At 45.1% G+C, this 142,844-nt stretch overlaps 3 protein-coding genes across 5 annotated transcripts; 2 read left to right on the top strand and 1 right to left on the bottom strand.

Moving 5' to 3' along the window:
* Positions 1-17,457: 17,457 nt before the first annotated feature.
* PPP2CA (protein phosphatase 2 catalytic subunit alpha) lies at positions 17,458-44,328 on the top strand. Its single transcript, XM_066343557.1, has 7 exons — positions 17,458-17,950; positions 36,469-36,678; positions 40,032-40,205; positions 40,739-40,828; positions 41,676-41,837; positions 43,001-43,119; positions 43,585-44,328. Exons 1-7 carry the CDS (start codon positions 17,849-17,851, stop codon positions 43,655-43,657), a joined length of 930 nt encoding a protein of 309 aa, XP_066199654.1. The 5' UTR covers positions 17,458-17,848; the 3' UTR covers positions 43,658-44,328.
* A 22,052-nt stretch (positions 44,329-66,380) lies between these two features.
* Positions 66,381-86,422, top strand: SKP1 (S-phase kinase associated protein 1). The gene is made up of 6 exons (XM_066343558.1): positions 66,381-66,538; positions 69,438-69,534; positions 77,814-77,887; positions 82,299-82,442; positions 84,743-84,883; positions 85,554-86,422. The coding sequence occupies exons 2-6, from the start codon at positions 69,438-69,440 to the stop codon at positions 85,587-85,589; spliced, it is 492 nt and encodes a 163-aa protein (XP_066199655.1). The 5' UTR covers positions 66,381-66,538; the 3' UTR covers positions 85,590-86,422.
* Positions 86,423-93,945: 7,523 nt separating this feature from the next.
* Positions 93,946-128,946, bottom strand: TCF7 (transcription factor 7). 3 transcript variants are annotated; one of them, XM_066343555.1, is made up of 11 exons: positions 128,497-128,946; positions 128,249-128,315; positions 127,609-127,733; positions 104,507-104,618; positions 103,671-103,758; positions 102,170-102,262; positions 100,586-100,705; positions 99,939-100,101; positions 99,721-99,828; positions 98,936-98,984; positions 93,946-96,374 (listed from the first exon to the last, which is right to left on the bottom strand). In XM_066343555.1, exons 1-11 carry the CDS (start codon positions 128,746-128,748, stop codon positions 96,352-96,354), a joined length of 1,200 nt encoding a protein of 399 aa, XP_066199652.1. In that variant the 5' UTR covers positions 128,749-128,946; the 3' UTR covers positions 93,946-96,351. The 3 variants fall into 3 exon arrangements, with proteins under 3 accessions (XP_066199652.1, XP_066199651.1, XP_066199653.1); XM_066343554.1 differs by having other exon boundaries at positions 93,946-96,351; XM_066343556.1 differs by lacking the exon at positions 102,170-102,262 and having other exon boundaries at positions 93,946-96,351.
* Positions 128,947-142,844: the final 13,898 nt, after the last annotated feature.

Here is a 142,844-nt window from a genome sequence, read left to right as displayed (position 1 = left end):
CAAGGTATGCTGTTGGTGACATACTACATGAGGAAAGTCTTGCTGTTTTGCCTATGAAAGAGACAACAAGAGGGGAGGATTTATTCAAGTCTTTCACTGAGTTCGCTAAAGAAGAAAATCTACTGACGGATAAACTTATTTCGGTGTGTACTGATGGTGCTCTGTGCATGGTGGGGAAAATGGAGGATTTGTAGTGCTTCTTCACGAACATGAAAAGAGACCCATCCTAAGTTTTCACTGCATCCTACATCAGGAGACGCTTTGTGCTCAGATGTGTGGCAAGCAGCTTGGTGAGGTGATGTTGCTGGTCATTCGGCTGGTCAACTTTATTGTTGCCCAAGCTTTAAATGATCACCAGTTTAAAACACTGCTGGATGAAGTTGGGAATAATTATCCTGGTCTGCTTCTGCACAGCAATGTGCGTTGGTTGTCAAGAGGAAAGGTGCTCAGACATTTTGTGGCTTGTCTGAGTGAAATCTGGACTTTTCTTGAAATGAAAAACATTGAGCATCCTGAGTTAGCTAACACTGAGTGGCTCCTGAAGTTCTACTATCTCATGGACATGACTAAACCTCTGAACCAGCTCAATGTGAAAATGCAAGGTGTTGGAAATACAGTCTTATCCAACTTCAACAAGCAGTGGTGGCATTTGAAGACAAGCTGAAACTCTTCATCATGGACATTGAAACAGGTCGTTTACTACACTTTGAAAAACTGGGAGAGTTTAAAGATGCATGCACAGCAAGTGACCCTGCTCAACATCTTGATCTCCAGCAGCTAGCGAGCTTCACATTTAATCTCCTGCAGTCATTCAAAGCATGCTTTGGAGAATTTCATGAGCGCACTCGACTTTTTAAGTTCATCACCCATCTACACGAGTGTGCACTGGACAGCGCTGACCTGAGTTACATCCCCGGTGTCTCCATCAGAGATTTTGTGCTACAAGCTGCTGACCTGAAGGCCTCAGACATGTGGGTGAATAAATTCAAGTCACTGAATGAAGATTTGGAAAGACTTGCATTACAGCAAGCAGAGTTGGTGAGCAAATACAAGTGGGGAGAAATGAAAAAACTTCAACCCGCTGACCAGCTGATTGTCAAAACTTGGAACGCGCTTCCCGTCACATACCACACACTGCAGCGTGTGAGTATTGCTGTACTGACAATGTTGGCTTTACGTATGCATGTGAGCAGTCTTTTCACATCTAAAGAACATTAAGACCAACCTACGATCATGTTTAACAGATGGAAGTCTCAACGCCTGCATGAAGCTTAACCTCACCACGTATCAACCAGACTACAACGCCATCAGCAAAACCATGAAGTTGCATTAATGGTAAGAAGTACTTTATTCATCATTGGTTAGCAACAGCATAACAATGTTATTAAAAAGAATTCAGAGACTTATTGTACTTTAAAAGTGTTGGTCTTATATAAAATGCACACATTTACTTGTATTTAGTGTTAAACATATTGTATGGCTCTCAGGGAATTACATTTTAAAATATGTGGCGTTCATGGCTCTCTCAGCCAAAAAGGTTCCCAACCCCTGGGTTAGAGCATCGTCTGAAGCACAGAGGTTGAGGGTTCAATCCCCGCTTAGGGCATATACAGGAACAGCTCAATGTTCCCGTCTCTCTCTCTCTATCTCCACTCCTCTCTTGCTAAAATCAATTTTTTTAAAAAGTATTTGTATCTGAAAATATCTGTGACTTGCTTTAAATTGGCTTTAAAGTAGAGATGAGAGAGAGGTGTGGGACAGATGAAACAAGATTAGTGTATATTGGTAATTGCTGAAGCCAGGTGATGGGTAAATGGAGGTTTATTATATTATCTTTACTTTTTGTGCATATTTGAAACTTCCTGTAAGAACAAGTTTGACAAAAGAGTAGGGAGACTTTCTTGTCCTCTGTCCCAGACTGCTGGGCTGTGGTTGTGTGTTAACAGGTGTCAATGGTTTAAATAGATTGCTCCTCTTATAAACATGACCTCTATGTATGCATGGAACCTTCTTGAGACACAGGACCATAGTTCAACGTGGAAATTTCAGGCAGAGAAACAGAGGAGCAGGCATATTCTTAGGCAAGTGTTTTAGGTACTCTTTAAATCAGTATAATTTTTGGTGGCTATGATTCCCCTTGAGGACAGAATTCTCTTCCCTAACAATCCCTAGTCCAGTACTAGGTACACAGGGAGGCATCTATAAATTCCCAGAGGATTGATTTGAATATAGAAACTTGATTGTTCAGAATTAATCCATCAGCTTACTCTCAAGGCTAGATAGTGTTCAATTTTGAACCTTTTATCTCTCAAAAAATATGTTTATCTCTCAAGAGAAATATGTTTATCTCTCAAGAGAAAAATAGGCAAATAGGCTGCATGAGGCTATGCAGATGACATATTTTGAAAGGTCGTTCAATTTGATGCAGATTCTCTCCCTTGAAGAAAAACTATTAACTCATGCTGCAGCCTGCTGCTCTCTGCTTGGTTTTGGCTACGTTAGTAAGCCCAAAGTAGAAAGTTCTTCTACTGCAGAGCAGGGAAAGAGGTTTAAATTTATTTATTCAAATAACAAAGGGCAGCATTATACTGGCTTTTGTTGGGTGGGGGGTGGAAGAGAGATAATGCCTGCTTCGTCAAGGAGTGATCTGACACTGGCAGGGCTGGGACCAGGAGACAAACTTCCACTGTGGTGAGCTGGGCTTGTTTCCCATCCTGGCCCCCTCACTCCCTCCTTCCAACTGTGTCACCTCTTTTAGGACATGGGAAAGCAACTAAGCCACTGGGGTAATGTCACTGAAGTTATCAGACTGGGAACAATTCTCTGAGCCCAAGCCCTCTTCTCTTAGCTTTTAGAGGAATCAGTACCTTGCCACAAAGTTAAACAGCAGCGAGACATCATATTTTCCTATCAAATGGTCAAATATTTTCAATGATCCCTAGGGTCAGAAAGGGCTTGGGGAAATTGCCATTCTCAGACTCTGCAGAAGGAAGGTAGACTGATCCAACCATCAGTAGAGCACTGACAGCATGACTCCATGGTGTACCACAGGACGTGGGGCCAGAAGAGCTCACTTGCGCTGGTGGGGGTATAAACTGATTTTCTAGACAAACTCTTGTACAACAGGGGCATTTATAGTAACATTCAGAGTAGCATGTGAACAAGAGCTGAATCCTGGAGACTGTACACTTGTCTACAGTGAAATGCAAAGATATGGATGAATTTTAACAAGTAATATTAAGTGGAAAAAAGTTTTGAAGTTTTATATATAGCATGATATTCTTATAAAGCTAAGAACAATTTTTAAAATTACTCTTTAGGAATATATTGAAATATAAAAAAGAAAGTTTTTAGCAATAGGTAATTTTAAAGGCTCTTAGCATAAGTAACTTCATTTAACTTCTTTTATTTTAAACTCTAAATAACCTCAGAACTTACTTAGGTTTAAAACTCCCTACTCCTGGCCTTGCCAAATTGCAAAGGTGTCAGGGGTAGGTCATAATTCCTAGAATGTTTAGGAATGTTTTTGTTAGGTATGTGAAACACTTATCACTACTGTGTTACCATCTTCAAGAGCTTATAGTCTTAGTGTGTAGAAATATTTTTTCTTTTTAATGGATTGTTGGGCAGATAAAATATATTATGCTCACTTTGTTAAAGATGGCGCTGCCCACGTGGAAGCCTGTCGCTCAGGTGATGGTATTGGTTGCCCTTCTTGCTTGGGATGGGTGTGATTATATTAATGTGTGTTAGGGGCGGGCTGTGGGCAGGCAGGATCCTTATAGCCTGGGGCTTGCTTTTGGGACTAAGCCTTTCTCACCTTTTTGATGTGGGGTGGTGCATTCTCATGAGGAATCCCATTATGCCTCAGGTAAGTGACTTTGTATCAGAGACTTCCTTGTTTGTATATTGAATTAAAGGTTTTGGTTTCTACACTATAAAGTGGGGCAGACCAGGAGCTTAGAGGAGAGGGCAGAGAGGAGAGCACAGAGAGGCCATGTGGAGGAGGCTAGGAGAGCAGCCAAGATGGCAGAATGCTAAAGGAGAAGCCAGTTTGTGCAAAGTTTGTACAGAGAGAAGGAGATGAGGAACAGAGGTGAATAAGGCTAGTAAGCTAGAAACCTTTGATTCTAGGAAACTCGGATAAGTCAGTAGCTTTGTGAGCACTGAATGAGTGGGTTTTACTTGCCTGCCGGGTGCAAGCTAGGATTAAAGGTAATGGCCCACCAGTTCTTGACTCTGTTGTTTCATTACCAACTGTCCCAATCTAATACAAACCTGCATGGGCCAGGCTGCTGTGGTAGTAGCCATGGCTACTGACTTTACATGGATCCTATAGATAAATGTTGTAACAAGACAGTAAAATTTAATGAGCTTGTTAGTGAAATTAATGAATATGATTTAGTGCTTTTGTACCATGCCTTGCTGAGCTACCCCCCCTCCTTCCTACCACAACCAGTGTGTGATTTTTGTCTTTAAGAACTGGCTCCGGCCTGACCAGGCGGTGGCGCAATGAATAGAGCGTTGGTCTGAGATGCGGAGGACCCAGGTTCGAGACCCTGAGGTCGCCAGTTTGAGTGCGGGCTCATCTGGTTTGAGCAAAAGCTCACCAGCTTGGACCCAAGGTCGCTGGCTTGAGCAAGGGGTCACTCGGTCTGCTGAAGGCCCACGGTCAATGCACATATGAGAAAGTAATTAATGAACAACTAAGGTGTCGCAATGAAAAACTGATGATTGATGCTTCCCATCTCTCTCCGTTCCTGTCTGTCTGTCCCTATTTGACTCTCTCTCTGTCTCTGTAAAAAAAAACAAAAAACGAACTGGCTCCAAACTGTGTTCAGAGCCTCATTGATTTGGATGACTTAGGTTTTCATGCAGTCGTCAGCTTTAAGTAAATATTCCTCAATTTGGCTACTTAATTGTGTGGTAAGACGTCTGTTCCTTGCTGTTCCGATACAACAATATAAGATAGAGTAAGAACTTATAAAAAGAAAAGCAGCCGAGTAGGCGGTGACACTGTGGATAGAGTATCAAACTGGAATGCAGAGGGCCCAGGTTTGAAACTTCAAGGTCATTGGCTTGTGCGCAGGTTCATCCTGCTTGAATGTGGGCTCACCAGCTTGAGCATGGGATCACTGGTTTGAGTGTGGGAACACAAACATGACCCCATAGTTGCTGCCTTGAGCCCAAAGTTTGCTGGCTTGAAGCCCCAAGGTTGCTGGCTTGAACCCAATGTTGCTGGCTTGAGCAAGGGGCCACTGGCTCAGCTAGAGCCCCCCAGTCAAGGCACATGTGACAAAGCAAGCAATGAACAACTAAGGTGCCACAATGAAGAATTGATACTTCTCATCTCTCTCCCTTCCTGTCTGTCTGTCTGTCTGTCTCTCTCTCTCTCTCTCTCTGTCACACAAAAAAGAAAAGAAAAAAAAAAAAAAGCAAGGACATGAAGATACAATTCAGGGTGGTTTCCCTGGTTGGGGAGTATGTGGAGATGGGATGGAAGGCCTTATGGTTAAATACTGCTTATTGTGAGGTGAGCCTTTTGTTTTGGGTTATAGATTTACAGGTACTGATTATATGATTAAAATTAATGAATTACCACCTAAATTAATAAAATCAGGCCAGCAAGTACCAATTATGAGAGTATGTCATGAACCAAGGATTATGGATAATCCCATTCTGTGTATTCAACATTAACAAACAAACAAAACACGGGTCTACAGCCTTGGCCCTGTTTCGTTTCTAAGCATTTGTCTGAAGGACTAAACATATGCACATAAAAATTTATGAAAAAGGACATTTATCATAGTATTTATAAATATAAAAATAGGGAACAATCTAAGTACCAAGCTAAGGTATTAATTACATAAATTGGGTTACAGGCAGTTTTTTCTTTTTTCTTTTTTTTTAATTGATTGATTTTATTTTATTTATTCATTTTTAGAGAGGAGAGACAGAGAGGGAGAGAGAGAGAAGGGGGGAGGAGCTGGAAGCATCAACTCCCATATGTGCCTTGACCAGGCCAAGCCCAGGGTTTCGAACCGGGCGACCTCAGCATTTCCAGGTCGACGCTTTATCCACTGTGCCACCACAGGTCAGGCCTTTTTTTTATCTTTAGAGAGAGAGGAGAGAGACAGAGACAGAGAGAGAAATATCAACTCATTATTCCATTCATTCATGCCATCATTGGTTGAGTCTTCTTGTTTGTTTTTTAGTGAAAGAGAGAGACAGACAGGAATGGAGAGAGATAAGAAGCATGAACTCTTTGTTGTGGCACTTTAGTTGTTCACTGATTGGTTTCTCATATGTGCCTTGACAGGGGGGGGGGGGCTCTAGCCGAGCCATTGACCTTGGGCTCAAGCCAGTGACCATGGGGTCATGTCTATAATCCCACACTCAAGCCAGTGACCCTGTGCTCAAGTTGGTGAGCCCGCAATCAAGCCGGAGACCTCAGCATTTGGAACCTGGGACCTCAGCGTCCCAGGCCAACATGCTATCCACTGTGCCACTGCCTGGTCAAGCTTTACTTTTTTATTTTATTTTATTTTTAAATTTATTGATTTTAGCAAGAGAGGAAAGAAGAGAGAGGGAGACAGGAGCATAGATCTGTTCCTGTGTGTACCCTGACTAGGGATCGAATTGACAACCTCTGTGTTTTAGATGATGCTCCAGCCAACTGAGCTACCCGGCCAGGGCCTAGGTATTCTTTTAAAAATACTATTTTCGCCCTGGCCGGTTGGCTCAGCGGTAGAGCGTTGGCCTAGCGTGCGGAGGACCCGGGTTCGATTCCCGGCCAGGGCACACAGGAGAAGCGCCCATTTGCTTCTCCACCCCTCCACCGCGCTTTCCTCTCTGTCTCTCTCTTCCCCTCCCGCAGCCAGAGCTCCATTGGAACAAAGATGGCCCGGGCGCTGGGGATGGCTCTGTGGCCTCTGCCTCAGGCGCTAGAGTGGCTCTGGTCGCAACATAGCGACGCTCAGGATGGGCAAAGCATCGCCCCCTGGTGGGCAGAGCGTCGCCCCATGGTGGGCGTGCCGGGTGGATCCCGGCCGGGCGCATGCGAGAGTCTGTCTGACTGTCTCTCCCCGTTTCTAGCTTCAGAAAAATGAAAAAAAAAAACAAAAAAAAACTATTTTCTGGCCTGACCTGTGGTGGTGCAGTGGATAAAGAGTCAACCTGGACCTGACCAGGCGGTGGCGCAGTGGATAGAGCATTGAACTGGGATGCGGAGGACCCAGGTTTGAGACCCCGAGGTCGCCAGCTTGAGCGTGGGCTCATCTGGTTTGAGCAAAAGCTCACCAGCTTGGACCTAAGGTCATTGGCTCGAGCAAGGGGTCACTCAGTCTTCTGAAGGCCCATGGTCAAGGCACATATGAGAAAGCAATCAATGAACAACTAAGGTGTCACAACGAAAAACTGATGATTGATGCTTCTCATCTCTCTCTGTTCCTGTCTGCCTGTCCCTATCTATCCCTCTCTCTGACTCTGTCTCTGTTAAAAAAAAATAAATAAATAAAAAAAGAGTCAACCTGGAATGCTGAGTTTGAGTTTGCCCGGTCAAGGCACATATGGGAGTTGATGCTTCCTGCTCCTCCTCCTTCTCTCTTTCTCTTTCTCCTCTCTCTAAAATGAATAAATTAAAAAATATAAAACTACTATTTCCTAAGAGTATTTAAGTATATGGTAAAATACTTATGATATATCAGTTGAATAAAACAGGTTACAAAACAAGCCCTGGCCAGATAGTTCTGGTTGGAGCATCTTCTGGAGCATGAAGGTTGCTGGTTCAATCCCCAGTCAGAGCACATACAGGAGCAGCTCCATGTTCCTATCTCTCTCCCTCCCTGCATCTCTCTCTCTCAAGATGATAATAATAATAATAATAATAATAATAATAATAATAATAAAATAATAAAACAGGTTGCAAAACATATACATAATATATATAATAGTTTTTTTGTGGTAAAGACAGAGAGAGTCAGAGAAAGGGACAGATAGGGACAGACAGACAGGAAGGGAGAGAGATGAGAAACATTAATTCTTTGTTGCAGTTCCTTAGTTGTTCATTGATTGCTTTCTCATATGTGCCTTGACCAGGGGGCTACAGCAGACTGAGTGACACTTTGCTCGAGCCAGTGACCTAGGGCTCAAGCTGGTGAACCTTGCTCAAACCAGATGAGCCTGCACTCAAGCTGGTGACCTTGGGGTCTCAAACCTGGGTCCTCCACATCCCAGTCCGATGCTCTATCCATTGTGCTACTGCCTGGTCAGGCAATATATAATAAATAATAGTTTTTAATTCCCATAAGTATATGTATAAGCTGAGAAGATTATACATGAGAATGATTATAGCACTCATCCCTGGATGTTATGTTTGTTTCTTTCTTAAACTTGTCAGTAGTTCACCAATTTTCTACGGTGATCATTAATTCTTTTACAATCAGAAATAATTTTATTATGAAAATGATGTTATTAACAATAGCTAATGTAGATGTAGTACTTGTTATGTGCTAAGAGATTTACATGAGTTTATTTAAAGCTTAGACTAGCCCTGTGTGGATGGTACTATTATAATTCCCATCACAGCAGTCATAAGAAGTGGTGCCTTGAATCAGGCTTCTGTGGGACTCTTCAAAGGGAGGGCATGAGAGTAGGGTTTTAGTTTACCTTATGCAGTGATGACTTCACCAAGGAGATGATCTCCCTAGAATAGCACTGGGGACTGATAGCCTGATGTGGAACCTGCAGTCCACAGAGAAAAAGACCCCCAATAAGTATTTGAAGCAGAGCCCACATAAGGCAGCCAACTATTTAACATGTGGAGGGAAGACATGGGGGAGACACAGTGAGCCCCTCAGAATTTCTGGGGAGCCTTTGTGAGAGAGGAGATCCCGAAGACTGGAGAATTGACTGGAGAGCAGAGATGTCTTACTCATGGCTCTGGCCAGCTCTGACTCCCACAATCACTGTAGCATTGGTGTGGGGAGAAGGAAGATGCTCCAGGGTGCATCTAGGGATGGGAGAGAGCCAGGAACTTAGCTGCAGTCTCTTCTCATCACTCATGCTTTAAATATAAGCTCTGATGTGATCAAGGCACCAGAGATAAAATGCCTTTCTCAAGCTAAGCAGGCAGGATCTGGTATCCAAATTGGACAAGACAGTGGAAAATAGACTCAGGGGGAAAAATCCCTTGGCTTCAACACCAACACACGGGAGTTGAAGAATTTGACACCTTTAACATCATAGAATAAACAAACGTGGGCATGGTTTCCTTTGCTTTCTTCAAAACCACCTAGAATAGATATGATTTAAGAGGGAATGATTTTAACATCTCTTCTCAGCTGAAGAATTCTGGATTATGTTTCAAGATACAGCTCAAGCATCAGCTTCCCAAGCTGCCCCAAGCTGCAAGGCCATTCCGCTTCTCTACCTGTTTAATAAATGATTTGTTTATCTGTTGGATTGTCTGTCTTCCCTTACTGGGGCATAAGCTCAGTGGACTGTGTTTTATGCACCTTCAGATTTTTCCTGCTTTCCCTGCACTTCTTCCCATCACTTCTCCCCCAAATGCATCCCTCTGTGTGCCATGTGGTAAGTGCTAGGTAAATGTGGCTGTTGGAATAGAAAGTTATAAAGAAGACTATACTTTCAGGGATCATTTCTATAGTTTGAAAGCTATAAAGATTTGGGTGGGGTCTTATAGAATTCCCAGGGGTGGAAATTCAACCCCCTTTTGCATCTCTGATGCCAGAGAGAATCTGATTAAATCTAAGAGCTTTTTCCCAGAAAAAAATAATCCCAATTTTATAGCAGTAAATACATGCACACAGACCCCAACACAAAAATGAGTGTATGTAAAACTAGGAAAATCTGAATAACATAGGAGGATTGTCATATAAATATTCTAGTTGTAATACTGTGCTACAGGATTGCAAGATGTTACCATTGGGAAACTAGCACCTCTGAATTATTTCTTACATTGCATGTTAATCTAAAATTATTGCAATAAGTGACCAGGCAGTGGTGTAGTGGATAGAGAGTCAGCTGGGATGCTAAGGACCCAGGTTTGAAACCCAAGATCACTGGCTTTAGCACGGGCTCATCTGACTTGAGCACAGGATCATAGACATGACCCCGTGGTTGCTGGCTAGAGCCCAAAGGTTGCTGGCTTGAAGCCCAAGGTCGCTGTATTGAGTCTAAGGTTGCTTGCTTGAGCAAGGGGTCACTTGCTCTGCTGGAGCCCCCCAGTCAGGGGGCTCCATATGAAAAAGCAGTCAATGAACAACTAAGATGCTGCAATGAAGAATTGAGGCTTCTCATCTCTCTCCCTTCCAGTCTGCCTGTCCCTCCCTCTCTCTCTCTTTCTTGATAAATAAATAAATAAATAAATAAAATTATTGCAATAGAAATATCAATAAAAAATAAAATTCCTATACATTATCCTTTGGGAGTTGATGAATCTCCCTGAATCCACCTATGAATCTTAATTTAAGAACTCACCAATATAGTTGGATGAAGAAACTGATGAAAAAGGATGTGCCCAAGGTCATATAGATTGTTGGTGACAAAAGTTGGGATGAGCCCAATTTTCTTTTCCTTTCAGTACAACTGGTTCTTGGGATGGAGAAAGTACTGTCCACATTGTGGTGCTTACTTGACCTAAAAGCAAGAAAAACCAATCCAGGTAACTTATGTTCTCTGATATGGGAAGGGAGCAGGGCAATTTGTTTTCAGAATAGTTTGATCTTGGCCCTGATTGGGTAGTTCAACTACTTTGAGCACCTCATATGCCAAGGTTGCAGATTTGATCCCCAATCAGGGCACATACAAGACTCAACCAATGAATATATAAATAAGTGGAACAACATATCAATGTTTCTCTTTCCTCCCCCTTTTCGTCTCTCTCTAAAATCAATAAACAACAAAAATAATTTTTTAAAGACTATTTGGGCCCTGGCCAGTGGCTCAGTGGATAGAGGGTCGGCCTGGCATATGGACGTCCCAGGTTCAATTCCCAGTCAGGGCACACAGGAGAGGTGCTTCTCTCCCCTTTCTCTCCTGCTTCTCTCCCTCTTACCCTTCTGAAGCTGGTAGCTCGACTGGTTTGAGCATCAGCCCAGGTGTTGAGGATAGCTCTGCTAGAGTGCATTATCCTCAGGTGCTAAAAATAACTCAGTACTCAAACATCGGCCCAAGATGGGGTTGCCAGTTGGATCCCGGTCCAGGTACATGTGGGAGTCTGCCTCACTATCTCCCCTCCTCTCACCTAAAAAAAAAAAAGGAATATTTGGTCTTTGTTTCTTCTCATTGCTTCCTAAACTGCCTCTGTTCAACCTGTAGTTTGAAAAGGACTCATTTCAAAAGGAGGTGGCTTGGGAAGGTGTAGCCCAGGGACCAGCAACCTTTTCTTATTCTGATGCCAAAAGAAGAGTGAAACTGTGCCTATGACTTGTCCCAGTTGACTGGTCAAATGGAGAAGTAGGAGAAAAAGAGGGCACATCAGGAGAGCAGAAGGGCATGGTACAAGTAGAAGACCATGGAAGAAGCTATGGGATAAATATAATTAGGGAGCAGGATTGATGGGGTGGGCTGGACCACAGGCCACTCACTAAGCTGCAAACCTTAGGGATCCTGGTTATTGCTCTATCCTTGGACATTGCTAGGCATTGAAAGTATCAACTGAAACAATAGCTAGGATCTTCTTTTCATGAAAATCACTTCTGAGCTGATGTTAAATGCTGTCAGTAGTTAAAAGTTTGGTCGCTGAAGCCAGATTATCTAAGTTTGAACCCCAGAAACTCTATTTACCAGTTATTTAACCTTGTACAAGTTACTTAATCCCTTTATGTCTCAGTGTCATCATCTGTAAAACGAGAATAATAGTGCCTGCCCCATAAATTGTGAGGAATAAATGATATATGTAAAGCACTTAGAAAAGTACTTAATAAATGCTGGCCTTATAATTGTAACTACCTGACCAAGGCTCATTTCTTCTTGCTTGTTGACGGAGACAACTGATTAGCATCCTTCTTCTAAGAACCAATTATCAACCTGTAGACACTAAATTACCCATCAGCTATCTCTTCTCTGTTCCTTCTTTTGTTTGTGGACCCAAATCCCTTATCATCCACCACGTTCAGAATTTAAGGATGAACATAGAAGTACCTGGTAATTGAGGAAGCCTCCCTGCTAGTGCTCCCTCTAAGAGCTTAAGGAGCAAACACTCCTGTAAGGGGAGTTTGTTTCTTTCCACCAGACAGGAGAGCAGTATGTTCCTATCTTTCAATCTTTGCAAATAAATTTCAAAGCACTGCTCAGATGCCTCTATGCTTGCAAATTAACCTGCTTCAGGAGGATCAGTGGATAGCAATATGTTTTCAGGACAGATTAATCAAATAACTAAAAAGAAAATAAAAAAGCCATCCCACTCACCAGAAGCAACTGATGTTAATATCTCAGTATATCTGTCTAAAGTCTTCTACATACATGCATTTATAATACATATTTAATAAAATTAGGGTTATAGTAGATGATGTTTTATAAAGTACTTTTTCACTTAATAATATATTGTGAATAATTTCAATAAATATACTCCTATAATAAGATTTTTAATAGCTGCAAAGTTGGTGATTGTATTCTTAAGGTTTACGCAGTCTTCTGGAGTCATGAACTTTGCCTTTCATTCCAGAGACTTTTTTTTTTCTGTAGCAGAGGAAAATATTTCCTCTGTAACTGAGAAGGGTATCTAGATGTCAGGGACATTACCAGGGGACATGCCATTTCTCTTTTTTTAATTTTTCTTTAGCCAACCTGTAGTAGATGAGGGAAAGGGCCATATTATATCTATGGCAAAGTTCCTGTTCACAAAATTTTGGCCACATTTATAAAATTCTAATTCCAGATGAAGGGGCAATAAAGTTTATTTTCCTGAAAACCACAGAGAAGAGGAACAAGAATAGATACCAATGAGTTGCAAGCATCATTACATATCCTGAGTTCAGAAATCTTTTGGTTGTTGGGCAGTTCTAGTTGGCCAGATTATGGCAGGTTTCTCAGAGGCAGAGCCACCAAGATGTTGACCACTCAGGTCTTTTTTTTTTTCTTTTTTAAGTGTGAGGAGGGGAGACAGAGACAGATTCCGGCATGCACCCTGACCGGGATCTACCCAGCTAGCCCTCTACTGGGCACAATGTTCTGGGGCCTTTGCTCGGGTACTAGAGAGAGAAAGAGAGACAGAGAGACAGAGAGAGAGAGAGAGAGAGCAGTAGGAGGGGGAGGGGTGGAGAAGCAGATGGTTGCTTCTCCCGTGTGCCCTGACCAGGAATCAAATCCGGGACTTCCACATATTGGGCAGATGCTCTACCACTGAGCAAACTGGCCAGGGCCCTGCTCAGTCTTTATTTTGGGGTTTCTGGGGCATAGACGGCCTTGGTGCAAAGAATATGTTATCAGATATGGCACCCTTTTCAGATAAAGATTCTGAGCCAACAGGAGCATAAAATTGACCAGCTGTATTACTTCTTGGATTTATTTGTAAGGAACTTTCTCTCTACACAACAAACCTTCTGAATGTTCACTTGATAGCAAGGGAAGAATGGCATTCTTTTTGTTCCATTTCTGCATCTCTTTGCTTGAATTTCCTCCCTCATGGCAGACATTGAGGGATTCCAACTGGCATTAAAGGATATTAAGATTCAGAGACGACGTAGAGATAATATGTAACACTTACTGGACATTTATTATATAATGTTTGGTGTTTTACATTTATAATTCCATTTAATTTTTGGAAGAACCCTGTTATTTGGCTATTACAATGATCCCAACTTTATAGGAGAGAAAACTGAGACTCAGAAATGTTAGGTAACTTGCCAAACTTCACATGCCTAGCCAGTTACAGAACCAAAAAATTCAAACCAATTTTATCTGCTTCCAGAGCAACTGCTTATCTACACAGCTCCCCTTTCTGTCTCAGTAAATTTAGAAGTCAGGGAACTGGGAGGAACGACAACAAAATAAACTTAACATAAGGCCAAGAGAATGGCTGACAAAATACATCTCATTCCTTCTCCATGTTTAATCTCAATTTTATACCTTGGCTAAGAATGCCTTTTACAAAGCTATTTGCTTAAGGTTATTTTCCTCCAACCCCACCCTCATCATCAGATGATTTCTATTTATAGCTATGTTTAAACATCATAGGCACACTCAAACATGCTATATACTGAATTTTTCATTTGAGCAAAAATTATTTCTCAAAGCATATTTGCTTTATTCACTCTGTTTTTTGCTAAGGAATTAAAAAACTTTTTTTGTGAGGGGGTTTGCTTCTAACTTTTTGTTCCAAGTGTTCCTCAGCTTAAGAATTGAAAAGGTCAGCCTGATCGGTGGTGGCATAGCAGATAGAGTATCTACCTGGGATGCTAAGGTCTCAGGTTTGAAACCCCAAGGTTACCAGCTTGAGCCCAGGGTCACTGACTTGAGTGTGGGATTATCCACAGGATCCCATGGTCAATGGCTTAAGCCCAAAACTCACTGGCTTGAAGCCTAAGGTCGCTGGCTTGAGCCCAAGGTCATTAGCTTGACTGCAGCACTGTGATCAAGGGACTTATGAGAAGCAATCAATGAGCAATTTAAGTGCTGCAACTACGATTGATGATGCTTTTCAGATTTCTCCCTTTCTGTCTCTTTCTCAAAAAAAAAATGAAAGAAAGAAAAAAGAATTGAGAAGATCAGGCCAATTATTCAAGACCAAATCTCACGGAGTTTTTTATTTGTTTGTTTTTGTTTTAAAGAGGAGGAGAGATAGTAAGACAGACTGCTGCATTCACCTGGACCAGGATTCACCGGCAACCTAGTCTGGGGCCAATGCTCAAATTAACCAAGCTATTTTTAGCATCTGAGACTGATGCACTCAGACCAATGGAGCTATCCTCAGCACTCCTGCTGATGCTCAAACCAATCAGGCCAGTGGCTGTGGAAGGGGAAGAGGGAGAGAAGCAGATGGTCACTTCTTGTGTGCTCTGACTGGGAATTTAACCTGGGACATCCATACACTGGGCTGACACTCTGTCCGCTGAACCAACCAGCCAGGGCCACGAGTTTTTTTAAAACTGATTTTAGAGAAGGGGGAGAGAGAGACATCAATTTGTTGTTTCACTTATTTATGTATTCATTGGTTGATTCTTATATGTGCCCTGACCAGGGATGGAACCTGCAACCTTGGTATATCCAGATGACGCCCTAATCAATTGAGCTACCCAGCCAGGCCCCAATCATGCTTAATTTTAAGATCTTTGGCTATTCAAGTTCTACAAAGTAAGAAAACATTCTAGATTTCTTTTAAAGACATTCTGATTTAATTCTATATTGTTTATAATCATGTGTGCTTTACTTTACTGCTTGAATGCTAATAAGAGCTTCCTAGAATTCATTGCTTTAAGAAGTTAAGTCATGGCATCTAATTATTTGGCAGGATGTTTTAAGTATATATAATTATATCTTCCCTCCATTTTGTGGTGGTAGTGAACCAAGTAATCTGCATCAGGAGAAAATAAATAATACCTACATTAATTGCTAGCTAGCAACAAGGAGCTCACAGCACCAGTGAGAAACCCACTCATTTTAATCTCAGCACATAGAGAGTGCTCAATAGTTTTTAATCTACCAAACTAACAGCACCCCTACTTTTATAGATATTAACTCAGGCAAAGGGAAATTATGCTGATCCTGTTCCTTATCTCAGTCCTTGAATTTGGGAATATGAAGTTTTAAATTCTGATCACTACCTTTGGCAAATCCTTTCTTTTCTGAGTGCCTGTCTACTTCTTGCCCTGTTAGATAGTTACAATACAACCTGAAAAATAAGACATAGTCCTGGCCGGATAGCTCAGTTGAGTGGAGTGTGGAAGCGCATAGGTTGCTGATTGGATCCCAGGCCAGGGCACATACAGGAACAGCTTGATGTTCCTGTCTCTCTGTCTCTCTATCCCTGCCTCTCTCAACAAAAGAAAAAGGAAAACAAAGCACACCGGACATGTCTTTTTAATTGTGGGCACCAAGTGATTATTTTTTCCCTCATTCATTCTAGTGGTCTTAACTCTTACTCTTCTATTATTTGGGGATGCTAACTGCAAAACATGGTCAAACTTTGGGCTAACAAAACTTTTCCCCAGATTAGTTAATTATGTATAAGCCTTTGGGGGAGTAGATCTAAGATACTTTGGTCTGGGCACACTACTAGAAGGGAAAGCACAATTGCAACTTCCAGCTGGGTAAGGCCAAGCCAGTCAGCCTGGCCAAGCAGGTTGGCTAGGCTGAAAGAGAATTTTTAGTCCCCCATTAGCTCATCTGGGCCTCCGGGGCCTTCTTCAGTTTGTTGACGGGGCTCAGAGTTGCAGTGAGCGCTCCCCTCTGGGGGTAGGGAGTAGAAGACAGGTTCAGCTCTTGTGCTTTAAAGTTAAATGTCCTTTGGAAAGCTTCTCTCAGGTCCTGTGGACATCATAACCTGTCTTCTACTTACCTATCCCCAGACCATTTTAAGAGTACTGTTGGAAGAATACAGGCTCCACCAGGACAAAGTATCTTGTCTATTTGGATGACCCCTGTCTCTCCCAGGCATGGGATCCCGCATATGGTTGGAGCCAAATATTTCTGTGAATGCAGGGACAGTGGAATGTGAAAACATATCACAAACCCCGAAGAGATTAATAGCTAGACAGAGGTCTGATACTACGTAAGCTTTCTTTAAGCGCGGATTTTAACTGTTTCTACCACCACCTGGTCAGGGCGAGGGCATTCATTTCCTTCCGCCCTTCCCTCAAGAAAGTAGCCAAATGCAGGCAGGGTTGGGTGGGTGGGAAATGTCTCTCACTCCCTGGAGGAACTGGAGTCAGAGGAAGGCGCACACAAGCGAGGCGGCGAAGTGTGAGGAAGAGAGGTGAGGCGGAGGCCTAAAGAAAAGTCCAAGCCTCGGCCCAACCGTCGCGCCCGACGGGACACCTAGGCCCGGAGACAGGTGTGTTCCTGGGGAGTTAGATGCACTACGTGGCACTCCTCCGGCAGGTACACCTTCCTCCGCCCGCGAGTGGCCTAATTACAAAGTGCTAACCAGAGGTGATAGTGGCCTCTAACCAGGCTACCATTCTCGCCCGCTCTTGCCCACAAAGATGCGGGAATTCCAAGCAATTCCAGCGCTGTCGCACCATAAAGGAGCGGTGGGTCTTCATTCCCGTTTCCGACCGGGCTGCAGTCGCCGGGTGAAGGGCCGAGGTGTAGCCCCTTTGAGAAAATGTCTCGGGCAGCTAGGAGGCCCGGCCCGCAGGGACTGCGCCTGCGCTAGGTCCGCGCCGGCTCCGCGTAGGACGTAGGGCTAACTCCTACAGCGAGCGCCGTGCTTTCTGGCACTCGGCCCGCCCTTCCCCTGGACCCTACTCTTCTGGAGGACCACGCCCTAAAACTGAAGGTGCCAGTTACCAGCCGGCTCTGTTGCGCCTGCGTCTTGGCCCCTGATTTTTCGCCCCCTCTCGGGTCTGGCTGCTGACCAGGGTTGGCTCTACAGTTGCGCAGCTCGTTCCGCGGCCCTCCTACCCCTCCGCACCCCGCTGCCTCCTGCCGCCGGGCGTGACGTCACCACGCCGGTGGCCGCCATTACAGAGAGCCGAGCTCCCGGGCTATAGCGAGCGAGGACGGTAGCGGCCGGTGGCCGAGCACGGCGAAGAGGGCAGGCGGCCAGTGCTAGCGCCGAGCAACCTCCAGTAACCACACAAGTACCCCGGAAACCGGCGGCGGCGTGTGCGTGTGGCCCGTGTGCGGGCGGCGGCGCGGGAACAGCGCGGAGCGGTGTAGCATCATGGACGAGAAGGTGTTCACCAAGGAGCTGGACCAGTGGATCGAGCAGCTGAATGAGTGCAAGCAGCTCTCGGAGCCCCAGGTCAAGAGCCTCTGCGAGAAGGTGAGCTACACCGGCTCGGGATCCGCGGTGATCTGAGCCCTCCGAGAAGGAGGCGACCCTGGGGAGGGTGCAACATGGCGGAGGCCGCCGGCCCAGGCTCCCCGAGCCTCCTTCACCGGTGTCCGGCGCGGTGAGACCCGGCGATGATTCCCGGGCGCCCCGGCGCCCCTTGTCTCTCGCGCAGAGATTGGCTGTCGCTGCCACTGCCTCCTAAAATGGCGCCGTTCACCCAGCTCCGAGGCTTCGGAGCCTCCGGGCCTTGCTGTCGGGCGGGGTGCTGTGGGACCGGAGACCCTGGGTTGGGGACGGATTTGAGATCCAGGTAAGAGGACTCGGGTTCTGTGGCCTGGGATGGAGCCTGGGGACTCTATGTGACGTGGGTAAAGAGGCTTTTTGCTTGGCCTCAGGACTAATTCTCAGCTCCAAACCTGTCCAGAGGATACTCCGAAAGGCAAGCTTGTATATGCCAGATCCCAGGACCTATCTGAAGCTTTAGTACAGTATCATCTTGGGTAGTTTGTGCTAAACTCACCAAGCAGTGTTTTCCACAGACTTTTTAAAGGAGTGTTTTTAAAGGTTTAAAATCTCTAACCTAATTTTCTACGAAGGTCATGGCGATAGTTGTAGGGAGGAACAGAATTTATTTTTCGTAGTTTGAAGAAATGGAGAATTTGGTGAGTCACTATATAAGGAGTTTTGGGATTGAAATCAAGTGTCATTGGAATCTATGATTTATACGCTGACTCAAATTGGGTAGTGTAAAAGGAACCCTTTTCTCAGCCTACTGTATTTGGCATTTTGCCATTTACTTAATGAGCAACAAACTGGAAGAGCAGCAAATTCTGTATCCTGAATCTTTGTTGGAAAAGTTACTTGTTTGTATTTTTGTGGCTTTAAGTAGTAGTATGTATTAATAGTAATAGCTGTAGATCAGGGGTCCCCAAACTTTTTACACAGGGGGCCAGTTCACTGTCCCTCAGACCCTTGAGGGCCAGACTATAAAAAAAAACTGAACAAATCCCTATGCACACTGCACATATCTTATTTTAAAGTAAAAAAAACAAACAAACAAAATGGGAACAAATACAATATTTAAAATAAATAACAAATAAATTTAAATCAACAAACTGACCAGTATTTCAATGGGAAATATGGGCCTGCTTTTGGCTAATGAGATGGTCAATGTGCTCCTCTCACTGACCACCAATGAAAGAGATGCCCCTTCCTGAAGTGCGGCGGGGGCTGGATAAATGGCCTCAGGGGGCCACAGTTTGGATACCCCTGCTGTAGATTGAGCCTTTTCTGTAAGACATTGTGCTTAGTGTTTATATCACAGGCTGAAGATAGAATCTTGTAGTTTAGTAAGTCCATTCTAATTTCCCTTTTCAAAATTAACCTTGCAGCGTTTTATTTTAATACAGAATTGTGGAATATCATGTACGCATTTTGTATTAGTGCTGGTTTGTTGGTGGTTTGATTTGAAAATCAAATGAATGATTTTGGTGTATATGCCCCTAAAATAGGCTTTTAAATAAACTATGCTGTAAATAATTGCAGTTTAAGTGAGTCAAATTCAGATTTATTTATTGCAAGGCTGAACAAAACTCTCCTAGTTGATGAGGTGACACATCATCTATTGGAGCTACATCTTGATGATAGCTTCTTGACCCTTAATTTTCTAGTATCAGATGAGGGTGGTATTTGTTTTAAAGGTTTAAAAATAGGCTTTTAAAAATTATTTAATGTGTATTAACAGGTTTTAATTTTTAGGTACCATAAGTGATGATTTTTAGAATTCGGTAGTTTACATAAAGACTTTTGAGTTAGCATTTAGGTAGATAAGTAGTCATTTGTGTAGAAGATATTGGAAAAGAGGTAATGATATAATTGGAAGATCAGGGGACTTTGAATTACATCTGGACATTAGTGAATAATTGTGACTGACCTTGGGGCAACCACTTCACTTGGTCCATTTTCTTGCTTATAAATTAGTTAAAACAGATGTTGCAGCCCTGGCCTGATAGTCAGGTGGTTAGAGCACCATCCTTACATGCCAAGGTTGCTAGTACCATCCCTGATCAAAACACATACAAGAATCAACCTATGAATGCATAACTAAGTGGAACAATAAATCTGTGCTTCTCTCCCCCCCTCTTCCTCTCTTTTTCTCCTTCTCCCTTCCTCCTCTCAAATCAGTTAAAAAAAAAAAAAAGGTAAAACTAATGATATTCAAGATCGCTTACTCTTATGAGAGGAATGAAAAGCAGTGCAGAATGATCATGTTTATTCTCAAGGAGCTTGAACCTAGTTAGAAACCAGTAGTAAATAGAACATGGACATAGAGGGAGACCTATAGAAGAAATATTTGATGCTATTGTGGAGTGGCTGAAGCTTGGTGCATTCTAGTAAATGGTCATGGTTTTCACATCTTTGTAAAACTAAGGTGTAGTAGGATTAATCAGTTTATGCTTAGATCTCCACTGCTCTCCCAACATATCCAGATTTTTGTTCTTAGAGCCAAAGAGATGAAATAATATTTGGTATTAAGTTTCCAAGAAATGTATCTTTTTGGGGGGTATCATCACAAGCCTTTACACTGTTTTTAGCTTGTATTCAAATTTTGGTATTACATTAACCTTCCAAAGTAAGTTGATTTGAAGGGGCTTTTTAGGTATGTGGGATGAGTTTGGATACATGACTTGGAATAATCTTTTGTACAAGTCTTTCTAGTACAGGGGACCCCAAACTATGGCCCGCAGGCCGCATGTGGCCCCCCGCTGCACTTCCGGAAGGGGCACCACTTTCATTGGTGGTCAGTGAGAGGAGCATAGTTCCCATTGAAATACTGGTCAGTTTGTTGATTTAAATTTACTTCTTCTTTATTTTAAATATTGTATTTGTTCCGTTTTGTTTTTTTTACTTTAAAATAAGATATGTGCAGTGTGCATAGGGATTTGTTCATAGGTTTTTTTATAGTCCGGCCCTCCAACTGTCTGAGGGACAGTGAACTGGCCCCCTGTGTAAAAAGTTTGGGGGCCCCTGTTCTAGTAAAACAAGAGCTCTCTTTTCACTATTAATATTTGTATGGCCCATAACACATCTGGGGAAAGCTATGCATTTTGAAAATCTTGAGGGTAAATATTTATTAGTACAATAGTTTTTGTTGTTGGAAATAGCTCTTTGGTAGTAGTTGATAATTTCTCTGATTATGAAAAGGAGTGATAATTTTAAAACCTTTTATATATGTGTACAGTACCTGAAAATGTCTGATATGATTGAAATATTTAAATAGTAAAAGTTACCATAAGAGATTATTACAACTTAAAAATGCAGAAGTCATTACTATGGTATCCCATCAACAAGGAACAATGGGTAGGTGTTCAAATGCAGAGAATCCAAGTGTGTATTTTTTTTAACTTTTAAAATTTTTATTTATTTATTTATTTTACGGAGACAGAGAGAGGGATAGATAGGGACAGACAGACAGGAACAGAGAGAGATGAGAAGCATCAAACATCAGTTTTTCATTGCGACACCTTAGTTATTCATTGATTGCTTTCTCATATGTGCCTTGACCGTTGGCCTCCAGCAGAACAAGTAACCCCTGGCTCAAGCCAGGTTGGTGAGCTTTTGCTCAAACCAGGTGAGCCCGTGCTCAAACTGGCAACCTTGGGGTCTCGAACCTGAGTCTTTCCGCATCCCAATCCAACGCTCTATCCACTGCGCCACTGCCTGGTCATGTGTCCAAGTGTGTATTTATTTTTATTGATTTTGGAGAGGAAGGAAAGGAGGGAGGGAGAGAGAGAAACATTGATTTGTTGTTTCACTTATTTATGCATTCATTGGTTGATTCTTGTATGTGTCCTGACTGGGGATCAAATATACAACCTTCATGTATTGGGAGGATGCTCTAACTCAGTGTTTTTCAACTTCAGATGTGCGGACCAATACCAGTCTGCCAGAAATTTCCTGTGAGTCTGCAAAAGAGTTAACCACTCTAATGTTGTGTGAAGATTATCAAGTCTATAATCATTGAGTCTATAATCTTCACACAACATCAGGGTGGTTAACTCTTACTAGTACTGGCACGAAATTTCTGGCGGACCAGTGATTGAAAAACACTGCTGTGCCTGACCAGGCAGTGGCACAGTGGATAGAGCCTCGGACTGGGATGTGGAGGACCCAGGTTCGAGACCCCAAGGTTGCCAGCTTGAGCAAGAGGTCACTCGGTCTGCTGTAGCCCCCAGGTCAAGGCACATATGAGAAATCAATCAATGAACAACTAAGGAACCGCTACAAAGAATTGATGCTTCTCATCTCTCTCCCTTCCTGTCTGTCTGTCCCTATCTGTCCCTCTCTCTGACTCTCCCTGTCTCTGCCACAAAAAAACAACAAAAAACAAAAAAACTGCTGTAACCAACTGAACTAACCGTCCAGAGCCAAGTGTTTAATTTGTACAGGGTGAACGTGGTTTTTATATTAATAGTCAAGCTCCTCCCCCCAATATATGATTAAGATTTATATCAAAGCCAAGGTTGTATGTGTGCACTATGCCTTGTCATTTGGGAGATCATAGTTTATTGATTGTTTAAAAGTTTGTAGTGAGTGAATGCAGTTTTTTCTCAGGCACAGTTCTATAGTCAGTAACATTACCGTATCTGTATAACTGGACTGGTATGTTTCTATCTACAGATCAGAGGAAAATATTAGTGCCAACTTGCTTTCTCATTAACGACAGCAAAACAGTCTTTTATTATATGACTTCACTGGGGGTTTAATTTAGGTTTGGTTTTTGGCTTTGTGCTTTCAGTTCTTACCAAACTTGTGGAGAATGTTGTTTGATAGCCAGATTTTTTTTTTCAAAGCAGTTCTTTAGCTGGGTGTGCTATTTTCCATTGCTGTACAAGCACTATAAATAAAATGCAGCCATTAAAACTTCCCTTAGTCCTAACATTTCTTATGTGAACATGAATTAAGAAAACCCCTTCTAATCAGATGAGCTGCAAAATATTTGACCAAGGATAAATTTCTTTATGAAGTGGGTAATTTGTTTTTGCTAGCCTGCATATGTGTTTGATTTAAAACATTGTTTGGTTCATTTACATAAAAGTAAGTTGAATATTGAGAACAAATTGTTGACAGGGAAACATGATACAGAACATTATGTTCATACTTCACATGCACAGTTCTCTTACGTTTATGACACAGTTATTGTCCTCCATTATAAATAGAAACCAGAGGCTCAGAAAGGTAAAGTTATTGATTGCAGGGCTAAATTGAGATTGCCTAGACTTACGGATTTTAAGACCAATATTCTAGCCTTGCTTCACAGCCTCTGTTTTTTGTTTCTTAGGTAGTGTTAATAATGAAAGATGCAGGTGAGTTGGGGCCAAACTGAATTGTAGAGTAACAGCTCTGTAAAATAAAGAATTCGTTGTACTTTGATGCTTGAAGGCTCCCTATTTCTGTCATATACTGTTGTTTCACTCTGCTCTGGAGGAGTAAACAGTAATTGTTCTTCAGTTTTGGATGTGGCTAACTGCATTTGCCCCTCAAATAAGATTAGTGAGGTGAAAACTTCAGTTTATTTTTTATGTATTATCAGCATAATTTGTGATCCATAGACTAAGCTCTAAAATATTCTAATAAAGCTTAACGTATAGTTATATTGTTTATTACAACTTGTAAAATGCCTTTTCTTTTTGTCCTAATAGCTTCCACAGTCAAAGCTGTTTGTGCCTGTGTGTTTCTTGATCTCCCAGGCATAATGCAGTAGTACAGTCGGTTTTGAGTTGACTTCATAAGGAAACACTGAAAAGGGGAACAGTCCTACTATTCATATACACAGATCCACCAACTCTCCCTTTGTTTTTTCAGAGTCAAGAGTTCTCTGTCTGCAAATACTGGCAGGGGGCTAAGGTGAAACTCATGCTGCAGAAAGAGTGGTGAGCACTGCAGGAGTATATGGGGTAACATTTTTATCACCAGTCTGGTGTCCCTTTTTATGACAGCAAATATTTCCCTATCTCATTGTAATTTGTGTGGAGTATTTGTTTAGTTTAGAGGAGATAAGGTAGGAAACCCAGTAGACATTGGGTTTGGGTTGAAATAATGGTGGGCACGGGTCTTTTTGAGGATGCTGAGGAAAAGTTTTGTGTGGCACTTCCCTCACCCTCTTTTTCCCTTTCTACTTTGATTTGGTTCTCTTATCTCCAGGTTTTTTCTTTATTCATTTTTCATTACCATCCTTATCTGAAAAAAACCCTCAATCTGTACTTTCTTATGCAGGTGAGATCTGAATTGGAGTAGAATTAGGAAGGGGAAAGATTTTTCTTTTATTGTTGTTTTAAACAGGTTTTTTGTTTGTGTGTGAGAGAGAGAGAAGCATAATCTTGTTATTCCACTTGTGCATTGATTGCTTTTGGTCCGTGCCTTGACAGGGAATCAGACTGGTGACCTCAGGTTTTGAACCGGCAACCTTGGCATTCCAGGTGGATGCTCTATCCAGTGCACCACTACCAGTCTAGCTAAATAGCTTTTCTCTCAGCTTCTGGAGCAGCAGAAGTAGGGAGAGGCAGGAATAGAGAATTCTGGCTTGATAGTAATTGGTTAGTATCTGAAAGAACTACAAAGTAACAATCTGGGGTTAACAGCTTTATTTCTTCTCAATACAGAGTTGCTATTGCCTTGTTATATATTGGTATTGTGGTTTGGAATGGATGAACAAGGCCTAATGGAGAAGTGTGTGTGTCTAATGTACAGGACCAGCTGGCCAGTTACTATGGTACTCCATATCTCCACCTCGGCCTTAGTCATTTGGTTACTACTACAGATCTGAATTTTTACACTTCTATTGGGGGGGTGGTGCTGAAAGAAGGTTGAGAACCTTTGTTTTAGAGTGCTCCTGGGAAACTGTTTACCTAGCTAGAGTCATATACAGAGTGTAGTTGATGAAAGTTATGAAGTATCATTGATGCTATTAACTATGTGACACTTCATTTGTTTATGGAATTAATTCAACCAAAAATTTTAAGCCCCCATTAAATGTATTACTAGTGTTTAGTATTTAGCTTTGTTTAAATAGCATTATCATAGAGATTTGTTAGTTTATTTTTGTTCTTAATAGCAGGATTTCATATTAGTCAGGAGGTTGAATTTGTAAACTCGAAATAGGAAAGGTTTTAGAACATTTGTGCTAGTTGTGATCGAGGGAGTTTTATCTCTGTGCCACCCACCATTTGTAAACTAGCAGCAGTGCCCACCATCTATTTTGTTTGTGTGGCTCTGGCTTTTAATAAAAAGGCTTAAGAAGTGATTTAGGGTGGAGTAGAATTTTAGTGTTGGAAGGAACCTTAAAGGCCTTCTAGGCCAAGTCATGTTTTACAGATGAGGGAGGAAACAGTCCCAGAGTGGTTGAATCTAGTTCTTGATAAATTGCTGTGAGAATTTTTAAGCAACTATGCATGTAGCAGCATTTCTCAATTTAGTAGATGAACATTTTCCCCTCTGCAGAATGATTGGGAATGTTTAATTCATGCACATGTGTAGATTGGTTGGTAAAGATAGAGGCAGTTTTGTTGCACATGAGACATGGCTTTAAAGAAAACGATCATTCATTTTGGTGAGAGGTGAAGATGATTATTTGAGGCATAATTATAAAGATTTTAATCAAAGAAGACCAAATTGTCTCATAACATAATAGAGGCATCTGTTTAGTATATTTAATGAAGGATGGGTAGTGTAAGAAAGGTTTGATAATTGAAGATAATTAACTCAAATTAATTTACTTCCAGAGCTAATAATGTGACCTACTTTTTATGTATCACACCAAAATTAAGAATCTAGCCATATATATTAATTAATCATAAACCATAAAACTTTGCAGTTATGAAAATCAAAAGAAAACTACTTTTATTTTTCTAAAAGCAAAGTGAAATTCTCTTATGATATTGAAAAAATGTGTTCTTGCTTACAAATTTATTTTGCTTTAAATTAAAAACTAAAAATTTTTAAATGTCTTCATTTCTTTTTAAACTGGAAAGTAATTCAAAAGTTGCAATTTTTCAGCTTCTCATGTCTTTATGGCTATATTAGTGAAGATGTACTCAATTGTGATTAGAGTATGAACTGTTAATTTGAACTAGAGTTCCAATGAATATTAGAATTAATAATCAGATTTTTAATAGAAAAATAATATCAAGATATTATCCAACTCTGGCTACTCAAAGAATAAGTGTGGACAGTTTGTATAAAAGGAGAAATAGCTAGTAGTAAATACACATGAAATAAAAAGTTTGAGCTCTGAACAGTGCCAGTTAAATCAGGAGATAACATTTGCTATCTGAAATAGCTGAGACTGGGTGTAGTCTTCCATTTATTGTTGCATAACAAATTGGGCATAATCTAGCATGGATGTGCACTCTTGCATGCAAACCATTTTAATACAATTAATATCTTTTAAATAAAGGAAGAAAAGGTTTGTGCATATAGATATAACTTTTCCAGTTAACATCTGTAAGCATAAACAATAATGATCTCAGTTTATAAATTTATCAAGGCCAGAGCAATTGACCAATGTCTCTTTATTGTTAGCTTTACTGGCAGATGGATTAGTGTCCTTTTGTTTCTCTTCTCTCGTTCTCCTTGTCCAGAGACATTTTGATGAAGTCTAGCACAGATTTAAAACCACAGGTATACCATTTATGTGAGACACACTGATTGTCTCTTAAACTACATTTTAAATGCTTGTTGCATTTAAACAACATGAAATGTGAGCGAGCTGAGACACTGTCCATTTTCTAAGGTTCAACCAAGGACTGGCTAAACCATTGGAACACCTCTGCTAATAAAGGCTGTCCTTTTCTTCTTTCCCTTACAATTTAGTCTTTTCTTAATTTTTGGTGTGTTTGGTTGCATGTGGCTAGAACGCTTTGATCACTTTGCAAATGAGGAAAACCAATCATCTAAAACTATGACAGGATCTTCAGTGGGTTGGTTTGTCTGTTTCAGGTTGCTAGTTGGTGGGCCCTTCTCAGGGCCTTCATTTTACCTTCTGTGCCTCCCAGAACATTGATCAGAAAATGACTCTGAGTATCATCCCATCTCTTTCTCTTTCTCTCTCTCTCTCTCTTTAAGAAGCAGGGAGGCAGAGTGACAGACTCCCGCATGTGCCCTGACTGGGATCCATCTGGCAAGCCCACTAATGGGAGATCCTCTGCCCATATGAGGCCATTGCTCAGCAACTGAGCTGTTTTAGTGCCTGAGGGGAGGCCATGGAGCCATCTTCAGTGCCTGGAGTCAACTTGCTGGAACCCTTTGAGCTATAGCTTCAGGAGGGAGAGAGAGAAAGAAAGGGGAGGGGTAGAGAACCAAATGGTTGCTTCTACTGTGTGCCCTGACTGGGATCTGAACCCGTGTCATCCATATGCCAGGCCTGGGCTGATGCTCTACCACAGAGCCAACTGGCCAGGGCCCATCTCGTCTCTTTATTTATTTATTTATTTTTTTAATTTTTTACAGAGACAGAGAGTGAGTCAGAGAGAGGGACAAACAGGAACGGAGAGAGATGAGAAGCATCAATCATTAGTTTTTCATTGCACGTTGCAACTCCTTAGTTGTTCATTGATTGCTTTCTCATATGTGCCCTGACCATGGGCCTTCAGTAGACCGAGCAACCCCTTGTTGGAGCCAGCGACCTTGGGCTCAAGCTGGTGGGCTTTTGCTCAAACCAGATGAGCCCACGCTCAAGCTGGCGACCTCAGGGTCTCGAACCTGGGTCCTCTGCATCCCAGTCCGACGCTCTGTCCACTGCGCCACCACTTGGTCAGACCCATCTCATCTCTTTTAACCAGTACCTGGCGAAAACTGGAATGTCCAGCACAGTATATTTAAAAGTCATCCACAAAAAAGAGATTCTACAGGTCTTCACAAAACTTGGAATTTCCAGAGATGTTTGATCTTTATAATCCAAGCATTCAGCATTGAAGTTGAGCTTCCAGGAGACAGTTTGGTCTTTATAACCCAAGCAATTGGTGGTTGAATTAAAACCAGTGGGGAGATGGAAGCTTCACTCCAGATAAACATAGAAGCAGTGCTGCTGGAAATGGCTGGGACTGAATTGCCAGGGGTAACTGAATTGGCCACTTGCTTTATTCTATGAACTCTTCCCGAGTAGATGGTTTTTTTTGGTAGGTCTTACTTTGTTTTAACCCAGGGGTCAGGAATCTTTCTGGCTGAGAGAGCCATGAACCCCACATATTTTAAAATGTAATTCCGTGAAAGCCACACAACAACCTATGCACGTTATGCATTATCCAATAAAAACTTGGTGGTGTCCTGGAGGACAGCTGTGATTGGCTCCAGCCACCGCAACCATGAACATGAGCAGTAGTAAATGAATGGATTGTAATACATGAGAATGTTTTTATTTTAACGTTATTTTTTTTTTTTATTAAAGATATGTCTGTGAGCCAGATGCAGCCATCAAAACAGCCACATCTGGCTCGCGAGCCGTAGGTTCCTGACCCCTGTTTTAACCTATAGTCTGTTGTTTCTATGACTTGTTGGTAGCACTTAGCTCTTTGATTCTTAAACTGTACCAAGGGGTGCAGCAAGTCCATGCCAGAAGTGGTCAGACTCAGCCCATTGACTATATAAGGTGATTAATTAAGGTTAAGACATCATGCTAAGGTTGTTCCGAGGCTCAAAGTCAGTCCAAATGGGGATAGCAGTGGGTAGGATCTAGCCAGAAGGTCTTCCCCCAGAGTGGACAGATCCAGGGGCCTCGGTGGGTGGATGGAAGCAAAGTATATAAACATGTCCTGGTTTACTCCTTCAGAGGCAGCAACCCCTTTTCCATGGTCCACCACTAACAAAGCATAATCCAGTTGTATAGTACATATGAAACGAAAAACTGGTCATACTATTTCACTCTGTAATTCCACATTTGAAAATTTTCTGACAGGAAATAATTCAAATAATAGTATGTACATAGATTTGTTCTGGAGGATATTATACCGAAGATTTAAAATATCATTATATTGCTGTGGAAAGTGGGCTAGTAAATATGAGACCTTAGGACACAAAACGAGACATTGACCAATTGCAGACATGAGAGCTATGTGTAGGCAGAACTGAAAGAAATGAAAATAGTTTTGTTGGTGTGGTAGAATTAAGACAACCATATTCTTAAAGTTTCACCACTGAAATAAACAATCTCTTTTAACATTGTAAATTTTTTTGGTCTTTTTTTTTTTAATTTTAATTTTTTTATTTTTTACAGAAACAGAGAGTGAGTCAGAGAGAGGGATAGACAGGGACAGACAGACAGGAACGGAGAGATGAGAAGCATCAATCATTAATTTTTCATTGCGCATTGCAACACCTTAGTTGTTCATTGATTGCTTTCTCATATGTGCCTTGACCGTGGGGCTACAGCAGACTGAGTAACCCCTTGCTGGAGCCAACGGCCTTGGGCTCAAGCTGGTGGAATTTTGCTCAAACCAGATGAGCTCGCGCTCAAGCTGGCAACCTCGGGGGTCTCGAACCTGGGTCCTCTACATCCCAGTCCGACACTCTATCCACTGCGCCACCACCCGGTCAGGCCTTTTTGGTCTTTTTATACAAAGAATTTTTCCATAGTTATAATCATACCGTATTTTTAAATGTTTGATTTAGTAAAACAGCATAAATGTGTTACGTCTTTTCCTATGATAACAGATTAAATAGAAATGATACTGCTATTGTGTATCCTTAAGGAAATTAATATCTAATCGGTTGGTGAATCTGTTGGTTCATTTTTATTTCTTTTTTTACTTGAAAAAAATTGCCTTGGATGATCTGTAAGGTCTAATTAAAGTCTGCTTTGTTTGTAATTTCATGTTATGATGGTTGGAGTGACCTATATCTGAGAATGTCGAACAAATTTATATAGGTCATTCGCCTTATACCTGCTTGTTTTATAGTAGATTGAAAAAGTTGTATGTTTTCTGAATCTGAACTCAGAATGCTGAGAGAGGATGTTGATAATAAATTAATATCCCTAAAGATTGCTTTTTATTAAATGACTCTTTAAATTGGATTTTAGAATGGTATATATAAAATTTTAATGTCACATGGTTGCCTGTGATAAGCTCTTATTAATTAATGAAATAGCCTATTCACATTTTAACCATGTTCTAGGAAGTTTCATTTTAAATCTTTTTTTCCTTGAATGCATTCACTTCAGTCTTTACCATTTGTCTGCATTTCAAGAAGGTTCCAATAAATAGAAATCAATATAGTGCTAATTACACAACTTTTAAAAAACTTAATCTCTGTTTTTTTCAAATGTTAATTGAGGCATTTGAAGGTCTGGAAAAATGTTTTAGGGGAAGCAGAAACAAGTTTGTGGGGCCTGACCAGGCAGTGGCGCAGTGTTTAGAGTGTCACCCTGGGACGCAGAGCACCCAGGTTCAAAACCCTGAGGTCACCCGCTTGAGTGTGGGATCATACACCTGACCCAGTGGTCTCTGGCTTGAGCCCAAGGTTGCTGGCTTGAGCCAAGGGGTCACTCAGTCTGCTGTAACCCCCCCCCCCCATCAAGGCACATATGAGAAAGCAATCAATGAACAACTAAGGAGCCGCAATGAAGAATTGATGCTTCTCATCTCCCTTCCTGTCTGTCCTTTCTGTCTCTCGCAACAAAACAAAACAAACCCAAGTTTGTGGGTATGTATGTTTTGCTTTTGTTTCTGTGCATAATTCAGGTTACATGAGACTTTATAGTAGTCAGAATATTAGAGTGAAAAGGTAGTTCCTAAAATTTTTTAAAATCTCTAATCTTAATTGTTACTTTGAAAGTCTGGTTCTACCATTTACTCTGAGTATTAAACTAGAGAGTTGAAGTTGTATAGCTGCCTTTGAAACAGATGGTGGATGAAGGAAGGCCTGAAGGCTCAATCTTAAGATAACTCATTAGAGATCCCATTAGGTGACCCCGTTGCAGGTTTCCATTAAGGTGCTTCTGGGACTTAGAAGGTAGGACAGCTTCTCTCACACCTCTCTTTTTCTATGATTAGTTTCCCTGTTTGTAAAATAATCTTTAATAAGGCCATCTACAGCCTTTGATATTCTGGTGTTCTGTGATAATGTATTTTGGGTGTATTTTGGTATAGTGATCATCAGAGCTGGTAAGTTGAGACCCCCCAAAAAAGTATCAGTATATATTTAAGGCTGGTTCTTTGGCCTGACTAGGTGATGGTGCAGTGAATAGAGCAGGGGTCGGGAACCTATGGCTTGTGGCTCTTTTGATGTCTGCATCTGGCTCGTAGACAAATTTTTAATAAAAAAAAATAATGTTAAAAATATAAAACATTCTCATGTATTACAATCCATTCATTTCCTACCGCTCATGTTAATGGTTGCAGGTGGCTGGAGCCAATCACAGCTGTCCTCTGGGACAACAAATTTTTATTGGATAATGCATAACATACGCAGGTCGTTGTATGGCTGTCACGAAATTACATTTTAAAATATGTGGCATTCATGGCTCTCTCAGCCAAAAAGTTTCCCAACCCCTGGAATAGAGCATCAGCCTGGGACACTGAAGACCCAGGTTAGAAACCCCAAAGTCTCTGGCTGGAGCCCAAAGGTTGTTGGCTTGAGCAAGGGATCACTGGCTCAGCAGGAACCCCCAGGGTCAGGGCACATATAAGAAAGCAATCAGTGAACAACTAAAGTGACACAACTATGAGTTGATGCTTTTCATTTCTCTCCATTCCTGTCTGTCTGTCCCTGTGTGTCCCTCTCTCTGTCTCTCTCGCTTAAAAAAAAAAAGACTTTTTTGTAAGCATGGATTTTTCTTGTTAAAATACACTTTCTTGCATCTGATACATACTGTTATTTTCTCCAGTATTTAATTAAAATTGTTCTGGTTTGAAATTTGGTAGCAAGAGAAGAAAGCTTTGACTTTCTCAGTTTTAGAAGTTAAGATGTTCACTTTATAGATACAGTATCCTTTCCCTTTCCCCTTTGGAGGACAATTTGGTAGTGTCAACATAAGAAAGTTTAAACTACTAGATATACTAATAAGTTCACTTTATAGTATCTTCTTTCAGGAAATGTGCCTGCATATGTGTACAAGGGAGCAAATAGTAGGATATACGTTGCAGCAGCAACCACCCTTCCCTGAAGGTATTATCACTCCTCAGGGAATACTCTACACCTACTATGATAAAGTGACCAATTGTCATCCTACATGTCCTCCTTTTTGATACTGGAAGACCAATCTGTAAATGTCCGTATTTGATTGATGCAGAGTCGATCCATTGAGTGTGATGTGACGTATTTGTATCTAAATGAGTACTTTTTTCTCACAATTACTATTAGATATTAATAGGCATGTAAGCATAATTACAATATAAAATATATAAATGTTTTTATGATGGATTTATATTATAGTGTATTGTTGCAATCAATAAAATGTTTCTTTTATTTATGATATTGTTTTCTTCAATTTATTTTTGTCCTCCTTTTCATTGTAAAAAAGTTGGTCACCTTAACTATGAGAAATTAACCAGGTCTATATATGCATTTTGAGCAGACTGCTGAACATACTACTTCTAGTTTAAATATATACAGTTATGTTTCTTTAGACATATAATATGTATTAAAATGTATAAACATAAACAAGGCTTTTGGGGGTTTTTTTGTGACAGAGAGAGTAAGAGAGAGGGACAGACAGGAAGGGAGAGAGATGAGAAACATCAATTCTTCATTGCGGTTCCTTAGTTGTCCATTGATTGATTTCTCTTATGTGCTACAGCAGACGGAGTAACTCCTTGTTTGAGCCAGCAACCTTGGGCTCAAGCTGGTGAGCCTTGCTCAAACCCGATGAACCCGTGCTCGAGCTGGCTACCTCGGGGTCTCAAACCCGGTTCCTCCGCGTCCTAGTCCGATGCTCTATCCACTGCGCCACTGCCTGGTCAGGCTATAAACAAGGTTTTGAAAGGATATACATCAGAATGCTATTGGTGGTTACTTTGCCTAAGGCTGGGAGTTGAATTGCTGAAAGTGATCAATAACCTTTTGCAAATTTCTTTGAAGTAGGACCTATTATTTCATTCATAGCTATGTTCATTAGTACATATGTAGTAGGTGCTGAAAACACTAGACATGGGATTAATGCCAGAGTTAGTAATAGAATATGCCAAGTGACCTTCCACTTTTTAGTAATAATAAATCGGGGAAGGTTGGAATTACACTAGAGATATGGATTATTTATATTTCTTAAAAAATATCTATTTTTGAGACACTGGGTATTTTTTTCTACATTTAAAAATGTTAGCCTGACTTAGGTGGTGGTGCAATGGATAGAGCGTTAGACTGGAATGCAGAGGACCCATGTTTGAAACCCTGGAGTCACTGGCTTAAGCAGGGAGTCACTCATTCTGCTGTAGCCCCCTAGTCAAGGCACATATGAGAAAGCAATCAATGAACAACTAAGGTGCTGCAACAAAGAATCAATGCTTCTCATATCTCTCTCTTCCTGTCTGCCCCTATCTGTCCGTCTGTCTGACTCGCTCTCTGTCAAAAAAAAAAAAAGTTAAATCAAATTAAGAATTAATTTTGTATGTCACTGGTTAGTGGATGTACTGAAATAGGCTCCCCAGAGTGTTTGACAGCTTGAAAATAATGATTTTTACACTTGGCTGCATTTGAGAGCACCAGTATGGGGTGGGGAGGGGAGAATTTTAAATTTTATTTATTTATTTTAGGAAAGGAGCGAGACAGATATCAGTAGTTAGTTGTCCTGCTTATTTATGCATTCATTGGTTGATTGTCATATGTACCCTGACTGGGGATGGAATCCGCAACCCTGGTGTATTGGGATGACACTCGAACTGACTGTGCTACCTTGCCAGGGCCTTAAAACAATTATCAATGCTTGGGTTCTACCTCCAGACATTCTTACTTAATTGGGGAAAGAGAAGCCTGGGCTTCTTGACCTATATGTTTGTTTATTTACTTACTTACATTAAAAAGAGTAAGTGATTTTTAATGTGCTAAGGTTGGTTACCAGCCTTAAAACCAGTCCTTGTCATACTTGTTTGTCACTCAAAATATGAAGAGCAAACACTCATTAGCAACAAGTCTCTGGTCATTTCACCACCTGTGTTGCAGTGCTTTTCCTTTCCCTGACCCAGCTTCCCACTGTACATCTGGAACACTATTCCATAGTGCTGGTCACATGTAGAAGGGGGGGCTACTCAAGAAATGTTGATTGAATAAATGAAGTGTCACCATTAACTCATTCTCAGAACAAATTTCTTTTGCCTTAACTGAAATCTGGTGCTCTCTGAGGAAGTCATGCACCTTTTCTGATAGCCCTCCCTGATGGGTGGATTCTGTCTTTCTCTACTCAAGGATAAAATTCCCTGTGTTGTTCAGGCTTCTGTCCTCTCCCTAGATAGCTGGGCATCTTTCCTTACTGCTGTTATTTCTTTATTCTCCAAAGAATTTGGTACCAATTTCCAGGACTGTACTTGTGCTGATGTGCTGGGAGATAACCATGGCTTTCCCTGAAGATGACCTTGATTTAAGCTCTTGATTCACTTAAATATATATGAAGTGCCTTCTACAGCTCAGATATTGTTCTAGCAAGGTGCTGTGCATGCAGTCGTAAATGAATCTGGTGAACATTTTTTAAAATTGTCGCTTTGATTGTTACATAGAACATAGATTAGAGGCAGGAAAATGAAACAGGGAGATAAGTGTGGAGGCCAGCACAGTAATCCAGGTGAGATGATGGTGGCTTGGACCAGGTAGTAGGAAAAAAAAGGTAGAAGCAGATGGATTTGTTTGGGAAAGAGACTGGATAAGACTTGTCCATGGAGTGGTCCCTGGATACTAGTGACCTTTAAGCTCTACTCCATCTCAGATGTCCACATTTATAGCCTTACCTCCGAAATATGATACTAAATTCACTTACCATGTTTTCTGTTGGTGCATCTTTGTTCTAATACCACTTTAATTAGATTTATTCTTCGATCTCTATCCATGCTTCATTCCCCCCTACATTTCCTACTTGGGGTGATCAATTGTAATGGTTTGCGTGCAGCTGAGACATTTCCTGGGATGTGGGACTTTCAGTGTTAAAACCAGGGCAGTTGTTACCATGGCCCCACCCCAGTAGACCCTCCCCTTTACTCTTGTATGTTATGCTTCAGCCATGTTAATGTTTCCCTCTTAACTCCTAAAATATTCTACATAGGATTGCATCTGCCTGTGTTAGACCTCTCATTTCCTACTTTCATCCACTTTCTGTAATTTACACATTCTTTGGACCTCAGGCAGTTTTCCTAGCTGTCTCAGGGCATGTGATCCTGGAACACTGCTGCTTACTCTAGCATGTCTTAGCACTTGGCCGTTTCTTTTGTAATGATTGCTTTTATTTTATGTCTCGCCAGCTCTACTGTGTTTTGGGGGGCTGTCTGGTTTGTTGTGATACCTTATTTAAAGTGGCCACCACCAGTTACTCTTTCTTTCATGGCATTTAATACAGTCTGTACTCTTACTTAATAACTTGTTAGTGGGCCCTACCGCATCATGGGAATGACTAATCTTGTTGACCGTACCTGCAGTGGCTAGCACTGGGCCTGGTTATAGTGTCACTCAGATAATTCAGCAACTAAATGACCATCTCTTTACAGTTTCTGGCATTTAGTAAATGATCAATAAGTGTGTGTTGAATGATTATGAAATGGTACTGAGAGATACATTACCCTTAAAACTAATGTTTGAATTTGTGATTATATGAAGGAATGCATATGCTGTCAAACAGTTTTCTAAAAGCAGTATAAAACCTGGTATATTGAATAGCCACAATTGTAAAACAAGAAGCTTATATTTTGGTATAAAGTATAAAAAATACATGAATGTACATATAAAATTTTAATGTCTTTCAACAACTAAAATCAGGCAGAACTAAGAATCCTCTCGTCCTAGCCTGGAATCCTGGAGTGCCAGCATTTTGGTTAGACTCCAACAGTAAGGAACTAGGAATTTGAATGGCTTGCTCCATTTTCAGTAGCCTTATAAAGCTGCTAATAATATAAATATATTCTCTTTAGAGAATATATTTACTTAGATGGCAACTAATAGGCCTAAAAACTCTGATGCTAATGATAAGAATATATTTTGTTGAATTTATTGGGGTCATACTGGCTAACAAAATTATACTGTACTGGTTTGAGGTGCATAGTTCTATAGCACAAGTCAGGTCTCCATCCCCACTTATCACCGTTCCCCCCCTCCCCCCGCTATGCATCTTGGTACACTTTTTTCTAGGAACCAGGGAAGAGATAACCAATGGAATAGTCTTGCCCTCTTACTTTAACAGGATCATAAGTGCCTGCAATTTCATCTTATTTTGAACTTGCCCCTTAAGCTATATATTAAGGGTAAATAAACATATCTATGTTAATGTTGTTTAATGTCAAATATATTGGTTTTGTTTTGTTTTGTTTTTTCATCTGTAGGCTAAAGAAATCCTGACAAAAGAATCCAATGTGCAAGAGGTTCGATGTCCAGTCACAGTCTGTGGAGATGTGCATGGGCAATTTCATGATCTTATGGAACTGTTTAGAATTGGTGGCAAGTCACCAGATACAAATTACTTGTTTATGGGAGATTATGTTGACAGAGGATACTATTCAGTTGAAACAGTTACTCTGCTTGTAGCTCTTAAGGTAATTTCCATTTTAAGTCTGGGCTTTTTAAACTGGGTAAAATAGTCCTGGGTATGTGATTTTGTCCATCTGACTGTTAGGTTTTAGAATAAAACTCCAAATCTATGAATGTAGGTATTCAGGTTTGGGATTCTCTGTCTTCTTTCTGAGTAAGGGGATAGTACAGAATAAAAACAAAAAGGTTATTCTTTAAAAAAGAGAATACTTCTGTTTATTTGAAGAAATATTACAGGCCTGGTCAAATAGAAATTTTAGATCAACAAATTGGGGTGTGGTAATATAAATACATTTCTAGATTACTTTGGGATTGTTTTAAAGAACAGAACATATCAGTTGTTGGAATGTTTATATCCTTTGACACAGTAATCCTATAATAAAAATTTTATTGAGTTAGAAATTCAAGAGGAAAAGAGCTCTATTTATATGAAAATAAATTGTAGCATTACTGTATTTTTAATATCAGGAAAAGAATTGACCTACATATCCAACATTAAGTGAATATCAGTTATGATTTATCTCAGTGGACTAGTTTGCAGTCATTAAACGTGACGTGATAATCTAGAACAGTAAAAATGATAATTAAAGCAAGTTGCTTTATACCAGTGATAGCTTTGGGAAGTGTACAAGACCTGAAGGTAAAGCACAAAATGGTAAGTAGCTTTTAGTATGATAGGCTTCTTCCTTTCCCTTAAAAGAAATTGTTTGACTTTACTTTGGAGGGAAGATTTTATTAAATAATATGCAGAAAGGTAAAGTGGCTGCCAAAGACTTGTAGTACTGGAGAACCAATAAGACGTGGTTTTGGCAAGAGTTGAAGTTTAGGCAGTTAATATACTGTATGTGTTTGCGAAGCTACTAGTCTGAATCATGTAAAGTGCTACACAGATCTTTGGAGTGTGTTCCCTGCACTGTAAAATAAGAGTTAGATTAAATGATGGAAGGTTTCTACAGTGGCTCTAGATCAGGGGTCCCCAAACTTTTTACACAGGGGGCCAGTTCACTGGTTGGAGGGCCGCCACATACAATGCTCCTCTCACTGACCACCAGTGAAAGAGGTGCCTTTTCCGGAAGTACGGCAGTGGGGGGGGGGGGCAGATAAAAGGCCTCAGGGGGCCGCATGTTCTAGATCAGGGGTCCCCAAACTTTTTACACAGGGGGCCAGTTCACTGTCCCTCGGACTGTTGGAGGACCGGATTATAAAAAAAACTATGAACAAATCCCTATGCACACTGCACATATCTTATTTTAAAGTGTAAAAAAACAAAACAAAACCAAAAAACAGGAACAAATACAATATTTAAAATAAAGAACAAGTAAATTTAAATCAACAAACTGACCAGTATTTCAATGGGAACAATGGACCTGCTTTTGGCTAATGAGATGGTCAATGTGCTCCTCTCACTGACCACCAATGAAAGAGGTGCCCCTTCCGGAAGTGCGGTGGGTGCCGGATAAATGGCCTCGGGGCCGCATGTGGCCCGCGGGGCCGTAGTTTGGGGACCCCTGCTCTAGATATTACGAGAGCAGCCTTACAAGCTAACCTGTACTGTAAAGCCGAGGATGAATTCCAGTGCTTAGCGAAGAAATGAATGTTTCCAATAAGAATTCATGTTTGAAGCTGTTTTGGGCTGAACTGTGTTGTTACCACCCTCAAATTTCATATGTTGAAGCCCTAACCCCTAGTACCTCAGAATGTGACTATATTTGAAATAGGGCCTTTAAAGAGGTAGTTAAAAGTCATATGAGGGAACTCTAATCCAATATGACTGGTGTCCTTTAAGAAGAGAGTGGGACACAGATACAGAGGCAAGATAATGAGACTTGTGAAGAAAATGGACATTGACTAGACAAGGAGAGAGGTCTTCATCTTGGTCTTGGACTTCTATCCTCTAGAACTGTGAGGAAAACATTTCTGTTGTTTAAGCCACCCAGGCTGTGGTACTTTGTTATGACAGCTCTACCCAGCAAATAGAGGGAAGAGGAAATGAGCAAATAGTGATGGAACAGTTGGGTATCCATCTGCAAATAAATAAACAAACAAACTTAGATACCTTATACCATACAAATGGATCAGAATTGATCATAGACCTAAATACAAGAGCTAACACTATGAAACTTGAAGAATAAACATTGGGGAAAAAATCTTTGTAACCTGGAGTTAGGCGTAGATTTCTTAGCTATGCTAAACTAACAAAAGCAAAATCTATTAAAAATTAATAAATTGAACTTCATTGGAATTAAGATTTTTTTCTTCAAAAGACATCACTAAGAAAAAATACACTTGTACTTTTGCTTTTTTAAAAATCTGTTATAACTAAGATAGCAGATAATTTTAAAATGGACAAGCTATACCCAAAAAGATAAGTAAGCATATGAAAAGATGCTCAAACTCATTAATCATCCAGGAAATGCAAATTATAGTCACAGTCAGTTGAATGGCTGTCATCAGTGAGCCATCAATGGCTGATACCACCAAGTGTTAGTGAATTTGTAAAGAGATTAGAATCTTCATACATTGCTGGTGGGAATGTAAAATAGCCCAGCCACTTTGAAATACAGTTTGGCAGTTTCTCAAAAAGTTAAACATATCCTATGACCCAGCAGTTACACTCTTATTAGGAATCTACCCAAGAGAAATGAAAACTGTTCATATAAAAACTTACATGCAAATGATTTTAGCAACATTACTCATAATAGCCCCAAACTGCAAACATTCCAAGTATCCATTCACCTGGCAACTGAAGAAATAAAATGTGGTCTAGCCATACAATGGAATACTGCGCAGTGGTAAAAATGAACACACCCTGATCCATATACAGATGAGCCTCAAAAATACTCTGCCAAGTGAAAAAAGCCAGGCACAAACGATGACGTGTTGTGTGATGACATTTATATGAAATTTATAGACAAAGCAAATGTTAGCAAAGTAAATCAGTGGTTGCTGGGAGTGGGAGTTAGGAGTGACTGCAGATAGGCATGAGGGATCTTTTGGGGATAATAGAAAGGTTCTGAAATTGGATTGTGATGGTTGTTATCTAACTATAATTTTACTAAACATCATTGAATTAGAAAAAGTTCATGAATGGAGTTTTATAGCTGATAATTATTCTTGTTGTAAAGTTGGTGGTAGTAGGAGTTTGATTTTTAGTAGTTGAGATAGGGTTGACAGATACACCAGGTACAAATGTCTGTAGATGGGTAGTTTCAGTTCAGAGTGATGTAAGGGCCTGGGGTTTTGTTTTGTTTCCCATCAAAATTGGAACTCTGCATTTCCCTGTGGAAGGTTTGCTAAATTGCCATTTAGTTTTTGAAGGACCTAGCGTTTCATGTAGTTTGGCATTTTGTTGTTTCAGGTTCGTTACCGTGAACGCATCACTATTCTTCGAGGGAATCATGAGAGCAGACAGATCACACAAGTATATGGTTTCTATGATGAGTGTTTAAGGAAATATGGAAATGCAAATGTTTGGAAATATTTTACAGATCTTTTTGACTATCTTCCTCTCACTGCTTTGGTGGATGGGCAGGTATGTAGGTCTTTTTAAAACTTATATTTCTCATCATGTTCAGTATTCTGCTTTCTTAATGTTTAAGTGCCAGTAACTTATTTTTTCACCCTCACATCCCTCTTGGCCCTCTTTGAAGTGCCTTATATCAGGCCTTGGGACCACAGGGATAAAAGATGTAACCCATCCATCTTCTCAGACTGTTTCTGGAAACATCTGGGAGATGTAAATAAGAATATTGCAAGAAAATCTGTGAGAAGGAAGATAATAGTCTATGGTGAAGGTGAAGTTGGAGAAACAATTTCTTATAGGAGCTGATTGAAGTGGAGTCTGCATGAAGTAGCAGTGGTTTATCAGGAAGAAAGGAAGTGTATTTGATAGTTTAGAGTGGGTTGGAAGAAAGAGTGTTTACAGTGGGCTATGGAGACAAGCCTGGTTGTGGCAGAACATAAAAATACTAGTAGGGGCAAGTAATGTGGGCTACTGCCTGCACCTTAGTCCAGAATATTTCAGGTTTCATTTAGGTGAGGTTAATTATAAACCGTTCTTTTCAGATCTTCTGTCTACATGGTGGCCTCTCGCCTTCCATAGATACACTGGATCACATCAGAGCACTTGATCGCCTACAAGAAGTTCCCCATGAGGTATTGACTTTTATTTAGAAATAAAATCTTTTTAGCAAACTTCTTAGAGGGAAATTTTAATTGTAGCTTAGTTCGTTATATGTGTACATTCTCTTAATTCTCAAAACAACCCATGCTGTGTGAGCATTCTTACCCACCCCATTCTTCGGAAGAAGCTAATATTAAGGAGCCTGCCAAGCCTGACCAGGCAGTGGCACAGTGGATGGCGTCAGACTGGGACGCAGAGGACCCAGGTTCGAAACCTTGAGGCTGCTGGCTTAAACACCAGCTCATCTGGTTTAAGCATAGCTCACCAGTTTGAACCCAAGGTCGCTGGCTTGAGCAAGGGTTCACTCAATCTGCTGTACCTCCCAGTCAAGGCACATATGAGAAAGCAATGAACAACTAAGGTGCTGCGATGAAGAATTGATGCTTCTCATCTCTTTCCCTTCCTATCTGTCCCTCTCTCTGTCTCTCTCTGTCACACACACAAAAAAAGAGTCTGCCAAGATCACAACAGTTGTGTGACTGGGCTTAGGATATAGAGTGTAATTGTCTTCAGAGCATCAGCCTTAATTACCAGACTATACTGTCTAACATTGACATTCACATACAATAGGCAGATCAATTAGTTAGGGTTTGCTGCTATTGGGGATCAATTAATGTAGGCTAGTTTTCTTAAAGACATCTGGAAATAGTTTCCTACTTATTTGACAGAGATTTTAACTGTTAAGACCTTTTACTGCTTTCAGCAAACACCACTTTAAAAAATGTGATTTAGTAGGATGCTGCTTCTGATGAATTACTCAAATAATTTATTAACCATTTTTACACAAGTCTGTTTAAAACTTAACTTGCTTTTTTTTAGGGTCCAATGTGTGACTTACTATGGTCAGATCCAGATGACCGTGGTGGTTGGGGTATATCTCCTCGAGGAGCTGGTTACACCTTTGGGCAAGATATTTCCGAGACATTTAATCATGCCAATGGCCTCACGTTGGTGTCTAGAGCTCACCAGTTGGTGATGGAGGTGTGTTCTGTTTTTTGAAACCGGATTTGCTTTCTAAGTAAACTTAATGAAGGAAGATGTTAGGGAGTTTAAATGAATATTAATGAGAACATTTCATGTGTTCTTTCTGACATTTGCTATTATAGTCTGAGCGTTTTCAATAAATACTGTACATACTAGAATTAAAATCTCAAGCTGTGATCACAGTGAAACTCATAGTTAACATGTTTTCAGAGATTTTTTGATTAAGTTGATTGACATTGGTTAGTAACATGTAAGTTTCAAGTATACAGTTCTGTAGTACATCATCTGTACATTGTATAGTGTGCTCACCAAAGTCTAGTCTCCCTCCACACCATAAATTTGACAGATTCTTATTGATTGAATAGTGCTTGGGATTTAAGAGTAGGAAAGTAAGATTCAGGTGTGGGAAGCAGGAGAAAGGGGAATGTAACATTTTATGAACTCAGTTTTGTTATTTCATACATTAAATGTGTATGTGTGTTGGAGAGTTTGGGAAGAAATAAACCAAATATTTTAAGTAGTCCTTTGGATGGTGGAATTACAGGTGATTTGAAAGAAGAAAGGGGAAATGGGCTCAATTCTTAGCATAAACATGGATTTAGCATACTTAGAAAAATTAGGGTCCTATTTACATTAATTCTAATACAATTCTGTGATTATCAATAAAGTCTGACTTTACTGAAGACAGGGAAAGAAATTTGTGAACAATACTTCAAATAGATTGAGAGAGTGAAGCCAGACATACTAGCGGCATATCTATTCTTGGACTTGGGCAGTGTGCAACTTGGGGATCTTCCCTTGTGACTGAGGAGAGAATTAATAAGGTTGTGGTCTCCTGGGAATATTTCTCTGCCTTTACAAGGAAAGGCTATATACTCATTCTTGAGTGATGTTTAGAGCCACTGCAATAAAAGAGGCTGGTGAAGCACTGCTATTTACAGAAGGCCACATATTTAATCAGCAGTTTATTCTTTGGTTATTGGTGCTATTTTTTAAAGTTGTGCAGAGCACAGAAAATTATTAATTTATCCTGAAACAGTGTTGATATTTTTTAAATCTTTTGGGGAGAAGAGACTTTTTTTCTCTTCTGAGTGGAGTCACATTTAGTTATGTAAATACGGGAGTAAAAAATATTTTTATATGCTTTCTTTTCCTTGTAGGGCTATAACTGGTGCCATGACCGGAATGTTGTAACGATTTTCAGTGCTCCAAACTATTGCTATCGCTGTGGTAACCAAGCTGCAATCATGGAACTTGATGATACTCTAAAATACTCTTTGTAAGTATCTACACCTGAGTAATTAGTTCCATTATTTGAATATACAGCTTTAATAGGAGGTTTAAGAGTTGAAAAGCTCATGCTAACTCCAACTTGATTTTTAAGTTTTCTTTGAAACAGACGTATGGTATTTTGAAGTACATCAACAGAAACTTGCGTAATATGAATTACAACTTTTATTTTAGTTATTTAGTAGAGCCTGTCTTTCAATGCTCTTATAAGGAAGTCCATTAAAAGCGTATCCTCTCTGGCTGAAGTTACCTTGGCTCTTTGAGGGGGCATTCAGCTAGCAGACCCTTATCATTAAGTGCATGGTTAGGCTACAGTTAGATTTCTGTTAAATTAAGGCAAGCTGACATTGAATAGGAAAAAATGTGTGAAGTTTGAGAGACTAATGTTCTTGATTTTGGTTGTCAGTACTTTGGTGTCTGAGAGTATAAACAACAAATGCATCTTGTTTTTCAGCTTGCAGTTTGACCCAGCACCTCGCAGGGGTGAGCCACATGTTACTCGTCGTACCCCAGACTACTTCCTGTAATGAAATTTTAAACTTGTACAGTATTGCCATGAACCATATATTGACCTAATGGAAATGGGAAGAGCAACAGTAACTCCACAAAGTGTCAGAGGATAGTTAACATTCAAAAAACTCGTTTTCACACGGACCAAAAGATGTGCCATATAAAAATACAAAGCCTCTTGTCATCAACAGCCGTGACCACTTTAGAATGAACCAGTTCATTGCATGCTGAAGCGACATTGTTGGTCAAGAAACCAGTTTCTGGCATAGCGTTATTTGTAGTTACTTTTGCTTTCTCTGAGAGACTGCAGATAATAAGATGTAAACATTAACACCTCGTGAATACAATTTAACTTCCATTTAGCTATAGCTTTACTCAGCATGACTGTAGATAAGGATAGAAACAAACACTCATTGGAGCTTAATGAACATTTTTAAAAGTAAGTATCAAGGCCTCCCCTCTACTTGTAGTTTTGAAATCTTTGTTTATTTTCAGGGATACCGTTTAATTGTATGATTTGTCTGCACTCAGTTTATTTCCTTTCTCAAATCGCAGCCTCATGTTGTTCTTTGTTATTGTCAGAACCTGGTGAGTTGTTTTGAACAGAACTGTTTTTTCCCTCCTGTAAGACGATGTTACTGCACAAGAGCACTGCAGTGTTTTTCATAATAAACTTGTGAACTAAGAACTGAGAAAGTCAATTTTTAATTGTATCGATGGGCAAGACTGGTGCTGTTTATTTAAAAGATAATATTGATAAATTTTAGAATTTGTAGCATTCTAGGTAAAGAAAAATAAAAATCAAGGCCATTACATAATCTCTGGTAACTCCTTTGCATTCTTCAGATGAATTTCATGATTTCTTTGTAGTTCAGATAGTACAGTCAGATTGCCACTGTGCTCTGTGGGTTCTTCCTCCATATTAACTACTCTGCAAGAAAGGAATTCTGTGCTACTTCATTTAGACCTGACTAAAACCATGTAACATGAGATTTAAGTTTGTGTTTTGTTTTAATAAAACAGCATGTTTTCAGGTAGAGCTTATCAAACTAATGTGTCCACTTATCAGTCAGTGCAGTTTCTAGTTATAAATATTGTTATATATGTTATATAGACTCTTTAAAGTGATTGACAGATTGGTAAATTCTTAACAAATATTTGTACACTTCTTGTCATGTGATCTAAAGTTAAATATGTCTCAGGTGTGAAAGCATTATCCTCTGGTAAACTCTTAAGTGATACTAGTTAAACCAAATAGAACCTTGCTGGATCATGGGCTAGTGTTAGTATACATTCATCCAAGGACAAAAAGGGCATTTGAAATGAAGGGCAGTGCTAAGCACTTAATCATTCCCCCTCTCCCTTTTATCCTTTGATAAAAGTTAGCCCTGGCTGGATAGTTCATTGGTTAGAGTGTTGTCCCTATGCCCAGAAGTTGGGGGTTTGATCCCTAGTTAGGGCACATACAGAAACAGATAGATGTTTTTTTCTCTCTTTCTGTCTTTCTCCCTTCCCTTTGCTCTAAAAGCAATAAATTTTTTAAAAGATTCAGAAGTTAAAACAGTTATCCTGTGGAAACTAATACTTGCTCATCTAAGCTATCTGGGTAAACTTTAGGACACTTAATCATTTGTGTGAGTATAGTAATAAATTTCTTTTGCTTTATACTGTATTGAATTTGGAACTGACAAGGAGGTTTTGCCTTTCTCTTTTCTATGTTGCTTTGGGAGAATACACATACACACTGTATTTTTTCAAATGGTCCAGTTTCTTATCTTTTGTGATCTAATTGACAGTACTTTTGATGGCTTATGGAGCTGAATGTCCAAAGCAAAAAGCCCTTAGTTTTTTACTTGTTTCCATATCACTTTATTGTTCTATGCTTTCACAAGAACTACATCTAGCTCTCTTTTTTGCTTTTTCGGTTTATGGCCTTTCTCTCTGACTAAACAAAAAGTTTATCAGTTTTAATTCAATGGCGATGTGGTCTAGATACCAAGCAGCTGTTTTTCAGGTTTGTTACAACAGAATTGACTCTAGAGAAAATGCACATTTTATAATTGACCTGCACTGTCATCCAGGTACACATTCTCTATAAAGTAAATCTTTGTGGTGTCAGAAGAGGGGCTGTGGCCAGAATGGCTTGGATTTAGAATATTTACGAGACTTTAACTAACTTGTCTGTTCGTAGAGACTATCTGGGTTTTGGCCATTTAAGAAAGTATTAGTAACCTACCTGATTATGAAATAAGTTAAGAAAATGTGTTGGTAAGTATAGTAATTTCTTTAAAAATATATAATTGCTGCCCTCAGCAGATAGCTTGATTGGTTAGAGCAGTGGTAGTCAACCTGGTCCCTGCCACCCACTAGTGGGTGTTCCAGCTTTCGTGGTGGGTGGTAGCGGAGCAACCAAAGCATAAATAAAAAGATTTAACTATAGTAAGTTATTTTATAAAGATTTATTCTGCCAAACTTAGCAAAAATCCGACATAAAGTACTTGGTAAGTAATTACTATTATATGCTTTAACTTGCTGTAACTCTGCTTTATAAATTTTATAAAGTAAAGTTACTTCCCTACTTTATAAATCACCATTACTGTGGAACCGGTGGGTGGTTAGAAAATTTTACTACAAACAGATATAAAAGTGGGCAGTAGGTAAAAAAGGTTGACTACCCCAGGATTAGAGCATCGTCCTGAAGGTCAGAGGTTGCCAGTTTGATCCCTGGTCAGGGCACAGATCAGTGTTCCTGTCTGTCACTCCCATCCTTCCTTTCTCTAAAGTCAATAAAGTAAACATTTTTTAAAAACACATACATAATATAATTGTTGATTTCTCAATTAGTAACATTAAAGTCAAATTTTCATAATAAACTTTTTAAAAGCTGCTTGTTCCAAAACAAAAAGATCGAAGATGTCAACTGAAAATGAGGACTTGGCAGAAGTTTGCTTTGGAACTTACAGGTAAAATGATGGGCTTATTTTTTAGGTTGAATATCCTACACAAGAATAGATGGCTTTTTTTTCCCTTGGTTGCAGTAAGTATGTTTTTATTTTATTATGTTAATTTTAGCAATTTTAGAGGAAGGGAGAGAGAGAAAGACAAGACACATCAATTTGTTCAGTATGTGCCCTGACCAGGGATAGAACCAGCAACCTCTGCACTTCTGGACGATGCCAACCCAGCTATCTGGCCAGGGCAGTTAATGTTTTTTAAATAGGAGTGTAGCATGTAGCAAGGCAGAAAGACGTGGCGTTAGCTTTGTAGGAACACAATAATTATTTCAGTGGTTTTCAACCTTGATACCCACAGAGGTTCTGATTTAAATTGTTTAAAGGAGGAACTCCCAGGTATATGTATTTTTAAGTTTCCCAAATGATTTTAATTTACATGTAACTATAAGAACTCATATTCCAACTACATGTAAGGAAATTGGATTTTGTGGTGGTTGATGATGGTTTTGGGTTTTGGTAAGTAGATGTACTGCATGACTTACTTTTTTTCAGTAGTGGCTTTTACCTGTCGTATAATCAAATTTTTTTTTTTTTTTTTATACAGGGACAGAGATAGAGTCAGAGGGATAGATAGGGACAGGCAGACAGGAACGGAGAGAGATGAGAAGCATCAATCATCAGTTTTTCTTTTTGATACCTTAGTTCATTGATTGCTTTCTAATATGTGCCTTGACCGTGGGCCTTCGGCAGACCGAGTAACCCCTTGCTTGAGCCAGTGACCTTGAGTCCAAGCTGGTGAGCTTTTTGCTCAAGCCAGATGAACCCGTGCTCAAGCTGGCAGCCTCAGGGTCTCAAACCTGGGTCCTCTGCATCCTAGTCCAACGCTCTACCCACTGCGCCACCGCCTGGTCAGGCATAATCAATTTCTTAATTTCTACTGTAATGTGTTCCTAGAAATGGGTCTTCAAGTTTAGTATTAGGCTTATTTGTTCTGTGCCACCTCTGTTCCCATGAGCTAAAACTTTTTTTCATTAAAGCCTTAATCTTTTCAAATCTTAGGGTTTTTTCTCTCTTCGCAGTTAATACATTTATTCTATTGAATAACTTGATGAAGGTTATAGATACATTATTTTGGGCATACCTGATGACCTCTATACTTGTTTCAATTAAGATTTTTTAAACCTTAAGTCTTACGGTTATATGTATATATTTTTTTCAAACTAAGAAAAAGTTATTCAGAAAATAACAGAAGAGCCTGACCCAGTCTAAGTGCATCAGACTGGGATGCGGAGAACCCAGGTTTGAAACCTTTTCTCCCTTCTTATCTGTCCCTCTCTCTGACTCTCTGTCAAAAAATAAAACAACAAAAAAACAGAAGAAATGGATTTTTAGGAGACGAGTTACAGAGGCAAAAAAAGGGACCCTTGCAGCTTAGGAAAGAAAATGCTAAAGGTGTTAAGCCTTATAGGAGGAGGAAAGGCACAGGAATGAGTGTGAGCACGCCTATAAGTACATTTTATTTCTACTATTATAAAAATTTTATTAGTTGCACAGTTACTGCCATGTAGACACAAATGGGATGTTGAATGGCACTTGGCTTGCAGTCCTGTTATTTTGTAAATAGGTTACAATACTCATTTATCAGCTGGTGTATAAATTTGAAGGAAGGAAAAAGTGCATTATGGATATTTATAATGTACAAAGTTGCTACAGCTGAACATATAAAAATCAATGATACAGCCTGACCAGGCAGTGGCGCAGTGGATAGAGCGTCAGACTGGGATGCAGAAGACCCAGGTTCGAGACCCTGAGGTCACCACCTTGAGCCTAAGGTTGCTGGTTCGAGCAAGGGTCATTCAGTCTGCTAGAGCCCCTCAGTCAAGGCACATATGGAAAGCAATCAATGAACAACTAAGGTGCTGCAACAAAAAACTAATGATTGGCCCTGGCCGGTTGGCTCAGTGGTAGAGCGTCGGCCTGGCGTGCAGAAGTCTGGGGTTCGATTCCCAGCCAGGGCACACAGGAGAAGCGCCCATCTGCTTCTCCACCCCTCCCCCTCTCCTTCCTCTCTGTCTCTCTCTTCCCCTCCCACAGCCGAGGCTCCACTGGAGCAAAGATGGCCCGGGCGCTGGGGATGGCTCCTCGGCCTCTGCCCCAGGCGCTAGAGTGGCTCTGGTCGCAACAGAGCGACTCCCGGAGGGGCAGAGCATCGCCCCTGGTGGGCGTGCCGGGTGGATCCCGGTTGGGCGCATGCGGGAGTCTGTCTGACTGTCTCTCCCCGTTTCCAGCTTCAGAAAAATACAGAAAAAAAAACAAAACTAATTGATGCTTCTCATCTCCGTTCCTGTATGTCTGTCCCTGTCTATCCCTCTCTGCCTCTCTCTGTCTCTGAAAAAAAAAAATCAATGATACCTAAGAGTAAATAGACTGGGCAGCAAACTCCAGGTTTATGTCTCTTGTCATACTTGGACCAGAATTCCTTTCCCAGGAGGTAGGTAAAAAGGAGCGATAGCTAGTGACTGAAAGATGCTAAAAGAAAAAAAAAAAAAAAAAAAGACCCATTTCTTTTTTGCTTAAGGCAAACCACACATTCTCATGGCTGAAGTTCAGTTGAATGGAATTTATATCCTAAACAGGTTTAAGTAGCTGGTCTGTTAAAAAAAATTCTCCACCTAAAACTGCTAATATAGCAAACCATTTGTTGTGTCTCATTTTGCTACTTAGACCCCTTGGGGATTTCTCTTGAGATAGCCTCGGCCAACTGGAGAATTGTTACTGGGAACGTCCATTTAGGCTTTAAAGGACAAACCAGGCATGGTCTTCCAAGAGATGACTGAGCGTAGTGGTAGGTGGCAGCTACCAGCATATCCAGTGTCCATTGGTGGAAGTCAAAGACCAGAATTGTAGAAAAGGAAGTTAAGAGTACTTACTCTGCAGACACTTGAAGACCAAAGTGAAATGTCTAATCTCTTGGAAATGCCAGAGGCTGCTGAGAGCTACTTCAAGACTTAGCATGCTTTCTGAGCTGTAAAGAAACTCAGTGGTCTAACTTGGTTTAGCATTTTGCAGTAGATTCAGAACCACTTCAGAATGGCAGTGGTACCGAGGGGGCAGGAGTAAGGGCTAGTGGTTAGGTTTTGTGAGCCTGGCCAAGGGTGGACCTCGTGATTACAGGGTCAGCTATGTCCAAGCATGTCTTAGGAAAAAGTCAGGTTATAAGGTGAAATATACCAGGTGTAAAATGTGTAGAATATGCTCTTGCTGAGTCCGGCCAGCTTTCCTTTTAAGGTTAGTAGTCCCTTGCCAACAACAGCGAATCTGGGGTGTATGTTGCATGAAGCAGGCAGAAGAGTGGGAAGGGAAGCTATATAATGTATTTACTCTTGACTATTCTTTATTTCCCAGAAGCACATGGAGAAGTGTGATTAATCTCTACCTTGGTTCAAATAAAACTTAAAAAAATAATAATTTTAATCCTCAGTGATCTGTGGCTAAAAGTACACCACAAGAACAAAAGCCCCAGCTCACTGCTACTTCCCCATAACCACACTGGAGCAGGTTGTAGCTGTAAAGGGCTGGGTAGATATTTAAATATGAATCAAGGCCTGACCTGTGGTGGCGCAGTGGATAAAGCATCGACTTGGAAATGCTGAGGTCGCCGGTTCGAAGCCCTGGGCTTGCCTGGTCAAGGCATATATGGTAATTGGTGCTTCCAGCTCCTCCCCCCCCCCCCTTCTGTCTCCTCTCTGTCTCTCCCTCTCCTCTCTAAAATGAATAAATAAAAAATTTTTAAATGAATAAATAAATATGAATCAAGGTCTTTGAGGTGGCAATGCAATAGCTCAGTTTTTTTCAACTGGGGTGCCACAAGAATTTTTAAAACATCCAATACCTGACTAGTCAAGGGCACTGACCTCTTTTCCCCTCTAGATTATTTTTAAGAAAATGAAAGCCAACAACAGCAGCTGCCTGATATGAATGAGTCAAGATTATTATACCTTTTTTTGTTGTTTTTTTGTCAGATCAGCAAAATATACTTTTTTTTTTTTTTGGTGTGCCGCAGAATGTAATTTATGTGTGCCATGAGATGAGAAAGGTTGTATAGCTACAATAGCTTCTGACCTCTGAAAAGGTCAGTGAGGAGAGATCAGGTCATGGCCTCTGCGTGGTACCACTGCATCATATTTTGTCTTTAACTCAGGACTTCTTTAAAACAAAATATTAATGATTGCGTTGTAAGCCTTTGGGTTTTTCCAAATTTGCCTGCAATCCTAGAAAAAAGAACCTTACTCCAGAAAATCAGAAGCTAAGATTTTTTAAATCGAGCTGGGAATGTGAATAGATGACTTGGATTGAGAGTATTTAAGTCACTTCCTGGAAACACTTGAACATTTCTGCCATCAGCCTGATTGGCAGATGGTCTACATCATTAAGTATCTTAGAAGAGTGCAGAGTAAGTGATTTGTGGCTTCTGAAATACATAATTGTGATGTTGCTATCCTAAAAGATTCAGTGGGCTAGGTTAGGGTTCTGGTGTATGCAGCATTTGTGAATGAGAGTAGAGAAATGACCATTACTGTAAAGGGTTTAGTTGAATTCATAGTGACCAAGAGAGTAATAGACATTGGAGGTTCAGTTCTTAGAATGGCAGAAATAGTTAATGACTTAACACTGAGCATTTGCCACGTGCCGGCATTTTACATGAATTATTTTATTAAGCTGTTTCAACAGTTTGGAAGGAGGAGGGAGGGTAAAGTGATTCAGATTCAGGCAGTCTGACCCAAACTCCCTGATTCAATAGAAAGCATTAGGGTTCCCTTTCATTTGCTGAAATTTATATTTAGTGGCCTTTAAGGGTGGGCAAGAGCCTGCACTGTTTTTGAGTCTAAAGAAAGTGACTTGTGCGTGTGCCTGACCCCTGCTTCAGGAGTTGAATGTGTGGCAAGCCCTTTGGGAATTATGAGGGAGGTTTGTTTGCCACTGGTCCTCGAGTGTTGGACCAAGTCAAGTAGCCTGGTCACTGCATTCCCAGAGCTCGTGCAATGACTTTACTGTAGGTCTTGGGACATTTATATGAGCCAGATTTGAAAGAGCTGAAGCTGATCAAGAAAATGATACTCAGCCAAGCACCTACCTCTACAGCCTATTGTTTCTGAGGATAAAAGAACTCTCACAGTGGACTTACAATGACAGGTATTAGAAATGAAAAAAAAGAAAGAAAAACAGTTTATTTTAATAAGGTATATATGGAGTAGGGCACCCCACCCCCAAATTTAAGAGGAGGATTGGGTTCAGAGCAAAATTGAGAAGATAGAGGTTCCCCATATTCCCCCTAGCCCCACATATGTACAACCTCCTCAGTTATTAATATCCTCGACCAGAATGGCACATTTGTTAGAATTGATGAACCTACATTAACAATCACCCAGAGTCCATAGTTCACATTAGGCTTCACTCTTGGTGAACATTCAATGAATTTACATTGGTTGTACATTTTATTAATGGTTGTACATTTTGTGGGTTTGGACAGGTAATTACATATGTCCACCATTATACAGAGTATTTTCACTGCTCAAAAAATCTCTGCTGGGCCTGACCTGTGGTGGTGCAGTGGATAAAGCATCGACCTGGAACGCTGAGGTTTGAAACCCTACATTTGTCTGGTCAAGGCACATATGGGAGTTGATGCTTCCTGCTCCTCTCCCCTTTCTCTCTCTCTCTCACTCTCAGTCTCCTCTGTAAAATGAATAAATAAATAAAAATTTTTAAAAGAATGAAAAATTTATTAAAAGACAACAGTGTGGGGGCAGTTTTGAAAAAAAATCTGTGCTATTTTACAATTCCCCTTACCCCAATCTGTTACAACTAAGTGAAATAATTCCTTTCTCCCCTGAAAGTCCAATTGATTTTGGAGTATTCTTGTAGCTAAAGAATGACCTTGGTTTTTTTAGACTAGTAAACTGGTATTCTGTGTAAGACTGTTAGAAACTAGTCAGCTGTTTAGGGCCTAAACAGCTATGACCTATACTTTAGGCTTTAACAAGTATAGTAAATGGAATCTCATGTTAGCCTTTCATCACCTGACCATCTATCTCCTCACCTTTCTGAAAGCCCTTGTCAGTATGGGGTTCTATGCTACACCTTGTAGGCACAGGAAGCCTTTCCCATCCTCACCAGTTTGGCAGAATCCAGGCCCTGCTCTGGCTCTTATCTGGGCTTCTAGTGAGGGAGTGAGGGAAGTGGTAAATGGGTGAATTGACAGACATGAGTAATAAGTCCTAAGTCCATCTGTTGCTTGGCCCGATGTCTTGGGTCAGCAGGAACCTATCTTTAATTTAAAGCCTATGACTCGGGATCTGCTGACACTAAACATTCCAAGTCTTGTGCAATATTCATGCTCTTGTTAATGAAAGAATATTAAGGCTTTCCAAATCTTGAGTTAAAGGACAGATTTTTATCTAAGGGGGAGACCAGAAGTAAAAATAAATTGGTGACTTGTATAATTTTATTAACCAATGTCAGCCCAATAAATTCAATTAAAAATTTTTTAAAAGAATAAATTGGTGAGCCTGACTTGTGGTGGTGCAGTGGATAAACTGTCGACCTGGAGGGCTGAGGTCACTTGTTCAAGGTCCTAGGCTTGCCTGGTCAAGGTACATAAAAAAAAAAAAAAAAAACTACTATAAGTTGATGCTTCCCATTCCTCAACCCCCTCTCAAATCAGTAAGTTAAAATATTTAAAAAGAATAAATTGATGAAAAAGAATAGAAAGGAGAAAACATGTATTGGAGGGCATGGGCTATGTGATTCTAGCAAGAGGGCTTAGATTTCTCAGCTAGAGTGTAGTTAGGGGCTGTTGTCATCTGGAGGAGCATAGCATATGAGGAGCAAGAAGAGATGTTGCCATGGTGTTTGAGTAATGGCCATGGGAGTAAGTAAGCGACTACCAGATACCAGACTGAGTGCTTTGGTGGAGTGCCGATAGTGGCTGGTTCAGCTAGTATACCACAGGTTTTTTGAGTCAGACAAGTGACTGGATTACCTAGGTGGGCTTGGGAGCTATTTTGACTTCACTGCAGCACAAGGCTGCGTCTTATCCTCATAAGAGAACTGTCGTGTGCAAAGGAAGCTGAAGTGTAGTGAGGGCCCCCCCATTTCAGGTGTACTGTCCTAGATAATTGCTGCTCTGAAGTTTCTTCATTAGCCACTTCTCTGTGTTAGCCAGAAACCTTTTTTTAATTTTTTTATTTTTTTACAGAGACAGAGAGTGAGTCAGAGAGAGGGACAGATAGGGACAGACAGGAACAGAGAGATGAGATGCATCAACCATTAGTTTTTCATTGCGACACTTTAGTTGTTCATTGATTGCTTTCTCATATGTGCCTTGACCGCGGGCCTTCAGCAGACCGAATAACCCCTTGCTCAAGCCAGCGACCTTGGGCTCAAGCTGATGAGCTTTTGCTCAAACCAGATGAGCCTGCACTCAAGCTGGCGACCTCGGGGTCTCGAACCTGAGTCTTCCGCATCCCAGTCCGACGCTCTATCCACTGTGCACACCGCCTGGTCAGGCAGCCAGGAACCTTTTAAAATATAACAACATTTAGACTGCTCTGTGGTAGTGCAGTGGATAAAGCATTGACCTGGAATGCTGAGGTCGTCAGATTGAAACCCTGAGTTGCCCAGTCAAAGTACCTATGAGAAGCAACTACTATGAGCTGATGCTTCCTGCTCCTACCCCCTTGCTCTTTCTCACCTCTATAAAATCAATAAATAAAATCCTTTATGTATAACAACATTTAAAGGACAAACAGAAGGAAATGCCTTTGAACAATCAACAACTACTTGCTGAGCACCTGTTATGTGCCAGGTGTTATTAGGCAATGGTAATAATACAGTGGTGTACAACACCAAGACTGCCCTTGGAGAGCTTACACTTCCGAGAGACCAGTATAAAAGGAATAATTTGCTATGAAGAGAAATAGAGATAGCAGTCTAGTGCACAACTCAACTAGTTTGTGAATTATAATGATTTTATGCCTAATGGGAATAATACGTTTTGAAGTAGTGGCTTTTAAATTTAGATAACTTTTAATTAGATTTAACAATGCGTTGATTGGGGAAGTAATGAGGCTGGTGGTTTCTGAGGAGGGGACATTGAAATGAGACCTAAAGGATGATAAGAAGCTATCGTTTTTCACCTGATTGTATTTGTCACTATCACACTATTTAGATATACCTGTATTTGAAAAGAAAAACTGAAAAACTAATTTGTAGAGCAGCACTGGCCGTGACCTGACAACATCCCCAGTGATGTCTGCCTTCAGCTGCTAGGGGCAGGAGGTCAGGGACAGCAGAAGGGAGGCTGCTGGATGGGAACTTGTTGTGGTCCAGGCTGGGATTTTCTGACCAGAACGGGATGCCTGCACCTTAAAGCAGGACATGGCTAGAGATATTGACACAACTATACTGGTATGGAACTCATTTATAAAATGTCAAATTGCCCATGGTTACTGCCAGACAGTCCCACTTACTGAGATTCTTTATCAGACTTTGAAAGGACTGCTTCACATGGTCTCTTCTCAAATTGCCAGCACTGCTCCTCCAGAACTCAAACTCTGACGACCTTGCCTATTAATTGCACTTCAGAGTGCAATCAGACAAGAAGAGATCTTTCTTCTTCCTGCCACCACTTCCACCAACTTCTCTGCAGGTGTGCCTACAGCTAACGTCTACCCCCTCAATTGGATTCATCCCGATAGCATACAAATATGGTTCTAGTGTCTTTGATCCTAAAAACAGACTTCTTTGACCTTGCAAACCCCTTAAATGTCTGCCCCTTTTCTGTGCTGCTCTTGTTAGCAAACTTTAAAGAACTGTTTCTATTCTCTGTCCATCTGTCCATCTTCTCACATTACATTCTCACTGTACCGGTCCACTGAAGTAATTGGCATTATCCAGGTTATTTTCCTATTGCTAAGTTTAGTAGATATTTTTCTGACTATTAAATTCTAGTGTTTAGCATTTGAAATGAGTAACCAAAACAACTTCCTGGAAATAATTTGTCTACATTATACTAGATTTGCTTGTTTTCCTCCTTTTTGACTGCTGCTTCCCAGCTTCCTTTGCTAATTCTTCCTGTCCTCTAAATCAGTGGTCCCCAACCCCTGGGCTGCGGACTGGTACCGGTCCGCAGAGAAAGAATAAATAACTTACATTATTTACATTTTACTTAAATTTAAGTCTGAACAATGTTTTATTTTAAAAAGTGACCAGATTCCCTCTGTTATATCCGTCTAAGACTCACTCTTGACGCTTGTCTCGGTCACGTGATACATTTATCCGTCCCACCCTAAAGGCCAGTCCATGAAAATATTTTCTGACATTAAACCGGTCCATGGCCCAAAAAAGGTTGGGGACCACTGCTCTAAATGTTAGAGTGACCCAAAGCTTAGGTCTCTCTCTGTCTCTCCTCTATCAGGTGTCCCCAAACTATGGCCCGCAGGCCACATGCAGCCCCCTGAGGCCATTTATCTGGCCCCCTGCCACACTTCTGGAAGGAGCACCTCTTTCATTGGTGGTCAGTGAGAGGAACACTGTATGTGGCGTCGCTCCAACGGTCTGAGGGACAGTGAACTGGCCCCCTGTGTAAAAACTTTGGGGACCCTTGAGTCCTAGATGATCTCATCTAGTCTCATTTATATGCTGAAGAATGCTAAATTTATATCTTTAACCTAACTTCTCCCTTGAGCTCCAGAATTATCTACCCAACTGCCTCCACGACATGATTCAAGTGTCTAACGTGCATCTCAAATTGAATTCCTGATCTCCCAAACTCCTGGTGCTCCCTACTTCAGTAAATGGTACCACCATTCATGCAATTTTCTTCACATGAAGTCCCTCAATACCTCCAAATATATCTTTCTCATCTCCACAACCCCTGCCTCCTAAAAGATCTTACTACTTTCCACCTTCCCCCCACTACAATCCATTCTCCATAGTCACAAGAGTGATCTTTCTAAACTGTGGATCAGATTATGCCCCTTGCTGCTTACCCTCCATCCCCTGAGGTTGCTAAATGCAAATAGAATAAAATCCAACTTTTTTATGTTGTCTTCCCTACAAAACTCTTCATGATGCGGTCCTTACTTGCTTCTCTGCTTTCATTTCTTCTCTTTTTTTTTTTTTCCTGAAGCTGGAAACGGGGAGAGACAGTCAGACAGACTCCCGCATGTGCCCGACCGGGATCCACCCGGCACGCCCACCAGGGGCGATGCTCTGCCCACCAGGGGGCGATGCTCTGCCCCTCCGGGGCGTCGCTCTGCCGCTCTGCCACGACCAGAGCCACTCTAGCGCCTGGGGCAGAGGCCAAGGAGCCATCCCCAGCGCCCGGGCCATCTTTGCTCTAATGGAGCCTCGGCTGCAGGAGGGGAAGAGAGAGACAGAGAGGAAGGAGAGGGGGAGGGTCGGAGAAGCAGATGGGCGCCCCTCCTGTGTGCCCTGGCCGGGAATTGAACCCGGGACTTCCGCACGCCAGGCCGACGCTCTACCACTGAGCCAACCGGCCAGGGCTCTGCTTTCATTTCTTTCCATTCTCCCCTGTTCATTAAACTCTAATGATGCTGGCCTTGCTGTTTCTAGGACATGTCAAGCTCATTTTTACCTATCTGGGGCCAATGCTCTGCCCATCTGGGGTTGATACTTGCAACTAAGCTGTTTTTAGTGCCTGAGGCAGAGGTTCCATGGAGCCATCCTCAGCACCCGATGCTAATGTGCTCAAACCAATCGAGCCACGGCTGTGGGTGGGGGAGAGAGGGGGAAGGGATGGAGAAGCAAATGGTTGCTTCTGCTGTGTGCCCTGCCCAGGAATTGGACCTGGGACATCCACATGCCGGGCTGATGTTCTACCACTGATCCAACCAGCCAGGGTATATTTTCTTCATGGTCCTTATCTAACATTCTTTAATTTGTGTTTGTCCCATTCAACCCACTCGAAGACAAACTCCTTGAAGGTAGAAGTCTCTTTTCTTTTTTCCTTTTTCTGTCTTATTTACCACTGCCTAGAACAGGGGTCCCCAAACTTTTTACACAGGGGCCCAGTTCACTGTCCCTCAGACCATTGGAGGGCCAGACTATAAAAAAAACTATGAACAAATCCCTATGCGCACTGCACAGATCTTATTTTAAAGGAAAAAAAAAAAAACCAAAACGGGAACAAATACAATATTTAAAATAAAGAACAAGTAAATTTAAATCAACCAACTGACCAATGGGGACTATGCTCCTCTCACTGACCACCAATGAAAGAGGTGCCCCTTCTGGAAGTGCGGCAAGGGCCGGATAAATGGCCTCAGGGGGCCACATGTGGCCCGTGGGCCGTAGTTTGGGGACCCCTGGCCTAGAACATAGTTGTAGTGGATACTAGATAAATAGTTATTGACTGACTGGCACAATCCAGACTGGCAGCTTTCTGAGCCAGTTAGTGAGCCATTGGCTTTCTCCTTGGGAAATCCTTGCCACTCAGTGGCCCCTTGGCAGACAGGCTCTTCCCAACTGGGCATTCAGCATTCACACACTGCCATTTGGCTTGTAGGACACACTCAAGTTGCACTCGCCTTCACCTAACTGCTGTCCCTGGAGTCTGGCTCCCGGAACTCTCAGCGTCTCGGGGCCTGGCCAAGAGCTCCACGGGCAGCCCACTGGCAGGCTGGGCTGCAGTCCTTTCAGATAGAGTGCCCTCTCTGGTGCACTTTGCCCCAATGTGCTGGTTCCAGATGCCACACTGGTACTGGGGGTCTCTGAAACCCCACAGAACCAGATAAGGGAGGACATAGAGAGAGATGGTTGTGTCTTGTCATCTGCAAAAGATCCCTTGAGGCACTGCACTGCCCTGCTCCTGACTGAGCCTACCCAGCCCCTGCTGCCAGAATTTGTCATGTGTGAATTTGATTTCATAGAGGGACACTGGCTTATGGGACTGGGGTCTACTTTCAGGGTCACACTGTTGGTGTATGATCACGCTGTGTTGGCAATCAGTCTGTGATGGCCAGACCAGGAATCTGGACAGAAGTCTGGGACCTGGAGAGGAGCGAAAGCAGTGTCTAGAGGCATCTCAGTGAGCCAGCAGGGCAAAAAGGGATAACCCAAAAGGGGCAAGCTGGGTGAAGATGCTCTCTTTGGATGGCCATCTGACCCTCTGGCACCATCTGCTGGCTGGAGCCAATCAGTGCTGGTAGTTCTTGGTGACTGGCCAGGACCAGACAACAGAGAACCCCAACCTTGTCCCTGTCTTGGCTGAGCTAAGCGTGGCCACTCTGAGACCACACTGGGCACCCAGGTATCCCCATAGACTTTTCCTCTTGGGGAGGGCGTAGAACAGGGTAGCCCATGATCTTCTGGGAAGCTTTGACATATCTATGGTGAGTCAGACCTAAGAGAAAATGCCGCCTCCCCAATTCCTTTCTGAGTAGCCTGGGGCAGGTCACATATCCATCTCAGCTTCATGGGCAGGCTCACCCTGACAACCCTTCAATCCAGCCAGGACCCACAGTTCTCTGATAGTGGTAGGTACAGATATTGGTCAAAAGTTTTCTCCTTTATCATTTAGGTGTGGATCCCTCTTCTGCCTAGAGCTTCGTTCCATTGGCTGGGCTTCCCAAGGCTGGGCCCACAGCCCACCACAGGAGACACTGCCCTGGTTGGCCAAGGTAGAAGCAAGGAAGCTGATGAGTGCTCCTTCCTGCAGCTTTACCCAAGGCCTTAGTTGGACTCCTGGGTAATGGGCAGATAAATCCTCCCTGGGCATAGGGACCTTGCAACAGCCCCCACTTTCCCTCCCAATATCTTCCATTGCTCCTCTCACCTTGACTGAAGGGTTGGGCAGCCATGTGAAGGAGAGACTACAGGGGCTCAAATTTCCTTCAGGGACTGACACTGGCATCATGCTAAGCATGAAACATACACTATCACAGTTTTCACACTCCCCTCTTTTTAAAAATTGAACTATAACATATATGCAGTACATGAATGTGGTTATAGTTCAGTGAATTTTTATATATGCATATACCCATGAAACTACCACCTGGATCAAGATAGAGAATTGCTAGCATCCCAGAAAGCTTCCCTCATCAATACCTGCCTTCCTTCCAAGGGTAACTATTATTTTCTCATCTCTAACCTAGATTACTTTGGGCCTGTTTTTGGTCTTCATTTCAGTGGATTCATACAATAAGTACTTTTGTGTCTACTTTCTTTTTTTTTTTTTTTTTTACAGAGAGAGAGTCAGAGAGAGGGACAGACAGGGGCAGACAGACAGGAATGAAGAGAGATGAGAAGCATCAATCATTAGTTTTTTTTCATTGCGCGTTGCAACACCTTAGTTGTTCATTGATTGCTTTCTCTTATGTGCCTTGACTGCGGGCTTTCAACAGACTGAGTAACCCCTTGCTGGAGCCAGTGACCTTGGGTTCAAGCTGGTGAGCTTTTTGTTCAAACCAGATGAGCCCACGCTCAAGCTAGTTAGCTCGGGGTCTCGAACCTGGGTCCTCGGCATCCCAGTCCGACGCTCTATCCACTGCACCACTGCCTGGTCAGGCTTGTGTCTACTTTCTTTGGCTCAACAGGTCTGAAATTCATCCATGGTGTTGTTTATATCAGTAGTTTCTTTTTCATTGCTATTTAGTATTCTATTGTATGGATATACGGAGGTTCATATTTTTATCTTACAGTTGATGGATTTGTTATTTCTAGGTTTTTTTTCTCTTGTGAATGAAATTGCAGTGAAAATTCTTAAACACGTATTTTGGTAGATATAGGACTTATTCCTTTTGGGAATTTGTCTGGAATTGGAATTACTGAGCCATTGGATATATATATATATATATTTAACTGGCAGATACTGATGATTAAAATATTAATTTTCACACAAATACTGTGAGGTAGGTACTTCTGTGTGCCCCATTCTACAGACAAAAAGACTGAGGCTAGGGGGAGAAGTCACACATACTATCTAGATCACATAGGATGTGAGCAGCAAATGGGCAGCAGCAGAGCTGCATGATTCTTGTTTATCTGTGGCTGTATGAAATTTTAAAGTCAGAAAACTCAGCTCTGCCAAAATGATGGGTTTTATTTTCTTAATTATTTTCTATAGTACCTATTTCCATTTGCTAGCAGAGACAGAATTTAGTCACTTCCTGGTAAGTTCGGTTGGGTAAGCGTATGATCACTCAGTTATTTCAGGGTACACTCAGTCATTTCAGGGTACACTCAGTCAGCTTGAGGGTCTTGTCCCTCTTCTGTTATCCAAGATCACAGCTACATTCTGTAGAGCTTAAGTGGTCATGGTACGGAGTGGGAAGTGAGGGGGCTAGAGGGTGCCTGGTCCTTGGTCAGGAGCCAGGCAGACCTCATCCCTACCAGGTTGTGAGCTGTCATCCTTGGTTTCTACTGTGCCCACATTTCTGCATTTGTGCCCTGGTCTCTGACTAGTTTCATCTACTTTTATTCTCCCTTAATTACATTCCCAGAATCCCCTTTCTGGTCACCTATCCTCTCTTTGAGCAATGTCCAGGCTGTTTTAGGGCCTCAGGACATATTTTAATGCTCCTTAGGATCCTCACACATTAATCATGAGCCTGAGATGCTCTCAGACCCACCTGCCCAGGTATACCCAGCAGCCATTTCTACTTGACCACTATCATATCTTTTCAAGGTGAAAGATTTAGACTTAAACACCTTACTCACAGACCAAGGCACATACTCTCTCAACACTCAGAGCCCCCAAGCCTTTCTGGGGGGGTCCTTATCTCTCCATATCCCTGGTTTGAAAGGAAGGGGGATGGAGTGGCATAGTCCCTTCTCAGAGGCCAACCCTGGTAGCTAACTGCAATGTTCCCTTCTCTGCCTCATCCCCCCCCCCCTCAAACCTTTTGGAAATCTGGCTCTGGCATCATCATACCTTCTTCCCATCTCTGCTGTTACTGGTATAAAATTTAAGATTTGAATCCTTCAGCCTCTTGGGCTTTCAGTGTTCCAAAAGACCTTTCTTGCTCTAAAAAGCTTTTGGTTTCAAGAGTCTGTTTTGCAAATCAGGATCCAAGAATTTGACTTTCTTCTTTGCATTCAGCACAACTTTCCTCTGGAATAACAAGATGGTCTGGTTTTAGGTGAAAGACTTAGAGTGTGGCAAAAAAGAGGGCTCAGCAGGGAAAGGTGAGGCTCAGAGAGGAGAAATAACTTGCCCCAACTCACATAACAGAGTCACTGTGCTTATCATTCTGTCAGGAGAGCAAAACCAAGAAAGTAGACACAGCAGCAGAGTGCAACCAGGAGACCAGGAATGGTATTACTTTTTACCTTGCATCTGTTCTACGGGCTGGTACATACATCCATAGTCTAGAGTCCAAAGCCTGTCCCATGGGTGGTAGATGCCTGAGAAAGGAAGTGTGAACTGAATTCTGGGCAACAAAGTCACATTTTATTTTAATATTTTAGAGAGGGAAAGGAAGGGAGAAAGAAAGAGAGAGAGACATCAATTTGTTGCTCCATTTATTTATGCATTCTTTGGTTGATTCTCGTATACTGTATGCCCTCACCAGGAATCAAACCCACAACCTTGGCATATTGGGACAATGCTCTAGCCAACTGAGCTACTCGGCTAGGGCACAAAAGTCTCATTTTAGATGTACTAAGAGGGCTGGTCCTTGTATGAATCCAACTGTGAACCCTTAAGAGCTAATTAAACTCTATTTACAAAGGAAGATCATCATCTCTGGAAATGAATTAATCATAAAAGCCAGTTTTTTTCCCACCTGGACTGCTTGAGTCCAAGGCCTTTAGCTTCCCTGGAGGTAGTATGCTGGGAACAGTTGTAAATCAGAAAATATTCCTGGCATTTGAGGGATTGGGCTAAAACTCAATATATAGGTGTGGTGGCAGAAGCATAGCTGGCACCTGAGCTTCAGCCCTACACTGCAGTAGTGTGTGACATGGGAAAAATCTCATCTCTTTGGTTTTATTCCTTCCTATATAGGACAAAGAGTTTTCCTTACGGTGTGTATGTAGTGATTGAAGTAAGAATGACACCTCAGCCTTCTCAGGGGCCAGACTGTTTGGGGACTCATCCTTTCAGACCTGGGCTGGTGATAATAGTTAATGAGGGGAGAGGAATGATCTCTAGTCCAGCAATTACCTTGTCCCTCCTGAGTGGAAGGTTTGAAAAAGGATCGAGTTGATTCAGAACATATGGCTAAATGAGTCGCCTTTGTCAGACACTGCAGGGCCCCTTCTTTGCAGTGCTTCATCTCTGAGTCCCTACTGCAGAGGTCTCTTAGCTTGCCCTGGGCTTAACAGTCACTTGGAGACTTGTTTAAAAGGCGGAAAAACCTGCCCCTCCCCCGCCCTGGTGGGGTTGATTCATTAGATCAAGAGTTGAACCAGGAATCTGCATTTTTCTTGACCTGATGCCAATTTATTTATTTAATTTTTTTTTTTTTTTTGTATTTTTCTGAAGCTGGAAACGGGGAGAGACAGTCAGACAGACTCCTGCATCTGCCCGACCGGGATCCACCCAGCACGCCCACCAGGGGCAAGGCTCTGCCCCTTCGGGGCGTCACTCTGTTGCGACCAGAGCCACTCTAGCGCCTGGGGCAGAGGCCGAGGAGCCATCCCCAGCGCCCGGGCCATCCTTGCTCCAATGGAGCCTTGGCTGCGGGAGGGGAAGAGAGAGACAGAGGGGGGGGGGTGGAGAAGCAAATGGGCGCCTCTCCTATGTGCCCTGGCCGGGAATCGAACCCGGGTCCCCCACACGCCAGGCCAACGCTCTACCACTGAGCCAACCGGCCAGGGCCCCAATTTATTTTTTGAAAAAAAAAAAATTGACATAGGTAATAGTCATTGGATTGAAATCCAAAAGGTAGAAAAGGGTATAAAGTGAAAAATCATCCTAACCCCTGGCCCCTAGCCACCTAGTTCCCTTCATCTGGGCAAGCAATATATCATTTATCTTTCCTGAAATAATGTATGCATATAATATATATGACTGAATAAGATCTGAATGTTAAAACAAGCATCTTTTTGGTTTTAAGAGTTCTTTTATTCATAAAAATAAAGCAGTTAATAGCTTGCAAACTACATATTGGCTTTGATGATCTCACATCACTATATATTATTATTTCACTTATTTTTTATTTTATTTTATTTTATTTTTGTGGCAGAGACAGAGAGAGTCAGAGAGAGGGACAGATAGGGACAGACAGACAGGAAGGGAAAGAGACAAGAAACATCAATTCTTCGTTGCAGTTCCTCAGTTGTTCATTGACTGATTTCTCATATGTGTCTTGACCAGGGGCTACAGGCGACCAAGTAACCCCTTGCTCAAGGCAGAGAGAGACCTTGCGCTTCAGCTGGTGAGCCTTGCTCAAACCTGATGAGCCTGCGCTTAAGCTGATGACCTCGGGGTCTCGAACCTGGGTCCTCCACATCCTAGTCTGACGCTCTATCCACTGTGCCACCACCCGGTCAGGCTTTAATTTAAAAAAAAAACATTTAATTTTTTATTTACTTTTTATTCAGTGAGAGGAGGGGAACCAGAGAGACTGACTTCTGCATGCGCCTTAATCGGGATGCACCCAGCAAGCCCACTAGGGGGCAATGCTCTGCCCATCTGGGGCATTGCTCCATTGCTCAGTAACAGAGCTCTTCTTAGTACCTGAGGTGGAAGTCATGGAGTCATCCTCAGTGCCCAGCACCAACTTGCTCCAATCAAGCCATGGCTGCAGGAGGGGAAAGAGAGAGAGAGAGAGGGAGAAAGAGAAGAGAGAGGGGGAGAGGTGGAGAAGCAGATGGGTACTTCTCCTGTGTGCCCTGACTGGGAATTGAACCTGGGATATCCACATGCTGGGCTGATGCTGTACTACTGAGCCAACTGGTCAGGGACTATTTCACTTATTTCAGTGGAATTTGTGGGAATTATTATTTTTATTATTATTTTGCTTATTTATTGTATTAGAAGGGGGGGAGAGAGAGAGAGAAAGGGGGAGAAGTGGAAAGCATCAACTCGTAGTAGGTAGATGCTTCCTGTATGTGCCTGGACCAGGCAAGCCCAGGGTTTTAAACCAGCGACCTCAGCATTCCAGGTCGATCCTTTATCACTGTGCCACCACAGGTCAGGCTGTGGGAATTAATTTTTAAGTTAATTTAAATAAATATTTACATACATCTGTGAGAAAAAGAAACTACATAAATTATAATTGCTGAAATTCAGTGTTCTCAGTATTTATAACACCACATTAAAGCAAAATTTAAAAAGAAATAGCTTTTAAGAACCTAAATCTTTTGGTGATTCTAATATTAGGGTCCCCAGACAAATTTGGGAAAATATAGACTTACTTTATGCCAGGCCCTATGACAGGTACTTGGGCTAGATGTGGGACCTGGCACTGCCCAGTCCTGCTTTGGATGCTCAACAAGAATTTACAGGGTGCCACTTGGTGTGCCATGGGCAGACAGGACAAAGGGGCTCCGGTGGGCCTTGCCTAGGAGACCTGAAGCTCAGCCTTCAGTTGAAGGCGGACTGTGTTATGGAAAAAAAGTATGAGAGCTGTAGGTCCTTTCATCTTCCTTCATCAGCTGTGGCACCTGGCAGATACTGGACACCGCTGCTGGTAGACAAAGACGTGGTAACTCAAGAAGCTGTTTGGCCTCTCGGTTTATTCCCATCCCAGAAGAACTGTAGGCCTCTGATTTCTTTAGAGGGCCCTATGTAGAAGAGTCTTTTGTCTCCCTGGCGTCAGGAATACATCATGTGCCTGCTGGTTAGGTGAGCCTGGCGCCTTAGTCTTCTAGGGAGGGGTGGCAATGTTCCCTAAGCAGAGCAGGTTAGAGCCAAGTCAAGGCCCTGACAGGGTGGGTGGGGGTTTTCAGGCCAAACCCTTTTTCCTTTAGGGTTGGCTTCATCCTGTGGACCCTATCACAGCCTTCAGGGAGCACCCTACACAAGAGTGTCCAGGCTGGACCCTGGCTGGCTGGCGGGCTCACTGAGAATCCCCAGCTCTGTGCCTGGGCATACACAGGAGCTCAACATGCTTTTGATGAAGGGGTGGATATCCACCTCCAGGACGAGGTTTCTTCTCCCGACCTGGGGTTTCCCTGCAACACTGGTTATCTTGGGCCTGGAGGCCTCTTCAGAAATCCATAGTAGGAAATAAGGGTGCAGGTCACCAAACTGCAGGTCATCTACGCGTTCTGCCACCGTTGGAAACCTGTTCCTTCACGTTTAAAGGAGAAAACGGGTAATGATATTTCACCTCATGGGTTACTGCGGACAGTGAGTTAACTCAGGTTCAGGGGAGGGGCCCGGGGCCCTGAACAGACTCTCAGCGGCGACTGCAAATCCCATCCACCTTCTTCCTCTGGGCCCGTTTCCCATTTTGAAAAGGGAGCAACAGCCCCTCCCAAATACCACCCCCAACGGCTCCGTACACCAGTAGTTTCTAGGCTTCTCAGGATTGGGGTGGGTCTTCAATTGATCTTAGGGCAGTCGCTGCCTGAAGGACCCTTGCAGGTCACGGAGTACATCGTTCAGTTCCTGTTGCCTCTGAGGACAGCAAGGCCAGCTTTCGAGGGTGCGGTTAAGAACCCAGCCCCGCCCTGCCCCGCCGCGCCCGCAGTCTCCAGTCCCGGCTCCGCCCCTCCACCCCCACCCCCCCTGCGTCCTGGAGCCGCCCTGCAGTCGTCCACGTGCCGTCAGGCGAACTCGGCGGCCAGCCCTGCCGGCTCGGTGACGCCACGGGGCCCGGGTCCTCGACGCCTGCGCCGCTCATATAAAGGCCGACGCCGCGCCGCGCTGTTGTTAAGTGGCCTTGTTTCCCACCTTCTTCTGTTGTGTCTGCTGACTGCTCCGCTTTCGTCAGCCTCCGGCCCGCTCTCTTCTTGAGACCGAGCACGGTGAGTAGTCGCCGACAGAGCTGAAGAGGCGGTGGCGCCGCTGGTTGCTAGCTGGTGGCCGCACTGTTGCGGCTTCGGTCCGCCTGAGGCGGGAGGTACCTGGGCCTGGCCTTCCCTCAGGCCCGAGGCAGCCCGTTTCAGACGCCGTTCTCCCATTCTGCTCCTCCACTCGGCGAGGCCTCTTTCGGCCGCGCGTCTTCACGAAGCCCCATGGGCGTCCGGGAGAAGGTGCGAGCCGAGCCCGGGATTGGGCCTTGTCTCCTTGGGACGAGCATCAGCCGGCGCGGAGCTCCGCTGCAAGGCCCAGGCTGCGGCCCGAGACCTCCCTTGGTGTTGAGCTTGCCGGCCTCGGGGACTCCTGGTGGGGATGGCGGCGGGGGTTTTTAATGGAGGTCCCATGGCTGTCGTGAGCGTTGGTGTGTGTTTGTGTTTTGGTGTCTGAGGGAGCGTGGCGGTGATGGTCTGGGAGCGTTGGTCCTTTCTTTCCTCTGTCTCTGGCGTCACTAGTCACCGATTCTTTCGCCAGCTGAGCAAATAGTCGCCTGCTGCTTTTGAATGTTTCTGTTAATTTGTCACAGCCTGCAGTTGGTAAAACAACTTGTAATAGCAGGTACTGTAGTCATGGGGTGTGACTTTGAGGAACCCTAACTCTGTAAAACTTAAGGTGTCTGGCTTTTAAAAAGAGGTAGAACGTTCACCTGATTTGGTTCACTTTTTAATGGAGACTAGGTCATGAATTTTTTTTTTTTTAATCTAGCGTCGCAATAGGAGGTGTCTTTGTTGTAGAGCAATGCAGACTTACCCCCTCTGCCCAATGAAAGGTGTCAGAATTTCGGGTCACTTAAAACATTTTCTTCCCCTTATGATGTTGTTAGAACCCACATCATGCCAGTCATGGAGAGTGATTTAAATTCTAACTACAGGAGCCTAAAGAACTGAAGGAATGGTCTTGGAAGCATGTCAGAGCAAAATTTAATCCATTATTATCTAAAAATTTTGCACCGAATTCCAATTGTATAACACTAAAAAAAGTTCTCTTTGAATATTAAGTTTAGGATTACAAAATACATCGAATTACAGATGAGCTGATTGACTCCCTGCTATTTAATAAGACCTCAACTCCCTTAAGAGTAATCTAATACACGAATTTGACTATGACTAAGCAGATCTTGCTATTTATTGAGTTATTTTAAAGAAATATGAAATAGTCACTTTGCTTAAAAGTAATTTTATCAATTGCATTACCAGACTTGTGATTCTGTAATGTTTATTCTAGTACTATGGAACATAAAAAGAACATAGAATATTTTGTAATTAAAAGTTGTACTCACATTCAAATACTTCTTTTGGAGATACCTTTTGTTACTGCCTTGTCACAGGGAAGGTCCTCTGCCCTGGGCCCTCTGCATTATTGGCAAGTGCAGAGCAACATAGAGAAGCAGACATATTTGTGAACTGAAAAGTGAAATTCGATTCTTTACAACCCTGGGTCAGTGATGGCAGGATATTTCAGTGCTTGGTTTTAAAACATACCCTTACCTTTTTGCTTCAATTTTTCCTATTGTTTGGGGTTTGGAGATAATTGTCTGGAAAAAGCTGGATGAATATTTTAACATTGAAATGAGTCGTAAGTCTTTAAACCTGAAATTGTTGCAATGGATGTTTTAAATGCCAAATTCTCCACTTTCAAGTTAATAGTGACATCACAATATTATGAGTTTCTCAGAAGCATGGGACCTTTAAAAATCTATACTCGAAATTGGAAGAGGTCTTGAGTTAATATTTATAGTGAGGTATTGCTGCCCTTCCCTCCCTTCCCTAAACCCTCTCTCCCCACGAGAAGATTGCTAAGAAGTTGCTGGTTTAGAATGTTTAATTTTAAAGGTTTGGTTTTTTTTTTTCCAGAATCCAGTCACATCCTTTTGCTTAATTAACTTGTATGTATGAGGTATTTTTTTTCCTGACTCATAATTAATCTGAGTTAATAAGTTTTTTGAAGCAAGTAATAGGTTATACTGTGAGGATTTTGGCAAAAGATCTCAAACTTGGACACTCAGTAATAAACTATAAAAAGAACTCTGCAGTTTCAGTTTCTTATTTGGCTTAGGGAATTAGATTGACATCTGCCCATCCTTAGATCTTTTTTTTTTTTTTTTTTTTTACAGGGACAGAGAGAGTCAGAGAGAGGGATAGATAGGGACAGACAGACAGGAACAGAGAGAGATGAGAAGCATCAATCATCAGTTTTTCGTTGCGACACCTTAGTTGTTCATTGATTGCTTTCTCTTATGTGCCTTAACTGCGGGCTTTCAGCAGACCGAATAATCCCTTGCTCGAGTCAGCGACCCTTGGTCCAAGCTGGTGAGATTTTTGCTCAAGCCAGGTGAGCCCGTGCTCAAGCTGGTGAACTTGGGGTCTTGAACCTGGGTCCTTCCACATCCCAGTCTGACACTCTATCCACTGCGCCACCGCGTGGTCAGGCCATCCTTAGATCTTTGATTGTTAACGTGATCATGCATAAATATGTCCTGATCCACTCTTGTCTGAACTCATTTTTCACTGGTAAGTCTCACTAGGGGAAAACTATCTTATTTAAATAAGTTTGCATCAAAAGTATGGCATATAACTTAAATTTATATGCCAGTAATGAGTTCAGTAGGGCAGACCTTAAAAGCTTCTGATCCTATGATTTATACTTTGAAAAAATTTTGTATGAACACTTGTGTGTTAGCCTGTGATTGTCCACTCAGAGTTTTATAGGGCTATAAACTACAGGTCCTTAGGATTTTATAGTTAATAAAGTATAGAGGGTTTGTTTGTAACAGACTGTAGTTGATGAAATGTTTTATAGAACTAATATCTCTTACATTTCAAATTTAATATAATGCATTTTTTTTAGATGCCCTCAATTAAATTGCAGAGTTCTGATGGAGAGATATTTGAAGTCGATGTTGAAATTGCTAAACAGTCTGTGACTATCAAGACCATGTTAGAAGGTAAGTTTATTTAAAAACCTGGATCCAGGGGAAAGGGGGAAAAATAAGTGGTTTGAGATAACCTGTGAATATCGAATTTATACAAGTAACAATCTGTCAAAGGGCTCAAGAGTATGAAGGGGTCAAGTTTACTTTTTTTTTTTTTTTTTTTTCTTTTCTTTTTTCATTTTTCTGAAGCTTGGAAACAGGGAGAGACAGTCAGACAGACTCCCGCATGCGCCCGACCGGGATCCACCCGGCACGCCCACCAGGGGTGACGCTCTGCCCACCAGGGGGCGATGCTCTGCCCATCCTGGGCGTCGCCATGTTGCGACCAGAGCCACTCTAGAGCCTGAGACAGAGACCACAGAGCCATCCCCAGCACCCGGGCCATCTTTGCTCCAATGGAGCCTTGGCTGCGGGAGGGGAAGAGAGAGACAGAGAGGAAAGCGCGGCGGAGGGGTGGAGAAGCAAATGGGCGCTTCTCCTGTGTGCCCTGGCTGGGAATCGAACCCGGGTCCTCCGCATGCTAGGCCGACGCTCTACCGCTGAGCCAACCGGCCAGGGCCAAGTTTACATTTTTTTTACATTTAAATTATTAACTATGTTTTTCTGATACAGGTTGTCCTTTCTGCATTGTCTGAATTTAATGGGGTTTGTTTTTCCTTAATAAATAAATAAATAATACCATAAGCTAACGTTGAAATGTCCAATTTCTGTTAGGTTCAGTTTCTAATGACAAAAAATTAAAGCCTTTGAAAAAGATCCCTTCTATGAGGTAACTAAATAGAGCGCCTTGTTTCAACAGAGGGAGTAAACTGAGTAGATTGTAAACTGAGCAGACCGCAGACCATCAGCTTTTTTTTTTTACTATTTGTTTTTTTCTTTTGTCTTTTTTGTCATTCCTTTGAAACTGCTGCAAAGTATCTGTGCAGCACAGCAAAGAAGGAATAACAGGTTCTGAAACATTTTGAAACTTACTAGTTAGGGTAGATCTCTTCTTAGTATTACCAGTGGGCTAGATTTGTATGGAGACATACAAATCTGTATACAAATCAGTTTCTAGAGTTGGTGAACAAAAACTTAGTAGTAAAGATGTTCTTTAGTTCTTAAACATCAAATGTATCTATGTAGGGAAGATCTGTGGCTTTTAGATACTTAAAGTGAAGAGAAGTTATGTGCCAAGCATTAGCCGTATTCTAGTGCAGTGGTCCGCAAACCGCGGCTCATGCGTCTCTTTGGCCCCTTCAGTGCAGCTCTCTGGCCAGCTTAGGAGTACCCTAATTAAGTTGATAACAATGTACCTATCTATATAGTTTAAGTTTAAAAAATTTGGCTTGCATCAATTGTACTATTGATATTTGGCTCTGTTGACTAATGAGTTTGCCGACTACTGTTCTAGTGAAAAGAGGGTAAGTGAGAAATGGTCTTTGCCTTTGAAGGATTTTTAAACCAGGAAGGGAGGCAGACACCAAACAAGTCAAATTGTTACGTGGCATAATTAATAAAGTTGTGTGCCAAGGGATGGTATGGGACTATCTTGGCTGATGCTATTCTTCAGACTTGTGGAGAGACTCCAGTGTGTAGTCCTAATGGGATATTTCATATCTAGTAGAAATAGGATGTTTGGGAGATCATTCTGAGGTAGAGAGAATGTGTTAGAGAAAAGTAAAATTGAAGTTTTTTAGTTGGGGGTTTTTGGAGTGGGGTGAGATTGTGATATATAGTTGGTAGAGCTGAAGAACGGGATTGAGAGGATTAATGAAAGGAAAATGGCTTTGAGCTTGAACGTGTTATGTGTGTTTGAAATTCCTTCAGTAATCTTGGTAACAGTCTATAGGCAGTTGAGTGTGTAGATCTTGATGTCTGAGTTGTAGGCTTCTGGAGATAAGCAGACTTACTTTGTATGGTGGGTTATGAGAGTATATGAGACTATCTGTGTGAGTAAATGAGGTTGGCAGGTGGCCATACTGAGGCAGGAGTATAGAAGTCAGAAGTGGAGGCCCTGGCTGGTTGGCTCAGTGCTAGAGCATCGGCCTGGCGTGCAGGAGTCCTGGGTTCAATTCCTGGCCAGGGCACACAGGAGAAGTGCCCATCTGCTTCACCCCTCCCCCTCTCCTTCCTCTGCCTCTCTCTTCCCCTCTCACAGCCAAGGCTCCGTTGGAGCAGAGTTGGCCCGGGCGCTGAGGATGGCTCTGTGGCCTCTGCCTCAGGCGCTAGAATGGCTCTGGTTGCAACAGAGCAATGCCCCAGATGGGCGGAGCATTGCCCCTGGTGGGCATGCTGGGTAGATCCTGGTCATGTGTATGTGGGAGTCTGTCTGACTGCCTTCCCGTTTCCAACTTCGGAAAAATACAAACAAACAAACAAAAAAAAAGAAGTCAGAAGTGGAGAATCAGCAAAAAAAATAGGATTTGTGGAAACCAAAGTAAGTGGGTAGCATTTTGAGGTGACCAGAATAATTAGCTGATTCATATCTGTAGACTGGTCACTTAGGACTTCACAATTAATAAGTTAGAGGACTTCTAACAGCAGATATTATGTGTGGTAGAGGCAGAAGCTGAATTGCAGAGGGTGTGTCTTCAGTTTTCTTAGAATGTGACTTCTGTTTGCTAATAAGCTGAATATATAATTATTTTTTGTCATTGATACCAATCATGTGGCACTTACATTTACAACTTACATTTCCATTAAGTTGTAAATCCCTTGGTACATCCCATAGTCACTGTTCATCAAGTACCTATTGATGTTTGTTGTTATTTATGCATTCATTGGTTTATTCCTGTATGGTTCCCTGACACAGGATGGAACCACAATCTTGGCCTATTTCCACAAGGCTCTAACCAGCTACCTGGCCAGGGAGATTTTCTGTATCTTGAGTCTATCTCATTCATTTGTTGAATGTCTCCCACTTCTTTTTTTTTTAACAGACAAAGAGAGTCAGAGAGATGGACAGACAGACAGGAATGGAGAGATGAGAAGCATCAATCATTAGTTTTTCATTGTGCATTGTGACACCTTAGTTGTTCATTGATTGCTTTCTCATATGTGCCTTGACCGTGGGCCTTCAGCAGACCGAGTAACCCCTTGCTCGAGTCAGCAACCTTGGGTCCAAGCTGGTGAACTTTTGCTCAAACCAGATGAGCCCGCGCTCAAGCTGGTGACCTCGGGGTCTCGAACGTGGGTCCTCTGCATCCCAGTCAGACACTCTATCCACTGCGCCACCTGGTCAGGCCATCAAGTACCTATTGAATGAAGAACTATGGTATGGTCACTGATAAAAGAGTATGAAAGCCATCCAAGTGTCCCTAAAGGCAGGTGAATAAGGCTTTATCTAGAAAATATAGAAACTGATACCACAGTTGCTGCTTGAATACTTGCTTTGGCAATGAAAGTTTTTTTATTTCATCATTGTTGGTGCCTAGCACACTAATCTGTCTTGTGCAGCTTCAAGGAATTGTTTGCCAGTGTGAAAACATAGGGCTCCTTGAAGGTTTTTCACACTAACTTCGATCACTAAATCAAGTGGAATGATAGCAACAGTTAAATAATTCTTTTCCTCCATAGCATTTGGCTCTGTCTTACAGTGGTTTATATAGAATTCTAGGCTTGTGAGGACTAGAGTCGATAGAGTTCAGTGACTTACTGCTTTCCTTGTTTTGCATCTGTAGTGTTTCTAGTTATGGGCTTTTTCGTGACTTATGAAACAAAAATAAAACCTTCTAATCACAGGACAATCAGAAGTGAAAATCTTGGCTTGGATACATGTGGATTAACTGATTTGTTCAAGTACAGGGTGTGGTATCAGGATACAGGTGTCTTTCAGGAGTCCTTGAAACTAAATATCTTAAAGAAATGACTTGCTACTTGTACATTCAGTCTAAAAGCAAAAAAATGTGCAAATCCTTAGTTTAAATGCTAGAGAAGGAATCCTTTACAACCTTAAGTCCCCTATTTTTAATGTGACGTAACTCTTCCAAATGACATTGGATCTAAACAAGATGGTCTTTTATATTATTTTCTCTAAATCTTAATTTCCCAAACACAAGTATTTTACATATTGAAACTTTTTTTTTTTCCCTTTGAGTAAAACTATTTTATATTAGTTCAGGAATAGAGTATGTGGCTTGATCCAAATTAGGTTATTACCATTTTACAGTTTTACTCTGGGCAGAGATGGGATCAGGGAAAGACATTGGTGGGAAGAAGGAGCAGGGAGATGAATAACTCTAACCCATTTAGGAAAATAAGATACTTTTTGAATCTGTACTCCACTGGGACTACTTGTTAAGCTCAGTTACCTCCATATTATATCAAGTGCATCATCTGTTTCATTTCTCATCTAGACTTATTGACAGCATTTGACGGTTGATGATTCTTCTGCATTTGGCTTCCAGGATACTGTACTTACTAGTACCTCTCCCACAGCCTTCTATCTCCCTGTCTTTAAAGCCTGAAGTTCTTCAGGGCATACTTAATCATTGTACCTCTTCACTGCATCTCTACTGATTGATTCCCTTGGTCAGCTAAAGTTTCATAGTGTTATAAGCCATCTGTACACTAATTCCCACACTTACCTACAGTTAAGATCTCTTTTTTTGATTTTTAGACTTGCATATTTAACCTCTTGGTCCACCCTTACATATCTAATTAATATCTCAAACCTATGAAAGTAAGAGTTTTTTTTTTTTTTTTTAAGGATTGTTTTTATTGGTTTTAAAGAGGGGGGAAGAGAGAGAGAAAGGCAGGGGTGGGGGGCATCAATTCATAGTTGCTTCTCATATGTGCTGTGACCAGGCAAGCCTGGGGTTTCGAATCAGTGACTTCAGCATTCCAGGTTGATGCTCTCTCTCACCACTGCGCCACCACAGGTCAGGCTGAAAGTAGTGTTCTTGATTCTCTGCCCTTCAAAATCACAGTTCTTGACACCCTTTTCCATATCAATTAATGGCAATTCATCATGTCTTAAACCTTAGTCTTCTCTGACTCCTTTTACATTCTATTTCGCATCTGTTGGCAAGCTCTATTGCCTCTACCTTCAAAATACATACTGAATTACACCATTTCTTCTTCCGTGGCTATAAATCTTGTTTAAGCCACCACTTTGTGCCATATTGCTTGCCCCATAATTAGTTTCCCTCTTTTCCCTCAGCTCTCTGTGGTCTCTTTCCAATACAGTAGCCAAAATGCAGAAGGCCCTATTTCTATTAGTCCCCTGTTCATAGATCTCATCTGTTCCTTTCACCCTTGCCAGCCCTGCTCTAGCAACACTAGATACCTTAGTGTTTTTAGAACATGCCAGACTCTCCCCTTAGAAGGCCTTTGCATTTGCCATTTCCTTTCTGTAGGTGTTCTCTGCTCTTTTAAAGTTATAATAAAATGATATCTTCTCTGTGAGATATCCTGATCTACTCTAAAATTGCAATAATTCCTCCTGTCTGGTATTCATTGCTGCCTCTCAACTGCCTAGGACAGCACCTGGATATATCAGGGAGTCAAATGTTTGATTCAACACTGGCCATGTCAGCATAAATGATACTCTGGTACACCAATATAGTACTGTAGTAATTTTTTTATATATATATAGAGAGAGACAGAGAGAGGGATAGACAGGGACAGACAGACGGGAACGGAGATGAGAAGCATCAATCATTAGTTTTTCTCTCTTTTTTTCTTTTTCTTTTTTTTTTTTTCCTGAAGTTTGAAACGGGGAGGCAGTCAGACAGACTCCCGCATGCTCCCGACCAGGATCCACCCAGCATGCCCACCAGGGGGCGATGCTGTGCCCATCTGTTGCAACCAGAGCCATTCTAGTGCCTGAGGCAGAGACCATAGAGCCATCCTCAGCGCCTGGGCCAACTTTGCTACAACGGAACCTTGGCTGTGGGAGGGGAAGAGAGAGACAGAAAGGAAGGAGAGGGGGAGGGGTGGAGAAGCAAATGGGCCCTTCTCCCGTGTGCCTTGGCCGGGAATCGAACCCGGGACTCCTGCACGCCAGGACAACGCTCTACCACTGAGCCAACCGGCCAGGGCCAATCATTAGTTTTTCATTGCACGTTGCAACACCTTAGTTGTTCATTGATTGCTTTCTCATATGTGCCTTGACCCCGGGCCTTCAGCAGATCGAGTAACCCCTTTCTCGAGCCAGCGACCTTGGGTCCAAGCTGGTGAGCTTTTGCTCAAACCAGATGAGCCCGCGCTCAAACTGGCGACCTCGGGGTCTCGAACCTGGGTCCTCCGCATCTCAGTCCAACGCTCTATCCACTGCGCCACCACCTGGTCAGGCTACTGTAGTAATTTTTGGCCTCTAATCTTGGTATGTGCTACTATTAAATAACTTTTCTTTGGCAGCTTTTCTTAGTCTTCTAGAAACCAAAGGACAGACCCATTTGGTTTGAAAAATATATAGAACCTTTAAGTAACATGAATTTTTATGTTAAGTTTTATCTGTGGACTTTGCCAACCATTTTGTGCTTTTACTTTTCTTTGTTTAAATTGTTTTTTATTAGATAGAGGAAGGGAGAGAGACATGCACAGAATCCTTTGGCTTCACCTAGTTGCAGGGATAGAACCTGCAACCTTATCCCATCTAGGCAACACTGCAGAGCACTGCAGTTATCCCCTCAGCTTTTAGTTTTATTACTATTTATTTTATGCTGAATTTAGTCTGGGCTGTAAGTTTTTGTTTCTCTAGTTTCTTCTGGGATATCTTTCTTCTGTGCAACTTCCTCTTTTGTACCAACCATTTTGAGAGTCTGGAAGTTAGACCTTTTTATGAGAGCTTATAAATTCAAAATTATAGGTAATGTGTGCAAGATGTATGACCTTGAAACTGAATCACTCAACCCAAATTCTCATTAACTTCCCTAGACATAATATTTTTAACAGTTCCTTATGTATCCTTATGGAGATATTTTAAATATAAATATATTCCCATTTTTTATTCAGGTAACATATCTTTTTTTATTAAGTGAGAGGAGGGGGGAATAGAGAGACAGACCCCCACATGTGCCCCTACCAGGATCCACCTGACAACCTCCATCTGGGACTGATGCTCGAATCAGTGGAGCTATCCCTCAGCACCTGAGGCCAATGCTCAGACCAGCTGAGCCACTAGCTGCAAGAGGGAAAGAGAAAGAGAAGGGAGAGAGGAAGGGGAAGAGAAGTAGATGGACGCTTCTCACGTGTGCCCTGGCTGGAGATCAAACCTGAGTTCTGCGCACTGGGCCGGCACTATCCGTTGAGCAGGCTGGCCAGGGCCACGTGTATCTTTTTATTCCTTGTTTTTAAAACTTGGAATTATACTAGAATGTATGAAGCTGCCTGCCTTGTTTTTGTCAATGGCTGCATAATTTGTTGTGTATGTTATGTGAGGTTCTGTTACTTGTTTTATTTTTATAAATGCAGTCCATCTGGAAAGAGTAGTAGAGGAAAGATAAGGGTTTGGCTTTATTTAAATGGCTGCCCAGTCATCCCAGTCACACTTACTAAGTCATTTTCCTCCTACTTAAGAATTCTTTTTTTTTTTTTTTTGTATTTTTCTGAAGCTGGAAATGTGGAGAGACAGTCAGACAGACTCCCGCATGCACCTGACCTGGATCCACCCGGCACACCCACCAGGGGGCGACGCTCTGCCCACCAGGGGGTGATGCTCTGCCCCTCCGGGGCATCGCTCTGTCGCGACCAGAGCCACTCTAGCGCCTGGGGCAGAGGCCAAGGAGCCATCCCCAGCGCCCGGGCCATCTTTGCTCCAATGGAGCCTCTCTGCGGGAGGGGAAGAGAGAGACAGAGAGGAAGGAGAGGGGGAGGGGTGGAGAAGCAGATGGGCGCTTCTCCTGTGTGCCCTGGCCGGGAATCGAACCCGGGACTTCTGCACACCAGGCCGACGTTCTACCACTGAGCCAACCTGCCAGGGAAGAATTCTTTATAATCCTTTATTTGTCACAGTGTTTTAGTTTTGGGTGGTTCATGGACTTCTTGTTAGGAACCACCAATTTTATTTTATTTCTTATGTTTATTTACTGATTTTTAGCGAGAGAAGAAGGGGAGAGAGAGATAGGAACATCAACCTGTTTCTGTATGTTCCCTAACTGGGGATCAAACCGGCAACCTCTGCACTTCACATGATGCTCTTACTTACTGAGTTATCTGGCCAGGGCAGAACAACCAATTTTAAATGCTGTTACAGGAACTGTTCTTATCAGACAAGTTGTCACACAGGTTACTTTGAGAAATAGCCTGGTTTGGTATAAATGTTATACTGAAATTAGGAAATAATGGCACTCTTCTGGTTTTGTTAGATTTGGGAATGGATGATGAAGGCGATGATGATCCAGTTCCTCTACCAAATGTTAATGCAGCAATATTAAAAAAGGTAAGCTAGCAAACTACACACTTGTATATTTTTTCATTTTTCTTTTCTCATTTCACAATATTTTGGTGATCTTTCTATATTGATACTGAGCTAGCTTTCTTTTATAAAAAAGAAAACCATGGTATGACTCTCTAAATATTTATTTTAGTTTATTTAATCAGGCCTTGTGAATATTTGAGTTACCTAGCCTTTTCATTAACACATTTTTTATTTATTTATTTTTTTGTGGTAGAGACAGTCAGAGAGAGGGATAGACAGACAGGAAGGGAGAGGGATGAGAAATATCAATTCTTCGTTGTGATTCCTTAGTTGTCCATTGATTGATTTCTCATATGTGCCTTGAGGGGGGGAGGCTACAGCAGACTGAGTGACCCCTTGCTCGAGCCAGCGATCTTGGGCTCAAGCTGGTGAGCCTTGTTCAAGCCCCATGAGCCCGCGCTCAAGCTGGCGACCTCGGGGTCTTGAACCCAGGGTTCCGCGTCCCAGTCTGACGCTCTATCCACTGCACCACCGCCGGGTCAGGCTTAACACATTTAAATTACTTAAATATAACAGTATTATGATTAGCAAATTTTTGTATTGTTTGTCCATTGAATGGGTATGCCTCAAAAGGAGCTTGAGAATAAAAGATTCACTTTTGTTTTTGTTTTTGTTTTCTTGGTTGATAATCTTACTTTGTGTCTAAGCATAAATGGCTGTTCACATTGAATAGGAATTTAGTGTTTCAGGGCACATAGCTCTGTAACAGAGCCAAAATTGTATTCTTACCTGCAAAAAACAGCAGCCAGTTTCCACATGGGGGAGAGAAACTAGCAAGGATTAGAAAAGTGAATGGTTTACTCCAGTCAGCCCCTTTCTAAGGGATTTTTTTCAAGTGAGAGAAGGGGAGACAGTGAGACAGACTCCTGTATGTACCCCAAACACAATCTACTCAGCAACCTCACCTGGGGCCAGTGCTTGAGTACCAAGCTATACTTAGTGCTTGAGGCTGATGCACTGCAGTGGAGCTATCTTCAGCGCCTGGGGCCATGCTTGAACTAATTGAGCCACTGGCTGTGGGAGGGAAAGAGGGAGAGAAGGGGGAGAAGGAAAAGGAAAGAAGCAGATAGTCGCTACTCCAGACTTCCTTGACCCAGAATTGAACCCAGGACATTCATATGCCAGGCCAATGATATATCCACTGATCCACTGGCCAGGGCCTCTTAAGGGATTTTTTTAAAGGTCACTAATCATGTGCAGTGTCCTCTTAAGCTTTCTCTTGACCCTGGTGCAAGATTTAGTTAGTACATTTTGTATGTTTCCATACTTTTACCTCAGTTGGCTATTAAATTGGCTTTTTAGTTGCCCTAAACTGGTTAAAAAGTGATTCTTCTCTAAGCTTGAATATTTTTACGTATGTTTTTGTCATTTATATTTTCTACATTGTCTATTTTCCTTTGCTCACCTTTCTAATGGGCATTTAAAAAATTGTGATAGCCTGACCAGGTGGTGGTGCAGTGGATAGAGAGTGTTGGACTGGAACACAGAGGATCCAGGTTTGAAACCCCAAGGTTGCCGGCTTGAGCACGGGCTCATCTGACTTGAGTCCAAACGTAGCTGGCTTAAAGCCCAAGGTCGCTGGCTTGACCAAGGGTTCACTCACTCTGCTGTAGCCGTCCAGTCAAGGCACGTACAAGAAAGCAATCAATGAACAACTAAGGAGCTGCAATGAAGAATTGATGCTTCTCATCTCTCTCCCTATCTGTCCCTCTCTCTGTCACAAAAAAAAAGTGATAAAATACATAACCTAAAGTTTACATTGTTATACAATCATCACCTTTAACCAGCTCCAAACTGACATCTTTTCTTTATCCAAAACTGAAACAATTTCTCTATTCTGTCCTCCCTTCAGCCCCTTGTAACCACTATTCTATTTTCTATCTCTGAATTAGACTATTCTGGACACCTCATATAAATGGGATTATACAATATTTGTTCTTTGTGTCTGGTTTTCAAGGTTCATTTTGTAGTCTGGTGGGCTTTTTATAGGAGTTATTTATATAGAGTTTCTGTCTGTGTTATGTCAGTTCATAGTATTTTGTGGCTTAGAAGCTTTATATTTTATTTAGTTAGATCTCCTTTCTGGCTCCTGTGTATTGTCTTGCAATTAACATTTTATTTTATACTAATGTAAAATGCTTCTAAAAGGAACTTTTAGGTATTGGGGAAAACATGCCACATAAGAAATATGTCAGATGGAAAAGCACGAGATAATAAGTGGGTTGGTATTTGAAAATAAAGATAAGAAATGCCTTACTGAGAAGATGATCTTTGAACAAAGATTAACAGTGTGGGGGAAAAGAATTCTGGACAGTGGGAGTAAGTGCATTGACTATTGACTATATGACAAGAGCATGCCCTACTTTTGAGGTGGCTAGAGCATAGTGAACAAGCAAAGAGGTAGTGTAGAGATCAGAGCTGATGGGCTGGGGGACATAGGGCCACTTTTGAGGATAAGATTTTTTAAAACTTATTTGCATTATTACTTATGAATATTTAAACTTAAGTGTATTAAGTAATCACATGATCCAAAAACTAAAAATACATGATAAAATCTTGTCTCTTATCTGACCAAAACCTCCATAAGTAATAATCAACAGTAATTTTTTACATATCCTTTAAATAATTTTTTTTTTTTGTATTTTTCTGAAGTAAGAAGCGGGGAGGCAGAAAGATAGACTCCCGCATGTGCCTGACCAGGATCCACCCTGCATGCCCACTAGGGGGTGATGCTTTGCCCATCTGGGGCGTTGCTCCAGTTGCAATGGAGCCATCCTCAGTGCCTGGGCCAACTTTGCTCCAATGGAGCCTTGGCTGCTGGAGGGGAAGAGAGGGGGGGAGGAGAGAGAGAGAGAAGGGAAGGGAGAAGGGGAAGGGTGGAAAAGCAGATTGGCGCTTCTCCTGTATGCCCTGACCAGGAATTAAACCTGGGACTTCCACACACCAGGCCGATGCTTTGCCACTGAGCCAACCAGCCAAGGCCCCTTTAAAGAATTTTTCAATGCCTACATAAGTAAGTACTAATTTCTGTTTTTGTTACACAACTAGACTTCTTAAAAGCTATTGTTTATTTCATTAAAGCACCTTATGCATGGTTTTTCCTTCTAGAAATACTTCTTTCCCTTTTTTGCATCCTGGCAGTATAATTTCTTGGCTCTGCCATTTTTTTCTCAATTTTTTTTCCACCAATGTTATGCTATGAAAAAATTTTTGTAATGATGCAGCATTTTGGTGCTACACTTTATTTTATTTATTTATTGGTTTTAGACAGCAAGGGAAAGAAGGACAGAGAGAGAAAAAAACAGGAACATTGATCTGTTCCTGTATGTGCCCTGGTGCAGATTGAACCAACAACCTCTACACTTTGGGACAATGCTGTATTCACTGCGCCACAAACCAGGGCTCACTATTCAGATTTTTTTTGTGAATGACCTGTTCATATCTTTATTTATTTGTAGTGTTTACTCTGCAGCAAGTAAAGCAAGGATGTATTGGCTGGACAGGAATACACTCAGAAGGGGCTACTCTCTTTGCAGAACTTGGGACAGTGAAACAAGGGCCTAGGATAAAAAAGCAACAGGAGAGAGACTAGGCGGGCCTACTTTGGTTCTCTAGAAATATGGGAAAGAAATGAGCCCACTGAAAAGTCAGAAAAATGAGGGCCTTAGAGATAGGTTCAGGGGTTATCTCAGGATGAGCAACCACCACCCGTTGCTTCCCCCTTTGCAAGTCTCATGGGGATCCTTAGAGCTTAGGGGAAATTGAGAGGCAAGGAACATGTGCCGTGGGCGGGGTTGGCAGGGAAAAGAGGAGTGAAAGGCAGAAAGCACGGGAATGCTTCAAGGAAGGAGAGTACTCTGTAGTGATTTTTAAGATTTTGTATTCTAGGGTAATTCGTTGCTGGTTGTACATGTTGGAGGTATTTTCCAGTCCTTATCCTTTGTGACTTTATTTTTATTTATTCATTCATTCATGAGTGAGTGAGACAGAGACAGAGACAGGAAGGGAGAAAGATGGGAAGCATCCACTTGTAGTTGCGGCACTTTAGTTGTTCATTGATTGCTTTCTCATGCCGCAACTTGGAGGTTTCAAACCTGGGTCCTCAGCATTCCAGGTTGACGATCTATCCACTGTGCCATTCACTGCCTGGTCAGGCATGTCCTGTGTGACTTTATATATTTTTTTGCATAGAGGCTTTTTTATGTGGTCAAGGATAGGTTCATTTTTGCTTTTCAAGCTTGGCTACTAACTTTATTATCAAGTCAACTTCTAGCTAGTTCTTAGTCCAGTATAGAAATAACCTTGCCCAGCAGTGGAATGATGACCTTGTGACAAAATGCCACAGAGGAACAAATTTATGTTTCTGTTGTAGGTCATTCAGTGGTGCACTCACCACAAGGATGATCCTCCTCCTCCTGAGGATGATGAGAACAAAGAAAAGCGAACAGATGATATTCCTGTATGGGACCAAGAATTCCTGAAAGTTGACCAAGGAACACTTTTTGAACTTATTCTGGTATGTTTTTAATGAATAAAATAAAATTAATCTCTAATTCAGAGCCTTTAGCAGTTCTTACAGAGTTAAATTTGTTAAATTAATTGATACTGAATTTTATGACTGAATTCAAATCTACATATCAATAATCACATTAAATGTAAATGGTCTAAACAGTACAATTAAAGGGTAGAGCTTGTCACATTGGGTTAAAAAGTAAGACTCAGCTATGCTGTCTAAAAAAACAAATATAAAAAGACACCTTAGGTTGAAAGTGGGAAGGGGGAGATATATATTATGCTAACATTAATCAAAAGGAAACTAGAGTAACTGTGTTCTGGGCAAAGAATATTACCAGGATTAAAGAGGGTCGTTGTACAATGATAATGGAATCAGTCTATTATTGAGGGCATAACAATTCTAAAACATTTATCTGCCTAAATGCAGAACTTCCAAAAAGTTAAAAACCAGTAGACCTCAAAGGATAATAGACAAATCTACAGTCATAGTTGGATATTTCCATGCCTGTTTCTAAATAATTGGTAAAACAATAGAGAAATTAGTAAGGATATAGAAGACTTGAATAACACTGTTGATAAACTTGTCCTAATTGACATTATAGAATATTACATCTAACGACAGCAGAATACATACTACAAGTAGTCCCCTGGGTTATGAACAAGATAGGTTTGAAAATGTTTAAGTATTTATGTGCACAAAAAGGTAAAAATAAATGTATGTTAAAGACAAACATCTGAGTTGCATTTAATATGTTGCATTTAATACCTGTTTCAACTTACAGTCAAATTCAACTTAACAAGCCTACAGAACATAGTCTTGTTCATAACCGAGGGATTGCTTGTATGTATTTATCATCAAGGTAGACATGTTCTGAGCCATAAAATAGTCTCAAATTTGGAAGAATTAAAGTCACAGAACGTGTGTGTTCTGATCACAGTGGAATTAAATTAGAATTCAGTAACAGAACGCTATCTGGAAAATCTGCAACTATTTGAAAATTAACATACTTCTCAGTAACCCATGAGTCAAAGAAGAAATCAAAAGGAAAATTAGAAAGTATTTTGAACTGAATGGAAATGAAACACAACGTATGAAAATCTGTGAGGTGCAGCTGTTGTATTACAGGGAAATTGATAGCACTAAAACACCTACATTGGAAAAGAAGTCTCAAATCAGTAATCTAAACTTTTTTCATTTTTCTGAAGCTGGAAACAGGGAGAGACAGTCAGACAGACTCCCGCATGCGCCCGACCGGGATCCACCCGGCACGCCCACCAGGGGCGAGGCTCAGCCCACCAGGGGGCGATGCTCTGCCCATCCTGGGCGTCGCCATGTTGCGACCAGAGCCACTCTAGCGCCTGAGGCAGAGGCCACAGAGCCATCCCCAGCGCCCGGGCCATCTTTGCTCCAATGGAGCCTTGGCTGCGGGAGGGGAAGAGAGAGAGAGAGGAAAGCGCGGCGGAGGGGTGGAGAAGCAAACGGGCGCTTCTCCTGTGTGCCCTGGCCGGGAATCGAACCCGGGTCCTCCGCACGCTAGGCCGACGCTCTACCGCTGAGCCAACCGGCCAGGGCCAATCTAAATTTTTTACCTTAAGAAACTAGCAAAAGATGAAATTATCTCAAAGAAAAAGGAAATGTTTTCTATTGTGCAGAAATCAATAGAAAATGGGAAAACAGTAGAGAAAATCAAAGAAACCAAAAGCTGATTCTTTTAGAAAATCAAGAAAATATAATGCTATGCCTGACTATTTTTGAATTCTTTAAATGTTTTGTCAAGATTTGATGTGGATGCCTGACCTGTGGTGGCGCAGTGGATAAAGCGTCGACCTGGAAATGCTGAGGTCGCCGGTTCGAAACCCTGGGCTTACCTGGTCAAGGCACATATGGGAGTTGATGCTTCCAGCTCCTCCCTCCCTTCTCTCTCTCTGTCTCTCCTCTCTCTCTCTCTCTCTCTCTCTCTCTCTCTCTCTCTCCCTCCCTCTCCTCTCTAAAATGAATAAAAAAAAAAAGTGGTGGAAAAAAAAAAAAGATTTGATGTGGCGCTTGTGTGTGTGCACACAAAAGTGGTCAACCGTTAACATTTGAGGTAGTTTGTAGTGTATGTAGTTTACTGGAGGCAGCACCAGGTTACACAGTTGAAGGGGATGTACAAATAATCTTTCACAAAACTTGTCTGTCTTACTGTTTTCCACTTAATTTCCTAAATTTAACTAGCATTTTAATCTTAATTAGATCCACTAAGTTTGGATTTAGTTTAAAATATTAAATATACTTTAATGAAAATAACAATCACTTTACAGGCTGCAAACTATTTAGACATCAAAGGTTTGCTTGATGTTACATGCAAGACTGTTGCCAACATGATCAAGGGGAAAACTCCTGAGGAGATTCGCAAGACCTTCAATATCAAAAATGACTTTACTGAGGAAGAGGAAGCCCAGGTAGGTAGTCCACAATTTGTTCTTGATCACATGCTTTTTAAAAGAGAATCATAAAACCCATAACATGCCAGGAAAAGAAGTATCTGTATCAAGGAGTCTTGACTTTATTTGAGGGATGATAGGTTCCTTCTGTGTCCTAAAATGAGTAGAAGTACTTGAATGACACTGCTTTTTTATAAATAGAAGAACAGTTACTTTTCAACCAAAGGTGCTCTTTGATATTTACTCCTTAGCAGTTACTAATAACCAGTTTTTGCACCTGGGACCTTACATATAAGCCATAGCAACTTCAGAAAAGCAGACCCCTAGTGTTGGTTGGATACTAGGTTACTTTAGAGAAGCTTAGTGAATGATGAAGAAATGAATAGATCAGAATGATTTTGGTGACATAGCTACAAGGTGAAATAAGGTGAATAGAGTTATTTGAATTTGCTGCATTAGCTCTGGTGACTGAAGCTCTAATTGTCCATTACCTTTGCTTTTTTGATAACTTCAGCAGGGCAGAATAAAAACCTAAGGAGGAAAAGAAGGGTGACTAGGAAGTTTATGTTAACCTGGTGTTTCTCCAGTTTTTCATCCGTTTTTTTCTGACCCATCTCACAGATTATTTGATGTAGTATTAAGAAAAATTACTTAAGTTAAAGTACGTCCTTATATCCATCTCTTCTAGGTACGCAAAGAGAACCAGTGGTGTGAAGAAAAGTGAAATGTTGTGCCTGACACTAACACTGTAAGGATTGTTCCAAATACTAGTTGCACTGCTCTGTTTATAATTGTTAATATTAGACAAACAGTAGACAAATGCAGCAGCAAATCCATTGTATTAGCAGAATATTGTCTTCATTGCATGTGTAGTTTGGGTACAGATTCCAAACCTATGGCTGAGTTTCTTCCAGTATGATCAAAAGTTTTTTTCTTTGCTCTGAATAAAACTGAATTGTGGGTTCTCTATAGAAAGTGGCATTTTGGGCTTTCCCTCTTTGTAAAGTGATTTCTGCCTAGTTTTTTTTTCAATTAACTTTAGTTTAGTGACCTCATAAAAGTTGGCATTGTAAATAAAAACTTGTAGAAGTTTTCTGAAATAGAAATAACAATATATTATCTTTATTCATGAATTGGAAGCTGGAAAAAGGGCTACTTTAAGTAAATGTTCTGAGTGTGGTTATTAGGATTTCTTTTAGCTTCCTGGAATCAAGGAGTACCACTGGTATTGATTAGCTCATATGTAGCAGGGCTCCCTTAATTGGATCTGAGGACTTGTTTTTTGCATTTTTAATCTTTTCAGCTTTGCATATGTTGGCTAGAGACTCAGTTTATGGTTTTGGGGGAATATAACTAGATAGTTGTTAGGTCTTCAATGACAAAAGACAACCCTTGTGGTATGTCATCTTTTTATAACAGTGATCTCATATGAGGAAAACTATTCACACTACTTGCATGTGAAAAATTTTAACCTTTAACGTTAAAATGTGTGGCAAAACCCAGAAAACATCCATTATGAATGCAAGATACTTTCAATAAAAAGTAAGTTGCATAGTAGGTAGTAAGTAATTTGTTTTTGTGTACTTAAATGTGTCTCTTCACTTAGTATATTACATGAGTTAAATGTATGTACTATTGTTTAGCTGGAAAAGACTTATAAGCAGCCCTGGCTCACTATAGGCTGCTTACATAACAGTAAGAGTTTTCTGTTGGACTTTTGTCTCTTCTAATGTCATTGAAGGGTTGGCTGGAGCCAGTGTTTCAGTTTTTGGGGGGTTTTTTTTTTAGAGACAGGAAGTGGGAGAGGGAGGAGAGAGATGAGAAGTACTAACTCATAGTTGTTTTACTATAGTTATTTATTGATTGCTTCTCATATGTGCCTTGATGGGGTGGGGGTGGGATGGCCCAACTGAGCCAGTGACCCCTTGCTCAAGCCAGCAAGCTAGTGACCCTGGAATCATGTCGATGATCCTGTATTCAAGCCAGTGAGCCTGAGCTCAAGCTAGCAACTTCAGGGTTTTAAACTGGCAACCTCTGCCTCCCAGGTTGACACTGTACCACCACTGGTCAGGCAGTTTCAGTTCTTAAGTGGTGTAGTCAGTCACACAAAACTGCATTGGCATTGTTATCACCTTCTAACCCCTGCAGCAGAATGAGGTTTTCCTGATCACTTGATATGGCTCACAATTTTTTCCTTTCTTCCTGTTTCCTTTTTTCTTCCTTTCCCATCATCTGTATTCACATGTAGCCTTATCGTACATGTTTACTTCATGTTTTCTCTGAGCTCTTCTTGCTTAGATTATTGACAGCAGTTTGCCTCTACTTCACCTCTTGTCTGCCCCAAATCACTTTATTTAATATAGTCCCATATGCTATATCACATGACTCCCCATTTGTTGACTGTACCAGAGATAGCAGACTGCAGCCTGTGTGTGGGTGAAATCCAGCTCACAGCCTGTTTTGCAGTCTGTGAGTTAAAAATTATTTTTACATTTTTAAAAGGATTGTTTAAAAATATACACAGAGACTGTACCTGACCAAAAGCCTAATATGTATACTCTCTGGCCTTTTACCAAAAAAATTTGCCAACCCCTAGACTACTGCTGCTGGATCCTTGATTCCCTTTACTCTCAGGAAGTAAGCTTGTTTTCTATTCTGGTTTTTGTGGGTAAGGTAGCAGAGTTCATACTGGCTGTAGTGTCTCATCTGTTAATTCCCACTATAATGGTCAACTCTTACAAAAATCTTAACCACACCAAGTATATCCTAGCAATATCATGATAAATGTAAACCTTTACTGAAAGTACAAGATATTAGCATATGTTATGTTTAATTTGGAAACTAAGTATCAGCTTCTAGGAAACACAAGCCTATTACCTTTTTTTTTTTTTTTACAGAGAGAGAGACAGACAGGAATGGGGAGATGGGAAGCATCAATCATTAGTTTTTTGTTGCGTATTCTGACACCTTAGTTGTTCATTGATTGCCTTCTTATATGTGCCTTGACCGCGGGCCTTCAGCAGACCGAGTTACTTCTTGCTCGAGTCAGCGACCTTGGGTCCAAGCTGGTGAGCTTCTGCTCAAACCAGATGAGCCCACGCTCAAGCTGGTGACCTCGGGGTCTCGAACCTGGGTTCTCGGCATCCCAGTCTGACGTTCTATCCACTGCGCCACCACCTGGTCAGGCACTATTAGTTCTTGATCTGTGTAATCCTCCAAAATTGTTAGAATTATAGGACTAAATAATTTCACTGTAAAGGACACTGGGAGCTTTCTGATAAGATTGAGTAGACAGCCCAGGCCAGATAGCTTGGTTGGTAAGAGCATTGTCCTGAAGAACAGAGGTTGTGGGTTTGATCCCTAGTCAGGATACATACAGGAACAGATTGATGTTTCTATCTCTCTCTCAAACCAGTAAACATTAAAAAGGGGGGGGGGGATTGAGTGGACAATGTGATACTTTAAATTTTTGTTCTCTTTCTGACTTTGTGTTGACTATGGCCCTAGCCTTTAAACAAAAAGGTCTGATAAATTCTCATATTTAATATAGATCTGACAGCTCATCCAAGAATAAACAGGCCAGCCTGACCAGGTGGTGGCACAGTGGATAGAGCGTCGGACTGGAATGCAGAGGACCCAGCTCTGAAACCACAGGCTCATTCAGCTTGAGCGTGGGGTCGCTGGCTTGAGCAAGGGGCTACTCGCTCTACTGTAGCCCCCTAGTCAAAGCATATATGAGAAAACAATCCGTGAACAACTAAGGAACAAGCAAAGAAGAATTGATGTTTCTCATCTCTCTCCCTTCCCGTTTGTCCCTATTTGTCCCTCTTTCTCTCTCTGTCACAAAAAAAGAAAAAAAGAAAAAAGAAAAATAGAAAGGGAAAAAAGAATAAACAGGCCATTTATAGATCTTGTATACCCAAATAAATATTTGGCATGGTATTAAGAGGCCCTTCAAGCTGGCTGCAGTACTTACTCTTCCCCCTTCCCTTTTCCCTCTTCCCTGCTATATGCTGTTTTTTTAATATGTCCAGAAAGAATTTTCCAGGCTCTCATTTTATCCAGGGAAAGTGAATTGCCCTTTCCCATAGTAGCCAAACATGTCTTCAAAGGTACACCCTGCCTATTCTCTCATTTCAACTTTTCTGAACTAATGCTTTGGCAATGAAGTTGTACTGTGAGGCTGGAGTCCTGCCTCTGCCTCTTAGTGCCTAGATGGCCTGGATAGGTTAGAAATAGGAGCTACCTGCAGCGTGGTGCTGTTGATGGTGAAGACTCCCTCTGTGACAGTCCTTTGGCTTTTCAGCTTTTCATTGTGTCACTTGTGATCAAAAAGTAAACCGTACCCCTTATTTTTTCTAACATTGTCATGGGCAAAAGATGTGGCCCCTCAGTTTCTAATAATTTTTAAATTGTAAAAGCAAGTTACCTCTTTTGAAGTGGTTGTACAGCAGGCCTTGTTTTCTTAAATTTCACTTTATAGTACTTTAACGATACAAGTTTCACAAATTGAAGGCAAGATCCTCCACCAAAAAAACAGACAGACTTATTGCAATACTCACTTTATTATGATGCTATGGAACTGAACACGCAATGTCCTGAAACATGCCTGTGTATTTTATGAGCTTGCCTTCATAAATCTCCCTTTAACAACACACAAAGTAGATACACAGCTTTACAATTTTTATATTTTTCCAAAGATTCACATAGGCTTCCCTTTAAGTTACAGATGCCTGAGTGACATTATAGCCACAACTTATTCTATAATTGTTCAAACACACCAGCTGCTGGAACTAAGCAAGATCTGTAACAGGGGTAGTCAACCTTTTTATACCTACCGCCCACTTTTGTATCTCTGTTAGTAAAAATTTCTAGCCGCCCACTGGTTCCACAGTAATGGTGATTTATAAAGTAGGGAAGTAACTTTATAAAATTTATAAAGCAGAGTTACAGCAAGTTAAAGCATATAATAATAATTACCAAGTACTTTATGTTGGATTTTTGCTGTTTGGCAGAATAAATCTTTATAAAACAACTTACTATAGTTAAATCTATCTTTTTATTTATACTTTGGTTGCTCCACTATCGCCCACCATGAAAGCTGGTAGGGACCAGTTTGACTACCACTGATCTTAACTTGGTGGACTGCTAAGACTGTAGCCCTGTAACATGATGTCAGGCAGGGCTGAGGTTAGCTTTAAACTAGCTGAAGGAGAGTAACAGTGAGTCACTATGATCATGTGACTCAGGGCAGGCAGATATTCCAAACCACATGAATGATCTCTTCATTTACTTAAAAATTGACCAATCCTGTTTGTTTTCTGATCCAAGGGTAAATTAAGAAGAAATTGTAGGTAGGTTATATACGTTCTTTTTTAGGGGTTTGGGGGATAGAGAGGCAGACTCCCACATGCGCTCCCACCAGGATCCACGGGGCATCCCTGTCTGGGGCCATGCTCGAGTACTGAGCTATTTTTAGCGCCTGAGGCTGCCGCAGTTGGACCAACCAAGCTATCCTCAGCGCCCAGGGCCATTCTCAGCCCAGTCAAGCCACTGACTGTGGGAGGGGAAGAGGGAAAGAATGGGGAGAGGGAGAGAAAGAGAACCAAATGTTTGCTTCTCTTGTGTGCCCTGACTGGGACTTGAACCTGAGACATCCATGTGCTGGGCTGATGCTCCATCCACTGAGCCACCTGCTGGGGCTAGTTATATATGCTCTTAATAGTGCAGTTTGAACAGGGATAGGAAGGGGCTTTGACCAGGGAAGAGACATAACTGAAAGAACCACAGACCTAATGCTCTGAGCGCCCTTTACCTTATCCCCAGCTATCAGAATCTCATCTTTTGAAGCTTAACTTTTGCTTGCTCCCACTTCCATTTGAAGATTTTCTGATTTTTCTTTTTCTAAAGCTCAGTACACATTCAAGTGAGAAGGAATAAAATGTTATCCCTACAAAGTTGCTTGAGCTTTTAAAAGATGATAATCCTCAGTTATCTGAATTTCTTTGAAAACTGATTTCCAGCTACGAAAGAAGAGCATATGGGAAAAGAATGCAAGTAAAGGAAAAGCATATGAAATGGTTGAATACCTAAAGTATAGCTCCTGGCTTATCCTTTGTAGGAAGGATAAGAGTTGCCTTCTTGGTAGCTCTTGGAATAGTTAAGGAGGCAAAGCATAAATACTCCTGGGAGAGGGTAACTTTATATAAAAATGTTCCTAGACAGAACAATATTAGTGAGCAAATTGGGGGCTACAGGGCTGGAAAGGTCTAGGAAAGGTTCCATGAGGAAAAACTGTTTAGTTTGAAACGGGAAGCTGGATTTGGATGGGGATGGAGAGATGCCAAGGTGAGGAGGAAAGCAGTGCTTAGTCTGGACCTGGCAGCAGGTGGTTGGGCATTGGTAGGTTTACCGATGAATATAGTCTGGAGAAATTCATGAGGGCCAGATTGATGGCAGAATTTTTGTAACACTCTAGGAAAAGTATTTATCAGACTTAGGTTAGGCGTTGCTATTTTTGAGTGTTAGAACTAAAACTTTTTATTACTGGACTAAAGTATTCTGAATATTTGGGGTTTTACAACTACCTTGTTTACTGTTGTTAAAAACCACGTATCTTCAGCCTGACCTGTGGTGGCATGGTAGATAGAACTTGGACCTGGAATAATAGTGAGGTTACTGGTTTGAGGCCCTAGGCTTGCCTGGTCAAGGCACATGCAGGGGGCAACTACTACAAATTGATGCTTCCTGCTCCTCCCTACCCCCTTTTTCTCCCTCCTCTCCTTTCTAAAATCAGTATCTTCAAAAAAAAAAAAAAAAAAAAAAGGCAGAATAAGAAAATGCATAGCAAGATAAAGAATGGTGTAAGATGTAGTTTAGAACATGTCCCTTAGTGCAAGATTGAGCCATTTGGACACTTAAGCAAGATTTGGATACTCGGTCCTTCCACTGAGTTGTCAGTAGTCATGAGCATTGTTAGTGGCATAAAGGTGTTGAAGTTGCTCTTGTTTGACAGGTTTCCAATGTGGGACTTTGAGTGATTGTTTAACTCATGGTTGACTGCTGTCTTGCAGAATTTTTGCAGTGTTGGGTACAGCTGGTCTGTGTGCCAGTACTGAGATGCATTTTGTGGGAGAATAGAGACTGCTCACAAGAATTAGGTAGGGGATATTTTATTGCTTCATATTTATTTTTGAAATATCCCCTAATTTTTGTGAGCATATATTTAGTTGCTCAATACCTGCTTCCTCTTTTGTAGTTCTCATGACCTTCTGATACCACTGAACTTTGTATTTTTTAGGAAGTGTTTACTGAGCACCTCATCTGCTATATGCCAGCCTTTTCTTTCTACTCTGTGTGTGGTGGTGGTGTGCTGTTTCACAACGTCAACTTCTCTCTTTACTTCAAGTGTTTTGCAGATATTTCTCTCTCAGAAGGCTTATAGGAGCTAGAGAATATAGAAAGCTACACTTCTCAGAAATCTATATTCAAGAGGCGTTTCCAGAGTGGCTTCTTGGTGGTGGTGGGGATGGTAACTGGAACATAATTCCTCTTCCTCCCTAATTTCTTTCCCCCACCCTTGACATTGATTGCACATGTCTGAAGGAACAGGACTTCAGATAAATAAAAACCCTGGTCCAGATTCTCTGGTAAACTTGAAGTGTCAGCCTGAACTACTACTAGTTAACTATCTCCCATATAATTCATGGCTGCTGAAACAGCCCTTATCTTGTATTGCTAATAATTTATGAATACAGCTAGAGATAGAATAACTCCTACCCCCAGAACAGAATTTGCCCTTTCTAGTTAACTCTGCCCAATCCCACACTGTCCTTAACTTCAAAATCTTCTGACCTGAGGTAGGCTTTTATTCTGGGGAACTATATCATCCCCATTTATTCATCTCTGTTTTAAAACTCTGCTGTTTTGAGTATATGAAATTAAGGCTCCTTTCAGACCACCATACCCATTGTGGACAAGATGACCAGTGATAGTCTATTAGCTGCTCCAGACGAGCTGCTCCAAGAGGCCTAAGTTAAAAAGAGTCCCATAGTGATTTGAGATCTCAGAAAGAGATTGGAATAGATGGGATTGGGGAAGTTGACCCAACCTAAGAACCAGACTGCTTGCATGGCCAGTTCAGTTTCAAAGACCCCATGGTGAATTATTAAATTTCTGAAGAATCTTGAAGAAAAAAACAAAAAACACTAAAGCATCCTCTCCAACCTCAAAAGCCAATCAGTGTGTTATGAATTACTGTTTGGTCTCAAATCTTCCACTTTATAGTCCTGGCCAATTTTTTTCTGTGCCGTTTTTTCTAGCAATGCATGCAGGAACCATTCCTTCCTTGGAACTATGTAAGGAACTTTCACTTTCCTTCAGTGTGGCCTTTTCAGGATGAATAGCTGTGCTTCTGGGCTATTCAAGATAGTTACAGCTCAGAAGAGCCTAGCCATGGGACTTTCTGTAAAAGGGAGAAACACCTTCAAATTGGGAGACTTTGGAAAGCTCTTTAGTTTGCCATCACAATATCCTGAGCACAGTGGGAGCAGCTGCTTTAGGGCTCAAGATTAATATTTCAAGCAAATCTGCCAATTGTGTGGGAATGTGTAAGGAAAGTTGGGTCATCTTGTCTTACGTTTCAGGAAACAAGACCGGTTCTTGGATGACAGTGAGGTGGGACTGGTGTATCTGAAGTAGAATTAGGGACTGTACCATCAAGTCACCCTGAGACCTCATAGGAATGTGCTGGTGTGATCTGGCAGGGTTTGAGTTTCCTTTTTGATGTCAGGTGTTTTTAAGAGCTGGTTTAATTCTACCACAACCCCCTTTCCCCTTGCATACACAAAGAGTACATTGTTCATGTATCCAGTGTGCTCTAAATAAGAGGCCTAATCAGATGCAGCAACCCAGTCTTGCATAAGCCTTGGTAAGAATGTAGTTTTTTGAAACATCTAGGTCATTAGCCAGAGCTGAATTCTTTAAATGGGACAGATGTCAAGAGAACGCCCGATCTCCTCTAGCACCCTTCCAGAAAAAAAGCAAGTCTGGGATTACAACTTCCACTGGCCTACTTTAAATAGACACTACTCTGGAAGACTTTATTTAAAAACATAAATAAAAAAAAATGTAACTCAGTAAAAATTACAATGCATGATGTTGGCCCAGTGACTGCTTGTTGTCTAGTTCTTGCATTATCTGATAGTTGACCTATTGAGGTGGCTTTATGACACCTTTCACATTCATGATGGGTCTCAAAGTTAATAGCATACTTTAACATGATGGAAACTGCTGTATAAAAAATAGGTTGCAGATTCATCAAACTTCAGATGTTTTATAATACTATGAAGATACTTCAGACACCTTGATAGTCTTTGGGAGGCAAGGGTTTTATTAACTATCTTTTTGGATTTTTATACCAGTATAAAAAGACTTGCTCATTTTTCTCATAATAGGATTCATACTTAGAGTGGTTCATCTCATCTTAACCCTCAGAGAAAATGGAGCCTTCTGGTCTAGTTGGCTTTATCTAAGGGTCTTGGTAGCAGTTTCCAACCCATTCTTATGGGGGGGGGGGGGCACAGGCAGGCTGGCCTGTGCCTGCATCATTGTTGGATTAAGAGCAAGGCTTGGAATGGCATTATATACTCAACATGAGCTCAGCAGGGCTGAAGGAAGCCCCTGAAGGGAAATCAGAGTGTAATCCCTGGCTTCTGTGGGTTGAAAGTCTTTTAGCATGTGTACCATGATAGAAAATAAACCCCAAGTTTCCTGGCTGTGAAGAAAAGGGTAGAGTATTATGCTCTTATTTTTAAAACAGCTGATTCCTTAGGGTCAAGCTTTTGGGGGGGGGGAGAAAAAAACAACAGTAAAAAGTATCTTTATTTTCATGTTTAAAAAGTTTTTCTATGATGATGCATTAACAATACAAAAATATTTTGAATACAATGGTTCTTCTTGTCAAGACTTCTGGCAGTACTATGCAAGAATATATGGTCTTTGGAATCTGAGAAGTCACTGGCTAAAGTAGGAACTACAGGTTTTTGTTGAGGGGTGTGTGGGGGTACAGGAATATAGCCCTTTTTCTTTGAATTCAGGCTCTGTACAGTAAGGAGGCAAAAAACAAGTTAAGTTAAAAAAAACTTTAAGGCTCAGGGTTGAAGCTTGGCTCAGAATTAGGCTGTGGTGAAAACCAATGGTCTACCACTAGAGTTTTTCTGGGCTACTTGCTTTGGTTGTTCTGGTCCTCATTCCTACAGAATTTCAGGGAAACTGAAGCTGGCCTGGTTTCATGCTGGAAGATAGACACTGGCTGTCATGAGGTTTGGTTTGCCCTTTTACCACTAAAAAGCTGGCTAGATTGGATCTGTCAAAAAAAAGGCTCTCAGAACAGGGAGGGATACACACCGGATTCTAGACCATGACTTCTTTGAACTGTTGACTACAGCCACTAGTGACAGACCTGGGGCTTTGGTATTGGGGCTTCTTAGGCAATTGAGTTTCTCAGGAATCAGTTTCAAGTAATTTGAACTAGAGAGCCAGATAATCCCCACCACCCATATTTGCCTGATTTAAGGTAGTGTCAGGTTGCCTAGGTTGACAGGCCTAAACTTAACCTATTCCATCCCCTCCACCTACAAGCTCCTGAGAACGTGGCAGGATTCCTCTGGCCCAGCTTACAAATGGCAGCTAGTTTTCTGCAAACAAGGCTTTTCTAGGCCCTCAAGAAAAGCATTATCATCTTGAGCTTTGTGGCTATGACCAGGCTCACACATTATTTGATATACCAGCTCATTCTTGGTCCGTGAAGTGTCTGGTATGGGGAGGGTGTGTAGTGGGGGTGGGGAGACAGGGAAGGGAAAGCAGCTGAGTTCAGTCCAGCCTGTCTATGACCTATAGCAGAAAAGGGAGGCAGGGGAATCTGGCTAGCAACAAGACAAGATATTAAAAAGAATAGATGCAGGCTGCGACAGGCACAGAGGATACCCTTAATCAGAGTGACAACACAGATCAGATGCACCACTCGGTTCCAGGTTCAAGCAGAAGTTGTGCAGCCTCTGAAATCGCCAGCACCTGGACCCTGAGAAGGATTTAACAGGCCCCCTGGCCGGTTTCCACATGCTTTGGGGCTCTGTTGCTCCTCCTCAAAGAGTGGATCCCCGGAGGAGGCCAGCTGTCCTGTGCATGCTAGGCTGCCTGTTTCCGAAATTCCTGTTGCTGTACCTGTGTACTCTGCAAGGCACTGCTGGGGGCCTGTGGGGGCCCAGGGGGCTGGGAGGCTGAGAGCTGCTGAGAGACCTGGTGATGTAGGCGCTGGCTCCGCAGTGCTAGCAAGTAGTGCTGTGGGGAAGTGGGGCAGCAGGAGATATGAGGGTGAGTCCTGGGGGGCTGGGGACCCAGAGCAGCCTAGAGTACTGTCATCGGAAGGAACGGGGCTGGGGCAGCGGCCTTCTCCGGGTAAGTACCGAATGCATTTCTTTTTCCTCCTAGGAATAGTGAAGAGAGTTATCTGTAAACAGAGGGTGAATTCAGTCATACACCACAACCAAAAAATGCTGTCATTGCACAGGCCTAGCTGACCTCTCATCCTCTCTCCCTAGGACTTGAACAATGTACTTATGTATACCTTCAGACAGTGCAGTTCTGCTGGGCCTGGCCCAGATGTGGAACAGGTGCAGTTCCAAGCACAGCCACACGGTGGCACAGGGACCTATTCTAGCTGGGCCTGTGGGTTGCCTTGTTTTCTAGGATAACCATCTTAGTCTGTGCCTTTGAGCCTCTGCTTCATGTGTGTTTGTGGGGCTCAGACTGCATTAAGGCAAGGGGCTGTCATGCTTGTGGCTACTTGGGTTGAACAATCCCAGTGCTCAAAGCTAGGTTAGGGGCAAAGAGGAAGAGAAATAGACAGTGATTCTTCTCATCCATTCTTACCATCTTGAGTTCTCTGGGCCACAGTTTGTCTTTGAGTAGTGTGGAATGGGTAGAATTAGGACCTCTAAGGACAGGGCTGCCTCCCGTCATGTATACATATTCCCCCAGGTTCCTCTTTGTCCTTGGACCAGGAACATGGAGGTTACTCTGAAGGGTCAAATATTCCTTAGAGTCAATGAACTTAACTGCCTGGATTAGCCGCAGCCTCGGCCTCACCAGGCCTGATGTGAACCTAAACTAGGCAACTTTTAGCCACTTAGTAGGTATATCTTCTTTTCACATACACAAGCATTTTCCTGTTATATGGCAAAACACACAGGTTTAGTGCTACAGGGCCTAAGTATGGCCCTTTGGTTAGGACAGCCTTGCTCTTCTCTCTCTTCCTCTCCAGCCCTCTGGGCTCAGTAGGTATAAGATGATGAGTTACTTGGTATCCACGTTATTCATGGTATTCTCTACCAGTCACCTTGTTTTTCTTAGATTTATGGTCTCAGGCAGGGGTCCCAACTTGAAGTGATGGAATTGGTTGGCTATTATGACTTTCAGGCCTAGGAGCAGGGGCTGAAGCCACCTGAATGGTGTGGTATTTGGCTACTGAAGACCAGCTAGGCCTAGTTAGCACTAAGCCCTCATTACCAGAGAACCCTAGATAACATAACTACCTTCTTCAATCTGCCTTTCCTTCCCTTCTAGAGCATTATCCCTCCTTCCATTTAGACCCAAATGATTTTCCCTACAAGCCGTGTTCAGTGCTCACTCCCTGTTCTTGCAAGTCTCCTAGGGGGCTGGGGGGGAGGGACAAAGGAAGGCTATAGGCCCAGTAGGACATGTGCAGAGTCAGGGAAGCAGCTTGAAGCAAAGGGAGGATTGTGGTGGGGACAAACCCACCTGCACGGACCACACCAATCCATCTGCTGGTTGAGGCCAAAGCGAGCACGGCATTTCTTAGGCGAGCCAGGGTCTGCTCACAGCCATGCCAGAGGGGCAGAGCAGGGCAGAGGGCGAGCAGGCAGGCAGCAGGGCAGAGCAGGGCCCAGAAAGAAGAGGTAACATCAGTGTTAGCCAGTCATAGATATCCCGCAGCCCCCACAGGCAGATGGCTTCTTCATGGCACAGCCTAGGGCCCAAAGCCAAGGTATTAGGAAAGTGGGCATGGTACCCAGTTGGGCAGAAGAGGCAGTGGGAAGAATGGTAGGGAAGAGAGGGTACCCTATCAGGCTTGTTCCTCTCTGTGGCTCGTGGGCCCCTTGCAGCATGGGAGCTGTGGGAGAAGGAACTCAGGGAAGCCCTTGTGGTTCCAGATTCAGCCTCTTCTGCCTTAGGGCTGCCTTCACCCCAAAACTCCCTGCCATTTTATCTTTCTTTTTCCTTTCCTTTTTGCCAATGCCCTGACTGACCCATATCCCCTCATGCTGTAACTTAAGCCTATTCTATGCACTTTCCCAGATGGAAAGTAAAGCTCATTCTTTAACCTCAGAAAAAGGGCTGAGGACTGCCCTGCCTGTTACAGCGTGAGAGGGCAGCACAGCTGAGAAAGTCATTCATGAATGTGGATCAGAGTTGGGGCAGGAACCCACCCAGGAATCCACAGGGAGGAGACTTAAAGCAGTGTGAGTTCCGTAGGTCCTACACAGAGCACTTAACTGCCATGAAGAATAAGACGGTGTGGTAGGGTGAGATGTGACAGAATTGCTGGGCACCAGCTAGCAGGCTGTATGACTACTGAGCCTAGGCATAAGGTCTGGCTCAGTGTCCATCCAGATAGTGTGCTGTCCACCTCAGAACTAACTAGGATGCTAGTGTTTGGGTTTAGCATGGATCATATGGTCAGTTCCTCACTAACTTTCCCTTGCTAGCTGTGAGCAAGGCAGGGCTAGCAAAGGTGGTGAGGGTGTGGTGGGCCCACTCACCAATGCTATGTGAATTGGCTTCTGCTGGTCTTCCTTAGGACTCAGTATATGTGTTCCTCAAGTGGGGATTTCACTTGTCAGATGCAGGCTTTGTTTCCAGGGGGCCCAGGGACCAGGCACTAAAGGTTTGTAGCTGAGGACTCTGCCCCTCCCTCTGGGCCAGAGCAGTGATGCTTGTCAAATGGGGACCTGGAGAGGCACCTCCACTACTACAGGAGGAAGGGCTCACCTGTGTTGGATTCTTGATGCTTTTCCCTGGAACGCCTCTTCTTCTTCCCCTGCAGTAAACAAAGGGAGAGATCCTCACATCTGGGAGGTGGACACTAAGCCCAGTGAGCAGGTGGTTGGGATACGTGCAGCCTGCTGCCTAGCCTGGCTGCCACTGGGATTCCAAGCCCAGTTTCTTTCTACTTGGGGGCCCTAGTGCAGTGGTCAGCAAACTCGTTAGTCAACAGAGCCAAATATCAACAGTACAACGATTGAAATTTCTCTTGAGAGACAAACTCTTTAAACTATATAGGTAGGTACATTTCTTATCAAGGTAGTACCCGCACGTGGTATTTTGTGAAAGAGCCACACTCAAGGGGCAAAAGAGCCACGTGTGGGTCACAAGCCACAGTTTGCCGACCAGGGCCCTAGTGTTTCCTGATTACAGTTCTTGCTTACTAAACCGTGGCCAGTTAGGGGCCTCCTCCCTTTCCCATACATATCCATTTTAAATGGAAGAGGTAACTACCAGGTCCCTTCCCCCCCTTCTGCTTATGAGCTCCAGTAAGTTACTGGGCAACAATCCTATGTGGGAGTAGATCCTGGGTGGAAAACAGGACATGGGCCTACCTTTAGGGGCAGCTCCCCTTGCTTGACCCTTTTCTGAGCTAGCTATGGCAGGCCTTGGGCCCTCCAGTCTACCACTTCCCCTCATCTGTGCCTTCAGGACAGTAAGCCTGCCTTCCCTGCTGCAACTGTGGCCTGGTACGGTTCCCTACTCATCCCTGTGTGTTGTTGGCCACTCACGTAGTTGTCCCGCGCCGACCAGCCTGGATATAGCTGCATGTGCAGCTGCCTCTCCTTGCGGGCCAGCTCGTAATACTTGGCCTGCTCTTCCCGTGACAGTGCGTGCCACTGCAAAGGGAAAGGAGGGGCAGATGGGGTGCATCAGGGAGTCAGCAGACTGCACCAAGCTGAAGGTGATCAGGGGCTGCCCTTACCAGCCCACTTGCCCATGGCCTCACCCTGCGGCCCAGGATCTGGTTAATGGCAGCACTCTCCTTGAGTGTGCACTCTGCAATGACCTTGGCTCGCATCTCTTTCATGTACAGCATGAAGGCATTGAGTGGCTTCTTGATAGTTGGCTTCTTGGCCTCCTTCTCTGCCTTGGATTCTGCCTGCGTCTTCCTAAGGGGCACATGTCCAGATCACTTGGGAGCTCCTACATGCCCACCTAATGCTACCACCCTCCTCTAGTGTGTCCAGTGCATGTGTAAGTACATGGATACCTGGGCTTTAAAAATGCAGTCTTATTTTTTTATAGCTGATTCAAAACGGGTGAGCAGAGTTAAGTAACTGTTCCTTATAGGAATAGTACAGCTAAGTGAGAAAATGTGTAGGGATTTCTCAGCTTATCCCACCTTGGCTCATACCAAATCCTTGTTTCCCACTCCACCCACTCCCTCCTGTTTCTGAGACTCAAAAAACAGTGGTCAGTGGGAAGAGCCACAAGATAATTTGACCAGAGGCCTGTGGCAGTCCTTGGAGCTTCCAGGCAGCAAGACTTGGGACTCCTGGAAGAAACATGTATCCTGGCTGACAAATAGATGCGAGCCTGAGGTCTGCTCACCTGTTTCCCTCCCTCTTTCCCATTGTGTGCCTTTTCACTCACAGGCTGCGATCATAGGGCTGCAGATCCTGCTTCCCTGAGGTGGGCACAATGGCTGGGTGGGGAATGGCTGCTGGGTGACCAGGTACACCGGAACCTAGCATCAGCGGTGGATGGGTGAACCTAGAGACAGAAGAGAGTTAACATTGAGCCAGGTGTGTACAGGCCGGACCCTGACACACAGGCCCTGCAGAGTAAACAAAGACAGGTGAACAGATACCCACCCACTGCCCTATTTTGGCCTGCATTCAAGTACACATTACACAGACAACATTGCAAAAATCTACATGTACATCATTTAGGGGTTACTAAATTAAATCCTAAATAGCTTTTGAATATCTCCCCTTGTCACCTCTTGCCTTTACCTGCTCAGCCTCATGAGCCTGTGACTGCTCTGTGGGTTTCCTCACTCTCCTTACCAACTCCTCTAGTACTCTCCCTGCACAACAGCCAGAGTGACCTTTTAAAAATACCTGAGTGTGCACGGGCTCATCTAGTTTAAGCAAAAGCTCACCAGCTTGGACCCAGGGTCTCTGGCTTGAGCAAGGGGTTACTCGGTCTGCTGAAGGCCCTCGGTCAAGGCACATATGAGAAAGCAATCAATGAACTAAAGTGCCACAACGAAAAACGAATGATTGATGCTTTTCATCTCTCTCTGTTCCTGTCTGTCTGTCCCTCTATATCTCGCTCTCTCTGTCTCAGAAGAAAAAAAAAAAAAGTTGTTAAAAACACCTGAGTGCTCCTGGCTGCTTTTGCTGAAACTCCCCTACATTTCTAGTTCCATCTTTTCCTGTTTCCCATCACTTCCCACCCCAGTCATCCCCAACTACTGCTGTTCCCTTTGTCACCCTCATGCAGGAGATGTTAACCCTTTTTATGAAGCCGTCTGTGACCCATTGGATCTGGCTGGGGTCTCCCCGTGGGGTTTCAGACCCACATAGCATAGCCCATTCAACTGCTGATGCTATTTCTATACTGTCTACACTGGCTGTGAGCTCCATAGGGCTGGAAATGTCTGCTAAATTCCTGTTCCATCCTTAGCATGGATCTATCACTAAGGAAGGGAGCTAAATAAAGGGACACACATATATGCACACATCCCACTTCACTTTCTTGCTATTCTATGAGTATCACTCTGCCCCTTGCTGCTTACACAGAGATGGAGTCCCTGAGCAGGCCAGAGGTTGGAGGCACATGTAAAAAATGCTGCCTCAGCTTGGGTGGAGCTTAGGGAATGCCTGGGAGAGCCCTTCCCTCAGCAGGGATGCAGTACAATGGTGCGTGCATACACACCTGCACACGCACTGACTCATGCATGCACAAAGGCAGGAACACAAGCACACATGTGCATCCACTGTCCTTAACTGCTCTGTGGTGCTCTACTGCAGTCTGGCCTGGGCTTAGGCCTCCTGCAGTGCCACTGGCTTTATTCTCAGGCACAGGGCAGCAAGGGGCTACAGAATGACGGGCAGACGGATGGACAAACAACTAACACAGAACAAGCAGTGGCCTGGGCATGGCCTTGTGTGGGCACTGAAGCCTGGGCAACAAGAAGCAGGAGCCTGGCTTGCAGGGTAGGGGACTCACCTGGGGTAAGGGGCGCCAGGGGCTGCAGTGGGGGCAGGGAAGTGCTGTCTATATCCGCAGGAAGGGGACAGGGGGTAGAGAGGAGGGCTGGGCCTGTGGTTGGGAGAGATAGCTGTTAGCAGTCTGGCTACTGGCCCTATGTGGGTAAGGACTTCCCTCCATGCTCAGGCCTGACCCATAGGATTGCGAGGCAAATCAGCTGCATGAGCCACTCCAGTGTGTGTTTTAAGCATCTGCCACCAGAGGGCAACCTATGCTGCACCTAGTTCCCTCTACAGGCTTGTACCAGTGCTTGAGAGGTAGAAATGGCAGCATTCTCCTGGGAGCCAGGTCAGCCTTGCCTCCTGAAATGAAATGTCTCTGTCAAAACAGGGTTAATACCTGCCCTGAGGCCTTTGCACCCACTGTTGACACTGTCAGGATTGTTATTCTGCCCCACTTTGCCTGCTTTAGCTTCTGGTAATCCTAAATGACACTTTTTCCTGAAAGCCCTTGAGATCACAAGCCAGATGAGGTGCCCCTCCAGTCCTCAGTCAGAGCACTGCTGACAGTGCCTTGTAATTAATTGGCTGGCTTTTTGTCTGGGTTGTGCACTAGACATACTGAGTTCTGCCAGGGTCGGGACCTGAGGATCAGCCAGCTTCAGCAATGCTTCTCTGGTGTCTGATCCTTGCCTGGCACACTTCAAATATGGGGGTACTTGTGGGGTTAGCCCTGGTTTGTATTCAGAATGCAGCTGTGTCCAAGGAGAACCTAGAAATAGAGGGATGAGCTTAACATAGAGAAAACGCAAGTGGAAAGGGACAAGAAGTTCCCTAGGTTGGGCCTCTGGCCTACCCTGCCTTCTTAGGAAGCCAACCTTTCCTGCTATTAAGTGACTGCCCAGGCCAGAGCGGCTAAAGACCTTCCCAAGTCACACTGCTGTTGCTGAGCAAAGGTCCAAGTAACCTGTCAAACCCAACTCCAGCTGAAGACAGGCTTTTCTGCCCACTGACTTGGGGTCAGGCTGTTCTCTTGGCCCAGCTTTAATAGGCTCTCCACGCAGACTGGTCAGGGGCTTGGGCTTAAGCAGGCACCTTAGGCACAAGAAGGGACCCTGACCCTTAAGCAGCTCAGCAAAGGAAGAGACCAGCCGGCAGTAGGCATTGAGGCTAGTCGTAGGAAGTATCCTCCTCCCCACCAAGTGGCTGAGAAGCAATAGCCTCTCTCTTAGGGCCATTCATGCTATTACTCCCTGAGAAGGCCTTTTCTTCCTCACATACTCATATGGCCCTGAGCAACTCAGGGTTCTCATTCAAGTCTCAGACATTGAAACAGAGTTCAAGGACTACAGACCATAGCCTAGTCTCCTGTCTTCCCAGAGGGAGTATATTCGGCTACATGGGGAGTGCATAAAGCTGTTGGCCAGCCCTGCTATCTATACAGAGCTGGCAGCAGGGTGCTCAGCACAGGATGGAGGAGGAAATAGAAGGTGCCCCTTTCCCACTGGGCCCACACTCACCAGCTCACAGTGTGAGGGAGCTGTCCCATGCTGCCTGAGGTCAGAGAGTAGAAACCAGAGAGGTCAGGTGTCTGCAGAGGCCTGTGAACTGCAGTGGAGAGGGGCCAAGTAAGTGAGCTAGCCTGACTCAGAGGCCACTTTAGCCAATGACTGCATCCTAGAGCCTCCTGTGCAGTCCTCTACGACCCCACCCCTGCTAGAGTGCCAGACATTCAGCTTTGTTCGGGGACTCTCCCAGTGTCATAACTGCTGCATTTACAGGCTAGGGAACCAAGGGCAAATGGGTTGGGTGACTTGCCTAAGGACACTGGCTGGCCAGTGGCAGAGGTGGAGTCATTCAGGAATTGGAGGCCAGGCCTTGCCAATGCTAGTCTCTATTGGGAGTCCCCTAGTCTGGGGGAACCTGGCCTGTGGACCCAGGGCTCCAAGCCACCCCCAACCCCTTTGAGTCAGTAGGTTTCCCACAGTCAACAGTGGCTGATTTCAGAATGACTTTGCCTGAGGCTGAGGTGAATCAGCCATCACAACCACCACTTTCCATTTTCTCACTGGGGGAGGGAAAGGCTATACAAGTTTTATAGTTAACAGCTTTTTACATCTGACTACTCTCACAATGGCGTTGGGAGGTCTCTCAGGATTTAGGTTCCTACCTCAACCTGAATCCTTCACATTTTGACTTGGCACCACCTACTCCAGCCCTCTGGTACCCCCAGGTCCCCCGATCCATCTTTCTGGCATTTTGAGGGGCCCTGATTTTACACAGCCCCAGATTCTCCAGTTGTATAAAGGGCCCAGCCACCTGTCTCACTGGGCCCCTCCCCATCCCGGGTCTGTACCTTGCTTCTGGTTGATGTCAGCCGGTGCAGGTGTGGGATGTGGGCTGCTGAAATGTTCATAGAGAGGAGAGAGTTGGGGGATGCCATGAGTGGGCTGACTGGCCTTGTTATGCTGAAAAATGAGGAGGATGGGTGAATGTGGGGATATTTGAGGGAGGGAGGCACAGGGCTGGGGGCTACATATAGCAGGGCCCCAATTAACTGTGTGTGTGGGCAACCCAATTGTCAAAGGAAAATGGGGGTGGTCAAAACCATAGGCCTCACAGGAGGGGGCACCACTTAAACCAAGCTGAGTACAGTGGTCCAGCCCTCCTGCCCCCCACTCCCAGACTTTGCCCAAGCAGTCCTACCTCGTAGAGAACTTCTCAGTCTTTCTGTGCACTCAGTTCCAGGAGGACTCCCCTGTCCAGGAAATTATTCCTACCTCCTGGTTTCAGACATCCCTGTCTCTTAGGCCCTATGACTTGCTCACAGCTTCTAGCCCCATACATCAGGACATGGTCTGAGGACCTTGCCTACCCTAGGAGCTTTAGTTCCTCCTCCAGCCCCCAAATTAGGGGTGTTGAGTCTGACTTTGTCCCACCTCAGGCTTAACAGGTTATTGACACAGCGAAGAATCCCCCTCAGTGCTCTAACTCAGGGACAGACCAGGTGGGGGCAGGCTCCCTCCAGGGTCAGCCTGCCTAGCCCCACACTTCCTGTTTCCTCAGCACCACAGGACTCTTACTTTTCACACTAGTCACATGGATCTGTTATGAGATGACTCAGGCTGAGAAGGGGGCTCCCCGTGCGACCCAGGTACAGGGTGTTGTTGCTTATGGCCAAGGCCCACCTCTGCATATCCTCAGCGCACATCTATGTGGGCTAGGGCCCGAAAGACACCATCTACAACCGAGGCTCAGCTTCCACTCAGGAAGTCCATCTGTGGGGATGCTGCTAGCTATGAGCACAGCTGAGTGACTTCTGACCCATGACACAGAATAAACAGGACATCTCTGGGGCAAGACAGTCATTAAGTTGTGGCCTGGGCTCCTTCCTACCCTGTAGGTGAAATTTCCCAATAGTTGAATTTAGCCAGACTCCTTCAATTTTCTGTGTAATGGCTGAGGTTCATGATCACTTATCACCAGGTTTAGGGAAGGGTTAGATAGCTCATGGTGAGGAGGCTTGGCTGTTGGATGTCCAGGGTGAGGATACAGGGAAGGCAGGGTATGAACTGCATATAGCCAAAGTGTGAAGCTACAAGGTGGGCACACGCTTCCCCCAACTCCCAACAATAACCCTGACCACCATCTTTCCCACATTCCTGCCTCCAGGAGAATTCAAGGCTGGGTTACAAGCTGTACCCTTCCCCTCAAGGCTTGAGGAAGGTGCTTACACTGCCACCTAACAGTCTCCTGCTCACCCATCTGCCCGCCAGAAGCAGCCTTTCATTTGTCCTCATGCACACAGGGCCGATACCCCTATAGTGGTGGCTCTTCCTTTGCAACTGATGTGGATATGGCACCATAGCTCCTTCCTGAGCCCAATGCCTTACCACTGACTAGAGCCCCCTCCTAGCCTCTGGGTAGGGCAAGTGAGCTTTCCTCTGTCAGCCCCAGGGAGGGCTCTCCGCTGTGAACTTGACCAAGAGAAGGTCAACCTTGTTCAGATCCTCGTTCTTATTGTGCAGCCTTCAAGAGTTCACTACAATATCTGAGCGTCCATTTCCTTATAAAATGTAGGTGATCAGAGGATTGTAAGGATAAAACCAGACAATACCCAAGAGTTCAATGACTTAGGTGTCACGTGAAGAAGGGACATGTAGAAAGCCCTTTATTCATGCTAGAGAGCCTTCATAGCTGCAGAGGAAATGCTGCTCACAGTGCTTCCCTCCAGTGCTGGGCCTCACACATGCCAGACACTTTGGCCTCATTTTGCCAAATAGGGAGTAGCCTGGAGATGGCAGGCACTCCTGGCAGCCCACTGGCAGAATCACCTGGGGAGGGTGATGACAGGACCATGCGTCCTCAGGCCTTGGATGTTGTGACTGTCCTGTTGCTGTTCCGAGGTCAGGCTTCCTGAGCAAGCTGGGGGAGTCTCATGCTACTCTCAGGCTAATTTTTATTTCCAGCCTTGAATTCAAACACCTTATGACAGTTTAGCTGTACGTGTAGGGATGGAAGGTAGGATGTAGGATCCTCAGGCCTGCAGGTGGCTGGAAAGAGGAGTGGGCTGGGACAGCTGTGGGCTATGTGGACACACGTGAAATCCTTCACATACCGAGGACCTGCCAATACCAGGCACTGTGCCGAGCACCCTGCTAGCCCAGTCTCATTCCCACCAGGATACCCACTAGCTGTCATTTCTCCAACCTGTAAATCCTCCCCCAGCTGTCATATCATGTCTCACCTCCCTTCTTTGCAAACCTCAGCAGACCTGTTTGAATTCACTGCCTCCAGTTCTCAGCTCTCATCCTCCCTTCAAACTAGCCAGTCTTTTGCCCTGTCACTTCACTGGATGACTTTTGTCAAGGTCTCCATGACTTCCATGTTGCTGAACTCAGTGGTCCATTCTCAGTCTTCATGTTTCCTGACCTCTCAGCAGCACTGGACACAATTGATCCCCTCCCCCCCCCCTTTTTAAACAGAGACAGAGAGAGGGACAGACAGGAAAGGAGAGAGATGAGAAGCATCAGTTCTTCGTTGCAGCTCCTTAGTTGTTTACTGACTGCTTTCTCATATTTGCCTTGATGGCTGGGGGAGGGGGGCGCACTACAGCAGGGAGAATGACCCCTTGCTCAAGCCAGCGACCATGGGGTCATGTCTATGATCCCTCGCTCAAGCCGGCAAGCCTACGTACTCTCAAGATGGAGTCCCAGTCTGAGGCTCTATCCACTGCGCCACCACGGCATGGTCAGACTCTCCTTCCTCTTTGAAATAGTTTCTTCACTAGGCTTCCAAAATGCCACACGCACCTGATTGTCCTTCAAACTCACAGGCTACTCATTTTCAGCCTTGTTTTTGCCTCTTCATCCCTTTCCTGACCTGACCCAAAATTGACCCTTGGCTCTCTATCTACCCTCACTTCCAAGGTGTTCTCATACAAGCTCCTGGCTTTAAGCATTTTCATCTGATGACTCTACCTTTTTTTTTACAGAGACAGAGAGTCAGAGAGAGGGACAGATAGAGACAGACAGGAATGGAGAGAGATGAGAAGCATCAATCATCAGTTTTTCATTGCGACACCTTAGTTGTTCATTGATTGCTTTCTCATATGTGCCTTGACCATGGGCCTTCAGCAGACCAAGTAACCCCCTGCCCAAGCCAGCGACCCTGGGTCCAAGCTGGTGAGCTTTGCTCAAACCAGATGAGCCCGTGTTCAAACTGGTGACCTCAGGGTCTCTAACCTGGGTCCTCCGCATCCCAGTCTGATGCTTATCCACTGCGCCACCGCCTGGTCAGGTGACTCCACATTTCTATCTCCAGCCCTCACTTGTCCAAGAACTCCCCTCTCCAAACGCTTGCTCATAAACTCTACTCAGAGGTCTAAAATGCTACCCAGACCAAATATGTCCAAAGCAAAACCTTTGATGTCCTTCCTCAATTGCTTATCTTCATCAATTAATGTCAACTCTATTCTTCCAGCTGCTCAGACCAAACACCTTGGAGTCATCCTTGACTCTTCTCTTATAACCTATATCTAATTTGTCAGCAAATTCTAATGGTTTTACTTTCAAAATATATCTAGAACCCAAACACTTCCTCCTAGTCCCCCCACCTTGTCCAAGCCATAGGCACTTCTCACCTAGATGACTGCAGAAGCCTCCTGCCCCCTCAACCAGTCCTCCATCTGGCAGCCACATAAATCAGATCATGTCACTCCTCTGGCTTGAGCCTCCAACAGCCTTACCCGGGCCTACAAAGCTCTACATGATCAGGCCCCTATTTTAACCCCATTATTTTGCTCTCTCCTTGCTCACTATGCCCAGGACTTCCCATGGGTGCTTCAGCCTCCTCCAAGTTACTCCAGTGATCATTTTTAAACGTGCCATGGTGTGAAATGACCTTTCCATTGACCTTTCACTCTGAGATCCTAGGTCAGTTTGTCCCTTGTAAAATAAGGATGAGAATATCAGCTCTACCTACCTCACTGCTACCAGATGCAAAAATCCTGCTTTATCCTAGAGCAGTGGTCGGCAAACCGCGGCTCACGAGCCACATGCGACCTAATACCATGTGACGTTTTTTAGCAAAGGCCAGCTAAGGAATACCTTAATTAAGTTAATAACAATGTACCTACCTATATAGTTTAAGTTTAAAAAATCTGGCTCTCAAAAGAAATTTCAATCATCATACTGTTGATATTTGGCTCTGTTGACTGAGTTTGCCGACCACTGTAGAGTTTTGGGGAGCAGGAGCTGAGGGCCTATGAAAGTGAGAAGCTTGCTGGAAACCTCTGAGGCCTTTTTATCTTGATAGGTTCCTAGGACAGTGATAACCAAACAGCATCAGCCCTGACCAGGCTCATGGCAGTCAGGATGACTGAGCCTCAGGCGCCTGGGCACTCATGGTGGCAGTCATTCCACCACTCACTGCCTAGGGCACAAATGCCTGGAGTCCTGGCCCAACAGGTGAAATGAATACCCTCCACAAGTCCCTCCAAACCACAGGGGGCTTTTGAGTCTAAGCTCTTGCTCCAGAAAAGACCCTGTCATCCAGCCCTAGCTCTGGCTCTCTGGCCTCTGAGTGGGCAACTCTGACCCTGGGAAGTCTTAGGAGGAGAGCCTGGGCTCCAAGCTGCCAGCTCTAGCAAGAGAGTCCCAGAGTCGCACTCTGCCTAGAGCAGCGGTTCTCAACCTGTGGGTTGCGACCCCGGCGGGGGTCGAACGACCAAAACACAGGGGTCGCCTAAAGCCATAGGAAAATACATATTCTGTGGGTCGTGACCCCGGCGGGGGTCGAACGACCAAAACACAGGGGTCGCCTAAAGCCATCGGAAAATACATATTTATTATACAATACATTTTTAAATAAAATATGTATTTCCGATGGCTTTAGGCGACCCCTGTGTTTTGGTCGTTCGACGCACAGGTTGAGAACCGCTGGCCTAGAGTAAGGTGTGTGGGGTATGTATCCCATAACTGGTTTCTCAGCACACCACATCTCTGAGGAGGGCTAGCTTTGGCCAGGAAGCCCTGAGGGCTAGAGCTGACCCTCCTTGGCAAGGCTGGATAAGTCCCAGGCTGCAGCCCAGCTCAGGCTAGGCCTAAGAAACTGCAGAATTGAACTCAGTCTACAGCCTCTGGTGTAGTATGGATGTATGTGTGTGATGGGCAGTGAGGTGGTGCATGGGGTGTTGCCTGGTGGACAAAGGGTTCATCCTGTCTACCAGCCTTCCCTGGGAACTGGGGAAAAGCCTCATTAAACAGGAGTCTGCAGCCAAAGCACAGAAGAGGCACCAGGTGGGCAGGGGTGGGGAAGACAGCCTGCTGGCAGCTGGAGCCCTGAGGTGGCCAGGGCTCCAGGGCACGGCATTGAGGGCCTGGCCAGTCCTTCCCATGTTCATCAGGCTGCCCTTCGGCCTCACTCTCCGCCCCAGTCAAGCCCGGTGGTAGCCAGGGGGAAATGTCTGGCATAGGGCCTAGTGCCCTACACCCCCCTCAGCCAGTGGAACGTCCCACTCCACAGCCTCAGCACAAGGCTGTCCTGGGGCCAGGCTGCCCAGACAGCAGGGTGCGGTTGTCTGAGGCATAGTATGTGTGTGTGAGCCCAGTGATGGGAGCTCCCCTCCTCTCCTTCTCCTGATGGTGACTGGACCCAGCTTCCAAGGGAAGGAGGCCTGAGTCGGTTGTCCCTACCAAGCCCTGAGTATCTTGATGGCACAAGTCTGTCTTTCTCACCTCTGAGGGCAGTGCTGAGCACTGAGCTGGACACTCACTACGTGCTCGCAGCACAGCACAATTATAAACGAATGACTCAAGCGTAGTCCATACTCCTTAATCAAGACACTCCAGGACCTCCATTCTTTGCCTTTGCCTGTAGCTCCCCCTCTGAATCCCTCCCCCAAACCCCATCCAAATTCCAGGATAGGTCTAGGGCTCCATGTCTGTTATCGGTGGTGTTTCCTTGCTGTTGCATTGCTCTTACTGCGCTTCCCCATGCCCAACCCAAGACGTGGTCCTCATCACAGAATACTATATTTTCATTAGTGCATGGCTGGAAATTCCTCACTGTGGTGCCCCAGCATGCCCTCCTCTTCTTGAGCAGGCCGGAGCCAGGAAGGGGCCCAAGGGCAGGGCAGGACAGGCAGAGGTGGAAATGAGGGACTCCGGAGGTAGGTCTCCTCTGCTCTGAAGATGATTTTGGGCCTGGCTGGGCTGCCCCCCCCCCCCTTCTTGCCCCCCCCCCACACACACACACAAACTTCCTGCAGGCTCAGGTGAAAAATAAACACAGTCGGCATTTTCCCAGCAGACCGCAGCGGTCTGCTCATAGCCTGTGTGCACCCTGAGAGCCTCTGCCACCGCCAGCAGAGAAACTCCCTTGCATCTGACGGTTGACTCTGAAAACCCCCAAACGCTTGAGCCCCAACTTTCCCAGCGAAGAAAGTTGCTGCTTCCTCTGGCCTCAAAACTGGGGTTGGGGGAGCATGTGGGGCCTGACCAAACCCTCCCACCAAGAAGGCCTCCCTGTTGCAGGGCAATGTGCCAGGAGAAGTACCCATCCCCTATGCCCCAACACACACTAGGATTCTCAGTTGGTTGCTATCAGCAGACATATTCAATCAGTATATATTTACTGAGCTCCTACTATGTGCCAGGCAAAAGAATGTTCCAGACTGAGAGAATAGCATCTATTAATGACAAGCTAAGTGTTTACCATGTGCCAGGGATAGCTCTGAGTACTTTACAGAATTCAACTCATACTCCTAAAACAACCCTTTGATATAGGTATAGTTATCCCCATTTGCTAGATGAGAAAGTTAGGCACAGGAAGGTTATACTGTATCTAGCTTGCTCAAGGTCACACAGCTTGGAAGTGGCAGAGCTGGGATTCCATGCACTGTATTACAAAGGTTCTGTGGTTATCATGGACACAACAAGGGGGAGCAGGGGAGAGGGCCTGAGTCCTAAAGCCAATTTCTCCCTTCTCCAGCCTGGTTGGTCAGTTACCAGAGCCAGTGTTTCCCTGACCCTGAAAAAAAATGTTCCATCAGGTTCTGGGACCCCTACTATTTGGGTTCTGGCCACACCCCCTGCCTGCCGACAATCACTGACATGGCCCTCGGGGCCCTAGCCCACATCTCCCTGCTCACCCAGGCACAGCCACATCCCAGCCATGCCCAGCCACTCAGGCCTGCTCTTCTCCTGCCAGCTGCCCAGCTCCTCTCTCAGCACCTCTGCCTACCCTTCTTCCTTCCTTCTCTTTGCCAGGCTGGCTCCTCATGCTGACCTAAGACTAAAGGTCACTTGCTTGGAAAGTGCTATGATGTGTGGGGTTCTATAATCCCAACAGGCAGAGATGCCCACTAGGTACAGAGGTCAACTTGAGGGTCCTAGAGGGCAGCCTGTTAGTCATCTCTGCCCACCCAGGTTCTGAGCACAGTCACCGAAACTCGGATGGAGGCCTCTAGGATCCCAGTGCCCCGACAGCCTCTGCACGCCTCACCCACTCGTCTGCCAGAAGCCGACTTCAGTCTGGGCTCCCAGCTCCTGAGGATTCCCAGTACCCGATCCAGAGCTCTAGAGAGGATCTTGGGCCTGAGCCCATAGAACGAGTGGCAGATTCACACCTTGAGCCGCTTTTCCTTCTGGGGCAGGGCCTGACCAGACAGAAAGGTGGGCTATTGATAGTTACTGTTCTCTCTACCAAGGCAGAGGTGAAGCAGTATTATAAATGTCACATGTGACAACCAATTAGAGGCAGGCATTATCCTTCCCATTTTACCATGACTGACCATTTTCCATCCAGTCAGTGCTAGGGGCCCATTTATGGGCTCTCGGTCTTCAGCGATGCCGGACAGCCACTCACATCTCCCCTTCTCTCACTCTACGCCAGCCACTGAGGACTGCTGGCCCTAATGTCCACACTGGTCTCTGTCTGGGAAGCTCTCCCTCACTTGGCTTAGTCAATTCCTGTTCATCTTTCAGGCCTCATCGTAAATGAGACTTCTTTCTGGAAGCCTTTCCTACCCTCCCCATTTGAGCAGGAGTCCCCTGCTCAGCAATGTCCCAACTTTGCTGTCTGTTCAACCTGTCTGTCTTCGTGCCCTCCCTGAGGTCTGAGACTGTACCCTGCAATATTTCTATTACATAAATGAAAGGTGGGCCCTCAAAGTTGGGTCTCTAGCAGTATGGGTGGGTGGGGCCTGACAAGTGTGAGCCAGTGTTTAGGGAGAATGTGGCAGCACTGGACAGAGCACCCTGGCTGGGGCTGGACACTGGGTTACTGTAGCACACAGGAAGATGGGAGCTGAGGCCACTGCACAGAGTCAGGGACATCCTGCCTGGCACCTGAGACCCTCCTCCTACCCTGTCTTCTGCCTGTCCGCAATACCTTTAGGAGTGAGAATGTCCTTTAGGACCAACAAAGCCAGGGCCACCACTAGTTCAAACAGTACCTTTTTTGCTAATTAGAAAAGTAGCCCTTCCTCTAAAGCAGGGGTCCCCAAACTTTTTACACAGAGGGCCAGTTCACTGTCCCTCAGACCGTTGGAGGGCCACCACATACAGTGCTCCTCTCACTGACCACCAATGAAAGAGGTGGCCCTTCCGGAAGTGCGGTGGGGGGCCGGATAAATGGCCTCAGGGGGCTGCATGCGGCCCGCGGGCCGTAGTTTGGGGATGCCTGCTCTAAAGAGACACCAAGGCCCATGCCAGGACCGTGGCTTTGGGGAGCATGGTGCAGGCCAGGTTTCAGTTCGTTGGCCCAGCTCCCCTACACAACCCTACATAATGGCCCTGGCACAAACAGCCTCTCCAGCTGTCATTTCTCTTCCCCACACTGCCAGGAGACAGGCCCCCCTCCCAGCTCCAAGATCTACCAGGCAGCGCACAGATCCCTTAAACTTCAGTGTCTGGTCCACTGTCCAGCAGCAATGGTGCTTAAGTGCTAAGGAGTCTGGCCAATTGTTAAGTGAGAAGCTCCCCAAAGGCCTGGAACTATGAGAATGAATTTCCCAAAGGGAAGTAGGTCCCCCAAAATCTTCCAAAAGGAACTGGCCTGTATATCAAGTGGGTCTCAATCTGTGGGCTCCTGCAGACCCTGCCTCTGCAGATCTACCTGCAGCTGGGCTCATGGCCTTTTAACCCCAGCCCCCACTCTGAATTCTGCTGTCCAGGACATGGTGCTCCCAATAGGACAGCCCAAAAGCTCCCCAACCACAGCATGCTGGACGCCTTGTGCCAGACGCCCACCCCAGAACATGGAGCCGTGGTTGAATCCTGAGTGGAGCCAGAGGCCTGGGGGTTGCCTGGGCCACACCCTTGTGGACCAGGAGGCTTTGGTCCTGCCTGCCAGCACAAGGCTGTTGCCATGGTTACACAGAGCCCTGCCAGGTGCGTGTAGCCAGTCCACCAGCTGCCTGGCCTCGACATCAGATAACAGGGCCCTGCCACAGCAGAGGCACGACCAGAGTCCCTGCATGCAGCCTTGGCAAACCACAGGCCTGCTCTAGACCCAGCCCAGCCCCAAGGCACCCTCGGAGCTAGCTGAACCTCACTGAGCTGAGTGGCCCGGCCCACGGCCTCCAGTGGTTTCTATGCATTCGTTTGTGTTTTCCTTCCTCCTCTTTGAGGTGAACGCCCCTCAGGACAGGATGTTTTTAGAGGAAAACACAAGCTTCCGGGAGCTGTTGCAGCCAAGCTGCTAGATGATGCTACCAACACACTGTCAGGGGACTCTGCAGCAGCCCCATGGCAGGGCATCCTCCCCCTCAAGCCCCCAGGCAATCACTCACCATAGTGCCAGCCATCCAAGAGCCACTGTGAGCCCAGGCGACTTCTGAGCTCAGCCTATCTTTGGCAGTTGGGAAATCAAGGCTTTGGGGAAGGAAGCATTTGAGGAGCTCAGAGATTTTGGTCGCCTGGGAGCAAAGCTTTGTAGAGAAGGCAGGAAGAAAACAGCCAAGGTGCAGATTTAGAGATGGCAGCTCCCACGACTAAAAGCCTACTGTATGCCTCGCACCCTACAGAGTCCACCCCCACACCAGAATCCCACCAGGCTTCCAGCCACTTTTGACTGTGCAGATTTTGCAGATGAGGGAAGGTAAGCCTGAGATGTTGAATGACTTGCAGAGGTCTCACAGCAAGTAGTGACAGATCTGGATTTGAATCCAACCCTTTGGGGTTCCTGGCCAAAGATCTCTACCACTCAGCAACAGTCTTCATAGACTAGCTGGTAGTGAACCAGCATGGTGACCAAGGAGCAGTGTTCCCAGATTCCTCTCTCCACCATGCTGGGTCTCCAGCCCAGTGCGGAGCTGGGACCACCAGTTTTGCTAGTGACACCTTGCCAAGAACCTTTCCTGTAACAAAGTGGCTGGTAGCGTGGCTCAGAGCTCCCCTCACTCCGTGTGAAGGGTGCCTTCACTCTGGCCGTGAGAAGATGATCTTTGTTCTAGCAGAAATGACTAAAGGAAACATGAGAGGTGACCCTTCCATGGGGTCTAGCCTGTGCTCCCACCCTCCACAAACGAGGAGGGGTAGGACAGTCACTGGCAGTTGGGGTGGCTCTCTATAGGACTTATCTAGAAGGGTAAATGTGCTGCTTAGGAGTGAGCTCGGGAGAGCCCTGGCCAGACCTGGAAAACTAAAGGCTGATAGTCAGCAGTGGCTCAAGGGGGGGCATGGAGATTTCATCCCCAGCCTCGGCACTGCATTCCTACCCAGCTTCACTCCTGCCAGCTTCTGAGGAGCAAAGACAAGACAGATAGGTCTTTGAGTTACTCGCCCTATACCAGCCCCAGGCCAGTTCTGCCTGGAAGCCACAGTTGGGAAGCTCACTAGGGTCTAACACCTTGCAGCTACTGCCAGTTAAGGCCCTTGGGGCTCTGCCTGGACTCCGTCAGCGGTTTATCCAAAGGAAAAGAAAACAAGGAGTGGGAAGAAGCTGCTGGAGCCTTCAGGCCCCAGTGCTCCCACCCATACCCCTCCTGCCCAGTGTCAGTAGAGGTGGGTAGGGTTGGTAGCTTCCACAGGGGCCCTCTTGTGGTGGAGCTCCCTAACGAGGTTGAGATAGGGTGTTTCGAAACCACACACACAGCTCTTACAGGTACACACCCGGGTGGAGTAGTATAAAAACTCAGGGAAGGGAGAAATGTCAGATTTCCGGGTCTGAGTGTGGGAATGGATGGAGCGGAGTTACCAAGGGGATCCAGCTATAGCTATAATATAAACAAGTTTTCTCAGCCTGACCAGGCGGTGGTTGCAGTGGATGGAGCATTGGACTGGGATGCCGAGGACCCAGGTTAGAAACCCCGAGGTTGCTGGCTTGAGCAGGGGCTCATCTGGTTTGAGCAAGGCTCACCAGATTGAGCCCAAGGCCAGTCACTAGCTTGAGCAAGGGGTCACTAGGTCTGCTGTAGTCCCCCAGTCAAGGCAAACATGAAAAAGCAATCAATGAACAACTAAGGTACCACAATGAAGAACTGATGCTTCTCATCTCTCTCCCTTACTATTTGTCCCTCTCTCTGTCTCTGTCACAAAACAAAACAAAACAAAACAAAACAAAAAAAACCATTTTCTCAAAAATGAGTAGCAAGATATGTTGTCTAAGAGGCAAGGAAGATTAGTGGTTAAGAGCAGTGAATACATAGATACATGCCTGGGTTCAAATCCTTCTTCCAGTGTGTACAAGGTACAAATCTCTCCATGCCTCAAGTTCTTCACCTGAACCATGTCTAGACCTCAATAGGCTGATGTCAATATTAAGTGAATTAACAATGACAAAGGCAAGCATGTCCCTGGACCAAGTCTTTCCAGGAAAGCCAGCCTTTGTGCCAGGCTGGGGCCGCTGGCCTTCTATGGCCTTTAGACTGCTGCCTCATTGCTATGGGGCCAGACTGCTGAGCTCCTGACTGGCTTTCAGTGGCCAGGGGGCGGAGAGAAAAGGAAGGCAGCAACAGAAGAAAAAACTACTCTCAAAATGCCCCAGCAAGGCTGGTAGGTGCCTTTGGTTCCCAAAAAGCTTTTCCATTGGTGGTGGGGGGCACACTCAGGGACACCCTCAACTTCCTCAGTCTGTTCTCTTCCACATTCTCAGTGACTTAGGGTCTGGAAAACCCTCTAGCCCAACCCTGGACACACAGAGGAAGGCACCTGGGCCCAGAGAGGTTCAACAGTGAGCTCCAAGCTAAGCCGAGACCAGGACCTGTCTTTGTGTCATGCATCAAACCTGATTCAATCTTAAATGTCATTTATAAACACTTTTTTCTCAGGTAACACTTATTTTGGAAACCCTGGGCTTCTGCCTCCAACCCAGAGACATAGCCCATTTGGCCCTGGAAGCCTGACCTTGCCAGGCGTCCAGAGAGGAAAAGGTCTAGCCCTGACCGAGGCTCAGAGCTATGAGGTCACATGCAGCAGGGGCAGTGAAGGCCAAATCTTTCCTTGGGGCCTGAGGATTGCAGCTGGATCCAGCTTATGAACCCAACAGGAGCAGGGGAAACAGCTCTACCTCCAAACATTCAAGAGCAAAGGGCAGGACAGCGAGGAGTATGGGCTTTGAGATAAAACAGACCTGAGTCCAAGTCCTGACTCTGCCAGGTACTAGCTAGCATGTTCTTAACCTCTCTGAGCCTCAGTTTCCCCATCTGCAAAATGAGAGCAATAACAGTATCTGCTTTCTTGGCTTCTTGTAAGGTTCTTGAGATTGGGTTTAAAAACCCCAGGCACAGGCCTGACATTACTACAGTTATTCTTTCAACAGCTGTTTACTAAGCATCTACTGTGTCATGCCCTGTGCCAGGCACTAAGATCCTATCATTAAAGAAGACAGATGTGGCCCTGGCCTGTAGATCCTCTCTAGCCCTTTTTAATCCAAATCATCATCCCTGAAACCCCCAACTCGACATGGCCATCAACCCTTGTGGCTTAGGCAATCCTAGCTTCATCTGTCCCCACACCCTGTGGACTGTGGTCACCCCCAGCCCCACCCATGAGGTTGCCCACCACAGCTGGGTGGCTCCCAGGCTGCACACTGATTCAAAGCCTGCCAGCAAGCTCTGGGGTGGCAGCCACAGCCTGGCACACACTCAGTGGCCACGCCGCCTGAACCCCTGGCTGTACCCACCAGAGACCTCACTGCTGCTGCTGCTGCTGCTGCAAAGCTCCTCCACAGGCTGCCTCTCGGCATGCCTGAAGGCCCACCCACCCTCTGCCTGCCTGGCCACAGGGCCAGCCACAGAGCCATCTGATTTGAATGAAACTTCAAACTTAATGACTTTCATGCTGGTTATTTAAAACGCAATGTAATTTTCTTAAACACCCTATTATTTCCTTTGATAGATACAAAGCTGCCCCCAATCGCATAAGCATGTTTATTTTTAGGGAAAAGAGTGGTTTGCAGTTGGTCATGGAGACCATAGGGAGAGGAAACCCACAGAAGGCAGGGCAAAGAGTCAAGCTTAGCAGCCTGGAGACCCACAGCTGCCCTCCCTTCCTGCTGGACCAGGCTTTCCATCGACACCATGGGATTCTGGGTAGGCCCCTGCCCTGTGAACACCAGCGCAGTGGCCAGTGGCCTCCTGTCCACCAACTGACAGGGCTACGGCCCCCTTTCTGTGCTCCCCCTCCACAGGGCCCCCGTGTCCTCATCTGTAAGATGGTTCCAATGGCTTCCCCATGAGCTTTCCCATGGACATTCCAGGCACATAGGACGCTGGAGAAGGGGTCTTAGGGCCACCAACAAACCCTCAACAGCTTCCCCCTGGCTCCTCCAGGCATTGTGCCCTGGGTGAAGCCTTGGGGCCTGAAGCTCTGACCAGCTGGATGAGATCTGGGCCTGGATAAAGTGGCCCCAGGCAGTGGCTGCCTATGCTGGGAGGATAGTGGGTGTGGTCCTGCCAGTCGGGGCTCCCTGACAAGGGAGTTGGCCTGGTGGTGGGTGTTCGTGCAGAGGTCAGCTGAGCCTCACCAATGCGGGGTGTCTTCTGGGAGTGGCTATTTTTAGATCCCAGGCTTTCATGTGGCCGAATGATGTGGAGTTTACAAAGCACTGGTAATGCGTTTCAGATGGCGGCCCAGCAGACCAGGAGGGCTGAGCCTGCTGCCACCAGAGCCAGGTCAGAATTAGTCAGAATACCCTAAGCCTGGAGTCCATCACCTGTACCTCCCACCCCACAATCTCTTCTTGCCTGATGGGGAAGCTGGCCCTGGAGCCATCCTTGCAATGCCCAGCACACCCCACCTGAGACCCACCCAACAGCAAGCCTCTCCAGCCAATACTTATCTGAACTTTAGAAATCCTCCAGGGCCAGGGGTCCCCACCCCCATTTTAGAGGAGGAAACTGATTCCTAGAGAGGTAACAGATTTGCCTGAGGTCAGCCCAGAGAGAAGGTGGCCCTGGTCCCCTGGCTTTCTTACCCATCACAGCCCTCTAGCCTAATGGGCAAATGGGGCTTTACAGAAGGGGGCAATTTGCTACCCCTGGCTATGCAAACCCCAAAGCCCACTGTTCCCTGGGCTATGGTCTGCCCGTCCATGCCTGTAGTCAGAGCCGTATACCTGTCATTTGGGAGCAGATAGTGGGCCCCTGACAGTCTCCCGTTCTTGGAGGGAGAAAGAGCTGGGTGCTTTAATGGGAGGGGTGAGGGGGCAAGGGGAAGCTTATTAAGCAGAGCACCCACTTCCTCTGATCTCTGAGGAGCTAGAGCAGTTGAAGTCAACCACGACACTGTGTGTCACCAGTGTCCTTCTGGGCTTTAAAGCCATGGCTGCTGACACAGCAGGCAGTCTCCATGGGTGGGACAAGCTACACAGGCAGCGTTCCCAGAGGGCCAGACTCATGCCCATCTCAGCCTCAACCCAGGCCAGCTCCCTTATCCAGCAAGGGCCAGTTTCTTCACCCATCAGGGGACTAAGCCAAAGGGGCCCCATGCTCCAGCAGGACTAGAAGGGGCCAAACTTCTGCCCAGGACAAACCCACCCCGCGGTAGCTCAGACTTCACGCGGGTGAGGCTGATGTGGACCACACCTTTTGAGGGAGGGTGGCAGCATCAGGTTCAAACCTCAAGCTTCAAAGTTCTGTGAGCTGAGGCAGCAAACTGCCTGAAGGGAGTAGCTAACTGTCCTGGGTTCTCAGAGACCCTCCTTCCCAGACTCTTGCTAGAGACAATGCCAATGAGAGGCAGTCTACACAGTGGGTGCCACCTGACCTCTGGGGTTCAGCTCCCCTTAATTCAGGGGTCTCAAACTCGGGCCCGTGGGCCGCGAGTTTGAGACCCCTGCCTTAATCAATAGGGGCTAAAACCCGTGACTCATGACCCTGGAGAGACTGAATCAAGTACAGTAACAAAAAAGAAACTTCCACTTCTGAGGCACTCTTTGCCTTGCACATGCCAACACGCTGGGAACCTACCGAAGCCTGCCGTTCCCCAGGCTCTGCTCACACTCCAGCCACCCCTGCACCTACCAGTGCCTATCCTTTGCCAGCTGCTGGCTCTGCTTGCCTCACCCTCCACGTGCAACTCACACCCCTGCTGATGGGTACCACCTTGATCTTCATGCTGCCAACATACCACACACGTGCCCACCAGCCACCCCTAGGCTCGGAGCCAGCACTGCCTGGGCATCGAGGTCACATGCCGGGCCACTGAGGTCAGATCTTCTTCTCCAGCCTCCCCTCATGGCCCTCACAGACCTGGGCTTCAGGCCACCCTTCTGATGACCAAGAACATACTAGTTTCTGCCTTGCCCTCCCTGCTCAAGCTGTCTCCCCACACACCAAGCATGTTCTCCTACTCTCAACTGTGCAGGTCCCTGGCCAGCTGGGACCCTTCCTGGCTGCCCCTACTGGTCTCTCTCCCTCTTCAGTGCTCTTTTTATCCAACTCAGGCAGAACCTCAAAGCTGACTCTCAGCCCCCAGGAGAGTGTCTGCCTTGCCAGGACTGAACTCTGGGAGGGCAGAGGCAGCTGCCCTCTCTCACTGCTGAGCCACAGCCAAGTATACAAGCCACAAGGGGGGCAGTGCTCAGTAAATGCCAGTAGGGGTCTGGGCCCAGGATTCTAGATCCAGCAGGCACTCTGTAACCAGCTGAAGGCCCACAGACCAGGTGGGCAGGCAGCTCCTGTTTGCACCACCCCGGGGGAGTTGGCTGCCAAGTGTCAGGCTCAGCCTCAGGAGTACCCCACCTCCTCAGCCTGAGGTCCTTCACAAGGGCATTAGCACAGTGTTAACAATCCCTCCTACAGTAGCATCCACTCAAAACACCTACTGTGCGCTAAGGACTGCACATACTCTATCTCAGTCCATACCACAGTGACACATGAAGATGGGAACCCTCATTATCCTAAATTTTAGATGAAAAAACTAATACCCAGAGAAGTTAAGTAACTCACCCAGGGACACTCAGTGAGAAGTGGCAGATGTATTTGACGGTGGGTCTTCCAGACTCAATGCCTTCCCCTTCCATTCTCCCAAGGGGCCTTGGACAAGTCCCTTCCCTGACCTGGCCTTACTGTCCCCACCTGCAGAAGGAGGGCTGTTACCAGAGGATCCCGCACTGTACTGTTGGGGGCGGAGGCCTCTGTGACCTGATAAAACACCTGTTTCCTCCAACAAAGTCTTGTTTGTACACAGTGGCAGGAAGCAGCCAGTCACAAGGTATGAGGGAGTGTGACTAGTCTTCGGGACTGCAGCTACCTAAAGTCTCCCCTTGCTCTTCCATGTGGCTCTGCCCACCCTGCTCCAGCCTGACCCCAGCAGTTATATGACTTGAAGCCAGTGTCCCTAGAGCCCACGCCTATAGCTCGGCTAAACCTCCTTTCCTGCAGGGACAGGGGATAGGGTCTCAGGAGAACCAGGATGGAGGGCATGGGCTGCTGGCAGCCTCTGGGAGGGGACCAGCAAGACCTCCCTTCCACCCTGCTCACACCTGAGTCTCTGGGCACCTGAGGAGGTGGGAAGAACTGTTAGGAATGCTCCCATCTGCTGGCTGTGGAAACCAAGGTAGAGCTTCAGGAAGAATACCTGGGTCCTGGCAGCCAACCCAGGGCTCTGTCAGCCCTTCCATCTCACTGAGTGAGAAGGGCAGCCCTGGGGACAGGGTGGGCAGGGGTCTGTGGAAGGAGCTTTCCTGGCCCTGAAAGGCATCAAGGGTAGTCCAACCTTGGCAATAGCTGAGGGGGATTTTAGATTTTCCAAATATTGCAACCAATGCCACAAGGTCTTCCAAGTCAGGAATGAATGCAAGTCAAGTCAAAACTTCTAAGTCCCGCCTGACCTGTGGTGGCGCAGCGGGTAAAAGCTTCGACCTGGAACACTGAGGTCACTGGTTCGAAATCCTGGGCTTCCCTGGTCGAGGCACATGTGGGAGTTGATGCTTTCTGCTCCTCCCTCCCTAATCTCTCTCTCTCTCTCTCTCTCTCTCTCTGTCTCCTCTCTTTAAAAAATGAATAAAGTCTTAAAAAAAAAAAAAAAAACTTCTAAGTCCCATTGCCCACCACATGCCTATTAAGTGAACGACAAGAGGAATGTCCACGTTAGCAGTGCATGCTCAGGCCATGCAAAGACCCCAAAGCAAACTGGAGCCACAGGGGAGCAAATTCTTTCTCCTTCTGATCCCATAGTTCTCCCTGAATACTATGCTCCAGAAAAATACACAAAATGGCACCTAAGAGTGATCTGTGTAGAGTAACATTCCCATGGGTAAAGAAGGCAACCCATGAGCAAGCTGGAGGCCACGTGAGGGACAATGGGCGAGATGACAGACAGATGCTGCACACGGCCTGTTGGAGCCTGCAAACGTGCCCACACCATGGGAAGCACCGTGCCATGACACGAGGGCCACGTGCAGGGAGGGTAGTTTTGAGGCTGACGGCTATGTGGGTCTCTTCCGTTTTCTAAAGCCCCTTTCATTCTGTGTAAAGGGGTTCTATATGACTGGTGGAGGGGGCTTCTTTCAGATAAATCTTTGGGGTACTGGCAGAATTCTCAGGATAAACTGGTCAAAGTACCTGTCCTGGCCCCAGGAATTGAACTTCCCCTCCCAAGAAACCCTGGGTGAGGCAAGACAGAGAGAAGGGGGCCTGTGCCTCTATGTCCCCACCCTAGGGCTGGCCCCCAGGGTTCAGTTCCCCAGGCCTCTGTGGCCTACAGTAGAAATACAGCCACTGAGCCATGACTGCCCGACAAGAACTTGGACAGCAAGGGAGAAAGCATCAGTCACTGTCCCACAAACCAAGGCCATACCAGCACTCTCCTGGGCACCCTACTGGCCCTTCTGCCTCCTGTCCTCACTCCAATGTTGTGAGAAGGGCTCACCATTCCCATTGTGCAGATGAAGACACTAAGGCCAAGATACTTTTGACAGGTGAGGCATCTTGGGTGTAAGCATGGCAAGTACATCATAAAGCAGGACCAACCCCTTGGCCAGAGGAGCTGCAAGGGTGGGCAAGACAGCCAAGGCCCAGGACCATGACAGAGGGAACCAGTTAGATGGTCAGAGGTGGTCTCTCTGAGAAGGTGACATCTGAATGACAAATGAGAAGGTGGCAGCTATGTTAAGAGGTGGGAAAGATACCTGTTGGTTATAAAATATATCATGACACTGAGGTGGCTGCTACTTAGGAAGAGAAGGGTATGGTGCTGATAAAGGAGGTGGTCAGTAGGTGCTGGGCACCCAGGCACTCAGGCTGTGGTGAGTGGTTTGGACTTTATTCCAGGAGCAATGGAGAGCTATTGCAGGGTTTAATCAGGTGAGAGATGGGGCTGATCTATGTTTTTAAAGGACCCCTTTGACTGCTATGTGGAGCCTGGATCGGGGGTTAGGGTAGCGGTTAGGATGGGGGCAGGGGTTGAGGGGCCCTGGAGAAGACTGTCACTGCCATCTGGGTGAGATGGTGATGCATGGGCTTGGGTGTGGTAACTGAAGTGAAGAGTAGAAGATTTGGGGTGTCTGAAGGGGAGCCCAGGTGCCTGCCAGACCCCTCTGTCTTCACCTGCTCATCAGGTATGCCTTCTTAAGACGCTGCTCAGCAGAAACTCCTCCTGAGCCAGCTCTGCCCAGGATGCCCCCAGCTGGACCTTCTTTGACAGCACTCTGGCCAGGAGGGAGTCTTCTCCACTTGGCCAGGTGCTCCCTGTGGCGGAGGCTCGTTCTGATCCATTTAGGTGCTCAGCCTGGTGCCAGCCTCTCTTCTAACAGGCTCCACCCCAACCAGAGCTGGCGATCCACCATCAATAACCCTCCCTCACAAGGCCCCGCTGCTCTGAGGGCCAGGTAGGTGCATCTCTGCAGAGCGCCCCTGGATAGTCCGCCATGTGTCAGCAGCACTTCCTTCCTCTGCTCAAGCTGTGCTTACACCCTTGCCTCCTGCTCCGCCGGGGCTTGTCTGCACAGCCCTCACCTGGCCCTCAGACCTTGGAGTCAGAGAATGTGAGCCAGATGGCCAGGCGCCCAGCAGGAGTCCACTGCCTCAGCTGGGCACTCCACCCCAGAGCTGACCCCTGGCTCCCTGGCCTGTAACATGCCCAGATACCAGGAGGCTGTGGAGCTGACACAGGGAGAGAGAGCCCCAAGTTCCTACAGTAGACAAAAACCTGTCTCCCCACCTCCCCCCGTTTTGAAATGTAATTCACGTACCATAAAAGTCACCATTATAAAGTATGCAATTCAGTGACTTTAAGTACATTCACAAATTGTACAACTGTCTCCACTAATTCCAGAACATCTTCATCACCCCAAAACAAACCCCATTAGAGTCACTGTGCACACCTCTCTTCTCCAGGGTCCTGCCACCACTATGTACTGTCTGTCTCTGTGGATTTACTCATCCTGGACAGTTCATTCACACTGCGAAAGGCTCAGCCATCTTCCAGGCCACAGGTTCCAAGTGGAGCTCATGGAAGGGACGACAAAAGCAGTGTGGCCTCTTCTTTTTGAGATGAAGATTTGCACCAGACCATCAGTCCTGCACATTCAAGAGCCTAAGTGTCCCTAAGAGATGATGTCTTATTCATCCCAGAAGCCCCTCAAAGTCTGGTCCAGTACCAACTCACTGCGCCTCCACTCCCACGCCCAGGTCTCAGAGCAGAGAAAACAAACCAAAATAAGGAGTGGCTACTGCTCTGGGCCAATAACTGTCTGCAAGCCCACATTAGATGCCTGACAAACATCAGCCGTGAAATAAACTTTGACCTAATTCCCCTTCCCCAAACAGAGTTTACAAGAAGCTAAGTACCAAAAAGAAAGAAACTTTCTGGGGGAAAAATCTCCCTCTGTCCCCCGGCAGCTGTGCTGGAGGTGGTCACTTGGCCCGTTGCTCCTGGTGAGGCTCAAGTCTGCCAGTTTCAAGGTACCCACTACGGTAGCCACATGGACATTCTACCTAAATAGGGCAAAAAAAGGTAGCTGGAATGGGTTTCCCCACCATCTAGAAAGTCAAGGGATTGGTCTTGAGCTCCTCAGCACAACTGCTAACCACTTGGATTCTCCGAGGGCTGGGCAAAGAGGGCTGGCTCTCAAGCCCATGGGCAGGGGCCAAGCAGTGTGCCATCTGTGCCGTGAACATGGGCTCAGGAAAGAACGACTTTGATGAAAACCTCCACAGGTAGTTTTTCCTCAGGGTTCCTGCAAGGGGCTCCTGACCTTCTGTAAGAGAATCTTCTCTGATTCCAGACACATAAACCTTGAGTCACATGATAAACGTGTTCCCAAAACATAGGGTTAATTGATTTTGCTTTTAAAAAGTCAACCAGAGCCTGACCTGTGGTGGCACAGTGGATCAAGCGTCGACCTGGAACGCTGAGGTCGCCAGTTCAAAACCCTGGGCTTGCCAGGTCAAGGCACATATGGGAGTTGATGCTTCCTGCTCCTCCCCCCCTTCTCTCTCTCTCTCTTCTCTAAAATAAATAATTAAAAAATTAAAAATAAATAAAAATAAAAAGTCAACCATATTTCAAATGTCCATACAACTTTTTGAGTAATGTGAGCAGCTACTCTTACTTGCTATGTGCTTGTATCAAGTTTTCTTAAAAGAGGCTCCACTACAATCATGTATATCTTCCTTACCCAGTGCCACCCCTACTTAGGCCCTTGTTTCCCTCCTTGTCCCACCCCTTGGAGCAGCTGACACCAGGGCACCGAAAATCAGTGCCAGAGCCTTTCCCCCTCCTGTGTTCCCAGAAGCTGGGTAGTGGGGGGCTGCAGATGAGTGGGGAGGAGAACGAGGACTTGCCCTATAGGAGAGGGTGTACCTTGAGAAAGATCTACAAGTTAAAAAAAAATGATCCAGGCCACTGGAGTGGTGTTCTGCTTGCTCTCCATCCTTAGTGCTGGACTGGGGCTCCTACTCTTTTGACCAGTGTGAACTAAAGGATACCAAATGGTCTCATCACCACACCCCTACAGAGAATGAGGCCCTCCCTCTGTGGGCACTCTCCCACCACTTGCCCATGCCCATGAAAGGATCTCAGAAGAAACACTGTCTTTCCTTGTACCATTGTGGGATCACAGAAAGCAGGAGGGAGCCTGCCTCTGCTAGGCCCATCCTCAGGCTTGGGCCTTTTGTCTAGTCATGGTTATCAGTGACTCCAGCCCCCTGACCAAGCAAGCAAGCGACTCACCTGCTGCCAGTGGTTTGGCAGTGGTGGATTAGGTCAACTTGGCCCAAAATGGAAGGGTTTGTTCCTTCTAGGGGGCCGAAAAAGCATCTTTGTTAAGTATCTACTCTTGCGGGGTGGAGGTCTCTCAGGAGAGCTGTTGCATCAGGTGGTAAGGTCAGGGGGCAAGCCCCCCCACACACTTGGAAAGAAAAAAACATCCAGGTGGAGAAAGTCAGCCAGAACATTCATCCGGCATGCTCTTTCTACAGATGAGAAAACGGGGGTCCAAAGGGCAAGGAGCTCACTTCCTGAGTCAGCTGTCTACAAGGTTTTCCATCCTCGGTTTCAGGAGAGAAGCCTCAATCTGTCTTCTGACCTCCCACTACCTTCAGCATGAAACAGCTCTCAGAACCAACCTTCCTCACTCCGGGTCAGAAACAGCCAGGCAGTCACCCTCCATCCCCCCCGGGTGATCTCCACCACTAGCCAGGTTGAACCTCCCACTTGCATACGGGCTTACATTTGCACCCAACACCCACCCGCCAGAGTCCCCCTAACCTTTCATGTACTCAAGGCGCTCTAACCTCACCCTGACTTGGGCTATCTGAGGACAATCTGAAACACTAATCTGAATTCTTTTATAAGTGCAGCCTAACTGCTCCAAAGCCCTCAGAACAGACTCTTCACACTTGAGGTCATCTGCTCCAATGCGCAGAAAAGCATGGTTTTGTAATGATCATGAAAGCTTTTGAAAGTACTAGGTATAATTTGCAAATTCATTCAACAGGCCCCTTACCAACACTACTGACCTGAAACACCTTAGCAAACCCTTTCTGGTGCGTTTGAGACCACGCCAGCTACTTTCCACACATAGTGTTCAGGGTTTTTCTCTGGCAAGGGTGCACTCATGCCAATAAGGACAGAATGAGTAGAGCATCCACAACCAGGAGATCTAAAGCTGCCCAGTTTTTCTAGGGCTTGGGGTTTCAGGCTTCAAGGAGAAAGCTAACTACAAAGCTCACAGCTCAGACCTCACTAAGCACACCACCCTTAGGAGCCAGGGGTGGGTCTAAGCTCAAAAGTTCTCCAAGAAGACTCTGCCCCAAGATCACCTAGCACCAGGATAAGGCCTGCACCTGCTTGTGAGCAAGCTGGGAAGAGAAAGCCAACATCTAGTGGGGAAGTGGGGTGCCCAGGGCCTTCCCTCCTTTCTTCAACAAAGTTCTCTTCTGGTTCAGATTCTACTGGACATGAATGGGAAAAGAGACCAGAACAGAGTTCTTCTGTATCTATTCCGTTGTAAGCAAAAGTCACTTCTTGCTCCTGCCTCACATACCGGGCTGCTGGGGCCACTTACCAGTGGAGGTTGCGGCTGGGGGTGCTGCCCCGCTCCCGAGGGGGGTGGGTAGTGCATGAACAGATTGAAGGCGGAGTAGACGGTATCTTTGTACATGCCGCTGGCGCACTCTGGGGCCTTCAGGCCTGGAAAAACCACAGCTGGGTCAGACACGCCAGCCCCGGCGTCTCAGGCTGAAGGCTGTCTGCTCTCCAGAGTAAAACAAGAATTGCCAAGGGGTCCCCCCTTCAAGTTCGTGACTTGAGAAGGAACGGGATGGGGTGCCGGCAGTGCCAAGCTCTGACGAAGAACCCTGAGTCCAGGTCTCCCCTAGACAGCCCCTACTTGACCCCCACCCCTGCCTGCTGGCCAAGGAAACTTGGCCAAAGCTTTCTCCTCAAGACAGGGGATTAATCAGTCACCTGGGCAGCAGGGGAGGCGGAGATGGCGGGGGTCTGTTTACTCCTATAAAGGTCAGGGCACCGGAAGTGACTCGAGCCCAGAGGCGCCCGGGAAACCCGCCCCCACTCCCCCCACCCCCTCGGTTTTACCGCCTCCAGGAGCTGCAGTTGGGGGAAGGCACCCCTCCGCTGACTCCCTCCCTCCCACGGAGGCCAGGGCCTTAGCGGGTGGAGGGGAGCCGACCCGTGCAGAAACTCACCGTCCTCCAGAGATTCTGGAAGTTTGTTGGGGAAAAGTCTCTGCGAAGTGTGTTCCCGCCCGAGAGCCTACGGGGAAATGCAGAGGGGCCCTGAGAGGCGCAGAAAAAGCTAGGGACTCGGGCCAGGGACCGGGGGTGCTCTGAGGGATGGGGACCCCGAGGTACCGCGGGAGGGAGGGGCGAGTCAGCGAAAGCCGAGGCCCGGGCCGCGACTGCTGGGAAGGAGCGGGGCGCGGGCCGGCGCTCACCTCGGCCCCGACCTCGGCCTCGCCGGGGGCCCCGGAGACGGTCCCCGGGACCCCCGCGCCGCCCGCCGCGCCCTCGGACTCATTGACCAGCGACGACTTGAGCTCAGCCAGGTCGCGCTCGGGGCCCGTGGCGCTGTCGCGGCTCTTGTCGTCCTGCTCCTCGCCCTCATCTTGGAAGGCCAGCAGCTCGTCAGGCGCGCCGAGGTCGTCGCCGCCGCCCGCGCCGCCCCCGCCCGAGTCCAGCTGCGGCATGGTGCGCTTCCGCCCGCGCGGGCGCGGGTTACAAGAGTGCGGGGCGCGAAGCCGGCCCGGGAGGCGGCGAGCCCGGAGTCAGGACCTCCGAGCCCGGAGCGCGGCGGGCGGAGCGCGGGCTGACTCCGCCTGGGCGGGCTGCGGGCGCTGGGCGCGGGCTCCGAGCTCAGCGGCTTCGGGAGCTGGCGGGTCCGAACATCAAAGGCGCCGCCGGCGGGGGGCGGGGCGGGACGCCGGGGGCGGGCCGGGACGGTGGGCAGAGCCAAGTCGCCCCGCTCCGCCCCTCCTCTCACGGGAGATGCCGGGACGCGCCCAATGGGTATAGTCTTAAAGGGCTCGCTCTCCTGGGTGTTATCCGAGTGAGGCTTCGGATGACCCTGAAAAGCATCACCCTTCTCCTAAAATGCCGTGACTTCAAAGGAGGCTCCGATCCTGTCCTTGCCTAGGGATTCCCTCCCGGCGCCTACATTTCTCCATCAGCTGCAAAGGGCGCGGGACCCCTAGGTTCTTGAGGTGTCTTGGAACAGGAGCCAAGGTGTGAACTGCGTCTGTGTCCTGGGCCCAGTAAACCCTGGGTTTGGAATTGGCGACTTCCTAGACCTTGGGGCTCCTTGGAGGCTGTGCGCCAAACCCGGGCGAGCAGGAGTAGGCCTACTCAAAGCCGCGTTCTCCAAACCTAAGGCCAATCAGGTCGCTCACAGAGTGAACACAAGCATGTATCCGCCACACATTTATTAAGCGCCTGTTGCACGTGGGGCTCGTACATCACATTTGTGAGAGCTTCTCAGCCATGTGGCGGCTCCGAGGCGCGAACACAGCAGAGAGGACTAGGAGGAAGGACCCCTCCAGCAACACACACAAGGGAATCCTCCAGCAACACCCTTACCCTCCCAAAACTGTCTCAACTCAGTTCCACACCTATAAACTGCGGCCCAGTGGTGCCAGGATTTGGGCAGCCACATGGGCCGCGAGATTCGGATCAGGGGTGGGTTGTGCAAAGCAACAAGTGAAGTTGCATTCCCATGGAGACTATTGATTGAGCCTGGCACAAGAGGGCCCTCGCAAGATCCAGGCTGCAGGTTCTATAACCAGGAGGAGCGCAGAACGTGCGCCAGATTCCATCGCGTCTACAAGGCACCCAGAGTCAAGTCCACGCGGGTCTCTATAGCACGCTTGGCCTCGGCTCAGCCACTGCGTCTAGCTCCGTCTAGCTCCCTTTGGATCCAGTGCTGAATCAGCCCCCCAGCAGATTTCTGTGCCGTGTTCAGTGTAGATGTTCCCACCTCTCCCGAGAGCACTTGAGGCAGAGGGTATTTGGGGAAGGGTGGGTGTCCTGGGCAATTCTCCAGCTGAGCCCCACAGGACCCCTGGCTGATGTGCAAAGTCAGGCCGGAAGAGAGTCGCGCCGCCCCTCCGGGTCCAGGCCCAGCCTGGCTGGCTGCGGATCAAAGAGCTTTGGCTGTCCTTCTCCGCGTTCAGATCCTATCTGCGCCCGCCCAGCGGGGCGCCTCGGCCTCCCCCAGCCCCCCACTTCAGGGCTGGAGTGCTCTCTTTTCCTCCCTTCCGGGTGGGGCGAGGCGGGGGGGGGGGGAGTAGGGGTAGAGGGTGGGCACTAGCGCTCAGTATGGCGATAAGTATGTGGGGAAGACCCTGCCCATTAAGTGCCCTAGTCAGCTTTACCTGTGTGAACTTGCTGCTCAGTCTCACCTCATCCCCTGGGAGGAGGAGGGGGCTCCAGTCAGACGTGGCCCACCCCAGGGACGAGTACAGGAGGAGGGGCCTAAGGTCTCCTCCCACCTCAGCCCCTGAAGTTGTAAGGTCTAGCTTTGAGAGGGGCCTCCTCAGCTATGCTGAGTGGGAATACGCATATGTCTAACCCAAAGGCTTTGAGGGTCTTCTTCGTTTTCAGGTGACCCCAGCTTAGCAGGAGCCTCTTCCAGGACAAAGTTCCCCAGACCCATGAGGTCCCAGTAGACACAGGCCAGTCGGGCTGAAGTTTTCTCCTCTGTGGATAAAGGAGAGACAGAGAGACATCCAGGCAACAGTGAGAGAATTTGTTTTTCTCAAGAGGGCTCAAATTCTTCAGCTTAAAGTATTAGCTTTTAATCAGAGATTATGAACTTTCTGCTTTCTTGATGTGAAAATAGCTTTTCTTTATTAAAATGATGGTAAGAGTTGATTTTTTAATGTTTTTATTTAGCAAAAGAAAAATTTGGCAATGTTCTGTTCACTCTCCCAACCCCAGATTTCCTTGGACATTTTTTTTTTTTTGTATTTTTCTGAAGCCGGAAACGGGGAGAGACAGTCAGACAGACTCCCGCATGCGCCCGACTGGGATCCACCCGGCACGCCCACCAGGGGGCGACGCTCTGCCCACCAGGGGGCGGTGCTCTGCCCCTCCCGGGGCGTCGCTCTGTCGCGACCAGAGCCACTCTAGTGCCCGGGGCAGAGGCCAAGGAGCCATCCCCAGCGCCCGGACCATCTTTGCTCCAGTGGAGCCTCGGCTGCAGGAGGGGAAGAGAGAGAGACAGAGAGGAAGGAGAGGGGGAGGGGTGGAGAAGCAGATGGGTGCTTCCCCTGTGTGCCCTGGCTGGGAATCGAACCCGGGACTTCTGCACGCCAGGCCGACGCTCTACCACTGAGCCAACCGGCCAGGGCTCCTTGGACATTTTATAGAACTCTGAAATCCCAGTCTGGGAACCACTGCCCTATGGGATCATGGTCCAACCTGTTGCCCTGCAGGGTGGAACTAGTGAGGGGTACAGGTGGGTAGGGAGAATAGGTGTGTGAGGAGGGGTAATGGAGGGAGAGACAGGCTGAGTTTCAGACATCCACAGCCACACTGAAATCAGCTGAAGGCCTGAGTGCCTAACTCTGAGCTCAGGCTATAGAGAGGAGAGGGACAGAGACGGCTACTTTAGGTTCTTGAGAAGCTGAGGAATTATTAGAGCCAAGTTTGTTACTGTATGGTTTGTTAGTCTATACAAACCATGGACAGAAGGAGCTCAGATGTAGTGAGATCAATGGGGCTGAGTGGTCAGGTTAGCTTCCCAGAGGAGGTGGACCTGGAAGGCTCTGTAGGATTTGGAGAGAGAAAAAATGGAGCTAGGCTTGTCCCAAAAGGTACACGTGAGCCCTGTAGCAGCCCCTTGTCTGGTTAGCACTGATTTTGTCATCCTCATCCACACAGTGCTTGCTATGTACCAGGCATCATGTCAAGAGCTTCACACACATTGTCATTTAATCATCATACCAATCCTATGACATAAGGACTATTTATGCCCATTTATGAATGAGCAAATTAAAGCTCAGAGAGGTTGAATAAGTCACCCAAGTCCTCACAGCTTGGAAGTGAGGTTATTAGAATTCCAAACCCAGGCAGTCTGACTCCTGAGCCCACACCCTAACTTTTTTTTTTTTTTTGTATTTTTCTGAAGCTGGAAACGGGGAGAGACAGTCAGACAGACTCCCGCATGCGTCCGACCGGGATCCACCCGGCACACCCACCAGGGGGCGACGCTCTGCCCACCAGGGGGCGATGCTCTGCCCCTCCGGGGCGTCGCTCTGTTGCGACCAGAGCCACTCTAGCGCCTGGGGCAGAGGCCAAGGAGCCATCCCCAGCGCCCGGGCATCTTTGCTCCAATGGAGCCTCGCTGTGGGAGGGGAAGAGAGAGACAGAGAGGAAGGAGAGGGGGTGGGGTGGAGAAGCAGATGGGTGCTTCCCCTGTGTGCCCCGGCCGGGAATCGAACCCGGGACTTCTGCACGCCAGGCCGACGCTCTACCACTGAGCCAACCGGCCAGGGCCCACATCCTAACTTTTATACCCTAACTAGTGTTACATTATGACCTCTACAATTTCAGCGGAGTCCTTATCTACTTTGTGGTATTTGCAGACAAACGCTGATGAGAGAGCTGTCACTAATAGAGTTCCTACTTTCTGGGTGACTCATGTTGCATGATGGGGCCACCAGGAGGACTGGGAAATCTCTCTGGCTGATCTGTATAGGGGAGCTGAAGACCTTTGCTGGATGAGAGGGTCCAGAGTGTCTCCCTTGAGTCAGAGCAATCTCTCTGTCCCATTGCTCCCCTGAGCCCACCCTAGACTGCCTGCTCTGGGCCTGACTCAGATTCCATAATGAGACAATAGGCCCTGGGGTTCTTCTATGGAGAGCTGAGTAATATCAGCTGTGGCTGCCCCCTGGATGTGACCAAGGGAGTTTTGGGACCAGGACCAGCTGCAGGCAGACTCCAGTCTTCTGGACTTGTGAAGTCCGGCCAGAGCTGGAGACTTTTTTTAAAAGATTTTATTTATTGGTTTTAGAGAGAAAGGGTGGAGTGGGGGTGGGGTGGGGTGGGGAGAGGAGACAGGAAGCAGCAACTCATAGTACCTTAGTGGCTTCTTGTATGTGCCTTGACCAGGCAAATCTGGGGTTTCGAACTGGCAACCTCAGCATTCCAGGTCAACGCTTTATCCACTGCGCTACCACAGATCAGGCCAGAGCTGGAGATTTAATAGGGTTTCATCTTCATGCGAATAAACCAAGTGGACCTGCACTGTCCTCAGATGCTGGATGCAATATAAAGAACTCTGAAGGGTTGAGGGTTGGAACAAAAGAGCTCTGGCTTTGGATTTAAGCAGACCTGAGATTTCATCCCTGCCCTACCATTGACTAGCTGGAGGACCCCAGACAAATCACTGACTCTCTCTGAGGCTCTGCTTCCTTATGGGTAAAATGGACACTACACTTGAACCTGCCTCACACTGTGGGAGCAAGGTTGAGATGAATCATATATTTTAGGAAAGAACTTAGCACAACACCTGGCACATTCCAAGTGCTCTAATAAGTGGGTGCTCTTGAGCTAGAAATTTTTCGGAAGTTGTTAGGCTAATTGGCTCTTCATGTAACGTCATGTAAATCATCTAAGTGTTCTCATGGCCTGAGCCCACTTAATCACAGCTAAGGCTGAAAATATACATTTCCTTTCCTTTCTTTCAAGTTCCTTTAACATGAAAGGCCCATATGAACTCTGACCTTTTCTAACAGGGAGACCCTTGAAATGTGGCATTTCCAGAAATCGATTCAAAGGAGCCCCAGATGGATTTGGTAAATTACAACGGGGAGAGGTTTGGAGTAGCGTCTTGTCCTGCCTGCCAGCCAGCCTGGCATTCTGTTGGGGCTTGCCAAATGCTGCCTGGAGGCTGGGCTGCTGGCTTGGGCAGGAACACTATCGTGGAGCCTTCTCTCTCAGGGCAAAGCCTGGTCATACATCCCAGAGGCAGACTGTGGTTTGTTACTAGAAACACAGTTTGCTCTCTGGAGACTGTGTAGTTTCACTGCATGTTTGTGCATGTGTGGTGTGTGTGTGTGTGTGTGCACACGCGCGCACGCGCATGTGAGTGGTTTTGGCCTGAGAATGACAAAGACACACAATTGCTATGAAGCCTCTGCTCTGGGTCAGGAACCAGGCTGCTGTCTTAAAATGGAGCAAGAAGATGCCTGACCGGTGGTGGCACAGTGCATAGAGCATTGACCCTAAGGATCGAAACCCCCAGGGTTACTGACTTGAGCACAGGCTCATACTGCTTGAATGCTCCGCCAACTTGAGTGCAGGGTCACGCAGCAGCATCAGCATGATCCTAAGGTTGCTGGTTTGAGCCCATTGGTCTCTGGCTTGAGCCCAAAAGTCTCTGGCTTGAATCCCAAGGTTGCCAGCTTGAGCCCAGGGTCACTGGCTTGAGCACCCCCACTCCCCAGGCACATATGAGAAACAATCAATGACCAACTAAAGTGATGCAATTATGAGTTGATGCTTCATATCCTTCTCCTCCCTCTCTCTCTCCCTTCCTGTCTCTCTCAAAAGAAATGAAGCAAGAAGGGTTTGGGTTCGTCTTTCTTTACAACCTTCAATGGGTTCTTTCCCCTATCACCCTCCCCCAATTTTGTGCAATGCCCAAGAATTGCTCTAAAAATAAAAATTTAATAATAAAGCTAGATGTTAATTATTCCTGATGAAACCCTAAGGAAGTTTGGCCAAATTGGCTTGTGGTGGTAAAATTACAAAGAGAGCCATCTCACAGCTTCAGAGGGCTTGTTGACAATTTCCCACAGGCTCATTTCCCATTGTGCTATCCACTGTTCCCAATGAATGGGGCTGGGATTTACTCACCAGAAGAAATAAATAGCCCTAGGAAAGGGGCTGAAGTCAAGGTACCAGCAGCTAAGACAAGCCAGGAATGGCTTGTGTATGCCAAAGACTATGCCACCAGGGCATACTGGTCTCCCAAGAGCTTGGTAGAGGTCGACCTGTGTCCTGGTTCCCAAAAGGACCTGTGCCAGATACTGTAGCCACTGTCAGACCCAATGTATAGAGCCAGTAAAGGCTCTGAGAAGTCCTGCCCCAGAGAAATCCTGTCTAGCCTCCTTCAGCCAAGTGTCTCCCAAACTTATTTGATCATAAAACTATTTATATATGTATATAAATATGTGTGTGTGTGTATATATATATATATATATATATGTATGTATGTATATGTATGATTTTTCCAGAGAACATGAGTCCCCTGAAAGTCTTTGGGAAATTCTAGTATCCCTGATTTCAAGAGGAAGGGAGGGACACTCCTTGTCCCAAAACATACTCTAGTTTGTGTCCCTGATATAGAGAAAATGAGCTTCCCAAACTGGTCATCACAGCTGTAGTCAGGTTTCACTTCTACCCTGCTGGATTCACAACTTCTTGGTTGCCAATGTGGACCAAGCATACTGTGGTGTTTAGTAAATGCCCGCTGCCCATTGGATGGAGCTCTTATGTAACAGTTCAACCCAACTCAGTTCCTCATCTTCCTGGGGAGCCATTCCCATTGGTCCTTTAGTTGGGAATTCTGTAGTGTGTGAGATACCTTGTTTTGTCATGGTTCATCTCTGGTTTCTCCCTCCTCCAGGAAGCCTTTCTACCTAGTCACGTCCACAGGGATCTCTCTCCCTTCCAGACTCTCATTGCCACTCAACTTCACGAGCTACTTGGTCCCTGTTTCTTGTGAATGAGTCTCCTGTTCTTAGACTGCTATCTTTGTCATCTGATGGTCAAGAGCTGGGCTTGAAACTCACAGCTTATGAGTGAACTGGGGCCTGTCTACTTACTATGGTGAGACCTTGGGTTAGTCACCTCCCTCTTGGAGCCTTCAGTTCCTCATCTGTTATGTGAGGGCAGAAATAATGCTTGTCTCAAAGAGCTGGGAAGATGGTTGGGTTTCTGATAGTAAAGTACTCAGCATGTTGTCTAGCGTAGAATAAGTGCTTGCTAAGTGGTTACCAGTGTCAATTATTATTGTCCCCAACCAATGAGACTGTGCTTGGGACAGGCCCTTAGAAGTGCTTAGCAGAGGCTGTCCCTCTGATCCTGCAGTCCTGCTAGTCGTGAGCTGGAGAGCAGGGACCAGGGTGGGGAAGGTACCAGGAACCCTGCCATCTGGGACCAGGCTGAGGCCACCAAGTGTTCAGCCCAAGTGGAGACTCCTGCCAAGATATGGCCATCTCCAGATGTCTGCGACAGAGGGAGCCGGCTGGCCTGTGGGGCCTGAGGGCAGAGACGGGACTAATGGGAGGAAATTACACGGAGAGATTTCATCTCAGCTTGAGGAAGCACGTCTACTAGTCAGAGCTGGCCAACTGTGGTCTGCCCAGGCCGCAGACAGAGGCAGTGAGCTCTCTGTCACCAGAGGTGTGAGAGCAGAGGCTGGGGGCTCCCAAGGGAGGGAAGCCACTCAAGGGTTTCTAAACCCAAGGCTTCTCCAGGGCTATGGGCAGTCCCTTGTACTTCCTGTGCAGCGTGGCCTCTTACTTGGCTCACTTGAGCCACCGCAGGCGTCTGAGGAACGACAGGCTTTGAGGTGAGTGTGAGGGCAAAGGTTTGGAGATTCCTGGCTCCAAATTGGAGCTGGAGGCTGAAGGGAGGGTTGCTGTATAAGGCTGAGGACAAGGCAGGTTGATAACAACAACATCACCTTTGGGGGAAGGAGCTCAGTGTAAGGGTTAGCAGCCTGGAGCCCGAGCCCATTCTGCGCGCAGGCACCTGCTCAGGTCTGCTGGGGTTGGGGAGGACAGAGAATGCGGTGAGAGGGGGCTTGTTATGAAATCAGCCTTCCCTCACTGGCTTCAACTTGTAACACTGAGGGCTGGAAGGAAAAAGATGGGAAGAAGTAGAAAAGGAAAGAGCCTTGGTTTCCATTTTGGCTCTGCCTCTAAGCATTTCTGTGACTTTGAGCAAGTCACTTACCCTCTCTGGGCTTCAGTTTTCTCATCTGTAAGATGGAATGATAATAATACCTATCTCATTGGGTCATTGTAAGGATTAAGTGAGTTAGTGCTTGTAAAGTACTTGAAATAATTTGTGGTCCATAGTAAGTACCATGTAAATATCTGTTAAATAGACAAAAATTAATTGAGCAACTCATCTATGTCTAGCCTAGTAATATGCAAGGAGCTTTATATCAATCACTTTGTTTAGCATCACAAAAGCCTAATGAGATTGAAAATACTTTTTCTAGGGAAGTGAATCTGAGAAGGTCAAGTTCCTTGCCCAAGGTCACACAGCTGGTAAGAGGCAGAGCTCAGGTTTAAACTCAGGATGATCTCTGTCCTAGACCTGGATTCCTTCTCAACCATTCAGCTCTCCCTCCCCAGGAGTTTATAGCAGCTCTAGGGATTTCTGGTGCCTACAGGATCAGGGCTACACTAGATCATCAGGAAGAGGGAGTCAGAGAAACCCTTCCCCCTCCCCCCACTCCCTTACTTGGGCTGGAAGCCCTCCTCCCCACCTTTTCTCGGCTGCCTGGGAGAGAGTTCTCTGACTAATTGGTGGAAATGTTGCTGGGTGACTCCGATTATACATTGCAGTCCTGATTCCTTCAGCTGAGTAATCCTAGAAACAGCCATAGTTCTGGGCTGGCTGTGTTTGCTTTCGCTGTGACATTGCTGAGGGAGCTAGACCACCCCAGACAGCCTTCAGAGACAAGGGACAGGAGATGGGAGATGTGGCTTCCCTACACAGTCTCTCTGGGTGCAGGGGCAGCGGTAGACACTGTGGGCCTTAGGGTGTCCTTCTCCCCCCATTCCTCTTCTGTCCCAGCAGGAGCCCTTTGTCTTGCTCATGTCTGTGACCCTGGACTGAGCCAGGGCCTGGCTGAAAGTGGATGTTTAATAAATAAATACGTGGGGGACCCAAGAATGTCTTCAGACACTTGCACTGCACTGTACTGTTTACAAAACTCCTTCTCATTCATTATCTCATCTGATCCTCCCCCAAACCCAGAAAGGTAGGTATTTTAACCCCATTTTACTGATGAGGAAACTGTGGCTCAGAGAGAGGAAGTGACTTGCCCAAGGTCACATAGCTCAAACTCTGGTCTCAGGGCTCCAAATTAGCTCTAGGTCTACAGCCCATAGAGATGTCTCCCCTTCCTGTGCTAGGAGTGTGGGGACAGAGGAATCCCTTCTGTTGGTAGAGGCCTCGCTTGGCCTCCTTCAGCACAGAAGGGCTCCTCAGAAACGGTCAGGGGAGAGCCTCGGCTGGGTAGCGCTGCTGGTTAGAGCGTGGTCCCTATATGCAGGGGTTGCCAGTTTGATTCCTGGTCAGGGCACATACAGGAACAGGTTGATGTTTCTGTCTCTCTCTCTCTCACTCTATCTTTCTTTCTCTATCTCTAAAATCAATAAAAGAAAAAAAAGTAGGGGAAATAATGTTATTGGCAACCAGGGGAGTGACACCCTCCGGGCTTCTTATGTGGGAGGGGCAGTCAGGGGTGCTGAGCTTCCTTTATTTAGGAAGCAAGTTCTCCCTAGCCTCTCGGGAGACCAGGATAGACTTCGTGCCCTCAGAAGCTAATCTGTCAGAGATGCGGGTCCAAGTTACCACCCCAAAGATGGGGCAGTGTTAGGGATGCCTTCTTCTCATGCCTGCAGCCTCTGGAACTGTCCCAGGACCTGCAGAGCCCACCCATTCTGCAGGGGTGAAAGTGCTTCTCTGCAACTTTGGGTCACTGGTAGGCCTCTGCTGACGACTGTGGTTTTCCTTGTCAGCTTTGCTGTTTTTACTTTTTGTTTATGGCTCTATTATTACTGACATCTTACAGGATTTCCCCTTCTGGTCAAGTTTTGTCTTTTGTTTGTATAATTTTAGAACTTCTCTCCTTTCCCTCTCATCTCTTCTTTCTCCTCTCAGCCCATGGTTTGGAAGATGCTAAAGCAGGAGGTAGGTTGGGTGGGACAGGTTTAAAAGCAACTTTCTCCACATCCCTCATTTCCTTGCCCCTGTTCCAGCAGGCCAGAGGGACCGTGGTGGACCAGATATGAGGGCAGCCTGGTGGGAGGCAGGGAGTGCACTCCTTTGACTGACAGCTTTTTATTTTATTTTTTTTAGCAAGAAAGACAGAGGGACAGAGAGGAAGGGAGATGAGAAGCATCAATTTTTCCTTGCAGCTCCTTAGTTGTTCATTGATTGCTTTCTCATATGTGCCTTGACCGGGGAAGGGGCTACAGCAGAGCGAGTGACCACTTGCTCAAGCCAGTAACTTTGGGCTTCAAGCCAGTGACCTTTGGGCTCAAACCAGCGACCATGAGGTCATGTCTATGATCTCATGCTCAAGCCAGCTATCCGCGCTTCAGGGTTTTGAACCTAAGTCCTCTGTATCCCAGGTCAACATTTTATCGACTGCACCACCTGAGAGCTTTTTAAAGTGGGAGCTTTGGGCCTGACCTGTGGTGGCGCAGTGGATAAAGTGTCAACCTGGAAATGCTGAAGTTGCTGGTTCGAAACCCTGGGCTTGCCTGGTCAAGGCACATATGGAAGTTGATGCTTCCTGCTCCTCCCTACTCTCTCTCTCTCTCTCTCCTCTCTAAAATGAATAAATAAATAATAAAAAAAATGCTTTTAAAGTGGGAGCTTTGGTACCTCTAGCCCTGCACACTCAAGTTCCCTTTGTGCCAAGCAAATCACCTTACTTAAAAATTTTTATTTATTTATTGATTTGAGAGAGAGAAACATTGATCTGTTGTTCCACTTATTTATGCATTCATTGGTTGATTCTTGTATGTGCCCTGCCCGGTGATCGAAACCACAACTGTGGCATATCGGGATGACGCTCTAACCAACTGAACTACCTGGCCAGGATAACTTCACTTTTGGGGACCTGTAGTGCCCTGGGAAAACTGACAGAGACTAACAAGATGGGGGGTGGAGCCTCAGCTCATCCTGATTCATTGTGGAACTAGGTCTGTGGTCAAAAACTCCCTTTCTGAATTCTCAGCCCCTCTGGTTTGGGTGGAGGTTTCTTCTGTTGCAGCAGGCTGGGCCACAGTGACTGGCTATTAGAAATGGATTCCTGGCTGCAGGTGGGGGCTGGGAGGGTTCTTCCATCTTTACTGTAGGGGGGGTACTTGACGATTGGTTTCTGGGAGGGCAGATCTGCCAAGCTGAGAACCACCAGGTCTCAGAGGTTAACTTGAATTCCTACCTCTGTCTGGGAGACAGAGATATGCCTCCCACCTCCAGCTCAGCTCTGCTCCCAGAAACTCAAAGTGGGGAGGGACAGAAGTCCCAAGCTCCTCCCTCCTTCCTAAACTACTCATGGGGGTGGGTCTGAGCTCTAAGATTTTATATTAGAAGATGAGATTCAGACCTGCAGGGGAAAGTACTTAAAACCCCTGAAATGCTGTAACTTGTACATGAGACAGACCCACAGCATGCCTGCACTCAGCGTGGGAAACGCTCTCTCAGCCTTTCCTTTGTGCACAGAGAAAGTCCCGAAGGTGTCTGGGCACAGGTTCTCAGGTTCTTCGGGAAGCTGAGCTGTGATGCGTATGCAGGGAGGGCTGGGCCTGTCTGGTTCCCGGCTGTTGTCAGAGCCCCAGAGACAGGGCGAGCCTTGGGGAATGGTGGAGAATTATACTGTGTAGACAGGGCCTGGTGTAACCATGTACCCAGGACAGCAGAGTCTTGGTTATGCAGGTCGTCAGAGGGAGATGTTCAACAAAAAACTTAATTTGTGTGTGTGCACGGGCGTGGGGGGAGGTTAGGTAGGAAGGTGGAAGGATTGAGAAAAAAATAAAAGAAAGACAGAAAAAACTCCACAGTGAAAACAATGTGGTGGGGGAGGTGGAAGAGGTATAGGGGGATAAATGGTGATGGACGGAGACTTGACTTGGGGTGGTGAACACATAATACGGTGTACAGATGATGTGTTGGGGAATTGTGCACCTGAAACCTGTATAATTTTGTAAACCAGTGTCATCCAATAAATTCAATAAAAAAGACAAAAATTAAACCTTAACTCCCATGTCTGAAAGCCTTTTTTTTTTTTTTTTTCTGAAGCTGGAAACGGGGAGAGACAGACTCCCGCATGCGCCCGACCGGGATCCACCCGGCACGCCCACCAGGGGGCGACGCTCTGCCCACCAGGGGGCGATGCTCTGCCCCTCCGGGGCATCGCTCTGTCGCTACCAGAACCACTCTAGCGACTGGGGCAGAGGCCAAGGAGCCATCCCCAGCGCCCGGGCCATCTTTGCTCCAATGGAGCCTCGCTGCAGGAGGAGAAGAGAGAGACAGAGAGGAAGGAGAGGGGGAGGGGTGGAAAAGCAGATGGGCGCCTCTCCTGTGTGCTCTGGCCAGGAATCGAACCAGAGACTTCTGCTCGCCAGGCCAACGCTCTACCACTGAGCCAACTGGCCAGGGCCTGAAAGCCTTTTTTTAATGTTTTATATATATTTTTAAGGTTTTCTTTATTCATTTTATTTTTTTTATTTTTATTTTTTTATAAATGAATTTTTATTAATTTTAATGGAGTGACATCAATAAATCAGGGTACATATATTCAAAGAAAACATGTCCAGGTTATCTTGTCATTCAATTATGTTGCATACCCATCACCCAAAGTCAGATTGTCCTCCGTCACCTTCTATCTAGTTTTCTTTGTGCCCTCCTCCTCCCCCTCTCCCCCCCAACCACCACACTCTTGTCCATGTCTCTTAGTCTCGTTTTTATGTCCCACCATGCGGTTCTTGTTTTTTTCTGATTTACTTATTTCACTCCATATAATGTTATCAAGATCCCACCATTTTATTGTAAATGATCCGATGTCATCATTTCTTATGGCTGAGTAGTATACCATAGTGTATATGTGCCATATCTTCTTTATCCAGTCTTCTATTTTTTTTTTTTACAGTGATTAAAGCCTTTAAGCAAACTCTTGGCCAATACAGCAAGAATCCATAAAAGAGTAGTGTCCTTAACATGTTCACCAAGTCCAAGTTGGCACCAACACCATTCCAAATCCCTGCAAATGCAACCCAACCCCAGTTCAGTCTGTTAGGAGCTGCCACAAGGAGCAGGAGTCCAGGAAAAGTCCACATCCAGGGTTTTTATTCATTTTAGAGAAAAGAGAGAGAGAAAGGGGAGGAGCAGGAAGTATCAACTCCCATATGTGCCTTGACCAGGCAAACCCAGGGTTTTGAACTGGCAACCTCAGGATTCCAAGTTGATTTATCCACTGTGCCACCACAGGTCAGGCCTAAAGCCTTTTTGTTTATTTTATTGATTCAGAGAGAGAAGAAGGAGGAGAAAGAGAGAGAAAGGAACATCAATCTGTTTCTGTATGTGTCCTAACCAGGGATCAAACCCACAACCTCTGTGTTTCAGGACAATGCTCTAACCAAGCGAGCTATCTGGCCAGGGCAAGCCTTTTTAAAAGAAAGGGTTAATTGGGTCATATTGGTAGCAAGAAAAAGAAACGTCCTGGGGCATGAAGCCTGAACCACAGCGGCAGGGCTGCATGGAAAAGACACACGTCCATTGTCCTGGAGTTGACAGGCTCCTTTATTCATCAAGTAGGGAAAAGAAAGATGTAAGTTTTGGCAAGAAAAAAGTTCTGAGATATTCTAAATTAAAATGACAGAGGCTAGAGAGTGAGAGAAAGAGAACAACCTGGTAATCGCTGTGAGCCAGCTCTGACAAAAGACGGCTCACATTCCTGCACCTCTGTTGGAATTTAGGATTAACTTCCAGGTGGGTATTTCCAAGATTATCCAAACGAGAGACTAGCCAG

The sequence above is a fragment of the Saccopteryx leptura genome, chromosome 6 (genome assembly GCF_036850995.1).
Source record: "Saccopteryx leptura isolate mSacLep1 chromosome 6, mSacLep1_pri_phased_curated, whole genome shotgun sequence".
In the NCBI taxonomy this organism is placed as follows: Eukaryota; Metazoa; Chordata; class Mammalia; order Chiroptera; family Emballonuridae; genus Saccopteryx; species Saccopteryx leptura.
The sequence above is the reverse complement of the archived record's forward strand: the minus strand, read 5'-3'. Positions and strand labels throughout refer to the sequence as shown.

What these genes read in the sequence shown, in the direction of transcription:
- SKP1 (XM_066343558.1), top strand. Translation starts at nt 69,438, where the DNA reads ATGCCCTCAATTAAATTGCAGAGTTCTGATGGAGAGATATTTGAAGTC. An exon ending in ATGCAGCAATATTAAAAAAG is followed by an intron (nt 77,888 to 82,298) that starts GTAAGCTAGCAA and finishes TTTCTGTTGTAG; the next exon opens with GTCATTCAGTGGTGCACTCA. An exon ending in CTGAGGAAGAGGAAGCCCAG is followed by an intron (nt 84,884 to 85,553) that starts GTAGGTAGTCCA and finishes CATCTCTTCTAG; the next exon opens with GTACGCAAAGAGAACCAGTG.
- TCF7 (XM_066343554.1), bottom strand. Translation starts at nt 128,748, where the DNA reads ATGCCGCAGCTGGACTCGGGCGGGGGCGGCGCGGGCGGCGGCGACGAC. An exon ending in CCTGGCGCCCCTTACCCCAG is followed by an intron (nt 100,706 to 102,169) that starts GTGAGTCCCCTA and finishes TTCTGTCTCTAG; the next exon opens with GTTCACCCATCCACCGCTGA. An exon ending in GGTCGGCGCGGGACAACTAC is followed by an intron (nt 98,985 to 99,720) that starts GTGAGTGGCCAA and finishes TGTTTACTGCAG; the next exon opens with GGGAAGAAGAAGAGGCGTTC.
- PPP2CA (XM_066343557.1), top strand. Translation starts at nt 17,849, where the DNA reads ATGGACGAGAAGGTGTTCACCAAGGAGCTGGACCAGTGGATCGAGCAG. An exon ending in CTGCTTTGGTGGATGGGCAG is followed by an intron (nt 40,206 to 40,738) that starts GTATGTAGGTCT and finishes CGTTCTTTTCAG; the next exon opens with ATCTTCTGTCTACATGGTGG. An exon ending in GATACTCTAAAATACTCTTT is followed by an intron (nt 43,120 to 43,584) that starts GTAAGTATCTAC and finishes CTTGTTTTTCAG; the next exon opens with CTTGCAGTTTGACCCAGCAC.